Consider the following 144,179-nt stretch of genomic DNA (forward strand, 5'->3'; position numbering starts at 1 on the left):
GATCTAGTTCTAGCTGAAGATTGAAAGAACCAACGCAGAAGAATAACTTACAAAATGATAGAGATGTGTTATTTGCATTTGCGGTTTTATTTGAAGACACAGGTTTATGAAACTGGAATTGAAATTTATAATGCAAACCCTGTCTTGATTCCCAGTACAACATCATTTAAATGGCTGCATCTTTTAACCTAAAATAAATCTAGGAGTTGGAAGCCATGAAGAGTTACTGTGGGACTGGAATCACAGTTCTTGAGTAGAATTTCTCATGACCTTTCAATCTGAATACTCTCTTTATCCCTGTGTGCCAACAACCCCACTCTGACTATAATCCCACCACAGACAGAGAAAATATACTATCCCAGTCCTGCAAAACAGTTAAAACAGTTTTAAAAACAGACTCACAGATTTATCTACCATCCTGTTGGCCACATTTCACTAGTAAGAAATATGTGGTCCAGGACTAGGGTTGAGTCATATTCTTTTTTTGTATTTTTTTCAATTTAGTAAACTGTAGCAATTTTTTTCAAGGTCTATGTATGTGACAGTGCGATTTACACAACCATCCCTTATTTCACAAGCAAGAAGACAGTAGATACTGGTGATTATCAAATTTAAAACGGAATTTTCTGTTACATCAGTGTTTCTCAAAACATGATCCTGGGACATGCAGAAAGGCTGCAAGTATGCTTGTTTAATATGCCCATTTGATTCAGAACAAGTATTGAGGGAGAAGGATACTGTTCAGAGAGGAGGTGACATTTATTACAATCTCCTGCAAGTCATTTATTATGCATATTAGTGTTCCAGAAGGACTATGTGCAGTAAAGTGGCACTGTTTGCCCAATGGGACGTTTTCATTAAGTGGTCTACTGAGTATGCTGCTGCTGCTGCTGCTGCTAAGTCACTTCAGTCATGTCCGACTCTATGCGACCCCATAGGCGGCAGCCCACCAGCCTCCCCAGTCCCTGGGATTCTCCAGGCAAGAACACTGGAGTGGGTTGCCATTTCCTTCTCCAATGCATGAAAGTGAAAAGGGTAAGTGAAGTTGCTCAGTTGTGTCCGACTCCTAGCGACCCCATGGACTGCAGCCTACCAGGCTCCTCCATCCATGGGATTTTCCAGGCAAGAGTACTGGAGTGGGGTGCCATTGCCTTCTCCGGGTCTACTGAGTATATCTTTGCCTGATACCAAATGACCTAGTATTGAAAAATCAACATTTGGCCACAACAAAGGCAGGAACCAAATATTGCCATTATTGGACAAACTATTTGGATATAAGTTTGAACCTGAAATTTTACTTTGAAAATTATTATAATATTATTAACTTTTAAAAATAATTATTGAAAATTCTCTTGAACTTAGAGTGCAGGAACAGTAATGTCTCAGCATTGCTAGCTGCTGTTTTTTTTTCCCCCTCAGGTCACTCAAACACTGGACATTTTCCAGGCCAAATAGACATTCAGTTGCAGTAGGGGATTAATTTATTTTTCTTTATTTTTTCATAGTCTTCATATTCTTTATTACACCTGGATCAAATATAATTTATATGTTGTTGTACACAATTGTGAAGCTCTTTCTTCATGAAATTTTGATGAAGCCAAGTTGACATAAGTATGATTTATTCTTGCAAGGTATGACTAATTCCCAAACAAGACTTTTCATGAAAGATTCATGTCCTAAATGGAATTAAATAGGTAAATATTAAATACAGTTCATAAAGCTTATTTTGTTTAATTTCATAAATACTCATATTCCAATAATTCAGCAAAGATATCTGTCATGATATTATTCTTCCTTATATTCATATTTAAATATTTACAAACATTTGTTAACATCCATTAGCTCCAAAGGAATGCAATGTTCCCCTACTTTTACCCAGCTAACATATTCCTTAAATAAGTAATTTCCCAAAATAAATAATTTAAAGCAACTTAGGTAGACTGGTTTGCATTGAGAGACTATTAGTCCTTCACTATGATCCTCTAAACTCCATCTGGGACCTGCTTACTGTGAATTTTTATATATAAAGGAAGGTGTTACAAAGGTTGGTTCTGCTGCCATATTTAAAAAAAACATTTTATGGTTTTCAAATTATAAAAATAACCCAGGCCTACTATAACAAGAGGAACAATAGAACAACACAAGACAGTCATCTCCTCTTCCTTGCCAAAATAATACATAATAATCTACTGGGTACCCTTCTGTGACTTTTTTCATATTCACATACTCATTTGCATGTACACTGCATACATATTTAGAGATTTTTGTCACTTTGCTATTCAAATATGAAATCATATTTTATAACTTCTGTCTATTTTAGTTTTATCACCTAATGATCTTCGTAAAAATCCTCTCCACGAATATTCCGAGTTAATTGGCATAGTACTTTTTTATTATTTTTAATGACTGCATGAAATTTCCCACAAAATCCCACATGTAACATAATGGATGTGACACAAATTGTGAATTGACAATATCTCTTCTCTTTTCTTTAGTAATAGGATCCTAATTTCATTCTGGACAGTAGTGCGCCCAGAAAAGAGAATCCATGTCCCAGACTCTGTGCAGTTAAGTATAGTCATAGGATTAAGTTTTAGCCAAAGATATGTTAAGTATAAATGTTACAAGGGACTTCTGGGAAAGCTGCTTAAAGGAAATTGGTTTCATTTGGTGGTGGGCAGTTCCGTTTTTTGTTTTTTTTTTTCCATCATCTTTCTAACCACTCCCAGGATTTGGATGTAATAAGGGGACTTTGTAGCCTATTTTAGAGCAAGAGGTAAATGAGAGGATGGAGGCCATGTGCTAAGCTAGCAAAGTAGAAAAGAGAAAGAGCCTGGGCCATCGGTGACTATGAAACTGCCTTTCCAAATCTAGCCTTTTTACCTCTGAGCTTGTTTTACATAAGAAGAAAAATAAACTTATATTGTAGTTTAAAAATATTATTTTTGATTTCTTTTCATTTTTGAAACTGTATTTTTTTTAAGAGCAGTATTAGGTTTATAGCAAAATATAAAGGAAAATACAGAGATTCCCCATGTAGCTCTTGCCTCCACACATGCAGAGCCTCCCCCAGTATCAATACCATTCACCAGAATGGTACATTTTTTTCACCCAAGAAGAACCCTATATCGAAACATTTTTTCTTTTATATACAGCCATAACCAAACATTGACAGACTAAGTTAAAACTTAGTTAAACCAAGTTAAACCTAGTTAAACTAAGTTAAAACTGTGTGTGTACTCAGTCCCTCAGTCCAAATGGACTCTTTGCCACCCCATAGACTGTAGCCCACCAAGCTCCTCTGTCCATGGGATCCTCCAGGCAAGAACACTGGAGTAGATTGCCATTTCCTTCTCCAATGCATGAAAGTGAAAAGTGAAAGTGAAGCCGCTCATTCATTCCGACTCTTAGCGACCCCATGGACTGAAGCCTGCCAGGTTCCTCCGTCCATGGCATTTTCCAGGCAAAAGAGTGCTGGAGTGGGGTGCCATTGCCTGCTCCGGTTGTAAGGGCATGCAAGTATGCTGTTGTTTATTGTAGCTGTTGTTTAGTCACTAAGTTGTGTTCGACTCCTACGATTCCATGGACTGTAGCCCTCCAGGCTCCTCTGTCCATGAGATATCCTTGGCAAGAATACTGGAGTGGGTCGCCATTTCCTTTTTCTGGGGATCTTCCTGACTCAGGGATCGAACTCCCGTCTCCTGCATTACAGGCTGGTTCTTTTACTTTTACTGAGCCATCACAGAAGCCCAAGTTAAAGCTACTTGCCAGAATCAGAGAATTTTATCTTGGCAGATGTCTTTGATGAAATTTCGATGTTGGTTAGTTTTTGCCAATATAATTACCCTTTCTTTGAACAGTTTCAAAATCCTAGTTTATAAGTTTTTTGTTTTTGAAATGTAAAGTCACTTCAGTCCAGTTGCTAAATCATGTCCACCTTTGTGATGCAATGGACTGCAGCACACCAGGCTTCCCTGTCCATCACCAGCTCCCGGAACTAGCTCAAACTCCTGTCCATAGAGTTGGTGATGCCATCCAACCATCTCATCCTCTGTCGTCCCCTTCTCCTCCTGCCTTCAAACTTTCCCAGCATCAGGGTCTTTTCTAGTGAGTCAGTTCTTCGAATCAGGTGGCCAAAGTATTGGAGTTTCAGCTTCAGCGTCAGTCCTTCCAGTGAATATTCAGGACTGATTTCCTTTAGGATGAACTGGTTGGCTCTCCTTGCTGTCCAAGGGACTCTCAAGAGTCTTCTCCAACACCACAGTTAAAAAGCATCAACTCTTTGACCCTCAGCTTTCTTTATGGTCCAACTCTGACTACTGGAAAAACCATAGCTCTGACTAGATGGAACTTCGTTGGCAAAGTAATGTTTCTGCTTTTTAATAAGCTGTCTAGGTTGGTCATAACTTTTCTTCCCAGCAGCAAGCGTCTTTTAATTTCATGGCTGCAGTCACCATCTGCAGTGATTTTGGAGCCCAAGAAAATAAAGTCTGCCACTGTTTCCACTGTTTCTCCATCTATTTGCCATGAAGTGATGGGACCAGATGCCGTGATCTTAGTTTTCTGAATGTTGAGTTTTAAGCCAACTTTTTCACTCTTCTCTTTCATTTTCATTAAGAAGCTCTTTAGTTTCTCTTCACTTTCTGCCATCAGGGTGATGTCATCTACGTATCTGAGGTTATTGATATTTCTCCCAGCAGTCTTGATTCCAGCTTGTGCTTCATCCAGCCTGGCATTTCGCATGATGTACTCTGCATATAAGTTAATAAGCAGGGTGACAGTATATAGCCTTAACGTACTCCTTTCCCAATTTGGAACCAGTCTGTTGTTCCATGTCCAGTTCTAACTGTTGCTTCTTGATCTGCACACAGATTTTTCAGGAGGCAGATAAGGTGGTCTGGTATTCCTATCTCTTTCAGAATTTTCCACAGTTTGTTGTGATCCACACAGTCAAAGACTTTGGCGTAGTCAATAAAGCAGAAGTAGATGTAAATGTAAAATACTTTTTCAAATAAAATAAACTAAATCTTTTTACATTCTATAGAGGCTATCTTGACATTTGCTTATTTTGAAAGTATAAACAATTTGATTTGAACTAAGAGTGTCAGTGGGATGTATCTCCTGTTTGGAAAAGTTAGCTAAATATGAAGACCCTTAGCTGCTTGGGCAAGAAACATCAAGGAAATGTTTGTGTCACCCAGCTGTCAATTAAAGGAAGCAAGCAAAATTTCTGTCTGTTGGCCTAGCTAGTACCATGGACTCTTCCTGAAATGATGAAGGAGAAACTGTGTCTTAGAAAAAAAATCACAAGGGATTCCTCTTTGTCAAGGATATTTCTAAACCAGACAGTGATCAGCACATAATTCACCATTGGTTAACAGATGGCTGTTGTCAGGTGGGTGTAAAATTAGACTATCAAATTTGCTTGCTAAATAGTTTATTTGAATGAAATTATACAGAGAAAAAATACTGCCATGTGAGGTAAGTTAAAAGGAATTAAGTATTTCACAATAGGTCTGAATAATGCTGTCCACTGGAGTTTCACTAACAAAGTGTTCAGTGGTATCAATTCCACTTTATTCCAATTCCAATTAATTAATTCCAATTAATTAATACAATGGGAGAGAAAAGCAAAAAGTTGAAAAGTGGTAGCAATGTGCAAAATGTTGTACTTTGATACATGCGTAATAAATAAACCATCATTTGAAATTTAATGAAATCATAACTGAAACTGCCAGAGAAGTTCATGCTGTATGGGGTCATTTTTTTTTAACCTATCAAAGCATTTTTAGAAGATTAATGAATCCTTATAAAATTACTCTAGGTAAGCAAATATTATTACTATTACCTAAAGGAGTTTAAAAATTGAGAATTATGTCAAATATGGCATTAAAGGATTTTCTAAAAACATTATTTATTTATATTAAACAAAATTTTGAAGACAACCCTTTCACTCACGGTTTAGTATATATTTTTAAGCAGCAGGGAGACTTCAGGGCAGAAACTGAATTTCTGGTGGCAAGAAATTAAACAGGCTTTAAATATTTCAGTAGAATACTATTTCAAAGTCTTGTATTTATAACTGAATTACACCAATACAAGGTATTAATTGCATGATATTATACCAAATAAAAGTCACTCTTAGAATCTGTGCTAATGTTTTCAATGGGACTCATTTTCTTTTAATATTAGTTGGTAGGTCATACATCAAAATACTGGGATGAGAAGATCAAATATCATTTAAAAAACTATTATTATTTTAACAAACATATAGAAAATACCTACATGCTGATTCATAGGTAATATAATTCATAGTATTATTTTCTTTTCATTGGCTCTCTCTTTACCCTATTGTGACTTTTCATAATACTGAACAAACCATTTGGTTCTTCAAAGTATAACCTCCCTTAATCTCATTCCACATAAGTATACAGAAGAAGGCATATGATTTAAATCAATCTAAGATTAAAGAGAAAGACTTTTTTCCCCATAGTTGGGGAATAGGTTTTCTTTTTCTTACAAGAATTATAAAAATGAAGTGTACTGTGTTCTTTAGTACTAGCAGCTATTTTGAGGTTATAGGGGTGGCTAGCCAATTCGTGTTGTTGTTCAGTCGCTGAGTTGTGTCCAACTCTTTGAGACCCCATGGACTGCAGCATGCCAGGCTTCTCTGTCCTCTAATATCTCCTGGAGTTTGCCCAAACTCATGTCCATTGAGTTGGTGATGCCATCCAAACAAGAGATCCTCTGTCATCCCCTTCTCCTCTTGCCTTCAATCTTCCCTAGCATCAGGGTCTTTTCTAGTGAGTTGGCTCTTCCCATCAGGTGGCCAGAGTATTGGAGCTTCAGCCAGGGTGTGGACAGAACCAAAACATGACAGAAGACAGACAAGAGACTCATAAAAATGTAGAACTGGAGTCTTTATGCTGCTTCATTTGTAGTGTACATACCTCTAGACATTTAATTGTGTGGCAGAATACATCTCCTTCTTTTTTAATTAATTTATTTTTTAATTGAAGGATAATTGCTTTACAGAATTTTGTTTTCTATCCAACATCAGCATGAACCAGCCATAGGTATACATATGTCCTTCTTGTTTAAAATAATTTAAACTGTTTTTTGTTTACTCATTTATTTTTGGTTGCTCATAGCCCAAACCGATGGGCTAACCTAACCGATGGACTGTTTGTTAAATCTAGACAACAAAATCTATTTTTAAAGGAAAAATAATATTACCTGTATAATGTTTTACCTTAAAGACATTTAGGATGTTCTGTATATGTCCTTGTTTTATCCCAGATACCATCGTGAAGAGGCTGAACGCAGAAGTGTTGCTATTAGCTGTTTTCAAGTATCTCCCAAAGGCATCTTTTCCATTCTAGTTAAATATTAAGCCAAGTGTTTAGCGTTTTAAGCCAAATGATTTTCTTCGGTCAAGCAAATATTTATGAACTTCTAAAGAGTGTGTGAATTTAATTCACAACTTCAGTTTTGCCCCATTTGTATGTTTTTTTTTTTTTCTGGCTTTGCTTACGTTTGATTTTTGTTCCCCGGGCCTTGTTCAATTGTGATGGAACTATGTGTTCTTTTAGAGGGGAGGAGATGAGACAGCGCTTGCCCTTTCCTCTCATTTCCAGAGTAGCGTGTTTCTGATCCTTCCTTATAACTGAGTAGTGTTAAAGTAGACTTTCTGTTTCTCTATATACCTTCTTACTTATGACACCCTAACAATGGAGTTAGGGTTAAAAAGCAGAGACGTTACTTTGTCAACAAAGGTCCATCTAGTCAAGGCTATGGTTTTTCCAGTGGTCATGTATGGATGTGAGAGTTGGACTATAAAGAAAGCTGAGCACCGAAGAAGTGATGCTTTTGAACTGTGGTGTTGGAGAAGACTCTTGAGAGTCCCTTTGACTGCGAGGAGATCCAACCAGTCCATCCTAAAGGAGATCAATCCTGGGTGTTCATTGGAAGGACTGATGTTGAAGCTGAAACTCCAATACTTTGGCCACCTGATGCGAGGAGCTGACTCATTTGAAAAGGCCCTGATGCTGGGAAAGATTGAAGGCAGGAGGAGAAATGGATGACAGAAGATGAGATGGTTAGATGGCATTACTGACTCAATGGACATGGGTTTGGGTGGACTTGGGGAGTTGGTGATGGACAGGTGATGGACAGTTGGTGATGGACAGGTGATGGACAGTTGCGGTTCATGGGGCCGCAAAGAGTTGGACACGACTGAGCGACTGAACTGACTAATCTGATATTTGGGGAGAACTTGTAACCATCCCGTAACAGGGGATGAAAGGAGAAAAGGAGATTTTTCTGTTCCTTTCCTAGAAAATAATCTACACAGATGAGATAAAAGCATACACCCTTACAGGCTCCCACTGAAAATTTTATTAAAAATGGTGGTTTCTTTGTTCCTAATGGTTACCAAAGAAGAACCATCCTTCACTTGTATGTCATGAGCATATAGTTACTTCCCAGAGAGACAGTAAATAGAAAGGTCAGAGGACTTTCTACCCTCTTCCTTCAAACCAGGGCTGGAACCGATGCTAAGTTGGCTCTATAGAGGTTGCCTAAAAGCCCTTGCTCAACTCAGACTGTCAAGATGTCCAAAGGAAACTTGCCTTCTGTAGAGGGCTGGAAAAAGCCAACAACTGAACAGGAATAAATTGACGTTCAAAAAAAAAAAAAAACCAACCCTTTGGCTCATCCTAATACTGAGTAGGAATAAAGTGACATTTTAAGAAATTCTTTGCTTCAACTTTGGTGTCTATTTTATTGCATTGAAGGGTATTTAGGTAAGTCTTAGCCAACTGAGAGGAAACAGCTCTAATACTGTATTAGAAACAGCTCTAATGCTGGGTCTAAGGCATGGACTGGTCACAGTCTGACATTCACTGGGCTGTGTTTTCTGAGTGGGTTGAGTTACCATGCCACAAAAGCAGACCCAGTCAGACTGTTTATTTTTTCATTTTTTCACTCATGTATGGCAGGCTCTCCTTTGGTTCCTGTCCCCATGTGGTAATCAACCCACAGCTTGCTTTGGAAGGTCCTTGCCATCCTCTCTCTGTGCCTCTGACTAAATCTGAAATATTTCCAGCAAATATAGAACTTTGCTGAAAACTTTAATTCCTTGGATAGAGAGAATGAAGAACATACTGTTGGGAATATAGGGTAAATTTGTCTTTTCCAGTATATGAATATCCATAGTGAAAATAACAACCACAACATCAAAACTGCCTTTTGGAGGGCTGCAAAAGTACAACTGAATGGTTGTGAGCAACCTTCTTTGGATGATCAAATATGTTTAGTGTTGTTTAATTTCTTCTGCATGTTGCAGGCTTGTTTTGGTCTTATTTTTTTAGGATCTTGAAGAGGAAGATTAGGTTATTGATTTGAGATATACCATCTTTTACAAAGTTCAGTTCAGTTCAGTCACTCAGTCGTGTCCGACTCTTTGCGACCCCATGAATTGCAGCACACCAGGCCTCCCTGTCCATCACCAACTCCCGGAGTTCACTCAGACTCACGTCCATCGAGTCAGTGATGCCATCCAGCCATCTCATCCTCTGTCGTCCCCTTCTCCTCCTGCCCCCAAGCCCTCACAGCATCAGAGTCTTTTCCAATGAGTCAACTCTTCTCATGAGGTGGCCAAAGTACTGGAGTTTCAGCTTTAGCATCATTCCTTCCAAAGAAATCCCAAGACTGATCTCCTTCAGAATGGACAGGTTGGATCTCCTTGCAGTCCAAGGGACTCTCAAGAATCTTCTCCAACACCACAGTTCAAAAGCATCAATTCTTCAGTGCTCAGCTTTCTTCACAGTCCAATTCTCACATCCATACATGACCACTGGAAAAACCATAGCCTTGACTAGACGGATCTTTGTTGGCAAAGTAATGTCTCTGCTTTTCAATATGTTATCTAGGTTGGTCATAACTTTCCTTCCAAGGAGTAAGTGTCTTTTAATTTCATGGCTGCAGTCACCATCTGCAGTGATTTTGGAGCCAAAAAAAAAAATAAAGTCTGACACTGTTTCCACTGTTTCCCCATCTATTTCCCATGAAGTGATGGGACCAGATGCCATGATCTTAGTTTTCTGAATGTTGAGCTTTAAGCCAACTTTTTCACTCTCTTCTTTCACTTTCATCAAGAGGCTTTTTAGTTCCTCTTCACTTTCTGGCATAAGGGTGGTGTCATCTGCATACTGAGGTTATTGATATTTCTCCCGGCAATCTTGATTCCAGCTTGTGCTTCTTCCAGCCCAGAGTTTCTAATGATGTACTCTGCATAGAAATTAAATAAACAGGGTGACAATGTACAGCCTTGACGTACTCCTTTTCCTATTTGGAACCAGTCTGTTGTTCCCTGTCCAGTTCTAACTGTTGCTTCCTGACCTGCACACAGGTTTCTCAAGAGGCAGGTCAGGTGGTCTGGTATTCCCATCTCTTGAAGAATTTCCCACAGTTTATTGTGATCCACACAGTCAAAGGCTTTGGCATAGTCAATAAAGCAGAAATAGATGTTTTTCTGGAACTCTCTTGCTTTTTCCATGATCCAGCAGATGTTGGCAATTTGATCTCTGGTTCCTCTGCCTTTTCTAAAACCAACTTGAACATCTGCAAGTTCACGGTTCACGTATTGCTGAAGCCTGGCTTGGAGAATTTTGAGCATTACTTTACTAGCGTGTGAGATGAGTGCAATTGTGGGGTAGTTTGAGCATTCTTTGGCATTGCCTTTCTTTGGGATTGGAATGAAAACTGACCTTTTCCAGTCCTGTGGCCACTGCCGAGTTTTCCAAATTTGCTGGCATATTGAGTGGAGCACTTTGACAGCATCATCTTTCAGGATTTGAAATAGCTCAATTGGAATTCCATCACCACCACTAGACTATCCCCGTTGAAAAGAAATGCAAAAAAGCAAAATGGCTGTCTGGGGAGGCCTTACAAATAGCTGTGAAAAGAAGAGAAGTGAAAAGCGAAGGAGAAAAGGAAAGATATAAGCATCTGAATGCAGATGTATACATTTAGCTATAAACTTTCCTCTCAGTACTGTTGTAACTGTGCACCATGAATTTTGACATTTTATATTAATATTTTCATATTCATTCAGTTTCCTCTGAATAAATTCAGTGTGTTTTAAAAGTTCCCTTAAGATTTCCTCTTTGATCCATGGGTTATTAAAAGCATGTTGTATACAATGTTATAAAGCAGTTATCCTTCAATTAAAAATAAATTTTAAAAGAAGCTTTTTGTATAGTTTTCAAGTATTTGGAAATTTTTCAGTTACCTTTATATTTTGACTTCCAGTTTGAATCCATTCTGCTTGATGAACATGCTCTGAATGATTTTTTGAATAATTTTAATTTCTTTAAATTTGTTGAGGTTGGTTCCTCATTCAGGATATGATTTCTGTGTTCCATGGGGTTCTGTGTATCTTGTTGCTATTGTGTGGAGTGTTTTATAAATGTTGATTAGATCCTTTGATTGATGATTTTGCTGAATTCCTTTATATCCTTGCTGATTTCCTCTGTAGTTGTTCTATCAATTGTTAAAAAAGGAGAGTTGACATCTCTAACTATGACTGTGAATGTGTCTATTCTTTGAGCTCTATGAGTTTTTTCTCAACATAGTAAGTTCAGCTTTGTTGCTAGAACATACACATTTAGAATTGCTGTGTTTTTGGTGATTGACCATTTCATCATTATATATGTTCCTCCATCTTTGCTGATTATCTTAGCTCAGAATTCTCTTTATCTGATATTAATACAGCCAGTTCTGCTTTCTTTTGATGAATGATATATTTTTCCATCATTTTACTGTCAATGTGCTTATATCATTATATGAGTTTCTTTTAGACAGCCTATTAGGTTGTTTTTATCCATTCTACCAGTTTTTTTTAAAACAATTTTTCTTATTTATATTTGGCTGCTCCAGGTCTTTATTGCTTTGTGAGGGCTTTCTCTAGTTGTTGCGATCAGAGGCTACTCTTCATTGCGGTGCGTGGGCTTCTCATTGCAGTGGCTTCTTTTGTTGGGGAGCATGAGCTCTAGGGCCCACTGGCTTCAGCAGTTGTGGCGCATGGGCTTAGTTGCCCTGAGGCACATGGTATCTACCTGGACCAGGGATTGAACCCATAGCTCCTGCACTGGTAGGTGGACTCCATCCACCGTGCCACTCTATCAGTGTTTTTATCCGTTCTTCCAACTCAGTTCAGTTGCTCATTTGGGTCTGACTATTTGTGACCCCATGAACCGCAGCTTGCCAGGCCTCCCTGTCCATCACCAACTCCTGCAGTTTACCCAAACTCATGTCCATCGAGTCAGTGATGCCATCTAACCATCTCATCCTCTGTCGCCCCCTTCTCCTCCTGCCTTCAATCTTCCCAACATCAGGGTCTTTTCAAATAAGTCAGCTCTTCGCATCAGGTGGTCAAAGTATTGGTGTTTCAGCTTCAACATTAGTCCTTCCAATGAACACCCAGGACTGATCTCCTTTAGGGTGGACTGGTTGGATCTCCTTGCTGTCCAAGGGACTCTCAAGAGTCTTCTCCAACACCACAGTTCAAAAGCATCAGTTCTTCGGCGCTCAGCTTTCTTTATAGTCCAACTCTCACATCCATACATGACTACTGGAAAAACCATAGCCTTAAATAGATGGACCTTTGTTGACAAAGTAATGTGTCTGCTTTTTAGTATGCTGTCTAGGTTGGTCATAACTTTCCTTCCAAGGAGTAAGCACCTTTTAATTTCATGGCTGTAATCACCATCTGTGATTTGGGAGTGATTTTGGAGCCCAAGAAAATAAAGTCAGCCACTGTTTCCCCATCTATTTGCCAAAGCAGAGATATTACTCTGCCCAGCGTTTCTCTTGATGTACTCTGCATATAAGTTAAATAAGCAGGGTGACAATATATAGCCTTGAATTACTCCTTTTCCTATTTGGAACCAGTCTGTTGTTCCATGTCCAGTTCTAACTGTTGCTTCCTGACCTGCACACAGGTTTCTCAAGAGGCAGGTCAGGTGGTCTGGTATTCCCATCTCTTGAAGAATTTTCCACAGTTTATTGTGATCCACATAGTCAAAGGCTTTGGCATAGTCAATAAAGCAGAAATAGATGTTTTTCTGGAACTCTCTTGCTTTTTCGATGATCCAGCGGATGTTGGCAATTTGATCTCTGGTTCCTCTGCCTTTTCTAAAACCAGCTTGAAATTCTTCCAATGGTTGTATTTTAATATAGAACATTTATATTAATCTAATTATTGATATGTTTAGGCTTAAGACTATTTCATTTTATTTATTTATTTTTTAAGACTATTTCATTTTAAAAATAATTTTGTTTATTAATTTTTGGTTGTGCTGAGTCTTCACTACTGCCTGGGCTTTCTCTAGTTGCAGCGAGCAGAGGCTGCTCTCCAGTTGCCCTTTGAGGCTTCTCATTGTGGTGGGTTCTCTTATCATGGAGCATGGGCTCTCGGGCACCTGGGCTTCAGTAGTTGCATCTCCCAGGCTCCAGAGCACAGGGTCAATAGTTGTGGCACACAGGCTTAGTTGTCCTGCAGCATGTGGGGTCTTCCCGGATCAGGGATGGAACCAGCGTCCCTTGCATTGCAAGGTGGACTCTTAACCACTGGACCACCAGGGAAGCCCTTGAATACATTTTTAACATGGAGTTTACACAAGCTTCCAATGAATCACTGGTCAAGTGTGAAGGATACAGAGGAGTCAAAGATGTCCCAAAAGCTTTGTTCTTATCAAGTAGAAGAAAAGAACTGCCATCTAATGACTGGAGAAGATTGGGGAAGAACATTTTTTTCAAGAGGGGGAGGTATCTGGAGCTCAATTTTTGAAAGGTTAAGTTGGAGCAAGTGCTTGTGGGACATTTAAGTGAAGATGTTGAATAGATAGACATGCCATTGTGGAGTTGAGTGGAGAGGTCTGGGTAAATATAAATTCAGGAATCGTCGGCATTGCAGGAGGAGTATTGAGATACAGAGTAAAGATAAGGGAATGAAGATGTACAAGGGCTGAACACGCTCCAGTTCTTAAATTAAAAAAATTTAATTAAAATTAGGTGTTCAAGTGAAGGACATGTCATTCCTTCTGAAACCCGTTAGGCGTCAGGGCTCCAGAAGAGCTTCAGTCTCACAGTCCTTTATGTCTCAACGCAGAAAGGAATTTATCGAGAGGCAATGTGATAGATAAGAGGTGATTTATTTGAATAGGATGCTTGTAAGATTCACAAGCATGCAGGCAAATGTTGCACTGCCCTGAGTGCTCAGTGGGTTACATTTTTATAATGAGAGGAAGAAAGAGGAGGGGGAGAAGATCTTTGTTTTTCTTAACTAAGCTTCATGTTTGGACACCAGTTCCTACCTGGGTAGGGCAGGGAAGTTTATTTGTCCCTCCCCATATGGTCAAGCCAAGACTGTCACAGCGCTTTGGAAACATATTTTTAGGTTTCAGTATATTGGTGACTTTCATTTTGAGAACTCATCTTCCCATAAATGATTTTGTGTGTGTGTGTGTGTGCAGATCCTGTTTTGGAAGTCATTAACTTGATAGCACTGGACAGATTATAGTTATTTTCTACAATTTTTTATTATTTGGGGGGAATGGCACAAAGAACATGTCTTAGGGGCCAAAGAACAATGTTTTGGGGGGTTATTAATTCCCTTAGCTTACTGGGCAGGATGCAGGTCTCATGGCACCATTGTTTTATTGTTTTGGGGCATGTCTCCTGTTTTTGTTGCATGGCTTTGTTGCCAGCAGGTTAGCTTGATTTTATCGTTAAGCAAACCAATCTGACTTTGATGCTAAGTGACTTGCTTTGCTTTATGATTCAAGTAGGCTCACATTGTTTCAGAAAGTTTTCCATTACTTTCTTGAGCAGTCCTTAGTCTTACTGTAGTCTCCCAAATCCCCCTAAAGTTCCCTCTCTATCTACAATTCCCTAATGGGGTTTCTAAGCTAACTATTTGTTCATCTTATTGGGCTTCCCTGGTAGGTCAGCTGGTAAAGAATCCACGTGAGATGCAGGAGACCCTGGTTCAATTCCTGGGTTGGGAAGATCTGCTGGAGAAGGGATAGGCTACCCACTCTAGTTATTCTTGGGCTTCCCTGGTGACTTAGCTGGTAGAGAATCCCGCTGTAGTGCGGAAGACCTGGGTTCAATCCCTGGGTTGGGGAGAGCCTGGAGAAGAGAAAGGCTACCTACTCCAGTATCCTGGCCTGGAGAATTCCATGAACTATCTAGTCCATGGGTTCACAAAGAGTTGGACATGGCTGATCGACTTTCACTTTCACATTCTGTCCCTGAGCTTCCCATGTGGCGCTAGCTATAAAGAACCCGCCTACCAACGCAGGAGATGTAAGAGATGTGGGTTGGATCCCTCGGTCGGGAAGATCCCCTGGAGGAGGGCATGGCAACCCACTCCAGTATTGTTACCTGGAGAATCTCATGGACAGAGGAGCCTGGGGGCTACAGCCCACAGGGTTGCACAGAGTTCAATAGGACTAAAGCAATTTAGAACACACGCACACATTCTGTCCCTATCACTTCTAGGCCCTTTCTAGTTAGGGTTAGATTACAAAAACCCAGTGGTAGGGACAGAATGACAGGATAAAATAGGTGATTAAATAGTTAATCCCACTAGGGATTTTCTATAAGTAGAAAAATATGAGAGACCCCTGTAAGTTAATGATTACTTGAGAAAGCAGGTTTGCCTCACCACAAAACCAAGCAGGCTTGCTTAGCAAGAAAACCATGCAGGAGAAGCATGGGACACACCAACAAACAATAAAACAATGGTGGCAAGAGACCCACATCCTGCCCAGTGATCCCTCCGAAATGCTCCCTGCATGCATAAAAAGTAATTTGTGGACCTAGCTTGACCACACAGGGACAAGAAAAACTCCCCTGCTCAGCCTGGAGGAGCTAATGATGAAAACATGATGTCTACTCAAGAAAGACAAGGGAGGTTATCTCCTCTTTCCCTCTTTTCCTTTGATTATAAAGCTGTAGCCAACTAGTTCTTGGGGCATGGCATTTCTTGCCCACCTGCTTGTAAGCCTCACAAGTGTTCTACTCTAACAAATCACTTTTTATTTACCACTTTGCTCTTGTTGAATTCTTCTGTGTACTGAGACATAAAGGACTATAGTACTGGAGCTCTTCAGAGTCCCCCTGAAATGACACCAATCAGTTTCACATGTAGTGTGATTAACATACATGACTGGAAAATCTTAGATATTGCCAAGGACAAAAATTGGAAAGAAATTTAAAAAAAACCTTCAATATAAGCTCGCCATTAATGAACAGAATGACGTTTGACAAATCATGTCTCAATTGCCAAATATGCTATTGAAGTAAGTACAGCTCTTCATAGTTTGTCACATTGGGACTACCGATTAATTAAAAAAATTAGAAGTGAAAGCACTTTATACGAATGACACGCTACATGAATGCTAGCTATAAAGCAATTATGATTCACTACCTAGTGAATACCGATTAAACATAAAGGGGAAAACACTTTCAAAAATTTCTTTTTGCCTTTCTTAAAGTTTTCAATGCGAAAGAAGCTCCCAAAAGCACAATGCACATGCGCAAGGCGTTCCACTGCCGAAGAAAGGTTGGAAAAGAGAAGGGAGCGGGGCCTCCCCCGCCGGCCTTCCCTAACAGCCCCGCCCGCCTTCCCTAACAGCCCCGCCCGCCTTCCCTAACAGCCCCGCCCGCCTTCCCTAACAGCCCCGCCCGCCTTCCCTAACAGCCCCGCCCGCCTTCCCTAACAGCCCCGCCCGCCTTCCCTAACAGCCCCGCCCGCCTTCCCTAACAGCCCCGCCCGCCTTCCCTAACAGCCCCGCCCGCCTTTCCTAACAGCTCCGCCCATCGAACGCCAGACTGCGCCTGACGTCAAGTGAAACTTTACTTCCGCTTCCGGCAACTCACGTTTCTCTTTTCCTGTCCGGCTGGAAAGATGGCGTCCCGCAAGGAAGGCACCGGTTCATCTGCCACCTCTTCCAGCTCTACCACCGGCGCTGCAGGCAAAGGCAAAGGCAAAGGAGGATCCGGAGATTCAGCCGTGAAGCAAGTGCAGATAGATGGCTTGGTGAGTGGGGTTCCTTTTCTCCCGGCCCACGTGGGGAGCTCAGTTCCCAGCCCGGTCTTGCCAGGCGTGCTCTCCGGCAGTCTCCCCTCTGGGCTTGCTGAAGCTGGGCCAAGGATTTCCTGTAAAACCTTCTGTCTTTATCTTCACTTTATGTTCGGAAGACGCGGCCTCCTTCTCTGCCGTCTCATCGGGGAGTTGAGGACTCAGAAAGTGGACCTGGGCTCGGGTGTGTGTGTGTGTGACAGATTTCTTCGGGGCTTGTTTTGAGATGCTTGGGACAGGGTATTTGGAGAATGACTATTCTGGGAGGCAAGTATGTGACGGAGGTGTCGATAAGGATATAGGGCTTTTGGAAGGGAAGAGTAAACTTTGTTTCCCTGTTGGGATCTGACATCTGTAACTTTCCGAGTGGAGATTAGTTTGTAGCCACTTTTGAGCCTGTGGTTCAGCGGTTACGTGAAACCGCGTTATTGGAATAAATACCTTATGTTGACTTCTTTCCCTCTTTGTGAATATTGGAGTGCCTTGGGATTTGGGTTTAGGCGTCCTTCCACCTGGTCTCTGCTTGACAAAACAGATGAAAGCGCAACTCTGATGTCAGACGGCTTGGCTTGAAATCCAGCGCTAAAATTAGCTGAATGACGTCGGGCATATTATTAATCTCTTTGTGCTTGGTAAGTTAAATGGTAAAAGGTGTTAACATGTACTTTTAGCTGCTGCTGTTACATTTGCAACAGTTATAGTAGTAGACTTTCTTTAAGGCCCTCTTTTCAAGATTTTAAATATTAAATTTGTATTCTGATAACTCGTAGGTTTATGTTTCTTGTCAGAGGTGGTTCTTGAATGCTACTCTTACGCATCTTGCTGTCACTGTTAGGATATCTCATAGGAACTTCCAACTTAATGTGTCCAAAATAAAATTTTTGACTCTTGCCCTGCTTCTCTTCCACGCATCAATCTTACCTCACTCTTTCCTATCTTAGTAAATGGAACTGCTATCTACCTGTTTGAAAAGTCAAAACCTGAGCATTAAGGTATGCTTGTTCTTATTTTACCCTTGGCGTCCAGTCCCTCAGCAAATTCTGTTGGTTCTACGTCCAAAATATATCACATTTCATTTGCTTTTCTTCTAGATTCCACCAACCAGATCCACTTAAAATGTAGTATTCTTACTCAGTCTTTAAGGCCCTGCTATTATTGTCTCTTTCTTCAGACTCACCTACTTTCTTCTAAGCCTCAGTCACAGTCAGCTTTCAGTGTTTTATTTTCTCAGCCTGAAATACTGTCTGAAATATATCTTCCTACTCCGTGGCTTTTTTTTTTTTTTTTTTTTTTTTGAGCCTTTAAGGTATTGGCTTAAGTGTCAGCATCTCAAGAGAGGCCTTGCCTAACTACCGTGTAAAACATAGCTTCATTCCCATTACTCTCCATTACATCACCTTCATTTCCTTTATAGCATTTTCCACTACTTGCAATTGTTTTGTTTGTTTTCTTGTTTTTCTCCCCCAGTAGAATGCAAGCTACTGAGGGCAGACAGGTATTACGACTTTTCATCTGTTATGTTCCAAAACTGAATTAGTTAATTGAGATAGATAGGATAAATTGATGAAAAAAGTATTTTAGTTTCTTTTTGTAGTACTTCCATTTCATGTTCTGATATCTTTTTCTGTAGATTATTTTCATAGCGTCTTTAATTGTTCTCTTAGCCTGCTTCAGTCCATCCTTCATACTTTTATTAAAACATGCACTTTAATGTGAAAGTTCAGACATGGTTAACTTCCCTCTTGAAATGTTTTTAGTGCCTTTGCAATGAGTTCAAGGCTGACCAAGATGTCCTTGGCTTTTGTGTTCAGGTTAACTTGCCACTATTCCCATGCTTCATAGGAATGGCTCATTCCAGCCACCCAGGACTAATTTGCTTAGTCTGATGTTTAATCACATTTGTTTCTGGCACCTTGGTGATAGCCAGGACCAGATTTCCTTTTCTTCTTGAGCCTTTCTTTTCGAACCTTTAGTTTTGTTTCATCAATCTTTACTTATACCTTTCTCTTAATACGTGGCGATTGTCAGGCTTTTCCATATTAAAATGTCCAACCCTGTCTCTTTTTACTTAGCACTTTGCATTCATTCTTGGGCTTCCCTGATAGCTCAGTTGGTAAAGAATCCATCTGCAATGCAGATGCAGACGCAATGCAGAATTGAACCCTGGTTCAATTCCTGGGTCGGGAAGATCCACTGGAGAACGGATAGGCTACCCACTCCAGTATTTTTGGGCTTCCCTTGTGGCTTAGTGGGTAACGAATCCACCTGCAATTGTGGAAGACCTGGGTTCGATCTCTGGGTTGGGGAGTTCGCCTGGAGAAGGGAAAGTATGCCCACTCCAGTATTTTGGCCTGGAGAATTCTGTGGACTGTGGAGAATTCCATAGTCCATGGGGTTGCAAAGAGCTGGACACGACTGAGCGACTTTCACTTGTGTTCATTCTTAGTCCCCACTTCTTTTTTTTTTTTTTTTTTTTCTTTTTTTTTTTCCCACTTCTTTCCTTTGATGTCAGTGGTTAAATAATTCATCTGTATTTGTGGTCTTCCAATCTTTCTTCAACTCAATGCTACTAGAATCTGCCATCACCAGTTTCTTGATTTAGTTTTTAATAAGATCATTGGTAACATTAGTAAAAAACTGTAAAACAACAGGATATACATGTAAAATAATGTCTTTAATACATAATTTAAGTAATCACAGAATAAATATCCATTTACCTGGCTTTTAACTTGAGAAATAGAATTTTTAGTCTCTATGAAGTCCTTTCCATTTCATGCTTTTCTCCCATCCCTTTTTTATACCTGTAATCACTCTTGTGAGCTTTGTTTCAGTAATTTCTTGGTTTTCTTTATAGCTGTATCACACAGAGTATCCCCGAATGCCTTGTTTACTTTGGTGTGTTTATATTAATAAAAAGGATGAAGTGTTAGTTAAATCATATTGCATGTTCACCTGTTTCTTGAATCATAAATATATGTATCTCACACCATGATCTTGAGATTATTCTGTTCTAGAGTGAGGAGCTCTAATTCATTCATTGTCATTACTACTTAGCATTTCATTGCATGCGTAGAACATAATTTTCCTCTTCTACAAGTTAATGGACAGTGAGATGACTTGCTTTCCTTGTGTGAAATGGTATCCCTCGGTAATGTTAACTGTCCATTCCAATAGACTTGACAGCCTGTTTTTTATGTACGTTGTGCAGTCGGTACTAAGTGTATCCTTATAGAATGGACGAGTTAATTGTCATTGTAGTCAGGTGATCTCTTTATTCCTAGGTAAGATCAAGCTAATTCTTCCTATTGGACTTTTCATGTAAAAACCCTCTTTGATCCCCCTAAACCAGTCTGAATCTTAACCTTCCTTATGTATATTACACTTTTGATACTCCAGGTCTGGTCCAAGGACCAGCAAGACAAGCAGAATTGGCCTTGCCTGGTAGCTTGTTAGAAAGACAGAAACACAGTATCTCAGAATTTCTCTTGATCTGTTGTTTCAGGTGATTTATAACATTTTAATATTTGAGCAGTGCTGCTCTGGGCCACATCAGTCTCTTCTTTTCTCTGAACTTTTTATTTTTATGGTGAGAACTTGTGTTACTCATCTTGGCATGTGATCATATGGTGTTAATGAATGATCTACGTATGTTAAGGAGAGTCAGGAAGAGTACTAGTTCAGTTTAGTTGTGTCCGACTCTTTGCGACCCCATGGACTGCATGCAGCATGCCAGGGTTCCCTGTCCATCACCAACTCCCAGAGTCCACCCAGACCCATGTCCATTGAGTTTGTGTTGCCATCCAACCATCTTACCCTCTGTTGTCCCCTTCTCCTCCTGCCTTCAGTCTCTCCCAGCATCAGGGTGTTTTCCTGTGAGTCAGTTCTTCACATCAGGTGGCCAAAGTATTGGAGTTTCAGCTGCAGCATCAGTCCTTGCAATGAATATTCAGAACTGATTTCCTTTATGTACTGGTTGGATCTCCTTGTAGTCAAAGGGACTCTCAAGAGTCTTCTCCAACACCATAGTTCAAAAGCATCAATTCTTCAGCGCTCAGCTTTCTTTATAATTCAATGCTTGTATCCATACATGACTACTGGAAAAACCATAGCTTTGACTAAACTAACCTTTGTTGGCAAAGTAACGTCTCTGCTTTTTAATATGCTGTCTAGGTTGGTCATAGCTTTTCTTCCAAGTGTCTTTTAATTTCATGGCTGCAATCACCATTTTGGAGCCCCCCAAAATAAAGTCTGTCATTGTTTGCACTTTCCCCACCTATTTGCCATGAAGTGATTGGACCAGATGCCATGATCTTAGTTTTCTGAATGTTGAGTTTTAAGCCAACTTTTTCACTCTTCTCTTTCACTTTCATCAAGAGGCTCTTTAGTTCTTCACTTTCTGCCATACAGGTGGTGTCCTCTGCATACTGAGGTTATTGATATTTCTCCCGGCAGTCTTGATTCCAGCTTGTGCTTCATCCCGCCTGGCATTTCGTGTGATGTACTCTGCATCTAAGTTAGATAAGCAGGGTGACAATATGCAGCCCTGACGTACTTCTTTCGTAATTTGGAACCAGTCTGTTCTTCCATATTGTTCCATGTTTCTTCTTGACCTGCATACAGATTTCTTAGGAGACAGATCAGGTGATCTGGTATTCCCATCTCTTTAAGAATTTCCCACAGTTTGTTGTGATCCACACAGTCAAAGGCTTTGGCATAGTCAATAAAGCAGAAATAAATGTTTTTCTGGAACTCTGTTGCTTTTTCGATGATCCAGCGGATGTTGGCAATTTCATCTCTGGTTCCTTTGCCTTTTCTAAATCCAGCTTGAACATCTGGAACTTCTTGGTTCATGTACTGTTGAAGCCTGGCTTGGAGAATTTTGAGCATTACTTTGCTAGCATATGAGATGAGTACAGTTGTGTGGTCGTTTGAACTTTCTTTGGTATTGCCTTTCTTTGGGATTGGAATGAAAACTGACCTTTTCCAGTCCTGTGGCCACTGCTGAGTTTTCCAAATTTGCTGGCATATTGAGTGCAGCACTTTCACAGCATCATCTTTCAGGATTTGAAATAGCTCCACTGGAATTCCATCACCTCCACTAGCTTTGTTTGTAGTTATGCTTCCTAAGGCCCACTTGGCTTCACATTCCAGGATGTCTGGCTCTAGGTGAGTGATCACACCATTGTGTTTATCTAGGATGTGAAGATCTTTTTTGTACAGTTCTTATGTGTATTCTTGCCTCTTCCTCTTAATATCTTCTGTTTCTGTTAGGTCCATACCATTTCTGTCCTTTATTGTGCTCATCTTTTCATGAAATATTCCCTTGGTATCTCTAATTTTCTTGAAGAGATCTCTAGTTTTTTGCATTCTATTGTTTTCCTCTATTTCTTTGCACTGATCACTGAGGAAGGCTTTCTTACCTCTCTTTGCTATTCTTTGGAACTCTGCATTCAAATGGGTATATCTTTCCTTTTTTCCTTTGCCTTTAGCTTCTCTTCTTTTCTCAGCTATTTGTAAGGCCTCATCAAACAACCATTTTGCCTTTTTGCATTTCTTTTGCATGGGGATGGTCTTGATCCCTGTCTCTGTACAGTGTTATGAACCTCCATCCATAGTTCTTCAGGCACTCTTATCAGATCTAATCCCTTGGATCTATTTGTCATTTCCACTGTATAATGGTAAGGGATTTGATGTAGGTCATATCTGAATGGTCTAGTGGTTTTCCCTACTTTCTTCAATTTAAGTCTGAATTTGGCAATAAGGAGTTCATGATCTGAGCCACGGTCAGCTCCTGGTCTTGTTTTTGCTGATTGTATAGAGCTTCTCCTTCTGGCTGCAAAGAATACAATCAATCTTGTTTTTGGTATCCACCATCTGGTGATGTCCATGTGTAGAGTCTTCTCTTGTGTTGTTGGAAGAGGGTGTTTGCTATGACCAGTGCGTTCTCTTGGCAAAACTCTATTAGCCTTTGCCCTGCTTCATTCCGTATTCCAAGGCCAAATTTGCCTGTTACTCCAGATGTTTCTTGACTTCCTACTTTTGCATTCCAGTCCTCTATAATGAAAAGGACATCTTTTTTTTTTGGTGTTAGTTCTAAAAGGTCTTGTAGGTCTTCATAGAACCGTTCAACTTCAGCTTCTTCAGTGTTACTGGTTGGGGCATCGACTTGGATTACTGTGATATTGAATGGTTTGCCTTGGAAACAAACAGAGATCATTCTGTCGTTTTTGAGATTGCATCCAGGGACTGCATTTCGGACTCTTGTTGACCATGATGGCTACTCCATTTCTTCTAAGGGATTCCTGTCCACAATAGTAGATATAATGGTCATCTGAGTTAAATTCACCCATTCCAGTCCATTTTAGTTCACTGATTCCTAGAATGCTGACGTTTACTCTTGCCATCTCCTGTTTGACCACTTCCAATTTGCCTTGATTCATGGACCTAACATTCCAGGTTCCTATGTGATACTGGTCTTTACAGCATCGGACTTTACTTCCATCAGCAGTCACATTCACAACTGGGTGTTGATTTTGCTTTGGCTCTGTCTCTTCATTCTTTCTGGAGTTAGTTTCCACCGATCTCCAGTAGCATATTGGGCACCTACCGACCTGGGGAGTTCATCTTTCAGTACTCGTAGGTATCCCTAAGTGAAGTTACCTGCCACATGTAGGCAAACCTAAGTCCATCTGACTTTTTCATCTCAGGTTGCTTTCAAGACTTGGATGACCCTGCAGACATCCTGGCCATAGTTTCTTGCCCTTAAGGTCAGAGAGCTTGTTGAAATCCATTGCCTTTTTATAAGGTTGCTTCTCTGTCTTGGCTAGTGTCAGTAGTGTTGCAGTGGAATTGTTTTTTGGAGTATAGTTGCTTTACACTGCTGTGTCAGTTTCTCCTATATTGCATAGAATCAGCCATATGTATACATACACATGTCCCCTCTTTTTTAGATTTCTTTTCCATTTAGGTCATCATGGAGCCCTAGTAGAGTCCCTGTGCTATTCAGTGGATTCTCATTGGCTGTCTGTTTATATATACTAGTGTATATATGGGTTCTCAGGTGGTGCTAGTGGTTAAGAATCACCTCGATCTCTGGGTTGGAAAGATTCCCTGGAATAGGAAATGGCATGGCACTCCAGTATTCTTGCCTGGAAAATTCCTTGGTGCAGAGCAACCTGGTAGGCTGTAGCCCATGGGATTGTAAAGAGTTGGATGTAACTGAGGGACCAAACGCAAAGCACAAGTGTATGTACATCAGCCCAATCTCCCAATTCATCCCACTGCCCTTCTCCTTTGTTATTAATAAGTTTTTTGTCTACATCTGTATGTCTGTTTCTGCTTTGCAACTAAGGCATCTATACTACTATTCTAGGTTCCACATATATGTGTTAATATGTAATATTTGTTGTTTTTCTTTCTGACTCTGCTTGTATGACAGTCTCTAGGTTCATCTACTTCTTGGCAAATGACCCAATTTCATTTCTTTTTATCACTGAATAACATTCCATTGCATTTATGTACCACATCTTCTTTATCCATTCCTCTGTTGATGTCTATTTAGGTTGCTTCTGTGTCCTGACTGTTGTAAATAGTGCTGCAGTAGACAGTGGGGTGCTTGTATCTTTTTTTGCAAATAATTTTTTTAAAATTAGTTTTAATTGGAGGATAATTGCTTTAAGTGTTGTATTGGTTTTTGCCATACAACACTGTGAATCAGCCAGAATTATACATATGTCCTCTCCCTCTTGAACCTCCCTCCCAGCACCTCTCAGGCCCCAGCCATCTGACCCCCTAGGTTGTCACAGAGCATCAGGTTGAACTTCCTGTGTTATACAGCAATTTTTCCAATGGCTATTTGTTTTACATATTGTAATATAAAGCATTCTGTGTAACAGACTTTAGGTTCATCCACCTCAGCTCAGCTGACTCACATCCATTCCTTTATATGGCTGAGTAATATTGCATTGTATATATCTACCACAGCATCTTTATCCATCTGTCAGTGGACATCTATGTTGCTTCTGTCCTGGTTGTTGGAAATAGTGCTGCAGTGAACATTGGGGTTTATGTGTCTTCTTTTTAAACGTCTTTTTTGAATTATGGTTTTCTCTGGGTATAATATGCCCAGTAGTGGGAATGCTGGGTTATGTGATAGTTCTGTTTTTAGTTCTCCATAGTGGCTGTATCAGTTTACATCGCCACCAACAGTATAAAAAGGTTCACTTTTCTCCACACCCTCGATGGCATTTATTGTTTATAGAGTTTTTGATTATGGCCATTCTGATTGGAGTGAGGTGATACCTCATTATATTTTTGATTTGCATTTCACCAGTGATTAGTGATATTGAGCACCTTTTCATGTGTTTGTTGGCCATCTGTGTGTCTTTGGTGAAATCTCTCTTCACATCTTCTAAACATTTGATTTGGTTGGTTGTTTTTTTTTTTTTTTTTTTTAATATTGAGCTGCGTGAACTGTTTGTGTATTTTGGAGATTAATCCTTTGCAATGTTTTTTCCCATTTTGAGGGGTTTCTCTTTGTCTTGTTTATGGTTTCCTTTGCTTTTAAGTGCAAACACTTTTAAGTTTAATTAGGTCCCAATTGTGTATTTTTGTTTTTATTTTCATAACTAGGAGGTGGGTCAAAAAAAGATCTTGCTGTGATTTATGTCAAACAGTGTTCTGCCTATTTTATCCTTAAAGAATTTTAGAGTGTGTGGCTTTATATTTAGATCTTTAATCTATTATGAGTTTATTTTTGTGTATGGTGTTAGAAATGTTCTAATTTCATTCTTTTACATGTAGCTGTCCAGTTTTCCAACCACCACTTATTGAGATTGTCTTTTCTTTGTTCTTCTATTCTTACCTCCTTTGTTATAGATTAAGTGACCATAGGTGTGCGGGTTTATGGCTGAGCTTCCTAGCCTGCTCCACTGATCTTTCTCTTTTTTTTTTTTTTTTTGTGCCAGTACCATGCTGTCATGATGACCGTAGCTTTGTAGTATAGAGAGCCTGATCCCTCCAGCTCCATTTCTTTCTCAAGATGATTTTGCTGTTTGGAGTCTTTTGTGTTTCCATAAAAATTGTAAAATTTTCTGTTCCAGTTCTGTGGAAAATACCATTGGTGGATTCATAGGGATTGCATTGAATCTGTAGATTGCTCTGGGTAGTACAATCATTTTCAGAATATGGGTTCTTCCAGTCCAAAAAGATGGTATATCTTTGTGTCATCTTTGATTTCTTTCATAAGTATCTTAATAGTTTTCTGCATAGAGATCTTTTGCCTCTTTAAATAGGTTTTTCCTAGGTATTTTGTTCTTTTTGTTGCAATGATAAATGGAATTGTTTCCTTAATTTCTGTTTCCAGTCTTTCATTGTTAGTGTAGGAGTGCAAGACATTTCTGCTTATTAATCTTGTATCCTGCAACTTTACTGAATTCATTCATTAGCTGTAGTAGTTTTGTGGTAGCATTTTTAGAATTTTCCGTGTATACTATCATGTCCTCTGCAAACAGTGACAGTTTTACTTCTTTTCCAATTTGGATTCCATTGATTTCTTTTCCTTCTTTGATTGCCGTGGTTAAGACTTCCAAAACTATGTTGAATAGTAGCGAATGTGGCACCCTTGTCTTGTTCCTGATCTTAGAGAAATGCTTTGTTTTTCACCATTGAGGATGATGTTTGCTCTGGGTTTGTAATATAATATATGGCCTTTATTTATGTTGAGGTAGGTTCTCTCTATGCCTACCTTGTGGAGAGTTTTTTTTTTTATCATTAAATGGGTGTTGAATTTTGTTGAAAGCTTTGTATGCATCAGCTGAAATGAACATACAGTTTTTGTTCTTCAGTTTGTTAATATGGTCAATCACATTGATTTGTATATCTTGAAAAATCCTCACATCCCTGGGATAAATTCCACTTGATTATGGTAAATGATCCTTTTAATGTGTTGTTGAATTCTGTTTTCTAGTATTTTGTTGAGGATATTCGTGTCTATGTTTATCAGTAATATTGGCCTATAATTTTCTTTTTTTGTGATAGCTTTGTCTGGTTTTGGTATCAGGGTGATGATGGTGGCCTCCTAGAATGAGCTTGAGAATGTTCCTCCCCCTCTGCAGTTTTTTGGAAGAGTTTGAGAAGGATGGGTGTTAGCTTTTCTCTTAAGTATTTGATAGACTTTGCCTGCAAAGTCTTCTGGTCCTGGACATTTGTTTGTTGGAAGATTTTAATCACAGTTTTAGTTTTATTACTTGTGATTTATCTGCTCGTATTTTATATTTCTTCTTGATTTCGGTCTTGGAAGTTTGTACCTTTCTAAGAATTTGTCCATATTTTCGAGGTTGTTCACATGTATTAGTCTCTTATGATCCTTTGTATTTCAGTCGTAACTTTTCCTTTTTCACTTCTAATTTTATTGATTTGAGTCATCTCTCTTTTTTTCTTGATGAGTCTGACTAAAGGTTTATCAATTTTGGTCATCTTCTCAGAGAACCAGCTTTGCTATTGTCTTGTTTCTATTTCATTTATTTCTGCTCTGATCTTTATGGTTTCTCTCATTCTTCTAACTTTAAGTTTTATTTGTTATTTCTCTAGTTGCTTTAGGTGTAAGGTTAGATTGTTTATTTGAGACTTTTCTTATTTCTTGAGGTAGAATTGTATTGCTATTATATAAACTTTCCTTTTGGAACTGCTTTAGCTGCATCCCATAGGTTTTGGTTCATTGTGTTTTTTTGGTCATTTGTTTCTAGGCTTTTTTACATTTCCTCTTTTGATTTCTTCAGTGATCTCTGGGTTGTGTGTGTGTGTGTGTGTGTATGTTAGTCACTTAGTCATGTCTGACTCTTTGCGACCCCGTGGACTGTAGCCGGCCAGGCTGTTTTGTCCATGGGATTCTCCAGACAAGAATACTGGAGTGGATTTAGTAGCATATTGTTTAACCTCCATGTGTTTGTGTTTTTTACGGTCTTTTTTTCTCTGTAATTGGTTTCTAATCTCATAGCAGGGTGGTCAAAAATGATGCCTAATATGATTTCAATTCTCTTAAATTTACTGAGACTTGACTTGTGACCCAAGATGGGATCTGCCCTGGAGAATGTTCCATGTGCCCTTGGGAAGAAAGTGTATTTTGCTTCTTTCAGATGGAATGTCCTCTAAACATCAATTAAGTGTATCTGGTCTAATGTGTCTGTTAAAGCTTGTGTTTCCTTATTATTTCTTCCTGAATAGTCTATCCATTGGTATCAGTTCAGTTCAGTCACTCAGTCGTGTCCAGCTCTTTGTGACCCCATGGACTGCAGCACTCCTAGCTTCCCGGTCCATCATTAACTCCGGGAGCTTACTCAAACTCATGTCCATTAAGTCGATGATGCCATCCAACCATCTCATCCTCTGTCATCCCCTTCTCCCGCCTTCAATCTTTCCCAGCATCAGGGTCTTTTCTAGTGAGTCAGTTCTTCACATCAGATGGCCAAAGTATTGACGTTTCAGTTTCAGCATCAGTCCTTCCAATGAATGTTCAGGACTGATTTCCTTTAGGATTGACTGGTTGGATCTCCTTGCAGTCCCAGGGACTCTCAAGAGTCTTCTCCAACACCACAGTTCAAAAGCATCAATTCTTCGGCGCTCAGCTTTCTTTATAGTCCAACTCTCACATCCATACATGACTACTGGAAAAACCATAGCTTTGACTAGACTGACCTTTGTTGGCAAAGTAATGTCTCTGCTTTTTAATATGCTGTCTAGGTTGGTCATAGCTTTTCTTCCAAGGAGCAAGCATCTTTTAATTTCATGGCTTCAGTCACCATCTGCAGTGATTTTGGAGCCCTAAAAGATAAAGTCTGTCACTGTTTCCACTGTTTCCCCATCTATTTCCCATGAAGTGATGGGACCGGATGCCATGATCTTCGTTGTCTGAATGTTGAGCTTTAAGCCAGCTTTTTCACTCTCCTCTTTCACTTTCATCAAGAGGCTCTTTAGTTCTTCTTCACTTTCTGCCACAAGGGTGGTGTCATCTGCATATCTGAGGTTATTGATATTTCTCCTGGCAGTCTTGATTCCAGCTTGTGCTTCATCCAGCCCAGCGCTTCTCATGATGCATATAAGCTAAATAAGCAGAGTGACCATATACAGCCTTGACGTACTTCTTTCCCAATTTGGAACCAGTGTGTTGTTCTATGTCCAGTTTTAACTGTTGCTTCTTGACTTGCATACAGATTTCTCAGGGGACAGGTCAGGTGATTTGGTATTCCCATCTCTTTAAGAATTCCCCCAGTTTGTTGTGATCCACATAGTTTAAGGCTTTGGTGTAGCCGGTAAAGCAGAAGTAGATGTTTTTCTGGAACTCTTTTGCTTTTTCGAAGGCCCAGCAGATGTTGGCAATTTGATCTCTGGTTCCTCTGCCTTTTCTAAATCTAGCTTGAATGTCTGGAAGTTCACGGTTCACGTACTGTTGAAGCCTGGCTTGGAGGATTTTGAGCATTACTTTGCTAGTGTGTGAGATGAGTGCAGTTGTATCCTTTGGTATAAGTGGAGTGTTAAAATCTCCCAGTGTTACAGTATTACTGTTGATTTCCCCTTTTATGGCTCTTACTAGCATTTGCCTCTTGTATTGAGGTGCTCTCCTGTGTTGGGTACATCAATATTTATAGTTGTTTTATCTAATTGGATTGATGTTTTGATCATCATGTAGTGTCTTTCCTTGTCTCTGTAATAGTCTTTGTTTTAAAGTCTGTTTTATCTGACATGAGTGTTGCTATTCCAGCGTTCTTTTGATTTCCATTTGCATGAATTATCTTTTTCCATCCCCGTACTTTCAGTCTGTATGTGTCCCCAGGCCTGAAGTGGGTCTCTTGTACACAGCATATATATGAGTCTTGTTTTTGTGTCCATTCATCCAGTTTGTGCCTTTTGGTTGGAACATTTAACCCATTTACACTTAAGGTAGTTATCATTATGTATATTCCTGTTATTGGAGGAGGAAATGGCAACCCACTCCAGTCCTCTTTCCTGGAGAATTCCAGGAGCCTGGTGGACAGAGGAGCCTGGTAGGCTGCTGTCCATAGGGTCGCACAGAGTCGGACATGACTGAAGCGAATTTGCATGCATGCATTGGAGAAGGAAATGGCAACCCACTCCAGTATTCTTGCCTGGAGAATCCCAGGGACAGAGGAGCCTGGTGGACTGCCGTCTGTGGGGTCGCACGTAGTCAGACACGACTGAAGTGACTTAGCAGCAGCAGCAGCAGCATATTCCTATTATGATTTTGTTAATTGTTTTGGGTTTGTTTTTGTAGGTCTTTTTTTTTTTTCTTCTTGTCTTTCCCACCTGGAGAAGTCCTTTAGCATTTGTTGTAGACTACTGGTTTCTTATCTTTTGCTCTCTTGTCACCTTTGGCTTCAACCAACTCTGTTATGATCAGAATTTCTGATCTTAATGTACACGATTTCACAAGGTTATCCAGCTATTTTCAGCCTTGGCAACCCTTTTCTGGGCCTTTAGCCCCAATGTTGGGAAGAAAAGCCTCTATAAAGTATTAGGCTTTGAAGAGGGTGTTTGTCAGTTCTTATTTTTTGTGGTCAGATTCTCTTACCTTACCAAGCTGACTTTAGATAGTCTTCTAGATAAAAGTTTCTGATTTTGGCACTCACATAAAAACTTGGTTGCATTTGCTTTTCTCTGGGTAATTAGTTCATAATTTTGTTGTAAAATATCATATTGACTCAGATGGTAAAAGCATCAGCTTGCAATGCAGGAGACCCAGGTTCCATCCCTGGATTGGGAAGATCCCCTGAAGAAGGAAATGGCAACCCACTCCAGTACTCTTGCTTGGAAAATTCCATGGATGCAGGAACCTCGTAGGCTACAATCCATGGGGTCGCAAAGACTTGGACAAGACTGAGTGACTTCACTTCCACTTATCATGTATACCTGTGGCCAATTCATACTGATGTATGGCAAAATCCATCACAATATTTTAAAGTAATTATACTCCAGTTAAAATCAATGAATTAAACTGTGTAAAGTGAAAATTAAAGAGAAAAAAATAAATTGTGCTACTTGAATATTATTTCATTTGGCTCGACATGGGAAAATAGAGAATAGCTTATTTTTTTCTCTGCAAACTACTGTTCGTACAAGATCATTCTATAAAATGGTTATCTCCTGTAAAGATTAGACTTGACAGCAAAGTATAGTATAATTTACAAAGCCATCTATTTGATGAAAACTACTTGTTTCATCAAAACTGAAAGGGCTAAAGTGATACTGGTATATACAAGCACCATATTCTGGAGTTTATTGATTTTGGTATCAAGCCCAAGCATACAAGAAAAAAAAAATGAATTCAGTGAAATAGTGGTAAGTGAGTATTAACTTAATAAAAGTATAAAGCTTTTTCACTCTTTGGGTCTGAATATTAACTGTATTTTGACATAAAATTTTAAGGATTTATTTTTCTCTCAAATACCTAAATGCTATAGGTATTCATTGTATCCTGATGATTAATATGAAACTTTTTTTTCTCAATACCGTTACCTTCTATCCTTGTCTCCAGCTAGTTTTCATTTGATACAAGTAGCAGATGTTTGTTGTATATATGGGATAGCAATAATTACTAACATTAGATGTTAGTAAAAACATATGTTCATAAAAATCTGGAGAAATATAAAAAACACAAAGGTAATTAGTTTATAAGCTCATAACTTGAGGGTTGTTACACCATTGAGTTTGTAATTTAACATTTCTGTTTTTCCAATGCTTTAATAAATTGGATAAAATGAAATACCTATAAAAATAGGTTTTTAATAAATACCTATCACTGAAGTTAATGAGTTAAAGAAGGTTATGCATGTTTTTAAGCATAGTAAGCACGTTGCCAAACTGCTCTCTCAAATAGTTGTGTGGTTCCGTGTGCTTTCCCACTTACAGAGTATCAAGTGCTGTTGCTTGGCACCATTGCCAACTGAAAGTTATGATTTCTTAATCCTTCTTTTTAAAATTAAATATGCCTGTTAGTATGCTTGTTACAGTGTGATTCATCAGTTCAGTAAATATTTCCTGTCTGATAATGATAACACTCACATGTATGCCCAGGTCACCCAGTCTTCTGGTGTTATCTTTGTCCCTTAGAGTTTCCCTTGGATTCTCTTAAGATCACTTACTTAGTAGCAAAAGCCCTTTGGAAAAAAAACTCATTATACAAAATAAAATCAAAACTTTACTCTTTATCTTTTGTTTACAGCCTTCAAACGAGGACTTGTAGGTATACTGCTTTCAAGTTTGGTTTAATGGTAACCTTTAAAACAAGACCAGCATCTTTTTCTTTGGGATAGAAGAAGACCCTTTTTACATTTTGTACAGAAATGCATCATCTTCAGTTTTGTTCTGTAGGACCTCTTGAAGATAAAAAGCATGAATAATCACCTCCTCCTGGGGTTATTGTGGTATACTTTTTATGCTGGAAAATTGAAGTGTTTTTAATATATTAAACCTATTTCATTAAACAGCCATTTTGCTGGGTATGCATGGTTCACAAATCAAAAGGCCAAAAAGAATAGGTAGTGAAAAGAAATTGTCACTTTCATTTCCTAAGGGAAATCCTATTTATTCTTTTTTAATGTTTCTTTCTGGACCTATTTTAGCAAATATTGCATCCTGTTAAGGAAGCAGAAATAAACTGTTACAGAAGCACCTAAAGATCACCTTAAGGCTTGCTGATGAAGCAGTGGTTCATGCTTCTGAATATAATAAAATTAAACTGTTAGGAAGCAGACAGCTTATAAGAACTTTGAAATTTTTTTTGTTTTGTATGAGAGGAAATTTTGTTCCATCTAAGCCTTTTACTTTAGGAAAACTATCTTTTAGCTATATGTGGGGAAATTTGCTGATTGGTTATATATATTGAGTTGGTAAAGTATAAACTTAATGTTATAAGTTAAACATCCTTATCAGTTAACATTTAATTGAAATTATACATTTGTATGTTCAATTGCATCATTGTACTTTCTCATGACTCGTTTTTATGATGAGAGCAGAGCTGTTCTGTTGACTTTCTTGAGGTTGCATTGTCCTTCTTCCCCCTTGCCCAACACTTATTAGTTGATTTAACTTTAATACTGTGGGCCATCAATGAACGTAGATACAAGAGAATAATTACAAAATGTGTTTTTTCAACTTCAGTATTATAAAAATGATATTGATTAAGTGTATTGTAATGAATCCCATATGTGTCAGGAGCAAAATATCTTTTTTTTTCCCTTACTGAAGTTACTTGAATTTCTTTCACATCAAAACTTAACAGCAGTGATTTAAATCCTATTTATTATTTGACTCAGCCCTTTATGAAATAGAACCCCATCCCACTTGAGCCATAAAATGTGTTAAATTTAAGACTAATGCTGCTTTCTGCTTTTTGAATTTACATTTTGGCAGTAACTACCTTCTTTGTTCAGTGCTAGAAAAAAATGATCCAGGCTTAACCAAATAAGAAATCTGCCAAGTTCACAGATCAGTCAGTGAGAGAAGCCAGAATTAAATGAAAGTCTAGATATTGACTTTACTGAATATGCTAAGGGGAGATTCTGTGGCATTACAATTTCTCTGAGACTTAAATTCTTTTACTGTAATAGTTGTTCTTTGACGGTGATTGATGTGAGAAATTCAGGCTGTGGACCTTACCTCCCAGAATCTTCACAACTGGAATAAAGCCAGCTAAGAATCATGCATCCTGTCTGACCTCTTCTGTCTGGCCAGCAACTGGAACAGTTTGGACTTTGCCTTTTTTGTTTCAAACTTTTAAGAAACTCTAGTAGTGGATCTAGTATGTATTTTTAGTGGGGATAATGATGTTTTTAAAGAAACTTAACATCTGTTCATACACATACACGTAGACGCAATATTTTGAATAAATCAGTTTAATCAGACCATTGACTTTTTAAAGCAGATTAAAAACAGTATTGTCCTGAAACCCTGTGGTATTGATTATTATAAGAGATGGTTCCAGGTACCATTGGACAGAGGAGCTTGTCAGGCGACGTCCTTGGGATCACAAAAGAGTTGGATATGACTGAATAACAAACAGCAAAGAATAAAGCTCTAGGTACAAGTGCGTTATAAGTCTTAATAGAAAATGGAAGTTTGGTGTCGGGTGGCTGATTTTTAATAAGTCATATTTGTTTCTTATAATGCCGAAAAAGATCTCGAAGGAATAGACCAAACATTCTGAGGAGACAAGTGTAAGCATCATGAGGATATTTGTCATATTCTAGTCACTCACTAAGTATTTGTGGGATAGATGAATGGATGAATGAATGAGATTGGTTGAAATATTTATTGTAATAATAGTAATTATAATAGTAGCTAGCATTCATTGAGCTTTAGTAGGCACAGTGTTGGAGAAGGCGATGGCACCCCACTCCAGGACTCTTGCCTAGAAAATCCCACGGACCGAGGAACCTGGTAGGCTGCAGTCCATGGGGTCGCACAGAGTCGGACACGACTGAGTGACTTCACTTTCCCTTTTCACTTTCATGCATTGGAGAAGGAAATGGCAACCCACTCCATGCTCTTGCCTGGAGAATCCCACGGTCAGGGGAGCCTGGTGGGCTGCCGTCTGGGGGGTCACACAGAGTCGGACACGACTGAAGTGACTTAGCAGCAGCAGCAGGCACAGTATGCTAGGTATTTTGGCTGAATGACTTTTTGGTCCTCAAGGATGCAGGGAGATCAAACCAGTCAATCCTAAAGGAAATCAACCCTGATTAACTGGAAGGACTGATGCTGGAGCTGAAGCGCCAGTACTTTGGTTGCCTGATACTGGGAAAGATTTGAGTGTGGGAGGAGAAAGGGGCAACAGAGGATGAAATGATTGGATAGCATCACCAACTTAATGGACATGAGTTTGAGCAAACTCCGGGAGATAGTGAAGGACAGGGAAGCCTGGCTTGCTGCAGTTCATGGGGTCTCAGAATCAGACACTGAACAAAGGATGCTGTGAGATAGGTACTGAATGACTCATTTATCTTCACAGGAGAGGTGATGAATGAAAGTGAAAGTTGCTCAGTTGTGTCCGACTTTTTGTGACCCCATACCATGTAATTCTCTAGGCTGGAATACTGGAGTGGGTAGCCTTTCCCTTCTCCAGGGGATCTTCCCGATCCAGGAATCAACCGGGGTCTCCTGCATTGCAGGCGGATTCTTTACCATCTGAGCTATCAGGGAAGCCCAGGTAATAACCTGGGCATGATACAATAACCTGCCTACGGCCCCAGACCTGGCATTCAAATTTAATTTTGAATTCTAGTGCTCAGGCTTAACTATGCTGTATGATTTTCCAGTTTGTACAGACCAGAAACTCACATTTGTGTGTACTTACAAGAATTAAGTTTTAAGCTTTTACGAAAGTTTTCTCTCTCACTTGAGCATTATTTTTTTCCTGACAAAAATAAAGATTAGTTCTAGAGTTATTGTGTACTAGACAATAAGTGGAAGACAGCAGATCAAGGTTTGCACATTGGGGCTTCAGCTGGGCTTATGCAATAATAATTCACTATCTTAACTCTGTCTTACAGAGCATGTGATTCAAAGTGGGCTTCTGCTGCTGAAATGAGTTTTGTTTTTTACCTTTCTTAAAAAATACAATGTTCGGAATAGAATCAAAACTAAGGGTAGTGGTCAGAACCCAGCAGGTGCTTGTCTGCTTTTGTAGCAAGCAAGAGTTGGGGAAAGCTATGAATTTGATAGCTACACAGTTTAGAGCTCATATCTGTTGAGGTGCTGTTATATTTTGAGAGACTTCATTATCAGTGAGGTAAATTAGGAAGTGTTTGGTTATAAACTCTGAATGTTCCACTCCTGAAGTTGGGAGAGAACTGTACCTCCTAATGTTACAGGGCCTGTAAACCAGTGCTGTTGGAAGGTGTGAGGTGTGGTCCCTGACCTGTCTGTCCCTGGTCTGCCTGAGATAAGCATGGGATTGAGACTCGGTCTTTAGAAGCTTTGACAGCAGTTTAATATTGTTATGTAGCCAGGCTTGTGATCCCTGGGCTTGTATTCTCTTACGTCTGTTAAATTTGTTTTCTCTTTCTAGTAAATAATTTTTATTCTTTGACTGAAATTTTGGTCTGAGGTGGACTGGAGGAAAATGAATTCTTTGCCACTTGTAGTTTGAGAAGCACAGTTATAAATTAGTGACTTTTATACCTATTCTATATAATAGCATCTTCCTATAACCAGCATCTCAATAATATTGTAATTGCTAAATACCACTAGATTTACTTTTTATGATTCGATTCCATGGTAAACCATTTTAATGTCAGCATTTCTTGGTCTGTGAACTCTTAACAAGATGAACAAGTGGATTCACTGTTGACTCTAGGTGCACAACACAGGTTGCAACCTCTGAGCATTCTTTATGAGCTTAGCTTTGTAAAGGAAGGTTAAAAATGATCGATGGTGTAGTTCCAACAATTTGAAACTAGTTTGGTCCCGAATCATTTAAACTGGGCTTTCAACAGATCCTTTTTATGTGTATTACAAAGACAGTGGGAAACCTACTGCTTTTCCTAGGGAAGAGTTATTGTGATAAGTTTGTGCAAAGTTTGAATTGATATTTTGCTGATTTATAATTGGCTTAGGTTAGACTTCTCTTAAACAGATCTCTCTGCTTGTTGAAAACTGGTCTATATATCTAGAAGTTACCTCTTTCGTCTTGATAGCATGTACATATGGGTATTTTCTGGTAATTTGTATATGTGTGTGCAGCGACATCTGTGAATTGAGTTGGGGAGTAACTATATCAGCAAGAGATTAGAATTTAAAGTCAGCAGGTGCTCAGGCTTATAGTGTGTGGATTTTTCCTTTTGCTCCCTTTTTCAAAGCCACTTAACCATGCTTCATTCAGTTCATATATTTTTTTAATATACCCTAAAGAACATACTAAAATCAAGACATACCTTATGTCCATAGCATTCCATCAACTCAGTAGCACTGTCAAAAAAGGAAATTAAATCAGTTCTTTGTGCAACTCCATGCAGTAAATTGCAATGATTGCTATAGATTAAAATCTTTTCCCTTAATTATTTCTTTATTCGGTGTTTTCTGAATTAAAAACAAATACTTGCTTAGTACTAAGTAAGTAATTAGAACTAAATAAAATAAAAGTTCATAAAAGCTATGTCCTTCCACACCGTTGTTCATATAAACATAAATGCATAATGGTATATATATATAATACATTTTTAGTACTACTTAATTTTTAAAACTCTTTCTAACTTTTTGTATGTCTTGGGCCTCTGGGAATCTGGCAAATGCCATGGATCTTTTTTCCAAGAACATGCCCTTAGGTACATACACACAAAATATTGCATATGACTTTAAGAACTTCTTAGATCTCTTTTAGTTATTTGCAGCCTTCAGGTTTGAATGTTTGCTTTTAGTGTTTATGCACTTGGAGAAGTATACTTGTTAATGTAGAATTTTGGGTAGTGTGGATTTTAGACGTCTTTTTTTTTTTGATGGGGCATGTGTGCGTGTTTGTAAACACTTAAATATCCAATTTGTGGTGAATTAGTTTTTCCTAAACAGATATTTTTGGGTAACTGAAATAACATATTAATTACCTAATTAATCTTATTAAATTCTAAAATACTTTAAAGGAAAATGTCTAAATATTTACTTGGCTTCTAAAATAATACAGATTTATTTTGATTATTTAGACTTATTATAAACTTGAGCTTATATTTTATATGTGTATATATGTCAGAATGTAGCAGTGGTTCTTAATCTAATTTCTTGGACCTTCCTTGGGATCTTTGAACTCTGAAATTAAGAATAAAATTTGGAGTGGATACATACGAATTGTTTCTTCATCAAATAGGCTTTGTAAAAGTATGTCCAGTTTTTTAAAGTTAAGGTGTTATTTATACATGATAAAACTCACTCATTTTAAATTAATTTTTAATGTATTTATGTATGGCTTTGCTGGGTCTTTGATGCTGTGTGCAGGCTTTCTCTAGTCGTGGTGAGCAGGGGCTGCTCTTGTTTGCAGTGTGCGGGCTGCTCATTGTGGTGGCTTCTCTTGGTGTGGAGCAGGCTTCACTAGGTGTGGCACGTGGGCTCATTAGCTGTGATACATGGGCTTAGTGGCTCCCCGGTATGTGAAATCCTCCTGGACCAGGGCTTGAACCCGTGTTCCCTGCATTGGCAGTCAGATTCCTGTTTACTGTGTCACCAGGGAAGTCCAAACCCACTCATTTTAAATGTAAAGTTTGATGAACTTTAGTGTTAATAGTTGTAAATAAATTGTATTATGGGCACCACAGTTATACAGTTATTAGTGCCCCTTTGCTCTCAGTATCTTCCCACTCACCTTGGCCCCAAGGCAACCACTTGTCAGCTGTGGTTTTACCTTTTCTAGAGTTCCATATAGGGAGAAGGCAATGGCACCCAGCTCAAGTACTCTTGCCTGGAAAATCCCATGGATGGAGAAGCCTGGTAGGTTGCAGTCCATGGGGTCGCTGAGGGTCGGACACAACTGAGCAACTTCACTTTCACTTTTCACTTTCCTGCATTGGAGAAGGAAATGGCAACCCACTCCAGTGTTCTTGCCTGGAGAATCCCAGGGACGGCGGAGCCTGGTAGGCTGCCATCTATGGGTTGCACAGAGTTGGACACGACTGAAGCGACTTAGCAGCAGCAGCAGCAGCAGGATTCCACAGAATGGATATGCAGTTGTTAATCCATTTGTGTTTAGTAGACCTTTGGTTTGCCTCCAGGTTTTGGCTATTACAAATAGTACTGCTGTGAACATTTGTGAGCATATCTTTGTGTGAATATTTTTTATTTTTCTTGGGTAAATTCTGAGGAGTCAGAATTTGGGTTATATAGTAAGTTTATATTTAATATTAAGATACCGCAATTACTGTTTTCTTCCTTCCCACCAACAATTTTTAGGGAGCTCTAGCTTTTTGGAAAGATCTCAGTTTCCACTTTTCTGAGTCAAACAAGGCCAACACCCCATTTCCTGACCCAGGACTGAAACTGGGCTGCAACCCAGCTCCTTGCTCTCGGGGATTGTATCTAAGTGTGATGTACCTATGGATATTGCTGTATTAACTCAGAGAGTTAATGCTCTGGTTTGTGAGTTCTCTCTTCTAGCTTGGTTGGCTAGTTAAGCTTTTCAGAAACGCAGTTTATTTCACATTTCTACCTGCACACAGGATAGAGAAGGTTGAGGTACTTCATAGGCCTGAAAGTTCCAGAGACAGTTCTTAAATTGCTTCTTAACTCTGAACTTCAAATTGCCTCTTTCATTAGAGGAATCTTGGGTGGTAACTTCATAGACATATATTTATCAAGTAAAATAACCTTGACACTGCTCTTAGAAATACTGCTGATTATAAAAGTCATGGCAAACCTTTTCTGAAAGGATTTTATTAATATATTGACTCATAATTCATCAACAAAAACGATGTGAAATTATTAGTTTTGACATATGCAGTAGTATCTGTGTCTGCCAGCAGATTGGGTTTCTTACTGGTGTAACAGTACTTTTAGCAGAAGCCTGAGAGTGTATTCCTGCTGCCCTCCTGTTCGTCTATCTTTAGGCCCTTTTGTACCCTTAAAATACAACTTGTATATTTTATGAAAAGCAAATATTAGTATTCTTTGAAACTAGTATTTTTTTTAATCTCAGTTTTATTTATTTATTTTACTTTACAATATTGTATTGGTTTTGCTGTACATTGACGTGAATCCGCCATGAGTGTACATGTGTTCCCTATCCTGAACCCCTCTCCCACCTCCATCCCCATCCCATCCCTCTGAGTCATCCCAGTGCACCTGGACTGGCGATTCGTTTCACATGTGATAATTTACATGTTTCAATGCCATTCTCCCATATCATCCCGCCATCGCCTTCTCCCACAGAGTCCAAAAGATTGTTCTATACATCTGTGTCTCTTTTGCTAAACTAGTATTTAAAATCATAGTTAACACATACTCTCTTCACTCAGGTCTTCACAGGGCTGAGTGCTTATTCATCAGCCCTCGGCGGAGGTGTCATCTGAGAGAGGCCTTTACCAGATCGCCCCAGCTTAACAGCACATTTCTCTGTCTTTTTCTTAGTGCTTTAAACGATCTATAAGCACATTAACTTTCTTAATTTTCATTTTAAAATAGTGGTTCTTAAAGTGTGAACCCCCAGCACTCTCTGAGGTTTAAACTATTTTTGTAATAATGAGTAAACATTATTCATCTTTTTTACTCTCATTCTTTCATGAATGTCTAATGCAGGTTTTCAGATGCTCCATTGTGTGTTATATAAGAGATTGAATGCAGAAGCAGAATGAGAAATCCAGTTGTCTTTTATTAAAGTAGACATTAATAGAATTTACAAAACTATGAACAATGTCATTCTTTTATCCTGATTAAAATTTCTTTTTGAAAAGGTAAATGGTTTACAGAAGTGTGAAAATGTCGTAATTTAAGTTAGTGTCTGATGCATTTTTTTAAGTGAATAAAGTATTTTGAACATTTTTTTGGTTTGAATTTCAGTATGAAATATCAATGTAAAAGTTCTTTGAGGTCCACAATAATTTTTGAGTGTTAAAAGGGCCCTTTGACCAAAAAATTTGAGAACTGGTGTTCTTAAAAGTCCCATGGAAGTAAAGACCTTATGTATTTGATTTGGTTTCATATTCATAGGACCTGGCAGAGGTAAAACTGGCCTGTGGAAATCACTGAAGTATCTGGGTGAACAGATTATGAATGAATGAAAGAAAATGACAGTTGTAGAATTCTGGTGATTCTCTGCAGGGCTTTCAAGTTTTTCTATAGTAACTGGTTTTTGTAGACATCATATTTGATAGAAAATTACTCCAGTTCATCAGAAAGCATAATCTTTATTTTGGCCAGGTTTAATTGTTCCCTGATATGGAACTGAAAGTTTTTGATGTGATTTTGGTTAGAGATTCTGTTAAATGTTCCTTTTCTAGGAAGGATGGAAGATTTTACCCATCATGCTTATTAACTAACTCAAAGTTTAAGTTGATTGACTTCTAGTATAATTTATTTGGATATTTTAGATTGTTATTTATATTTTATCTTATAAAATACTTTCTGTATTTTATAATAAATACAGAATACTTTATAATAAAAATATTTTCTGTTATGGAAGTTAAATCCTTTGTTGCTTTTAGCCTTTGGACAAAGTTAGGTTTTCATTTTTTTTTTAATGCCAGACACTTAAATAGTATTTTGTTCATTTTAGATTACAGATAGTCTGTTTTGCTTTTTCAGATTGCCCACACTGAATAATAAATGATAGTAAGGAAAAAAAAATTTATTCCTTACAGGTATTTTCAGCAGACAGGAAATCTGTTTACTGTCCTGCAAGTTGGAATTCTTTACTAAGATTTGCCCATCCTGAGAAGATGCAGACTTCAGAAAGCTAGGAGATAGTTCTAAAGACTGCTGACCTATTCCAAGAACAACACTGATTGTGTAGGTCACATCAGGGAAGTTATTTATAAGCATTTAGACCCAGAATATGACAGTGTTAGGGAGGTGTAGAAGAATTTGGTAATTTCAGATTCCGCTGGTTAGTTTGTTTCTGCCCCTTAGGGCATAATTTATAGAAGACTTTTCATTTACCCACTGATAAAAAGGATAAAGTAACCTGGCCGGCACAAGTTCATAAGTAGTTGTAGATTAGGGGGTCAAGCTATAAAGAATAAGTCTTAACTCTGATAGGGCACTTGGGTGCTTCTCAGTTGGACTGCTCACTTTATCTTTCCTCTCATTTCTTTACTGTGGAGATCCTTCCAATTAGGGCTTAAGTTTCTCTTTATGCTTTTGTAAATAAAAGGTTCATTCTTGGATCTGTATTTCTCAGTGTACCCAGTTTTTAGCAACACAAGGAGTCTTAAACAAAGAAGGAGACTTGTGGTTTAGTCATTTGAGTTCATTGCAATCACCTGAGGTGTTAGAACAGAAACAAAGGCTGGTCCATGCTACCTCATTAAAAATTAGAATGAAGTAGGATGTTAGGCGGAGAAGGCAATGGCACCCCACACCAGTACTCTTGCCTGGCAAATCCCATGGACGGGGGAGCCTGGTGGGCTGCCGTCTCTGGGGTCTCACAGAGTCGGACATGACTGAAGCAACTTAGCAGCAGCAGCAGGATGTTAGAATCACCTGGAGAATATGAAAATGAAAATAGAAACCCCCCCCCCCAAAAAAAAGAAATCCCACATCCCCCCAAACCCTAAAATACAGGATAAGGAGCCCCAGGCCAGGTTAATTACCTCTGATTTTCAGAGATTGGGTTTCAGGCATCTGTATTTTTTAAAATACTGATGGCTATAATATGTCACCAGAGTAAAGACCTCTCTTCACTTATTAAAAAAAACTCCCCTGGTCATTTTGATAAGCTAGGAACAAATGATATAGAGCTCCTGAGCATGTGGGATCATTTGTGACACTTATAAACAAAATAGAGGAGTATGCTTTTGTTTGGAGAGCTATTAAACTCCCATGTATCTTGTTTTTAAGAATAGGGAGCATGACATCAATAAGCAGGGTTAATTAAAAGTCTGTCAGCACTGTTCTGTGGACAGAAGCATATGAGTGGTTAGGGGGAGAGAAAATGAAAGGCCAGTAAGCAGGACTAGAGCAGGACTTGTGTGGTGGAACATTCCCATCTTGTGGCTTAGTGAGGACAGTGCCGCTGAAGTACAGAGCTGAACCTCACTTAGTTATGGAAGGATTTACACAACCAGTGGCAGTTGTTCATGCTATCAGACGTCTCGTGATTAGGGCACAAAAAATGTGACCACCAGCACCATTCCGTCAGTCTTTTTGCTGCCTGTCCCTGTAAACCCTTCACTGAACTTTTTTACTCCATGTAGTAACCCTGTTTCTACAACTTTGTTATGGAGACTTCTTCTGGAGCTGTTGCCACCACATTCTGTTTCAGCTCTGTTACAAAAAACCTATTTGAAGCCTCAAGTTACTCAGTTATTGTGAAGTAATTAAATATACCTTGGTGTCGGAAGTCAGATCTCACCTCCCTGCTATAATAAATCTATGTCAGATTATCTGTTTCCTCTTCTGTAAAATGGGACTATAATATTACTGACTCTTTAGAGGGATTGTGAGGATTTAATGAGTAACTGCATTTGAGGCACTTAGTGGAGTGCTTTTGACAAAAGTGATTGACCGGTATTTACCATTCATTCCTTTAGCAAATACATTTTGAGTATCTAGACCATGAGCAGTACATGGATTCTGTCTTACTCATAAATACCGATAATCTATGGAATGTTTTTCTAGATACAGTAAGTTCTTCATTATTTGTATAGAGTAGCAGAAGCCTATGTGTCTATGGGTTGCTTCTGCTCAAGAATTTCCTTCTGACATCTAAATGTCCTCTGAAGTTTGTAATGCAATTCCACTACTTTTTTTTGAACTAAAGAATTGAGATGTTAGTGTGTATGCGGGAAATAGGAAGGCTATAAAATGTCAAAATGAAGAATGAGTTTGCTTAGTTTTGTTAAAAGTTTTTTGTTTTCTGAATGCTTTATTATATTCGACTTTATTAAATTGGCAAGATCATAAATGTTAGAGTTGGAAATTATTTTAATGATCACCAGGACTTTCCTATGGCTTTCTGTTTTGGTCACCCAGAAATGCTAGAGAGAATTCATCCTTAAAATGGATACCCTGTTTCCTGAAACTCACCTGTGGTCCTTACTTTGCTTTTCAAAGTAAGACACATCCTCTGCTGCCTCACTGTTTGGACAGTGCTCTTTGTGATTGTCCCCAGCCTGTAGAGAGAGTTTAATTCATTGAACTGGTTCTCATCACAGGGTTTTAAACTTTCTCTCTTATTATTAGTCCTTTAGGGGGTACACTTATTCATGTTGATTGTCTTTAGCCAATGAAGTTAAACCACTGCTTTTTCCATTACTCAGGTGAATACTGTTACTGGTAACTTTTCTCTTGGTCATTGTAGAGAACTGGCTGTAGCAGGTCAGTGATGCAGGAAAGAGCGGGATGATAATTTCTCTTACTTGGAGGACTGCGCTTCTGTGGATACTGTATACATTGCACTGATTCTTGGGGCAGGCATACCAGGCTGCCGTGCTGTTCCATTACTTTGCTCTCAACCCCTTCCCAGTTTACTTTGTTTACAGTAAGACGGTGTTTCAGTATAAGCTATTTTTGAACTATGCGAATTCATTTTTAAAGATAATAATTGTTTTTTCTCACTTCTCTTTTCTTTATAAAGGGAAATAAAGTTATTTTGGTCAGGCTTTTGGTGAAATTGTGCTGGGCCCTAGTCATCAGTACTCCGTTTCCCACATGTAGGAATCAGCTGTTAGGAATCAGTTGGTGCAGAGATATACACTGAGCTCAGATATCTTCTAGCATCTCTCATTTACTTTGATTTCAGCTGTGGTTCATTAATAGGGTTCAGTATTCAGGAAACTAGGTAACCTGGGCAAGCCGATAGGTGTGTTTGTAATAACTCTTTATCAGTTTTGTTTAGCCCTTCTTAGTCACCGATGTTTCTTTTATTTTTTAATTGTGAAAATGGTTGTTGTTGGTAGAGTTAAGTTGAATGGGAATTAAACAGTTTTCTTTTTATTGATAAAGTCAATAATATTGATTATTGAGCATTATTTCAGGGCAGATCCTGTGTGACATCTTTACTGTACAGTTTTCTCATTTTTAATAGTCTTAAGTAATGCTGTGAAACAGTTCCATTTTGCAAGTCAGAAATCTAGGACTTGGGAAGATTAAATAGTTTTCCCAAGGTCACAGCTAATAAATGCTAGAGCTGGAAACCATTCTTCCTCTTCCTGCATGACCCCTAGAGCCTATTTTTGTGCCTTTCAAGAAACGGAGAGGTCTTTTATACAGAAATGTGTAAGGCTTATGCACGTTCTCCACTTCACAGTGTTGAAGGTCTGCCAGTCTAGTTGGTGTCCTTCTGTGTTGAGCTCTTCCCTGCTGACTGCTTGCTGTTCTTAGGTCTGGATCTTAAACTGGTGTAAAGTCTTTCTGAGTCCATTCATCACAGAGTCTTTGCTTCATATCTGTTCCTAACTCATGGTTTTAATAATTAAGCTGCTGATATGAGAATCATCTTGTTAAAATATGCCTGTAAGCTTTGGAGTTTAAATCTTGGTTCTACCATTTCCTGGATGTGTGATCTTTAGCCATTTACTCAACTTTTCTTTGCTTCAGCTTTCTTATTTGTAAAATGAGTATAATATAGTGCTTTCTCCTAAGGTAGTTACAAGGATTACATGATTGATAATATAGGTATAATAATTAGAATACTGCCTGGTACATGATGTTCAATAATTGTAACCTGTATTATTAACTGGTTACTGATGATTTATTTCTATCAATAATATACTTGTTTTAAGTTAAACACTAATCAGTAAAACTCTAATTCCCATTTTGTTATTAGACTTATTTTTCCCTCTGATAGCTTTCCACTGTATTTTAGACTGTATTACCCTTTAGTCTCAGGCCATATCCTTGTACTGAATAATACAGACTACTACTGTTAATACTACTATGTGCCAAGCACTGTTCAAAGCCCATTAATATATTAAGAGACTCATGTTGTAGGAATTATTATTGATTATGACTGTTACTGTGAACTTTTAATTGCCTATTCAGTCATGCAGTGTACCTCTTCATTTTAATGGGAATATTAAAGGAGAGAGTAAATAGAAGAGCTGGCTATTCCATTAGAGGTTATTTGGTATATCCTTATTGTTGAGAAAAATTAGGTAGTGCTGGTGCCTGGGCTGTCGTTATGCTCTCTGTTACCAAGCAAGTTCTTGGATACATGTTCCTGTTGTTGCTTCATCTGATTAATGAGATGCTCTGTCCAGGAACCGTCTTGAGGTGTTGAGAGTATGTCAGAGGGTTCTGTATTTAGATGTTCAGATAATTGATATCTTTATCTCTGTGTCTTACTGATATTTTTATCTTTTGTGACAGGATATTGCTGTTAACAAAGGTTAACGGGGTCACTTTCTCTGTAATAGTCTCAGGTTGAAGTGGTAATGTTAGATTCAACTGAAGGAATTCTTGGATGCCAGACCTTTATGCATCTTTGACTTAAAGGTTGTGAGTGTTCTACATGGACTTTTTTAGAATATAATTTTATTTGCTTATTTTTAATTTATTTTTGGCTGTGCTGGGTCTTTGTTGCTGCACGGACCCTTCTCTATTGTGGTGAGTGGGAGTTACTCTCTAGTTGTGGTATGGGAGCTTCTCATCGCAGTGGCTTCTTCTGTTGCAGAGTACAGGCTTTAGGGCACGCAGGCTTCAGTAGTTGTGGCTCTCCAGCTTAGTTGCTCCATGGCATGTGGGCTCTTTCTGGATCAGGGATCGAACCTGGGTCTCCTGCATAGGCAGGCAGATTCTTTACCACTGAACCACCAGGGAAGTCCACATGGACATTTTTGACACATCTTCAAATTCTAAGAGTTTCAGGTGTACATTTAGACTATGTAAGATTTTTTTTATGTAAGGGTAAAGGAAATGGTTTGTAAGAAATTTGGTCAGTTCTGTCATATAACTGTGGGTTCATCAGTATAGTTTTATTTTGTCTTTGAAATAAAGGAAGTGTAAACTATAAGAGTGCTATTTAAACTTCTATTTTTTTCTTTTAGGTGGTATTAAAGATTATCAAACATTACCAGGAAGAAGGACAAGGAACTGAGGTGGTTCAAGGAGTGCTTTTGGGCCTTGTTGTAGAAGATCGACTTGAGATTACCAACTGTTTTCCTTTCCCTCAGCACACTGAAGATGATGCTGACTTTGATGAAGGTAAGGGTACTCACACAAATGGTTATTGATCCAGTGTTCACCATAACCTTTCATAATTGTTACCAGGAGTTCGTCAGAGTAACCTAGTTCTCAGTCTCTTGAAAAAGATTCTACAGATTCTCTGAAATGAAGTTATATTATCAAAAACTTGATTAGTTTGGCCTTTAGTTATTCGGGATTTGTGATTCTGATAATTTGGATAGGAGCTGTGCTGATTTCTCATTGTGAAAGCAGCTTACCAATTACAGTCTGAAGGACAGAAATCGTCGCTTTGTCCCACACCCATTTCCTTCTGTAGTTTTTTGACTTACTGTTTAAGAGATGAGTTGTCTACTTGAGAAAGAAGATACTCCTTAAGCATTTCAGAATGTTTGTGCTGCAGGTGTAATTGCTTTGTTAGCAAAGGCCAATAGTAGTTAAAAAGATCCTACCAAAGGCCAAGGTCAGCATCCTAAAGGATTTTTTTTTTTAATCTAGTTGAAAATTAGATTGTCTGAATTCTCACATTCTTGTCAGCATTTGTTGTCTTGTTGATGATGGCCATTCCGACAGGTGTGAGGCAGTCTCTCATTGTGGTTTTGATTTACATTTTCTTAATATTAGTGACGTTGAGCCCCTCTTCATATGCTTGTTGGCTGCTTTTATGTCTTCTTTAGAAGGTGAAATGTCTTTTCAAGTCCTTTGCTAATTTCTTGGGTTTTGTTGAAGGAGTTCTTTATATATTCTGCATATTTACTCCATATGGTTTGCAGGTATTATCTTTCACACTTTTGGTGTTTCTTTTGTTGCACAGAAGCTTTAATATAATTCAGCTTGTCTATTTTTGCTTTTGTTTCCTATACTTATGGTGTAATCTCCAAGAAATCATTGCCAAGACCAGTATTTTGAAGGTTCTAGTATTACAAAGCTTCTTCCATATGTTTTCTTCTAGGAATTATATGCTAGTGCTGTACTCTTTTGATTATTGTTGCTTTGTAATATGTTTTGGAATCAAGAAGTGTGAGTCTCCAAATTTGTTTTTCTTTCTCAACATTATTTTGGCTATTAGGGTCCTTTGAGATTCCATAAGAATTTTAAATAGTTTTTTTCCTATTTCTGCAAGAAAAAAAAAGAAATGCCATTGGTATTTTGATAGGGATTGTATTGAATCTGTAGATCACATCGGGTATTATGGACAGCGTAACGGTATTAAATCTTCCAGTTCATGAATACTTGATGGATGTCTTTTCCTTTTGTTTTGTCTTTCAGCACTGTTTTGTAATTTCCAGCATACACGTGTTTTGCTGCATTGGTTAAGTTTGTTCCTAAGTATATTATTCTTTTTGATGCTATTGTAAATGTGATTGTTTTTTAAATTCCTTTCATTCATTGATCACTTTTAACTTTGGTAAAATGTTATCTCATTTGACTTCATGTCCTCATAGTACCTTGAACGTGTAGTAACACAAAGTATATTCTTAATGAGATTGATACCTTGATATTGCAGTTTGGTCTGCACATCTTTTTTTAATTGAAGTAGTACTTTTAGAAACTAACCAAGGCTGTTTTATTCTAGGCACTTAAGTATTTGAATTTTTTAAAAAACTTTTTTTTTCATCTTAAGCCAGCCAGAGTCTCCCTGTTTCATTTGAACGGCTATAATATGCCTATTAAATGTGTGTAAAACACAAGATTATGGTTGGGATTTCTCTTCAGTCTATTCTGGCAGTATTTGGATATCTCTATTCCCAAAGAGTCGGACACGACTGAGTGACTGAACTGAACTGAACTGATAGGCTTCTTAGTTAGGCTTCTTTAGTTTTGACAGATATTTTTAATCCTTTATTAATAGATTTCAGGAACTAAAAAGCCTCTTGATGAAAGTGAAAGAAGAGAGTGAAAAAGTTGGCTTAAAGCTCAACATTCAGAAAACTAAGATCATGGCATCTGGTCCCCTCACTTCATGGGCAGTAGATGGGGAAACAGTGTCAGACTTTATTTTTCTGGGCTCCAAAATCACTGCAGATGGTGACTGCAGCCATGAAATTAAAAGACGCTTACTCCTTGGAAGGAAAGTTATGACCAACCTAGACAGCATATTCAAAAGCAGAGACGTTACTTTGCCAACAAAGTCCGTCCAGTCAAGGCTATGGTTTTTCTTGTGGTCATGTGTGAATGTGAGAATTGGACTGTGAAGAAAGCTGAGTGCTGAAGAATTGATGCTTTTGAACTGTGGTGCTGGAGAAGACTCTTGCAAGTCCCTTGGACTACAAGGAGATCCAACCAGTCCATCCTAAAGGAGACCAGTCCTGGGTGTTCATTGGAAGGACTGATGCTGAGGCTGAAACTCCAATACTTTGGCCAGCTGAAGCGAAGAGTTGACTCATTGGAAAAGACCCTAATGCTGGGAGGGATTGGGGGCAGGAGGGGAAGGGGACGACAGAGGATGAGGTGGCTGGATGGCATCACCGACTCAATGCACATGAGTTTGGGTGAACTCCGGGAGTTGGTGATGGACAGGGAGGCCTGGCGTGTTGTGATTCATGGGGTCGCAAAGAGTGTCGGCCATGACTGAGCGACTGAACTGATTCCCATATTCACCACCCTATCTAGAGATGCACAGTTATAATTCAGTAATAACTATTTTAGATTGGAAGACCATGGCTTGCTAGCATACTTTCTTTGATTTATAAGTGAGCCTAAGAGGTTCATTTGAAGTGAATTATTCAGTTTCTCTGTTAGTGGCACAGTTGGAAGCAGAATCCATTCCTGGATAGTTTACATTGTCTCGTGGTTTTCTCAAATAGTTAATTTTGTTTTATAAAATCCTCAGTTTATTTGTTAATGAATTCTTGGCTGCACTGGGTCTTCATTGCTGTGTGTGAGCTTTCTCTAGTTACACAGAGTGGTTGTAGTGCGCAGGCTGCTCATTGTGGTGGCTTCTCTTGTTGCAGAGCATGGGTTCTAGAGCACAGGCTCAGTGGTTGCGACCCCGTGGCATGTGGAATCTTACCAGACCAGGGATTGTACCTGTGTTCCCTGCATTGGCAGGCGAATTCTTAACCCCTGGACCACTAGGGAAGTCCTAAAATACTTAATTTGAAATGTGAGCAAGAAATAATGTTTAGTGCAATTATGGTAGATGAACCGACCAAAGATCTTGATCATTGGATGCTAACTTCTCTTATGGACTTGAGATAATTGGCCTGTGTGCCTTTTCATTAACATATGCTTTAAGAAGCTCATTTAAAAATAACACTGAGGTAGCAACAGACTTCAATTTAGCATTAAATAATAAAAAATACTACAGGACATTGTTTGCTGTGTATTAAATGTGCATTTTCCATAATCATTTACTCTGCATAGTTGAAGGCTTTATTCATTCCATTTTCCAGGGGAGGAAAGCTAATTTGGAAACTAGTAGGACTTGCCATTTTTCTTATATATGTGAAAAATCTAAGGCAGTGCCCAGTATTTCTTCTTGAGTTTTAGATTCTCTCATTTAATCTGTTTATTTATCTTAATGAACATTAGTATGCAGTCACCATTAGATTTTTATCAAACTTGATAAAGGCTAATTTTTTCCGTTACAGTTGTGCATGTTTATTGTTTTAAATCATGCTAAAGGCCTATTGTTTTGCTTACTGCTTTTCTGTTGCTTTATGGTTGCTAAAACTAATGTTTGTTCAGGGAAGGATCTTTTGCTCTGACTTTCACCCTAAGGAAGTAAAGCACTCACCAAACATTTAATAATTTTAGTGATTACATATTTTGAATTGCGTTGTTGTGTGTTTTTTTTTGTTTTTTGTTTTTTTGTTTTTTTGGTTTGTTATTGTGCCCAGTGTAAACTAGAGATTCTGTGATCTGTGGGCCTGCTTTTTGTATATGAAATTTTTTTTGAAATTTTTATTTTGTATTGGACTATAGCCAACAGAGGATGAAAAGTCTGGATGGTATCACGGACTCGATGGACGTGAGTCTGAGTGAACTCTGGGGGTTGGTGATGGACAGGGAAGCCTGGCGTGCTGCGATTCATGGGGTCGCAAAGAGTCGGACACGACTGAGCGACTGAACTGAACTGAACTGATAGCCGATTAACAATGTTGTAGTAGTTTCAAGGGGACAGTAGATGGACTCAGCCATACATATACATGTATTCATTCTCCCCCAGACTCCCCTGCCATCCCGGTTGTAATGTTTCTTTGGAACACTGCCGTGCCCATTCACTTGTGTATTTTCTGTGGCTGTGTTCCTGCTACAGCGGCTTAGTTGAGTAGTTGTGACAGAGATCATACGGGTACCTGGCCTGAATTTTTTTTTTTTTACTGTCTAGTTCTTTAAGAAAAACTGACCATTTCTTTTTTATATATATCTTTTTCTTATTCTTTTCCCACTCATAAAGTTAGATAGTTCTTTTTATCATGAATTGATGGCTTTTTGTTTATTTCTTTTAGATGTTGCCCTTGACGCTGACAATCAGTCTAGACTGTTTGTGGGCACAATAATGAAAATGCTGGTATTATCGGGTATTTTGCTGGTGCACCTAGAAATATCAGAATGGTAGTTTTGCTTTAATTTTACTGCATTTTTCCTTTAAAAAAAAAAAAAAAAACCACACATTGAATTACTGATATTTGGGAGAACTGTTTGTAGATAATGGACTTCCTTGATGACTCAATGGTAAAGAATTTGCATGCAATGCAGGAGACACAGGGAACGCTGTTTTGATCCCTGCATAGGGAAGATCCCCTGGAGGAGGAAGTGGCAACCCACTTCCGTGTTCTTGCTTAAAAAATCCTGTGGACAGAGGAAGCTGGCGGGTTACAGTCCGTGGGGTTGCAAAGAGTCAGTCACACACACTTTGAGCTCACAACATGCATCTGTAGGTAGTAGGAAAGGAAGGCTTTCACTTATGGTTGTAGATTTGTGACCAGGCATTGTGGAAAGACAGTGGTATGAGGCCAGAAAACTCAGGTGGAAATCTCAGCTCTATAGTTAGGATCTGTGTGACTCTGAATAACTCACTTCTGAACCTGTTTTTATCTGATTGATCAAGCACATATTAATTGCTCACTTACTGAATACTCGGAACAGAGCTGAAGGAGAATTTGCATTTGAGGTTAACATTTTGGGTAGTGCTACAGTGGATTTATGTTACAATAAGGTGATTCAGAAAATAAGAAACTATTGGCGTGAAGTTTCACTCTTTTTTTTTTGGCATATGTGATAACTCTCATTTGAATGGTTTAAATCTTGATACACTTTTATGTTACAGAATTTACTTTCTAGAGAGATAATGTGCTCATATTAGAGAATATATGATTTTTTAAAAATTAAGTAGGAAAACTCATATTAAAATTCCCATTAGGGGGCACTATTATCAAGCTTAGGAGAACTAGAGACTAATTTGTTTTTTCAGACACGCAACCCGAGGCTTGCTAAAAGGGAAAAATATTTTCATCTGATAAGATTCAGATACTTTTTATACAATCAAATTCCTTAAATATGGTTATAAAGTGCAGTGAATTAAACACAGATCCAATAACTCACTGTCTTGTTTTTCAGTCAACTAAATCAATATAATATTGCAGGTGATATAAGAAGCTTACTTTATTCTGAATCAGAGCCAAATCCATAATTTTCATATTTAGAATAGACAATTTTGAAAATTTTGCTCCTGTTAAGTCAGTCACAAAGGATGATCCTTGGCCTTCAAATAAGTTTCTTAGAGAAATGAAGCATGAAGACTATTGTGCTACTAAAATGGAGTCAGGGGAGTGAACTGATGCCTAGCTGAGACTGTACTGACTGTAATTACTGAAGTCATTTCACACAGTGAAGCAGTGTGCACACACACAGAGCTCTTAACCTTTCTGTTTATTTTCAGGCACTTGAAAATTATTTTCTTTTTTGTTACTCAAGTTTAGTGTTAGAGCAAGAAACACTACTTAACACTGTGCCGTACACTATCACTTTATCATCAGGCTTCCAAAAGAAAGGTAGTAGTGTAGCCTTCAACAGACTTTTTAAAGACTAAAGTATGGATTGGCCAAAATGTAATTAAAATGAAATGTAATCACAGTAATTTTTCATGGCATAGGTGTTATTTTGGTATCACTGGATTTGGAGAGAGTGGGTTTGTATAGTTACATTATTTTCCATACTTTCTACCTGGCTAAGCCGCAGTTTACATTGGAGAAAGTCTCTGCTTAATTACTTGCTTCCTGAAGTCTCACCTTCTCCTTTGCTTGCGGCCCACAGGGTGAGGGCAACATGGCTTTAAACCTAGCCGGTGGTTACTGCTTCAGCTGTGTATTGCTTTTGAGTTCAGGAAAGCACTCAGTCAGAACAGAGAAAGCCTTTCATACTTTCTCAGACCAATGGGGACATTCTGTGAAAAGACATGATGTTTAGTTATTATTTTGTATTATCTTCTATCTGTATGAACAGTCAGCGATCACTGTGATCTGTTTGACAAATTTAGTTTTTAAAAAAAACCCATTTCTTTTATTGCTTTATTTTTTCTCCCAAAGAACTTTTCTTGGTAGAAATATTGAAGGTTTATGTAGACCATATTGGAGTGTGTTTTGAAACTTATTGGAGAAGTAGGAGCAAATTTACTTTGTGGCCTCAGATCATTAAGTGGAGGAGGTATGATAAAAATGTTTCAGATATCTTAGGAAAAAATTTCTTTTCAGCTTTTATCCAGCAAATTACATTGAGTGGGTGGTGAAAAAGATACAGATACGAAATCTAGTTACTGCTTTGAAAGATTTTAGGTGGGAGAGACAAGTGTGTAAAGAATTGTGAAATAGAATTGATGTAAGTTTAGAGTGAGAAAAGGAAAAAATGATGGCAACACTCAGATATGAGCTACTCATTCCTTTTGAGCGATGACTTTACAGTTACAGGGGAGGTAAAGTTGATTATCAGTTGCATTTTAAGTAATTTTTAAGGGAGTTATGTCTTCTGAGTTTGTTTAAGTTATTCACATTTTGGGGCCCTCATATATAACACAAGCATCTCTATAGAAACAAAGAACAAACTATTTAATATATATTTAATTTGGCATCTTTATTATTCAGAGCTGATTATGTCCCTTGATAGTATTTTTCAAATTTTGTTGCTGATTTTCTATCAGGTAGTGAAGTTGTCTTTGACATCTAGGCTCTTTTAATACATAAAAAGATGCCTGACGGTAGTTGAGTGCTTTGTTTATAGAAACTCAGGACCCTTGCTTCATTTAGCTCTATTTAAAATATTTAATAGGTATTTAAATAGAATGCTTAATAAATCTTAAATATTTAATAAACTATTTCATATATGTGTCATTTTCAATGAAATACTATATAGTCAGGTAACTGGAGAGACTCTGTCCTCTGACTTATGCCGCAGTTCTCCAGGGTACTGATGCTTGGTGGTTATTCACGGTGGTGTTTTGAAAATGTTAAATCCTTCACACTGAGTGATTTATTGCTGAATATTCAGGGTAATGAACTTTAGATTATTGCTTACTTAAATTATTTTGATCACTCATAAAGCTACGGTTTGTGATTTGAAACTAACTTAATAACCTTAACCATATTTTATATGTTTAGTTTTTTTGGCTTATTAAGGTGATTAGAATATGAGAAGTAAAATCCAGATATAAAGCCTCAATCCTGATGTTTGTATGCCTTTTTCGTTCTTCCAGTTTGGGTGTCTGCAGATTTTAAAATACAAGAGTAGGAGCAAGGTCTGCTTCTTTTTAAAAGCTTGAAAAATATTTTTTGTGTTTACTTCGTGTTTTAAAATTTAGGATTTTCCCCTCACTTTTTAAGTGAATTGAGAAACTCCTGTGCGTGGAAGGATATACTATTGAAAATGTGGTCAAGGGAAAAGATTTTTCTGCTTTAAGAAATTAAAGCGCTTTACACTGTACCCTCCCTTGGTCCCTGAAGCGTAAGTGCTATGGTTTGGAGAGAAGCCAAGTAAAACCTGTTCAAATTTTGTGCAGACTTAAAGTAATACTTTAAGATTTGAAAATTACAGGTGGATACAATACTTAAATAGTATTTAAAATTCCTGTTTCCCAAGTCTAAAAATGTAATCCTTAAATTACTATTCCCAGTGGTTTAAATTTTAATTAAATAAAAATAGCCTTACTTTTGAACCACAATGACATTAGGTATAGATATTTGAATTCATTATTAAACTTTAAGATAATAACCATTAAAAATGAACTGTCTGGGCACTAATTAAAATGTCAAAAAGTCACAGTTAGTGTGTAACCAAAGATCCTTGCTATTTCTGTTTTACTAAAAATTGTCCTAATCATCACATTTAAAGCTAGCTTTCTATCTTACCCAGGAGAAGTGTTACCTGGCTTCACTCCCCCAATTCAATATATTATCTGACCTGCAAGTTTTGTAGATTGATAGATTAATTATAGTTAGGTTTGATGTTTTGGTGCTAATATTGTATTTTGCAAACTGCCCTTTTTATTAAGAGTGAAGTGTTCTGTTTGTTTTGTATTCGTCTCTCTAGGTGAAACTTTCATAGCTCTTGAAACTTTTATCTGTTTGAGATTACTCTCCAAGACTTACCTATTACCAGTTTTAGATTGATCTTTTCATATCTTTATCCCGGTTCAACATGAGGATTATTTGCTGCCTTTTTTTTTAATCAGTAATTTTTACTCAGTACATTTTAGATGCTTTCTAATATTTCTGAAAACAAAGGCAATATTTATTTCGACTTAAGTAACAATATAATGGCTGAGTTTATAATGCAACCCTGCATCGCCCCTCTTTTCACCCTCTGCACATTCACCCTTTGTTTTCTCTAATATTTAACCTACAGACATTTTAATGTACATACAACCTTTCTCTCCTCCTTGAATGGTGAGAGGATTACAGCTATTTCAGTGGTCTTTGCAGAAATATATCTGTCTTGTTTCTGTTTTGTAGAATTGGATGGGTGAGGACCTTGAGCACATAGTTTTAGGTGGCAGGCTACTAGTCCCACAGGCAGCAATAATGGTCGTAAGAGTCCCGCAGCAGAGTCCTCGTGGGGGCTTTGGGCTTGGGGCACACGTTAATGACCCCAGCAAGCAGTAAAAGGCGGCAGCAGCAGTTCCTCCGCAAATAGCATTTGTCCTCAAGCTACTGTAGCTTCCAGGCTGCTCTGTTCTCACTTTACCTTCTCCTTTTCTTTTCTTTCTTTATCCCTTTTTTATTCACTCATCAAGTCAGTATTTCAGGGGGTACTATGTGCCAGGCATTTCCAGTGGCCATTTCCTGTCTATACCTGCTAAGGATATTTTCTGAGGTGTTCATTATTTCAAGAACCTAGCTGTTCTGAGCAATGTTTGTGACTTGAAGCATGGGGAGATTTGTTAGCACATTATTTAGTGAAATCAGATTGTTAGTATACTAAGTGAAGATTATGTTGCTATTCAGGTGCAAGTCTCTGGAAGGTTTTTGTGTAGTTGAAGAATAGCTTAGAATTATAAATATGTGTCTGTAAATCTACACATCTATGGATTTGCGATTCAGCGTAATTCCATTATTTTGTAAAATAACATGGTTCCTCAAGATTTGTAAATTACCATGTTTTTCATTTTTGTATTAGAAATATTTTATATTTATTTTTTATATCACTTGGGTGGGGTTCCCAAATCTTTAGGTAAAACTTCCTCTGTCAATAATTTAATCTGTAAACAAAAATACTCAGTTTTAAAAGTCTGTGAGCAAGACTTGCTAAGGTGAATTATTTCTCCTTAATTTAGAAATTTCTTCTTTTCCTCCTCATACCACTCTTAACCACCATTCCTACTTTGAAACACAGATAAAATAAAACATTACAAAGATTCATTATTAGAAGAGGGTGAAGGGTTATATGAAGAGTGGTGACATAACACCTTTGTGGGTATTAGCCATTTTTTCTGACGAATGAATGAGGAATGGGATGGTATTAGACATACTGTGAACTGTTAAAATCACTGTAAGCATGTCTGGGTTACTTCCCTGCTCCTTTAGGAGATGTTTGACATGATTAACCATGAGACTAATGTATTGCTAGAATCCGGATTTGTATTTCTTTGTTTCTTGTCTCCTCATCCTATAGGCAGCTTGATAAAAAATAAGTTGCAGCCAGTTCCACATGTGTGGAAATGGTGTGTGTATACATTTACTGTTATAGCTCTTGGTTGAGAAAAATTTTTGAATCATTTATATACAGACCTTGCAAACGTTCTGAAAGACATAAATTTAGATGGAGTTCTGGTAAAGTTCTGGTTTATTACTAATTGTAATCATGGGTCTCTAGTCTCAGTTTTCACATTTGCAGAGTGGATCACAAGAGGAACTTTTGTGATTGTTTTTGTACACTTTGGAAGCTGAAGCCTAGAGAGGCCCAAGTTTAGAATAAGTGGCTAATCTAGAGCCTGAAATTCCAACCTGCTCATCTGTTATGTTAATTCAGCACAGTTGAGGAGGGTTTTCCATATTCCCAGTGTTTTGTTGAAATCGTTGTGAGTGAGGGAGAGATAGATGCATGTAGTTGTGACATGTAGGCATGATGTATTTACTTAAAGGCGACTTTTTGGTGTTATCATTACTATTAGCACAGCTGGATTGTTGAATTTAACACTAGATTCAGAGAGTTTCTTAAGTCTGTGCCTGTATACGAGGTATTAAATCAAAAAGAAGGGCAATTCTAACCTTCAGGTCAACAGAAAATTAGTGATGGTTGAGTATATACAGTCAGCTCAGGCACTCTTAAGCCCATTTCAATGCTAAAAGGACCTAATTAAAAGTATAAATTGATCTGGTTAGGTTAAGGGAGGGAAAATACATTCTTATTAAATGCTGTCGAATGCGGTTACAAACAATAGGTTGAATAGATGGTTTAATTTAACTTTGGAGATCAATCTGTGACTGATGACACAGGAAGACTTTCTGGAATACATCGCTTTGTAGATGCCTTAAACAGACAATACTGATAAAGCCTGTCATGTGAATTTCCTTCTTTACTGAGTACACAGTATGCTTAAGTAGTATGCTGTGCAGTGCTTCCAATCTGCTGTGCCTGCCATCTGCGCAAGCAGAGTGAAAGAGAAGAGAGTGTGGAAAGGAAATAGATCTGTGAGTTGTAAGGAATCTGTGTGAACACTGGGTGCCACTCATGAAACGCTGAGTGGTGAGTGGTTTTTCTTTGTACCCAGTACAGCCAGCTGTCTGTAAACCAGAGGCTTGAAACACATTCAGCTCTCAACTTCACCTTTTGGATATTGTGGTACCTATGCTTGAGACCAAGTAGAAAATCCAAAGACAGTAACCATGATCTTGCCACCCTGTTATATTTTTCTCAGTTTTTTTGTGGGGAGGGGGATAGAATCTTTATGCTGCTTTAGGGTTTGACACCATTGTTGAGGTAGATGTAACAATGCTAGCATTTTTACTTTGCCTAAATGGAATCTTTTTGGAAAGAAATTATACTATAAAACAAGTTTCCTGAGAAACATTTAAATACTTTTTTAAAAGGTCAGTAAGACCTATAAATGGGAAAATTGCCTTAAAATCTTACAAGTTGTAACCATGTGAATGATGGAGAAGTTGTATATGGGTAAGAGGAATTGACTGGCAGAATCTAACCTATATAGCTTTGTCAGTAGGTAAATCTCTTGTTTGAATCTGAGGCTTAGAACTTGTAAAGCCGTTCTTTGCGTATGCATATGGTTACCTTTTTGATGTAAACATAGGAGCCCTTATAAAACTGTGTTAATCATAAGTCATCTGGTACCTCCTTAGGAATTAACATAACCTTATATAGATGACTAATAATACAAAGCCACTGTGGTTTCTGTGGTTTTTACCAGCCATGGCTCTAGTTCTGAAACATTTAAAATGAGACTCGCTCCCTCTTTTAAAAATTTTTTTTGGACAAAGAGCTGTCTTATCAGAAAACTGCAGTAACTTAAGCAGATCCATAACTGGAGGGAATTAATAACAGAAAGTTTTTGTTGACACCAGGAAGTAGATTAAATAGTGCAATTGTGGTAATGAGTACCATATATGATAAGCTTGAGCCACCTGGGTTTTATTAGGCTGCTTGATACTTTGATCACAATATTATTTCAAGGCTTGTCTATTTAAATTGCTAAGGTTTCTTGTCATCTTTGTGATTTAGACCATAATTTCTTTCATTGCAGAGAGATTTTTGAAAAGAAAGGCCCTGGCCAAGCTGAAATTCTGGGGAGGTGCAAGTTCAACAGCTCAGCAATCCTTAGAATGAGAAAAGCTTTTAAACAAAATTAAAAGCTTGAAAGTACAGCAGTTGAGTATCAAGTTCATCTGACTTTGCTTCTCTTTAGATTTTTACTTGGATCATAATTACACTTTTGTTTATCATATAGTAGTGGGGCACTATAATGCTGTTTGGCATAATTCAGTTAATTATTGTTTGATATAAATACATGCATTTAAAATATATATTTCATGTTTTGAGAATGTGGTACTGCTATTGGTTTCCCTTCAGCTGGTATTAAGTGGTTTTGATGAACATCTTTGAGAATTTATGGAAAGATTTTTTAACTACTTCACCCATAATGAATAAATTATACTAATCACAGAATTTGATAAATTGTCTTGCTTTTTGTCTTTGAACTTGAAAGGTTAAACTTTAGTTAGCCTGTTGATATAGATGAATGAAATTTTTAGTCATTAAAATCAACAGATATTCCTTCTACTAATTTTAGAAATAGTCTTTCACAAGTACCTAATAGTATCTTTGTTAAGTACCATCGTTAAGCAAATGTTTTGGCCTAGGGACATAAATATTCATTTTGATTAGTAAAAAGAAAACAGGGGAGATTTAATAATTTAAGATATTATTGTCCTTAGCATATTAAAAGTGCTGTTTTGAAAGTTTACATGTAAAATGCTTTGTACATTTATTGATGTGCTCATTAATTTTCACTGTCTTGAGTTTTGAGTACTCTTACAACTGTTGTTAGCTTGGCTTGAAGTTTCCATGTCCCAGAATAACTTTTAAGCCTTAAGTGGTTAAAGGCACTTAAGAATATAATGGTCTTCTTTTACTATACCTGATTTGCCCTTGGTATTGAAAGAAGCGTATGGAAGTGTTAATCAATCAACAGCCTTTTTGTTTTCCATGATAAGACAAAGGAAAAACTATTAAAAATAGGAAAATATTTGATCATTGGAAAAATTGCTGACCAAGAGCTTTGTAACATTCTTATTTTAGAAAGTAGGGTAGTGCTTTTAAGTTTTAGAGGTTTGTGACTCATTGATTGAGGAAAGGTGAACTCATAAAATGCAGAGCCATAGATTTAGAAACAAGCAGGTGATACAAGCAGGGAAATACGAGGCCTGTCACTTAGAACAAAGACTTAGTTTGGGGGAATGGTCTGAAATAATAATAGAGTCAGATTATGGAAGACAGAATCCTTGAAAAAAAAGAGGCTTAAACTTGAAGCAGTTGTGTGTCATTCTAGGTTCCCCAGCAGGGGTGTGAGGATATAAAATCTGTCTGTCTATCTTGGTCTAGAAGCAGGAAAAACAGAATGGATAATGGAGGTTTGAGTGAAATGTGGGCAGTAGCAATAAGAGTGAAAAGGTGATACCAGAGAATTGGAAGAAATGGCAAAAGGTTGAGTTCAGGTTTATACACACATTTTGAGGGCTTGACCTCCTGTATCAAATAGCTTTAGTATCTGACATATTCTAGAAGAATTAAATCCTGTTTGTCATCCCTTTTCCTCTTGCATAATTTGTGAAAAGCATCTGTTCTTAGATACTGGTGTGTATCACAGAGCAGGTGGGTAAGACAAATGTGAGCTGTTGATAACCAGCAGGGCATAATAAAAGCTTTACTAAAATATTAAATATTTTTCAATTCAGGGAGCTTTGGGGGGCATTTTGAAAAGTACACATGTTGTTTGGAAGAGTCAGTGTGATATAGCTATGGATTGATATTTTCAGGGCTGTCTTAAGAGAGGATTAAAGCTCCAAGGGACAGAACTATGATCTACTAAAAATAGAAATAAAGAGTAAAGAAGATTTACTTCACTATTCTGACAGAACTGTCCATTCATGGGATGGAATTCTTTAGACAGTCATGTCCTGTGTGAGAATAGTTTTTACAAGTTGGTAGATTCATTCATTCATTCATTCAAAAGATATTTACTGAGTCCAGCTGTTTCAGGAACTTTGCCAGATATTTAGAGACAACCTAGTGAACATCTAGAGGAGAGAAACATAAGATAGTTAACCAGGTGAAATAATTATACATTGTGTTAAGTAGAGTGGAAGAAATGAACAGATACTTTAGCAGTTGGCACCCCACCTTAAATGGGTCCCTGGTCCTGAGATGTATTCAGCTGTTTGAGAACCAGGACTAGAAGAAAACCAAGTGCAAAGGCCATCTCTGAGGTGGGAATGAGCTTGCCGTTGTCTAGCAACTCTCAGAAAGCTTGGCTATCTGAATAAATCCTGCTGAGTGAGAAATAAGGGGCTCTGTCATTTAGAGCCTTATAGGAATTTGGGTTTTGTTCAGTAAGTAGTAAGAAGTTACTGAACTGAAGAGTCTTAAGTTAATGTAGTTGAGTTAATGACTGTCATGTTCTTTATAATACTGTGACTTAATCTCAGATTTTTCTTCTTGGTGGTGTATTTGAAATATTTATGAAACTTAGCTTGGTGATTGAATGCATTAGTGATAGTGTTCATTCCAAGAAAGTTTATCTGTGGCTACTGGATAACTTTTTTTTTTTAAACTTTTTGTTTTGTACAGGAGTATAGCCAATTAACAATGTTGTGATAGTTACAGGTGAACAGGGAAGGGGCTCAGCCATACATGCATGTATCTGTTCTCCGTCAAACTCCCCTCCTATCCAGGCTGCCACATAACACTGAGCAGAGTTCCATATGCTATACAGTAGGTCCTTGTTGGTTATCCATTTTAAATATAGCATTGTGTACATGCCCATCCGCAACTCCTTAACTGTCCCTTCCCCCCAAGCCCCCCACACCCCTGGCAGCCATAAGTTTGTTCCTAGATAACTTTTATAAACAAGTTTTTCTGGAGTTTTAATTTTTTTTATTACATTTTTTTATTTTGAAATAATGTTGGGTATACTGAAAACTTGCGGAGATAGTTTAGAGAGGTTTCTATAGTCCTCAGCCAGGCTTCCTCTAATGTTATCATCTTAACATTCCTGTGGTACATAAGTCTAAGAAACCAACATTGGTACATTACTGTTAACTGAACTCCATACTTTATCCAGATTCCACCAGTTTTTCCATCAGTGTCCTTCGCTTTTCCGGATGCAGTCCAGGATCCCACGTGACTTTTGGTCGTCGTGTCTCCCGTAGTCCTCTCTGGACTGTTCCATTCCTCAGTCTTTCGTTGTTTTCCTTCATCTGGGTAGTTTTGAGGAGTACCAATTAAGTGTTTTGTAGAATGTCCCTCAGTTTAGGTTGATCAGATATTTTTCCATGATTAGACTAGAGTTTTGAGGAGAAAACCCAGAACGGTGAGTGCTCTTTTTACTGCGTCCTGTTGGATTAGAATGTTATCCACATGACATCACTGGTGATGTTAACTTTGGTCACTTGGATAAGGTGGTATCTGATACCCTTTTTGAATTATCACTCTATCTTGGAAATCTCTATAATTTACAGAAACGATAGAACATTGATATTTCAGCTGAAAAAGAGTTTCTCTCTTGGAAGAAACAACTCAGTTAACTTTGCGACTTTACTGTCTACTCCTAATGGTTTAGTATCTAAGCAACATGGGCAGAGTTGTATATTATGTGCTGTAACTTTTCACATAAGTTAGATAAACTTTTTTACTTTTATGCTGTGCCATCTCAGACATACTATTGAGTATCTAAATTCATTCTGGCTGATTCAGATTCATCTCTTAATGGAATATGAATTGGGTGTTGGAGAATATTCATTATAGCCCACCAGAACTTCAATATCAGGAGTATTTGATGCAGAAATTAACATTTTCCCATGTGTGGTCCCACACAGTATTATTGGCAATAGTTTGTATACACTGCAAAATACCTTGTGTACAAAGGACCTCTTCAAACTTTCACATTTGGTGTCAACACAACTTTGACCACCAGCATAGCGTATGCTACCACTGTGCCACTGTGAGAGCTTCACATGGACATACAATTGGTGAAATTAAGAGATGAAGAAAAAAATGCTTGAAATAATTGAAAACCAGCCTTAAATAGCTTGTTTTTTTCTTTGGGATGTTTGAAACATTTCAGATATTTAACTTCCCAGTTAAGAAAATAAGAAAGGATGTACGGCTGTCCCTTGGTACCCAAGGGGGATTGGTGCTAGGGCCCCTCCAGTCAGTGAAGACCAGAATCCACGGATGCTCATGTTCCTTATCTTTTATATTCTTATTTTGGAACTTTTGGAAGTTTTGTTTTCCCTTCCTTGAATGCTATCAGTCTGCAGTTGATCATATGTGAAACATGGGAGATTTGGAAGCTTGATTATTTTGAAATTTCAGAGACATCCCTTTGATTTCCTCATTCTGCAGTTCTTAAAGTTCTATTTGATTGTTGACTCCAAATATCTCTTCATATCTGTTGACTAACTTTATTATGGCTCTTTGTATGGGGAAAAAAGCAATTGTACATCAAAATTTTGCTATTATTAATAAAATAGGTATTTTTCCTAGCTATTAGTAAGCACATAGCAAGAAGTTTTTGTTTTTCTCTTTTTAACTGGGAAAGATCACTAAAAAGTAAAAGTCTTGAAAACTAGCCATGGGGAGGCAGTAATCTTTGAATATTGTCATTATCATCGTCATTGTCGTCATTATTATTGTATTGGTGATGATAACATTACAACCTCAGTCGTAATGGTTAACATTTTTTGAGCACTAATTGTGTTGAGCACTTGGCTACTTTATGAAGTTAAGTTCTGTACTATTCCCAGGTGGTGCTTGGTTATGTACAATTGGCTGTATAGGAAGTGATTTCAGAAGAGGAAGCCACTTAAGCACTAGGTTGTAACTAGTTGTAACTAGTGGGATTTGAGCTAAATCTTGAGGATACGTGGTTCCTGCTTTTCTCTCTTGCGACATTACCCTCAATTCCTGCCCCCGCCCCCTGCCTTAATGCCAGCTTACTGAACCACTTGTTTTCTACCCAAACCAAAATCTGCCTTGTTCCTGGATAGTGGATTATTCTCTTCTCTTAATTTGAAATAATTTTAGATTTATAGAAATTGCAAAGAGTCCTTGTATAACCTTTACCTAGTTTCCCTTATTATTAATATCTTTTATAACCACGGTGCATTTGTCAAAACTAAGAATTGGCACACCACCATTAAGTAAACTACAGATTTCATCTGTATTTCTCTAGTTTTCCTGCTCACATCCTTTTTCTGTTCAAAGGTCAGTTCAGGATACCTGTTGCATTTAGCTGTCACGTTTCTTTAGTCTCCTGCAGTCCACCTTTTCCCTGTTTTTCCTGACTGGCATTTTGGAAAGTACTGTCAGGCCTCTTGTCCACTGTCTGTCAGTTTGGTCTGTGTGTTGCCTTCTCATGATTAGATTGAGGTTATGGAATTTGGGGAAGAATACAGGAGAAATGCCTTTCTAATCACATCATACTGGGAAGGACATCATCTCAACATGTCTTAGTACTGGTGATACTAACCTTGGCCACTCAGTTTAGGGGATGACGGCCAGGTTTCTCCACTGAATAGTTACTATTTGTCCCTAGAAGTAAGTTACTGCTTAAGGGGAGAGTTAAGTTCTACCTCCTGGTGGGAAAAGTAGCAAAGAATTTTTGGAGATAAATGAAAATGCTTCAGTAACTAGTAAATATTATGAGGACTGTCAGACTTAATCTTAATTACCTCTTTCTCTTATTCACTTTTATTAGACTGGTTGTTTACTGAGCTCAGGAGCTAAGATGTATTGTTTCCCTTATATGTAGGGTAAATGCGCAATAAAATGTTTGTTGAATGGCTAGAACCAAAAAAGGGAGATTGTAAATTACATACAAAGCTAAATTAGTTTAAGTGATCCTTTAGGTAGTGGAATAGTGTTAACAGTGTTTGAATAATGTAACAAACATTTTTAGTGTTTTAGTTTCCTTAGTTTTAGTTTTGTGATTAAAGAATATATTTTCCCCTGATTTGAACATATTTAGAAAAAGTATTTTTTCTTCTTAGCTTTGAAGGACAACTGATTAGAATAAAGAAATTTAACAAAGTAAATTTAGACCAGAAGTCTTATTATATGATTAAAGGTAGCTGGTTGAATGTTTTGAGCATACTCTGTATTTAGAAGGGTGGATTTAACTTGGGAAAGCATGTAATTTCTAAGTAAATTAGCAGTGATAGAAAAATCCCATCCCATTTCTCAAAAAAGGTGTTTAAAAGTACCAGTGTTATGTTTAACCTAACTTTTATCTTATAAATGGACTCTCTGAACTCCAAGCATGCTAAATTTAACTTCCATATTAGATTCCAGTTTTACTTATGGATGCTCTGGCTTCCCTTCAGACTGTATAAGTCTTTTTTTTTTTTTTTTTTTAAGAATGTTGGTTGATTCACTAAAAACAGGAACAATAAACTATACTTGCTTTTAGCCATTGATGTTTTTGCTAAGTAGTGACTAAAAAGTGAAGAGGAGTTTTCTTTAAGAAGTTGAAGGCTTAAGGAAATTGATAGTTGGTTTTAGTCTTTTGTTTTAGCTGCTGTTGCACCATCCTACTCAGGATGAGTTTTGTTACCTTCTAGACAGTTAAGCCGGAGAAGGCAATGGCACCCCACTCCAGTACTCTTGCCTGGAAAATCCCATGGATGGAGGAGCCTGGTAGGCTGCAGTCCATGGGGTCGCTAGGAGTCGGACACAACTGAGCGACTTCCCTTTCACTTTCATGCATTGGAGAAGGAAATGGCACCCCACTCCAGTGTTCAGCTTTAGTTTCCGCCTCTGTAAAGTGGAGACAGTTGATACCTATAACACAGGGTATATTAGTTTTGATCATTTTGTTGAAGAGTTTGACCTTTGTACCACTGACAGTGGGCAACTATATAAGGTTTTTGTATTTTAACAATGTTCAGATCTGGTTTAAGAAAAAATATTAAACTGCAAGAAGACCAGTTTGAGCATTGGTGGTGGGAATGACCAAAGGGATAGAGATGAGAAGTTTGATGTCTTCTGGGTAATTTTCATTAGTGAGTGACAGCTAAGTCTAGACTTGTAGACTAGACTTACATGATGATCTAGAAAATTGCACCTTAAACTCAATTTTGAATTAAATGTGTAGGAAATGTATAGGTTTACTTTTTTGAATAATCAGCCATGTCGATTTTATTTTATATCACATCGATCAACATGTTAAAGCTACGGTAATAATAACTGTTCTTACAATTATTTTGCATGTGAAACCATAGATACCTACTAGCCATGATCATACCTCTCTAGTATAGTGGTTCAGGGATAGGATCTTGCTGCAGTCGAATGTGATCTGCTCTTGACTGTGGTGATACCATCTACCTTTAGGGTTGTTCTGGGGATTAAGTAAGAATGCATGTAAAACATTAAGACAGTACCTGATTCATAGTAAATACTTAATGAGTGGTAGATACTGTATTTTTCACAAAAGCGTAACTCTGGGTACATTTGGGGTACAATTTAGAGTTCATTATAGCTTGGAAGCATATGAAATATGTAAAGTCTATCTTCTGTGGTAGCATAATTTAACTTAATCAGTTGCGATTATGTTTATTGCATTACAAGATCAAGCCTTGTTGAGAGGTCTAATTTGCATTGTATAATTCAGACTAATCAGGGCAAGTTGAAATTTAGAAGATTTTTAAACAGTGTGATATTTAATAGGAACAAATAAAGATTTAGGCCCTGAGGGAAGAAACATAAACCATTAGTACTAATTCAGTGTGAGGAGGATAGGCTCAGAAAGAGGTTCCTAGTAAAGGGGGTAAAAATGTAACCTAATGCAGAAGGAGCCCCACCTCTTTGAAGTGGTGCTGTAAGGAATAGGGAGAGTGACTTATGTATGGACAATAGAGGGCTGTGGGCATTCTGTGTACCTGCCTGTGCTGTGTGCTCAGTCACGTCCGACTTTGTGACCCTGTGGACTGTAGCCTGCCAGGCTCCTCTGTCTATGGAATTTCCAGGCAAGAATACTGGAGTAGATTGCCATTTCCTTCTCCAGGTGATCTTCCCAGCCCCAGGGATCTAACCCATGTCTCTTAGGTCTCCTGAATTAGCAGCCGGATTCTTTACCACTGTGTCACCTAGGAACCATCCTGATTCCAGTTTAATTCATAAAGCTCACTGGTAGAGTAAAGCCCCATATTGTTCCCAGTCTGTAGCAAGGTATTTACTGGTGGTAGAACAAAGGAGGAAAGTGAGCAAATTTGCCAGCCTTTGGGTTGGTGAAGGCAGCAATAGATCTTCAGTATCCAGATGTCTTCAGTATTCAGTATCCACCAGGGCTTCCCTGGTGGCTCAGTTGGTAGAGTGTGCCTGCAAGGCGGGAGACCTGGGTTCAATTCCTGGGTCAGAAAAATCCCCTGGAGAAGGAAATGGCAACTCACTCCAGTATTCTTGGCTGGAGAATTCCATGGACAGAGGAGCCTGGTGGGCCACAGGCCATGAGGTTACTAAAAGTTGGACACGACTGAGTGACTAACACACACATCCAGGTGTATATAAATAGGCATGCATTTTTTTTTAAATGCTTTTCTAAAATCTTAAAATTCTATCCTTTTTTAATTCTTTCTTATAAAAAATTTTCATCCAGGTTAAGTATTTCCCTAGGGGTGATCTGGAACTCCTTGGAAAAGCCACAGTGAGACTACTGTGTCTGTGCCCTTATTGTAACACAGGGAGGCTTGGTGTCCTAGCCTTTTTTGTTTGACTGCATATGCTGCCTTAACTGTTCCTGTTTTGTTTCATTTGCTTTGTTTTCTTTAAAAAGGTTTTTTTTTTGTTTTTGTGCTTTTCATTCTATTTTTGGAGCAAGGGTGTTCTGCCTCACATATTTTATAGTCAGATTTACACTTCATTAATTTTACTCTTAAATTATATGGATTTTTTTCCTCAAGAAGACTAAGCGAGATACAAGGATTAAGCATGATATGTAGTAGAAATTTGGTATCATGCTAATATCACCCCAGCCCTCTCCATTGTGTAAGTATTCTGAAGCCCTAGTCATTGGACCCTGTATTTCAGTCAGAAATAATAAACTATTTCAGAAACAATTTGTATAGTGCTTTGGGATCTCATTCTTGATGTAGTCATTGAAATATGCTGATCTTTTATCAGGTCTTAATTATTAATTATTATATCAAGTCTTTATTATTATTATTCATGACTATTGCTTATTGGGCTTCGCTGATAGCTCAGTTGATAAAGAATCCGTCTGCAGTGCAGGAGACCCCGGTTGATTCCTGGGTTGGGAAGATCTGCTGGAGAAGGAATAGGGTACCCACACCAGTATTCTTAGGCTTGCCTTGTGGCTCAGCTGGTAAAGAATCTGCCTGCAATGCGGGAGACCTGGGTTTCATTTCTGGGTTGAGAAGATCCCCTGGAGAAGGGAAAGGTTACCCACTCCAGTATTCTGGCCTGGAGAATTCCATATGCATATATGACATGTGTATGCTATTCAATACATGAATATGAATATGGAATTTTGTGGAGAATTCCACCGACTGTACAGTCCATGGGGTTGTAAAGAGTCGGACATGGCTGAGTGACTTTCATTTTCAAAAACCAGGAAGAGTGGTGATGTCAGAGGTCATAGGAATGAGAGGTACTCATTAGAGTCTCAGAACTACTATATAAGATGTATATTCAGTGTGGGTATCAGGTAAAGGACTTTTTGAAAAACAGATAGTACTTTTCCTGAGTCCTCCTTAATTGTGGTGTGGAATCCTGTCTTGATTCTTAGTCATTTATTATACCAATACATTCTCTAAATGTTTTGCCTAAGTTCCACTTAGGTTAGATTTTAAAGCAATATTTACTTTTAGTACAAGATAATAAGTGAGGTAGTCTTTTCTATAAATCAGCAATTTAATTGGCCCTTACTGCATTGATGCCTTATATGTAATTGAAGTCCTGAAAAAGTACATAGTTTGTATGTTTGCACATCTAACAGTCTTTTCGAATGCACTGAGAATTTGCCATTAAGAGGAATCTTGGGTAAGTTTTATGAAGGGAATTGTTCTTTTCTCCAGTTTCTATTAGTTTATTTCATATTATTGACATCATTGTAAACTTTTATTGGATTTTGAGAGCCTTTCAAAGTGTTTGCAAAATTATATGTTTTTATCTTTCTGTGCTTTTATCCCTCTAGTCCTTTAGATTTAGTTCAGTCCAATAAGTAAAAAGGGTGGTGTCAGAGTGGGATGCTAGGAGGATTTCTTCAGTTCAGTTCAGTCGCTCAGTCGTGTCCCACTCTTTGCGACCCCTTGAATTGCAGCACACCAGGCCTCCCTGTCCATCACCAACTCCCAGAGTTCACCCAAACTCATGTCCTCCGAGTTGGTGATGCCACCCAGACATCTCATCCTCTGTTGTCCCCTTCTCCTCCTGCCCCCAATCCCTCCCAGCATCAGAGTGTTTTCCAATGAGTCAACTCTTCGCATGAGGTGGCCAAAGTATTAGAGTTTCAGCTTCAGCATCAGTCCTTCCAATGAACACCCAGGACTGATCTCCTTTAGAATGGATTGGTTGGATCTCCTTGCAGTCCAAGGGACTCTCAAGAGTCTTCTCCAACACCACAGTTCAAAAGCATCAATTCTTCGGCACTCAGCTTTCTTCACAGTCCAACTCTCACACCCATACATGACCACTGGAAAAACCATAGCCTTGACTAGACGGACCTATGTTGGCAAAATAATGTCTCTGCTTTTCAATATGCTATCCAGGTTGGTCATAACTTTCCTTCCAAGGAGTAAGTGTCTTTTAATTTCATGGCTGCAATCACCATCTGCAGTGATTGATGCTGCTGCCGACTCTGTGCAGCCCCATAGACGGCAGCCCACCAGGCTCCACCATCCCTGGAATTCTCCAGGCAAGAACAGTGGAGTGGGTTGCCATTTCCTTCTCCAATGCGTGAAAGTGAAGGCGCTCAGTCCTGTCCAACTCTTAGCGAAACCATCTATTGCAGCCTACCAGGCTCCTCTGTCCATGAGATTTTCCAGTCAAGAGTACTGGAGTGGCTTGCCATTGCCTTCTCCAATTATGGAGCCCAAAATATAAAGTCTGACACTGTTTCCACTGTTTCTCCATCTACTTCCCGTGAAGTGATGGGACCAGATGCCATGATCTTCGTTTTCTGAATGTTGAGCTTTAAGCCAACTTTTTCACTCTCCACTTTCACTTTCATCAAGAGGCTCTTTAGCTCCTCTTCAATTTCTGCCATAAGGGCGGTGTCATCTGCATATCTGAGGTTATTGATATTTCTCCCGGCAATCTTGATTCCAGCTTGTGCTTCTTCCAGCCCAGCGTTTCTCATGATGTACTCTGCATAGAAGTTAAATAAGCAGGGTGACAATATACAGCTTTGACGTCCTCCTTTTCCTATTTGGAACCAGTCTGTTGTTCTATGTCCAGTTCTAACTGTTGCTTCCTGACCTGCATATAGGTTTCTCAAGAGGCAGGTTTTAGAAAGCACTACTATGAACAAAGCTAGTGGAGGTGATGGAATTCCAGTTGAGCTATTTCAAATCCCGAAAGATGATGGTGTGAAAGTGCTGCACTCAATATGCCAGCAAATTTGGAAAACTCGGCAGTGGCCACAGGACTGGAAAAGGTCAGTTTTCATTCCAATCCCAAAGAAAGGCAATGCCAAAGAATGCTCAAACTACCACACAATTGCACTCATCTCACACGCTAGTAAAGTAATGCTCAAAATTCTCCAAGCCAGGCTTCAGCAATACATGAACCGTGAACTTCCAAATGTTCAAGCTGGTTTTAGAAAAGGCAGAGGAACCAGAGATCAAATTGCCAACATCCGCTGGATCATCGAAAAAACAAGAGAGTTCCAGAAAAATATCTATTTCTGCTTTATTGACTGTGGAGGATTTCTTAGCAGGTTGTTAATTTAGAAAACAGGACCTTGTCTGCCAGTGTTAAAAAGTGAGCACTGGGAAGAGGGAATTTTCTATTGGTGATTTCACTAGCTGTGAGAAACCTTTTGTTCCAAGAGAAATAATGTCAAAAGTAATTGTGTCTAATCTCCCAATGTCCAGTTCTATTCTCTCCCTTCTATTTTTAATAGAAGGGCATGTCTTTTGTAGCCGTTAAAAAGTTTGTTTTTAATAAAAGTTCCTGGTAGTAGTGTTCTGAAGCAAAATTAAAATTTAAATAACTGAAAAGTGCATAAAGTGTGGCAGGCAAGAAATGCAAGATTATTTAGTACATGTTCAACAACCAAAAGAAAGAACACTTGAATACATTGTTCGGAGTGCCCTTGGGGCTTTTTAAGCATGTGTCTCCCTTCTCCCCCCTCCACCCTGCCTCCCCCAACCCCGACTACCCATGCTGGGTTTGTAGGGAGCGGAGAGGGAGTGATAGTCAAAACCAAAAGGTGGCATTTGGTCTTGAACTGGAGTCTGCTCTGTGCACTGTTAGCAGCATTTCCTTCAAAGTGTGGTATGTATGTGTATCGTGGATGCAGTTGTTTAAAATAGAAAATGAAAGTTTTTCTTGTATCTCTTAACTTAAATGTTTGCTCTCATTAGGAGCTGCCATCAAGCTTATTATGTAATAAGTCATGCTTGCACTAAGATTGTTTATTAAATGCCTCTTGGGCATTACTTTTCCAACAAAGGTCCATCTAGTCAATGCTATGGGTTTTCCAGTGGTCATGTATGGATGTGAGAGTTGGACAATAAAGAAAGCCCAGTGCTGAAGAATTGATGCATTTGAACTGTGGTGTTGGAGAAGACTCTTGAGAGTCCCTTGGACTGCAAGGAGATCCAACCAGTCCATCCTAAAGCAGATCAGACCTGGGTGTTCATTGGAAGGACTGATGTTGAAGCTGAAACTTCAATACTTTGGTCACCTGATGCGAAGAACTGACTCATTTTAAAAGACCCCGATGCTGGGAAAGATTGAGGGCGGGAGGAGAAGGGGACGACAGGGGATGAGATGGTTGGGTGGCATCACCAACTCAATGGACCTGAGTTTGAGTGAACTCCGGGAGTTGGTGATGGACAGGGAGGCCTGTCGTGCTGCAGTCCATGGGGTCGCAAAGAGTCGGGGTCGCAAAGAGTCGGACACGACTGAGCGACAGAACTGAACTGGGTCTGTGAATACTAGGCAACAGTGTTTATCTGAACAGTGAACATTGGGGTTGACTCAAAGATACAACACTGTCACTAATTTGGGTGTAAATTCCTTGCCTTAGCTATGATACTTGTTCATATCATTCTCACATTTGTCAGAGCCATTAATATGTTAAGAATAGTGGCTTTCTTCTTAGTCACTTGCTTAATTTAGCAAATATACTTAAAGCATTTTCTACCTGTATTTTAAATTTTCTTTAATGTGAATACATGGAGCAGAACTAATCTTTGAATATTTGCTGCATCTATTATGTTAAGACATTTTTCTTTTACACACTGAGAATAATAAAAGTAGGTTATAATTAGACCCTAATATAAGTTAACCTAGAAATGGTAGTCAGAATCAAAAGTAATGTTAACAGCAGTCGGAAGAGTTAATAATTTCAGTACACCCTTTCCTGGGCTTCAGTGTCTGCAATACTTAGCAAGCAAAGTAAGTTGCCTCTGCTCAGTTAGAACTTCTTTTCAAATTTCTTGTCCCCCTGAACCATTTTGTATTTTAAAGTGCTGTCGTGGTGGAGTTCAGGGATAAAGAAAGAGATGAGCTATTTTTCTTTTTAGTTATATTGCCCTCCATCTGATTGTTTCAGGTTGCTGTGTATTCAGAATATAGACAAATGACTTCAGTAGTTAGTGATGTGTCAGAGAATTGTCAGCTCCAAGTTTCTAGGCTGACTTTTTGCTTCTAGGAAACAACAACAAAAAGGAGTGGGGGCCAGTAAGAAGAAGGTCCTGCCTGGGCTTAGTATTTTCTAAGAACTAGTAAGACTGACTTTTAGTAGTAATTGTGAAAATAGAAATGTTTTCAGCAGTTGTTAAAGTGATAGTGATTATTTTAGGTAGAAATATATTATCACATGTGGGAGGACTAGATTCGGCATTAAGATGTCAGACCCCCCTGGATTTTCTGAGATATGTTCATGTTATGTATACTTTCCTACTGGTGTGATTCATTTTACCTGTAATAGTTTTAATTAAAATACAGAGAATCCTGCTTTTTAATGTGATAGGGCCTCTGACTGTATTTGAGTTTTTAAGAATATGTACAGTTTTAAAAGCCTGTAGAAAGGCCCTAGATTAAAGAAATCTCTCCTAGCCCTTCTAACGTAAAAAAACAATTAAGAGCCAAGTAGAAAATACTTCATAAAACTCATCAAATGGCTGGGTCAATTTCTCTTGAATTCCTACATCTATTTGCAGGAGAAGTACATAAAACAAACACAATTTGATGAACAATTATAGAGCAAACATCCACGGAACTGCTACTTTGGTTAAGAAATATAATATAACCCCTCAAATCTCCCTGATCACAACTCCCTTGCGTTCCCCCTAGAAATACCTAGGATTTTGACTTTTCGTGAAGCTTTATCTTGCATAGTTTTACGTGTTTTTATGTATTATTAATTTGATTTTGTCTATCTTTGAACTTTATAAATGTAATGACAGTTACGATTTCTTTGTTTTGCTTCTTTTAGTCAGCCTTATATTTCTGAGGTTCATCCTCTGTTGCTCATTCATTTTTTAATTGCTATATCCTATTGTGTGAATATCACATTTTATTTACTCATTCTGTCCTCAATGGGCTATTGAATTGTTTCCAATTTCTATGTAAGATGTCTTGGTTTTTAAAAGCACTGTATCTGTCAAAGTGTTTTGTTTGCTGAAGTTGGCCGTATAGGACCTTTCCTTAAGATATGGGTACCAGAGAGAGTAGACACCGTTCTGTGTTTAGAGCTAGTACTGGAGCTCATTCAGAGAAAGGCATTTCCCTACTTTCTCACATATTTATGGTGAGTTTGATGTTGCTTCTTTCAGAATTTTTGAAACTTTTCCCTTGATATTCAAATGTTTCTTTAGTTTTTCCAAGTTATGTGACTATCATACAGATAAAAGTGAGGAAAATTATGGGTTAAATTGGGCTGACTAAATATAGTATTTATTTATTGCTTTGCATTGACAGTAACATTTTCTTGTGTTACATTTAAGCTGTGGTCAGAAGGTGTCTCTTGGCTTTCTGAAGCACTATGTTTTTAACTAACCTTAACTTGTGTTATCCTCATAGCTCAGTTGTAGAGAATCTGTCTGCAGTGCAGGAGACCTGCGTTCGATCCTTGGATCGGGAAGGTCTTATCCCTTGGAGAAAGAAATGGCAGCCCACTCCAGTATTCTTGCGTGGAGAATCCCACAGACAGAGGAGCCTGGCAGGCTATAATCCATGGGGTTGCAAGAGTCGAACGTGACTTAGCGACAAGAGAGAGAGAGAGCTTGTAGTATAAGTATGTGTAGGCAGTAGTCAGGCCTGATTCCTGCCAGATTGGTGTCTTGGGCATTTTAGGTTTCTTACTTGAATGAATGATTGATTGTTTTTGTGACCAAGTTTTTGTTACAAGTATCTTTAAAAGGAACCATAAAGTACATAAATAACTTTGCAGTCCTCATTGTTAGAGATTTTTGTAAATTTAGGTGATTTTCAGTATATTTGAAAATCATTCCAGGAATGAAAGCAGTCATGGGAAAAGCAGTTTGGAAATGATGCTGTTTTAAAACCCTGTAAAAATGCCCCAGATTAAACAAAGTTCTCCTGGCCCTTCTCACTTAAAAGGAAAAAAAAAAATTGAGCCAAGTAGAAAATACTTCGTAAAACCCATCAAATGGCTGAAACAGTTTCTCTTGAATTTCTACATCTATTTTTCTCTAGGTAGTATAGTATAGTAACAAATAATGTAATTACAAATTATAGCAGTTATTTATTTGGAATATTTTAGGCTGCACTGTTGATTAATGTATTTTGTGATAACAGTTGGTAATTTGTGTCTTTTACTGGAATGCCAAGGTTGGAAAAGGCACAGTGTGTATTTCTAGTCCTTTTCTTGAATGTGTAAACTTTGATTCTTACTAATTAAATTGTTTTGCAGTGTTACTTTAATGCAGTACACAGCCTAAAATGCCTTTTGGAATTTTGATGTTTTACTTGGTGGCTCATGTAAACTTTTTGCACAAGCTCCTTTTAAAGTCAACATGTAAAGTTGTTGAGCATATTCCATTTTTCATATTAACTACTCTATCTACATTACTACCTAACTTCGGGCTTTCATTATCATCTCTTGCTGGAATTATTGTGGTAGCCTTTTAACAGGTTTCTTGCCCAAGTCTTTCCTTTTTAGTCCATTCTTCCCTCCAGAGTGATACCTTAAAAAAAAAAAAAAAAAATCTTGAAGTCTCAGAGTGTCACTTTCCTACTTTAAAACCGTTGTCTGGCGCCTCCGTACCCGCAGAGTAAAGCCCATGTCCCCCTGGCCTGTGACACTTTGAGATTTGGTTCAGGTGTGTGGTTTCCACCTTATTTCTTCTTCCTTTCCCTGTGCATATTATATAGTATGAGATTGTTTATAGAGCTCCTTAAAAATTTGGAGTCTTTTATACTCTATACCTTGCATGGTGGTTTCCTCAGGCTCAGCTATAGCTCTTAACTTTTTCTGCCTGGCAAGCTCTTACCCATCCTTCAAAACAGCACAGGTTTTGAACCTCTGTAAAAAGTTTTCTTTGCCCGTCCCTGTATTCCCCTTTGTGTTAACTCTGCAACCCACACACCTTCAGTTTATCGTGTGGTATTGCTAATGGGATTTCCAGGTGGTGCCAGGGGTAAAGAATCCCACCTGCAATACAGGATATCTGGGTTCAGTCCCTGGGTCGGGAAGATCCCCCGGAGAAGGCTTGGCAACCCACTTAAGTATTCTTGCCTGGAGAATTCCGTGGACAGAGGAGCCTGGCAGGCTGCAGTCTATGGGGTCCCAGTGAGTCGGACACGACTGAGCGACTAACACAAACATTTCTAATGTGGCTTTCTTACTTACTCTGAGCTGCTTTAAGTCAAGGACTATGTCTTGATTTAAAGCTGGCTGTCAACTTTTACCTTTGTATCTGGAAATTGAGATAGGTGCTCAAGAAATAACAGGCGGAAGTCATCTGGAACTGGAGAGCTGGGATTCACTCTGTAGTGATGTTTGAATATCTTTTCACATCCTTCTATTTTTAGTGTATTATGGATGATTTGAGCCCATTTGGTCACACATCTTTTATTTTCCAGGACCTGTAGACTTTGTTATCCTTTCTGATTAGTAGGTAGTCAAGATATTTACAGAACCATCACAATAATATGAAATTCCCTCCATAGGGCTTTATCATCGTCTTTGAACTTGGTGTAAAATCAATTCCTGATGTGATGCTAAATGTTTTATATTTTAAGTAATATGTTTTTAATTCAGAATACGGAACCCTAAACAAGCTTCATAAATAACACTTGTAAACTCTTCCCTAAGGCTTTTGTGATTTGTTGTTTAGTCCAGTAGAGAAGCGGCTGAAATGGGAAGTTTAGTATTCATTTTCTTCATTGATGACTTCCTGTGTTTAATAGTAGGATTAGTCTGTAATTGTGTTCTCTTTTCTACTGTCAGTAAAGTTTATTGTATTAAAATGCTGAGTAAAATCCATGTCCCTTTCCTGGATACTAATGGAAGTAGCTGATAGTGTGAGGTGATGGAAACATTTTATTTCTAAACACTTTTCAGTTTGCATTTGATTTCTGTTACTCGAGGGGACTGATCCTTCACAGCTGTTAGAAAATGTAAGTGGGTTCCTCTCCTGCTGTGCAGATCTTTCCTTGTTTGGGAACCTTTGATGGCACAGTAGGGGCTTTTAAAAGTGTCACAAATGTAAGGCAATTTATATTGCAGTAAGTGTAGAATTTTGTTGTTGCTGTTTATGGCAGAAAATTGAAAGTTAAAAGTAAATGGAGGAGGAAGGCTACTGAGCATGGTGTGCTCGTGAAAGCGGCTCTTTTTCGAATTAATAATGCCATAGCTCCTGGTCACCTGGACTTTCTCTCAGTTTTCCTCTTCCATTTCTTCTCTGGGTTCTCTTATTGGTGAATTGAAAAATAAAAGCAGAATAGATTGATGGATCACAGACAAGAAGTAGCACACATTTTGACTTGATTAATGCTGAGGTTAAAATATGTGGGAGAGGGATGCAATCAGCAACCCCATGGTGAAAGCAGTCTATTCAATGGTCTGTGTTTTGAACTGAAGGGTGTACTTATTACAGAAATAGTTCTCCGAGTACTCTGTGAGGCCCAGTTGTTAGCACATTGCTGAGAAAAAGAACGCACTCTGTGGTTGAAGAAGATGCCTCTTCAATACGTGAGGCTTTTACCACTTAGCGTGGAGATGACAGCCATCACATTGGAATACTAACCTTAGCAGCAGATGAGATCCTGAAGCATGTACACATTTTACCAGATGTTCCATTTCTCTTTAGGGCAAACTTCTGGTTAGTTTCTTATATCAGTCACTCTTTAAGAAATCAGAATTTGAAGTTCATTTTATGCAGACTGTGGCTATTTATAAATAAGAGAAGAGGCACAGGCATTTATAACCTGAAAGACTGGGTGATTTGCATAATATCAAATAAATTGTCCTACAGCCACATTTTATACTTTTGTCATTGATACTGTGTGTGTATATTCTGCACGAAAAGGTTTGGGAAGATGCATATTTCAAGAATATACTTCTTATGAAATGAACAGTAAAGTAGTGTTCTTTGTTGGTTGTGCAACAACTATTTATGATTTACATATTCCTTCCCAAAAAGTATTTGAAGCAAATATGAGTTTCTTGCTAATTTGACAATTTAAAACATTTTATAATTGAACAAATTGTAGATATTCTTAATCATAACATCTGCAGGATGTTGATTTATAAACACTATAAAATGTTTTCATGCTATGCATACTTCCTGTAGTGTATGCTTACAGTTCAAAAGAATTATTTTCTTATCTATTTCCTTCAATCTTTGAATTTTAGCACTGGTCATAATTCTGAGTCTGGAAAAGATTTCATGATATTCCAGATTTCTGTGTTTTTCCTTCCCATCCATAATGGTTTAGCAGTTTTATGTTAATGTTAGGAGTGTTAACTTTGTAAAAGTAGTGATCATGTTGAAGAATGCATCCTCTTGTTTCTTTGGAATAATATGAATATAATAGCTGCAAGGTAATTAAAAATGAGTATTAATTGAAGAAAGGGAGGAATCTGGCATCTTCTCTTTTGGAAACTTTGCTTTACTCGTGTTCATTCTACATCTTCACTTTAGTGGGGGATCCAGCAAGGACAGTTTTATAGTGCATTTAAGAAGATACACTCTGTTTCTTCCTACTTTCAATCAAATATTTTGGAAAAAGCCCTCATGTCTGCAGGACTTCCATCTGGTGAAAACTTGATCCTTTCTGCCCAGTTTCATCTTGGCTCTCTCCAGTGGTTGTAGCATAATAGCTTCTCTTTGAGATTAAAACACAGAACAAAGACAGGCTCTTTTTATTAATAGTTAAGTGAAAGGCTACAGATTTGTGAATAGTCCTTTTTCCAGATAGAGAATTATTAGAGACAGGTTTTATTTTCTTCTTTAAAATTCTACATTCTAAAGTTGTGCTACCGTAATGGACGGTTCTTAAACTTTCCTTGTCTGTAAAATGGGGATAATAATACCTACACCATAGAACTGTTGGGATGGCTACTAATAAATGTAGACTATTATTATTCATCTTGTGGCTTCAGAAGAATAAAGATGGCAAAAATTAAAAGAATTCAATGTATGTAACCTGCTTGGGTTGTATAATCATTGAGCACTGTTTTGACCAGAGCATTTACAGAACAGCATCTTTGTGATAATCAGAGATTTTATTTTTTGCTTCTGCCCAATTTTGGTATTGTTTCCTTACAGTTCTTTTTATGGATATTAATATCAGTCTTTTTTAATAAATTTTTTATGATTTAAATAAACATTTTTGCATTTGTCATATATCCCTATCCACACGCACCATTTACAAATTGAGAAATTTAAATAGACCTTGTTAGGGACTGAATGTCTGTGTGCCTCCAGAGTCCATATGTTGAAACCCTAACCCCTGTTGTGATAGTACTTAGAGATGGGGCCTTGGGAGGTAATAGGTTAGATGAAACCATGAGGGTGGGACTCTGGTCTGATAGGATTAGAGCCCCTATAGGAGCTTGCTGTCCTTCTCTGTCTACTATGTGAAGGCCCAGGGAGAAGGCTGGCAAGCTAGGAAGAGAGCCCTCACCAGGAACTGAATGAGCCAACACTTTGATCTTGGATCCCCCGGCTTTCAGAACCATGAGTAAGTAAACTTCTCTGGTATTTTGTTATGGCAGCCCGAGCAGATTAGTACACAAGGAACACTCAAAATTGCAGAAGTTATGTAAGGAAGTAGGCTGATCTCTGATACTAAAGAGATAAATTCGGTATTTAGGGCATTGTGACAATGTCTGGAGTATAGCCCTATCTGTTCTTATTCCTGATAGGAGAGCAGATGTGTATTGAAATTTTTGTTTTATGACACCGTCTGTAAGATGTTACTGTTTGTGGATGGTAGGTGTTCTGAGATATTTTTGACCTTCAACAATCATATGAGTGTAGTTGATTTTCTCTGGACAGGCACTTAGTGTACTAGTCATAATTCAGTGTCAGATGATTATCATCTAAGCAGAGGTCCTGGGGAAAGTTTGTGCATCACAACCATAGCAAACAGCATATCAACATTTCGTTTTTATATGTTCTCTTGATTAGGTTGTTGAATCGAAGTAACTGGCAATTGGAAGCTAAGACTTATTTCCAAGAAATCAAACATTTCCTGCTCAAGTGGCTTCATGCCACCCTGCAGGTCTTTAGTAAAATTCCATTTTAATTTTGTAGGAAAGGTAAATTTATTAGATACAGACCAAGCACTTAGAATAATGTTCGCTATTTACTTATTGCAGGTAATTTAGTCAGAGTATGCATCGTCTGCCCTCTTAAATGTGACCTGTAAAGTGTTTTGTGAGGGCATTTGATCCATGGTGCTTCTGACGACAGGGATGTCTTTTTTAAAAGAGTTTTTTCATTTGGTTTTGAGAAATCCTGGAGAAAGGATCGTAATATTACTTGATCTATAGAACAGTAAAGTAGAAGAGAGATGCTTAGGGAGAAAGAAGTAAAGTAAAGCTTCTACTGCTTTTTTGGCAGTAAAAACAAATAAAATGAATATTTGCTAATTACTGTTGGTAACTTAAGTTTTTTTATGGCCTCAAATGAGACTCTTCTGACCTCTGTGCTTGGACCCCATTGCGGAGCTTCTTTTTCCCAGTGACATGCTCGAGGAAGCAGTCTTCTCATCTTTGCATTGCTTTCCTACTCAACAGCCTTCGGCTGATTTTGAGTTTTGCTGAGAGCTTAGTGTGACTTGATCCCTTCAGTGTCTTGGACAATTCTGTAGCAAATGGACCCTATTTTTATGCTCTTTGATCTGAATGTAGCCTTTGACATTATGAATTTGTCTGGTGGACCCTCTGCTGAAGTTCCATAGTAGGAACATCTGGTTTACTTCTTGAAATGCTTCTGTTACTGAACTCAAAATCTTGCATCTCTTTTTTGCCTTTTCTCTTCCTATCTTATCTATATCTTTAAACTTAACTATCACTTTTGTGAGCATGCAAATTTTGTTATGAATTAGAGAACAGAATGTACTCTATTTGAACTTTCAGCCCTTGCTAAGTTTTTCTTGTTTTAAGTACACTCTTTGAATTGTAAAAAATTAATAGAACAGTATTTCAGAGAGTTTGGAAAAAGGAAAAATTATCCATCTTATATCTTTAATACAGTGATGGTTAATAATTTGGTATATTTCCTTCTAAGGTTTTAAAATGTGTTTAACATTTTTAATTTTAGAGTGTTTTTACCTTTTTTATCTTTCATATTATATTACATTAAATTCCTAACCCAGGGATTGAACCTAGGTCTCCTGCATTGCAGATGGATTCTTTACCAGCTGAGCTACCAGGAAAGCCCTTTTTATCTTTCATATTATATTACATTAAATTATTGTATTATTGAATGATTTCCCTCATTGTTGTTTAAGCTGTATTGCTTTCCAAAGAATTATTTCCAAGTATAATGAATCTTGTTGCTAACGATGGACAAGAGTCCCATCTATCAGAGCAGCATTCAAAGTAGCACTTCTTTTTTTTTTTTTTTAAGTAACACAAGCAGAAGTCGCACTGTTGCAGAGAACCTTGTAAAAGTGACAGCAAAGTTAATGAGAAATGCTGTGTTTGGAGAGAAGGTGGAGTACCTGTATCCTTCCCTTTACAAAATGACGGCTAGTTAATATTGTGTACTTTCAATTGTGTAGAATATGCAGAAGGACTTGCTGTTATATGTGCATGTTACTAGATACTCAGCTTCACTATTGATGTGCACAAAAGCATTCAGTCTTAGCATATATGTTACTCTTGTATGAAGGAAAAGTGCCAGGTGATTTTATTGTTTATCATGGGAAATCCATGATTAAAGAGAAGAGAGTTTTTACTTAACTATTTTGTGAGTTATATAGGCCAGAAAAAGTATATTAGGGTACTGATAGAATACAATTGTATTTTTGACAAGAAAAGAGCATTGCTGCCACAGTGCCTGCCCACACACTGCTTTCTTTACAGGTAACAGGTTCATTGGCTTTGCATCTGAACTCTTATGAAATTAGGTGTCTTTTAATCCATGGTGTCTTGGAATTAAAATTGCCAACTCTCTTTCGTATGCTTAGTTTTAGACTTGATAAAATAATGCTATTATGCTTTCTAGCCTTAATTTAGTATGGAAGGAAATATTGAAAATAATAAAATTAAAATTTCAGTCTTTCAATATTTATCTTTATATTCAATTAAAAATGTGGGACAGGAGATTAACTCTGACCCTGCTTTTCTAACCTGCATGTAAGGAGAAAGATGCCTGCTGGAATCTTTGTATAGATGCCTTCTCTATAACTGTAGCAAGTGCCAGTAAAAACTATTTCCATTTCTTCCTTCAAATAATTTGCTGAATGGCATGTTTTAGCTAAACATACAATACCATGAGAAGCTTTACAGTATTAATTTTGAGTAAAAGTATCACACTTTTAAACATTGAGATTATGATACTGGGATGAGTAAAGTGTTCCTACTTTACTGAGCTTTGATAGTTCTAGTTTATTAGAGGAAGAAATTGAAGAGATAGCTAGGCCTATTTTAAAAACTACATCTGTAGCTCTGGAACTTGGTGAAATCAAGGATTAGAATCTAGTCTGTTACATTCATTCATAAATGTAGGATCATCTGACAGTAAAAATACTGGCTGCTTTTCCTGATGACCTACAAGTCTGATTAAGGAACTGCTAATTTAGTAGAAACAGAAGGAGAAAAGAAACTTCTTAGATATATAACCTGTACTCCAAGTCTTCCATCTCCAGGCTGTATATTTAAGCCCCGGAGGTAAATGCAAATCATCTCTGCCACTGATATACAGCAGTTTTGTTTGTTTTTAATTTTATTTAAACTTTTATGTATGTAATTAAAATTAGGGTAACATTTTAAAAACTCGAAATCGGTGGTTTTTCTGAGTGCCAATATCCATTTAAATGTTCTACAAATGATTCACGTGTGAGATTGTTTCAGTGCTTCTTAGTATGAACTGAAATTGTGTAGGGAGGAAAATTAGTGTTTTTCGACCCTCTCCTCCTCCCTTCAGAGATCAGCCTGAGGCCTGTTTTCTTTGTGAGCACCCACATACGCTCGGTAGTCTAGCACTCTTGTCACGTCTTAACTGGGATTCTTGTTACTTCTTCCCTTCTTCTGACCATTCTTCTTGTTAGGGTTTCGCGATTATATTTTTAGTGAAACTAACCCCGCTCCCATTTACCTCTGGAATGTTCGCACCCAAAGGCCCATTAGAGATAATTGATTCCACTTTAAAAACCTGGAAAAGGAGCACGTGAAATTTTATTCATGGAGGATTTTTAGCTGGTCCATGCCTTAACTCTGAAAATGTCAGATTTCTCACACGGGTAATCACTGCCATTTTGCCACTGTTTACTGTGATCACTGTCACCATGTGATAAGCATTAATCCAAATCATTTTTTTCATTTGAGGTAAATTAAAAATTAGATGATTTTTAAGCTGTATTTTTAAGGGCAGTTTGGTTATTTGGAGGTTTTCCTCTGCCTTATTTTATTGTATATAATGGCAGAGCCATTCAAGTCTGCTGTTTTCTCAGTCTGCAACTATTCTTTCGCACTGTATTATTTTGCAAGGTAAGTAGCCAGGCCTTTGATTCCCAAGCTTGATTTCCTGGTGGTTATTAACAGAGCTAGTTTGTTCATTTTAAAGGCCCAGAAAACTGTATGGGATTACCCAGTTACTCTCTTTAGGGAACATTGAGCATTTGAGTAGACCCAGGAATGCTAGCTGTCCCCTTGTGTCATATCCGCTCCTCTCTACTAGAATGTCAGCTGCGGGGACCTGTTCTTTTTTTGCCCTGTTTCTGGACAAGCATGTTATAGATTGCAGTGTGAATATATGAAGGGACGAATTTGCTATTCAAGATTTTTCTTCCCCGAAATAGAAGAAGGAAGCATCTATAAGCTGTTTGTATTGCCTTTATCTGACTATCATAGTCTTTTCTGCAAGGAATAGATACATATCCTTTGGGGATAAAAGAGGGCTTTTGTTGTTAAGGTGATACTACCTGGTTTGAAAATGCTTTGAAACATTGCAAATACTCTGATTAAACTTATTAGCTTTGTAAGTAGGTATTGTTTGATCTGCCTTTGGCACATTTTCTAAAGCCTCGGCACAAGCTGCGGGCTCTATATCTGGATACTGCAGTGAGGGACAGTTTTTTTTTTTTTGGTGGTTTAAGTGAGGGTTGAACAATCAAGTTCAGGGAAAGTAAAACAAAGATAGCCTTTCCCTAGATAGTTATTTATGCTTCCCTAGATATTTATTTATAGTTGTGCAGTTTATTTCTATCAGTGTAGCCCATAGAGGTTAATTCTATTTCAAACATCTGGCAGGATCCTGCCTGCCAATTGTGGAAGAGAATTATTTGGTCTGTTTTGTAGCCTTCCAGCATCTTTCTATAATAAATTTTTTTTTTTTTTTGCCTTTCAATGATTTTTGCTTCTCACCTGTACTCTCTATTTCATCTTCTCTCTGAGAGGCCCACCATAGAAAACCATCTTCAGGAGCCTCAGATTACATAGTGGCATATGATTAGAGCAGCTTCAGTAATGGCTTCTAGAGGTTTCCTTGTGACAGCTGCCAAAGACAACAGGATCACTGGGTTGCTTGAGGAAGGCTTTCAGTGTGTGTGACTCTAGAACTGTATTCCAAGGGACGTTTGCAACATAGCAGAACACAGTTTATGCTAAGTTTATTTTTAGAATGTAACATTTTTACTAGAGACCAGCTTTCCCCAGAGTGTGTATTCATCTCAAATGAAGAAGGGTTACCTCTGTGTTGGGATCACCACTCCTTGCCTTTATTATTATTATTATTTTTCCACTCCTTACCTTGAGACCAGTCTTAGCTTACTATTAATAGCTCCAGTCATATCACCTGGTGGGTAAATGCGAGTATTTTCTCTTGTCCACCCTGGGAATTACTAATCTAAATTGCAGAGTCGTTTGGATGAAACCTCTGTCCACCTTTTCCCATGATGGACTTCCTGGTCTTGGTAGGACAGGGGTAAGAGTGACCATCTGTTGCATGTCCTGCTGAAAACTGGTGTTTCCTCGGGAACTTTGGCCTGTCATTTCTACTTTTTCTGATGGTGTGTCTTTGGTGATCTGTTTGGCTGCCCCTGAACTGAACTGATTCCTACTTCTCATCTTGTCTCTGCCTGCTGCCCACCACCCCCCACCCCACCCCCCACCCTGCCCCGCCTCATCCCCCTCCACGGCATGCTTAGAGGAATGGTAGTTCTCTGAGAGCCAGGATCATGTTTGGCTCATTCTCCACTGTATCTCAGTGCTTGTTACTCTTTGTTGGATCTTATCCCCTTTGAGAATTTAGTGAAAGCTTTACACCCTCTCTCCACAAAAGCGTATATTCATATGGTTTTGGGAAAAGGAGATTGTAACAGGGAAGTAACAGGGCCTCATTGAAAACAAGCCATGAGAATCAAACCTCAGATTTATTGTGGTGGCTATGAGGGTTTCTGCTTGGTCATGTTCTCAGCATACACCTCATTATTCCTTACCATGTAAAAATAAGTTTGGATGAAGCTGAGCGTGTAGGGAGTTGGTGATGGACAGGGAAGCCTGGCGTGCTGCAGTCCATGGGGTCGCAAAGAGTCGCACACGACTAAGTGTCTGAAATGAATTGAACTGAGCATGTAGGCAAAGAGACAGGCAAGAAAGGGTTGGATAGAGGGTATGGTTATTTTGTTGATGTAACTAATCTGTAGAAAATTATTTCCTCTTCCTAACCTTTCCTTTTTTGTAACTCCTGTCACTTGCCATTCCTGCCAGCTTTCCCTTCTTTGGGTTGTATTTAAGGACACTCTTACAAGATTATATCCTTCAAGCTTTAGACCCCATGGACTGTAGCCCACCAGGCTCCTCTGTCCCTGGAATTCTCCAGGCAAGAACACTGGAGTGGGTTGCCATGCATTCCTCCAGGGAATCTTCCTGACCCAGGGATCAAACCCAGGTCTTCTGTGTTGCAGGCATATTCTTTGCCATCGGAGCCACCAGGGAAGCCCCTTGCTTCTGAGAACATCTTTAATACGAATTTTCTAATCCACTTGTCCTGACCTTTGAAGGTAAAGGAGTGGATCACCCCAGTAAGCAGTAGATGGCACATTGGAAAGGTGTGTGCTGTACTGAAATTGAGTCTAGTCCCGTCACTTGGGTGGGCGGTATGCCCAGTCAGTGTCTTGTGTAGGGGGCACGCTGCTGCTCAGTCTCCTTCCCGTTTCCACTCCTGTTCTCAGTGTAGTTTGTAAAGTCACCTGTTGTGGGGTGGGGGAGGAAGCTGATTTCCTTCCTTCCTTCCGAAGAGTTACAAATGGAATCAGGAGATAGAAACTTATATAGTACAATGCAATTATATTGTTATATACACAGTAATAATAGAACACCCAAGATTACCTTTTCTCGAAATCTAATTTCTGTAGCTTGTCTCTTTCTTTATTGAATCTGTTCTTTATTGTACTGAATATAATTAGCTTATAGTTTTAGTATCTAAGAAGTATTTTTTTCCGTTTGTAATCCTTTTTCATGGTAGGTTGTTTTTTGATCCTATTCATATTTGCACATGTGAATTCTTTTTCATGAAGTTGATGTTACAAATTCATGGACTTTCTTGTCACATATACTACCTCTGATTCTCTTCCCCAGTTTCCTGATTTCTCTGTCTTCCCAAAATGCAGATGAAAATGGGGAATTTACTCAATACTTGGGGACCAAGTTAACCAAACCCAGTTCTCAAAAACTTTTCGACTCAGATAAGCTCCATAGGCTCTAGATTGTAAATAGCATTTCTGAATAATAGGTGACAGTGCAAACCTGTTGAACTCTTCTTGAGGATATTCAGTAATCCTCAGAAGGCCTTTGCTTTGTTGTGAAGGCTTTCATTTAATCCTCTTTATGACTTCACGAGGTTGATACTGATTTATTCTCATTTTACAAGAGCAGACACCTCGGCTGAGATAATTTGTCATAGGTCACACAACTAATGTGTGTTAAATTTAGACGAGGTCTTATTGGGTTTGGGCTGCCATGACAGAATACCATAGACTGGATGGTTTGAACAACAGGAATTTATTTTTCAGTTTCAGCTTTGAAAGTCCAAGATCAAGATGCTATCAGGGTTGGTGTCTAGTGAACACTGTCTCCTTGGGTTGTAGCCAGCTTCTCACTGTGTCCTCACACAGCCTCATTACTCAGTACTGCCCATGGATGGAGAGAAAGGAAAGAAGCTCTAAGGTATCTCTTCTGATAAGGGCACTTACTCCCTTCTTGTGAAGGCTTCAGTCTGATGACCTCAACTAAAACCAGTTCCTTCCCAAAGGCCCTGTCCCCACATACCATCACATTGCAGCCTTTAACCTACAAATTTGGGATGGCCACAGTTCAGTCCATAGCAGACAGGATTCAGACCAGGCTGGCTACTTCAGATTCTGAATAATCTTGTGCCGAATTCTCTGCTCCCACAGTTTAGGAGCTTTGGTATCCAGATTATTTGGTGACTCTGTTAAATGTAATAAGTTGGCCAGCAAAAGAAAACTCTTACTGATACATGTGTATGTACTCCTTTAATACGGCCCAAGTGGCATAGTGGTAAAGAATCTGCCTGCCAAGCAGGAAATGTGGGTTTGACCCCTGGGTCGGGAAGATGCCCTGGAGAAGGAAATGGCAACCCACTCCAGTATTCTTGCCTCAGAAATCCCATGGACAGAGGAGCTGGTAGGGTACAGTCCATGGGGTTGCAGGGAGTCAGACACGACTGAGTGACTAAACAGCAGCAGCAACTCCTTGAATATCATATGTATTTTACACTCCTTTTGCTAAAAACTAAGGAAAATAAAGGTAAGAATAAATAAGAAAACAGAAATCATCTCTGATCCCACACCCTGGAGAACTGTTGCCATTACCATTTCAGCGTATTTCTTTACCATTTCAGCATATTTCTTTCTAGTATTTCTCTTTAGGAGGAGGGAGCAACTTTCACATGTGCTTTTTAAATTTTTTTCTTCTTGGCCTCTTATAAGCAGTTTCCCAGTTAAAATTCTAGAAAACTTCTAAGTGCTTTTTGCCTTGGAGAAAACAGATTTGAGAGCTACTGAGCAGGTAGAGTATTATATGAGCTGAATATGGGAGAAGGTGGTCAAGATTGGTGACTCAGGACCTCTCAGGGAGGGAGAAAACAAAATTAGTAGGTGTGTGTGGAGGGTGGGATTGATAAAAGTCAGTGCATGCTTTTACAGAGTGCATTACCTATGGAACTCCCCCTTGAAAATGCTCGTTACAAGCAAGCAGTCGTCCGGACTGGAGGTACGTTTTTAAAACTGCCATCATCAGATGGTTGGAAGTTGAAACCACTGTTTTCTAGGTGAGGAAATTAAGGTACAGAGAGATAAATGCGTTATTTAACCAACAGCTCGTGTTGAAGGAGGGACTGTCTTTAAAGATCGTGTCAGCATAACTTCATCAAGCTCCCAGCACAGGTGATGCTCAGTAAATGGTTTCAGAATGAACAGGTTTGCTCCTACACGGCAAACAGTACTTCCAAGAAGGATCATTTGCTCTTTATTTAAAGCGTTCAGTGCTTACTCCTGATGCACCCCAGTCTGTTTTTTTACAGTAGTTCAGTAGGTAGTTTGTTAGGTAGTTTCTTATAGGATGAAACTGTTAATTCATTTCAGTAGCCCTTCTTTTCTTCTGCAGCTGCTGCTGCTTCTGTTGCTAAGTTGTACAAACTGTTTTCTGTTTTATGAAAAAATAATCATGAGACAGTCTCTCCTTGTTTTATTTTAAAAACCTAGATTTATTTTTTTAAAGGTAAATCAGTTGTAATTGTTCTATTAGAAAAATGTTTTTGCATCTCAAAAAGCTGCATAATAGTTTTCCTTTAAAACCCCACATGAAAATTTTATTTTAGGGTTAAGAACTAGAGAAAATCTACTTTGAGATCTTGGTTTTCCCCCTTTTGGATAATATAAATCATCATGTTTTCCATTTTGCCTTGATTGCCATTTGTTTGTCTAGTCACTAAGTTGTGTCTGACTCTTTGCCACCCCATGGACTGTAGTCGGTGAGGCTTCCTTGTCCATGGGATTTCTCAGGCGAAAATACTGAAACAGATTGCCATTTCCTTCTCCATTGATTGCCAGTGCTCAGAGCTAAATTTGTGTGTTTTAACCAAAATATCTGTGGCTTGCTTCACTTTGTTCAGGTCTCTGCCTCACCTTTAATTTCCACCTTCTTTAATTTTACTTCCCTTAGATGTGATTTCACTGATTACATTTTAATGCAAGCTACTTCCTGTGCTTCATGAACATGCTAAGATGGAGATATATCAGTTTTTATCTGTCTGCCTATCTGGGGCTTCCCTGGTGGCTCAGTGATAAAGAATCCGCTTGCCAGTGCAGCAGACTCAGGTTTGATCCGTGGCTTAGGAAGATCCCCTAGAGAAGGAAATGACAACCCACTCCTGTATTCTTGCCTGGAAAATCACATGGACGGAGGAGCCTGGCAGGTTGCAGTGCACGAGGTCATAAAAGACTCAGACACGACTTAGTAAACAGCAACATCTACCTATATATGTATAATTTTTTAATGATTGTGACCATTCCCTAGTACATTAACAACAATCACAATTTTGACATATTTCTGTTAGCACCTCACTTTGTGCCAACATTAAACAAGTACATGGTATATATATCTGTAAATATGTTGGAGTGTTATTTGTCCTCATGAAAAGAGCATGAAATATTTATTTTTCTAAATCCAGAGATTCTCATTTGGTCTTCTAACATTTGTGCTCTTCATTGTAACAAGTCATATTCATAAGAGTATGAATTTGTTGTGTATATACATAGTATTTTCTGTGAAGAATCCTGTTTATTTCATCGGCGACTTCTTCTCCAGGTGGCGCTAGGGATAAAGAACCTGCCAGCTAATGCAGAAGGCATAAGAGATGCAGGTTCGATCCCTGGGTTGGGAAGATCCCCTGGAGGAGGGCATTGCAACCCACTGTACTATTCTTGCCTGAAGAACCCCTATGGACAAATTTACAACTATATGAATTTGTTGCAGTAGTATTTTCTGTGAAGAATCCAGTTTGTTTCATAGGATACTTATTGAGTTACATTAAAACCCCTTAAAAAACCCTCTGGCTTCCAATAGTTTTCTAAGCTCTTGCTGGTTTTAAAAGGTAGAGTAGCACACACATCTCCTTCCCCCCTTTCCCAGATTGGCATACAGAAGAAGTTACATGTCAGAATTCATAAATACTTTAAAGAAGAAATTAAACCACCCAGGACAAATGAACAGTTTAAAGGATATTTCTGGTAAGATTAAGAAAGTATTTTTGTTATTTCATTTTAAATAGAATAGATTCATGTCTAAGTAGAGTAGAATTTATATTGGACACTTTATTGTGGGAAACTGAGCTTTTACCATAATTCTTAAGCAATCCAAGAGTGATCTTAATAACAGGTATATTAACTGAGGGGAAAACAGATGAATACATAAATGCAGACTTGGTGAAGAGACTATGGACGTTTAAGAAACGTGTACTCCACCCTAAGCAGCTGCTGCTGCTAAGTCACTTCAGTCGTGTCCAACTCTGCGCGACCCCATAGATGGCAGCCCACCAGGCTCCCCCATCCCTGGGATTCTCCAGGCAAGAACACTGGAGTGGGTTGCCATTTCCTTCTCCAGTGCACGAAAGTGAAAAGTGAAAGTGAAGTCGCTCAGTCGTGTCCGACTCTTAGCGACCCCATGGACTGCAGCCCACCAGGCTCCTCCGTCCATGGGATTTTCCAGGCAAAAGAGTACTGGAGCGGGGTGCCATTACCTTCTCCTACCCAAAGTAGACTCTTATTTAATTGTTTTTTTCAAATGCACATTCTGTTTGCTTAAATCTACATCTGCTCCTAGCTTTGAACATTGCCTGAGACGTATGTGTCACTTGGCAGGAAATTGACATGAAGGGGAAAGCACCGAGTAGTTGGGGTAGAGCCTCACAGTTGATAACCCATCCGCACTCGCTGTGACCTGTGGCGCTGCTGGGAGGGAGCTTTGTGATAATTTTCTTACAAGCCGTCCTTAGGACAGCCCTAATGCCAGGACAGATAGGAAATTTTGATGTATTTTCCCTGTGATGCTTGTGGTAATCATCGATTTGTTTCAGAGTTGTGGGGTTTTGTTTGTTTGCTTGCTTTTAAAGCTGTTTGCATCTCTTGGCTGAGCTTAGTTTGTTCTTGCTGCAAAGAGCATGTATACTACATCTGGTCTCTCTTTGTTCCTTTTCTTGATGTGTTTGTGCATCTTTGATCTGAGCCAGTGCTTGGTTTCAAAGTAATCTTGGCAGAAGTTTAAAATACTAACATAGAATGCAGTGCTTTAGGAGGTTGATTATATATTTGTGATAATTCTCAACTTTGACATTTAAAAATCCTTGATGGTAGTTTTATCACTTAAAATCTTACTGGTAGTGCTAAATTATTGGTTAATTTAGTGATCAAACATGCACACGCTATGGTTTCTGAAAACCTAGAAATTGTGTGTTTCTACTCTCTCTCTGTTATGCTTTATTGATTCAGAAATAATTCTCTCAACTTTAGTAATAAGAAGAGATGAGATCCTGTAAATGGGTGGTTGCCTGGCTTCAGAGTCAGAAAGTCTGAAGTCCAGTTGAGTCCTGCCCCTTCACATGCTGTAATACACAACTTTTTAAAAAGATGTCAATAATCATGATTGCTTGTCTCATTAGAGTCATCCTGAGGAATAAAGTCAAGTACCATGTGTAGACCTCTTAACAGGAAGGCTGACTTAATAAGTGCTCACTAAGTGCTAGTTTCTTTCCTGTTGCTTAGCTCTCTCCCTTTTTCTCCACACTATGTCAATACATATGCACATTTTAAAATGTGGTTTTATTGTATTTTTTAAATGATTTAGATTTATTTGCTGCAATGTTAAGTAGTCAAATAATAGATCTGTTGAATTGTTTTTAATTTTTAAAATTTAAATTAGATTATTCCTTGGTTCCTTAACTGTTCTCTAAAAAGACATCTGTAAGCTCTCCCCAGTTCACTGCGTGCCCACCTCCCCCCCCACATCTGCCAGACAGATCGTTTTAGAGTATGTTTCAGTTTTCTTCTTTCAGCTCATCCCCACCTGGCCAACTGTGTTAATTCCTTGTTCCTGTTTTTTTGGTGATAAATTGCATTCATGAGGGCTCACTTAAAATAATAAAATAAAGATGATTTTTAAAATGAAGGTGGGAAATTTGAGGTGAAAAAAATACTAACTGATTATTCTGCTGAACTGAAAAGCTTCTAAGCCACCATCCTTCCCAGTGGTCTTAAGGAGAACTCAAAGTCTTATTTGGTTGTTTGCCAGTGTGAGTCCCAGCATAGCGTTTAAATAGAATACTGCATATTATTTTCAGTGTTTTCATATTTGGAGATAAAAACTAGGGAAAGCCCTACAAATGTGATGGATTTTTGAAAGGAATAGTTAACTATTGGGCACCCTGCCTCAGTTAAGACAGTTTTAGCTCTAGGCAATTTAAAATTGCCTGTTTTGAAAAGAAGATATCTGGAAAAAGTGAATATGAATATACTGGTGCCAAACTGAACAGTTATTCAGTATTGTAAACCATGCTGTCCTTTGCTTGGGAGAGGCTTAACCAATTAAGATGATTGTAGAGGTTGAAGAGATTTATAAAACTTCATTTTTATAGCCTTCCAAGTTTTGTAGCACCACCTCAGTTGCATCTAAGTGTAGTTTGTGTATTAGTAATTTGAGTTGGCTTAGCAGTAACTTTCAATTTGTCTTTGAAATTCATTTGCTATGCACTGCTTCTCCTCAGTTGAGAGGGTGTGTTTGCTTTTTAAATGAACAATGTTTAAAACATTCTTTCATAAACTTCTCACTACACAATTCTGAGCCTTTCTGTTGAGTATTATCATAAATTTTGAAGTATTTCCCTCTCCCAAAAGGTTTTTCCTTGCTATTCATCTTTGGGAAGTTCTCCAGAAATATTTAGCCATTAACTCAGAAGTGAGTGTCATTGGTTGGAGTTGCTGCCTGGGCTTCTGTTAAATCCGAGAACTTGGAGAACAAAAATGAAAGTGTCTGTAACCCTGAACCAACTCAGCAAAGTTGCCAGTAAAAGCTTGTTTATTATTTCATTAATCCGCATTAACTCCACAGTAGGGAGCTGTGGCACTTTATATCAAGGAACTTTTGGTTTTCTTTTCCTTCTCCTGTGTTTCTTTTTGCTGATTCTCTTCCTTCGGAGGTGTGAGGCAGTCCCTGGCTAGAAGTGAACCTATCTCCCTGTGTAGTCACATCTTTTCTACCCCTCCTTTAAAACTCCAGCGGGGGGTTAGGGGGTATTAAGTGAGGATGACCGGGAACGAGAAGGAAATGGCAGCAGTCCCCACTCGCCAAAGCCTGTGGGCTGGGACACCCGTCCTCACAGTCCCTTCCAGATAACATGAGCTCCTCTCATCCCAGTTCATCCAGTATCCTAGCTAAACTGGGTCTCTTGTTCATACCTCACCTACCCACCTCCAGTATCTCTCCCTTTCACCTCCAGCATAACTCCTGAGAGGGATCAGCAAAGCCACTAAAGCAGTGGCATTTGCCTGGGAGATGAGAATCTGGAATGACCATCCCTTATTTCCTATGTGAAGTTTGCTGCCGTGCCACTGTGTCACAACTCTCTTCCTTCTGTCAGAGGGATAAATGCGTGTCAGCTGGTGTGGCAGCTCAGCTACGTTGATTGGTGGGAGTGTTGGGAGCACAGTTTTGAGAGAGTTTAGCTTTTGTAGGGGTTGATTTTGTACGTTTTGAGAACCTGGGTTGGAGGAGGAAGGGAAAAACTGAGAAAGGCGCCAACAGTCTGTCATGTCTTGTGTGAGCGTTAGAACAAGGACACGGACCTAAAAGACCGCAGAGATAAAAATTCACTTGGCTGTTTTTGAGTTGTCTCTTGCTTGCATATAATAGGGTAAATATGACTTCTTTAGAATTTTTTTAAATTAAATCAAAGTAACTTCTTTAAGCTTTGCTTCCCTGGTACCTCAGTGATAAAGAATGTATCTGCCAGTGCAGGAGACACATTGGTTTGATCAAACCCAAGGTTTGATCCTTGGGTCAGGAACATTCCTTGGAAAAGGAATGGCAACCTCCAGTATTCTTGCCTGGGAAATCCCATGAATAGAGGACCTTGGCAGGCTACAGTCCTGGGGTTGCAAAGAGTCAGACACGACTGAGTGCCTGACCACCGCTTGTTTACACTGTGCGTTTCCTGGAGTCTCTTGTGTAGTTGCAGCAAGGACTGGGCCTCAGTGCACCACCCAGGTTCACTTCGGAGCTCTGGCACCCCAGCCTCAGCTTTTCAAGGGTCACTTGCAGTCTTTTTAGATCCTTTCTTTCCCTGTGATACCTCCAAGAAAACATTCATTTAAAAAAAAAAATGTGTTTTTTAATTTAAAAAATGAATGGTTTAAAGTCTATAAACCAAGATGAAGAATGACCTGCAACTTCACATATTTTTTGTGTAATAGTGAAATTTCAGTTCATTGTAGATTTTTCAAGAACAGTTTTATTAACTCCCCTCTCATTGTTCTTAACCCTTAAATTTGTTTTTTCATCATATGAAAGCTCTTGTGACCTTAAAAATAAATTTTTATTACAATGGTAAATCCATAAGGCAACAGGCTTCACTCATATCTCTTAGTCTCTTTTCTCGCTGAGAGAAATACTTCATTTTCCTTCTTATCCTTATTCAAGGGGCTTTGAGGAAGGTAAGACTCTGTATGAAGAAGGAATCTGGATGTTTGCTACCAATTGTAAGATGTTTTACTTCATGCTTCCTGAAAATGCTATTATTAAATCTGTTGTATTCAGGCTGTTTGACTTATTAGTAAGATTAAATATTTCTTAGAGATAGGCATTTTAATTTTAATTATTAATGCCTGCTAGAGGCCTGGCTTTAGTTTATAGAAAAATCATTACTTACAAGTAGCATATCCAGTGAGCAGTGTGGAGTCAGAGCATTTTGACTGGGATGAGCTCTCAGATCTTTTTGGAGATAGGAAAACTGAGCATCAGAGAAGGACAGCAAGATCCCCCATGAGAGAAATCCCAGCGCCAGCATGAAAACCTAGATTGCTAGATTCCAAGTCTTTTCTTTATTATTATTGCAAGTTGGTAGAATCTGATTTGTGCTTATTTTGTAACTAAATTGTATGTTGACAGGTGTTTAAGAAGGACCTGTTTTAAAAACAGCTCATCCCATACAGTCGTGTTCTGCACTGTCAGTTGCTTGTAATTGATCTCTCTCTCTACTTTCCTGTCCGTTTAAAACAAATACTAAATTTAGCTCTGGCTCCTGTTTTACTGGTAATGTTAGAATTTTTCATTCATAAATTACATTTGATTAAAATTTACTAGCCAAATCAGTGATTTTGCTTTAAAAGAATTGTGAAATTTTAAAATAGAGATCATAGTAGTGGTTCTATCCCAGTTTTATGTGGTTGATGGAAATCTCTTAACTGGCTAGGAAGGGGATCTCTTATATGCTTGAGAGTGAAAAAATTAAGAGAAGAGATATGTGATACAGGATCACCGTATTAATTTTAGACTGCTGCTTCTTGAGACCATCATGTTGTATATAAAAAGAAAAATTCAAAAAGCACTTAATTCTGAATAGTTGATGAGTTGACTGCCATCTTTTATCATGAGAAATACAACTTTGGTTGGAATAAGCAGATTTATAATTTCTTTACCTAGTAACAGGCGTTGAAAAGACCATGTCCATCTGAGGAAGTTTCTTTTATATTCTTTGATCCTAAATTTTGTTTGATTTGTAAAACCATAGCACTGTGACCAAGGAAATGACATTTAACCCACTTTTGCTGAAACCTGATTAAAAATTTAAAAAATGAAATGGTTCGATTTGAGTTAAACAAGTATGTTTAAGTGCATTTATTATACAGAAATAGCTTGACTGTTACACTAACTATAAAATTTTCTCCTGTTTTACGTATTTGCTACTCATTATTGGGCTGTATTGCTTTTTAAAATACATTATTTATTGTATTGTCAATTTGCACCGATTTTCCTGGTAATACGGCTTTGAGTTAATAATGTACATTATAGTCATTGACAATAAAAGTTAATTCAACTGTTCCGTTCCATACATGGTGATTAGCATATGACTTATCTAATAAGTAATATTGATTACTTAATGTAAAGGAACTCCCAGACAAGAAAAAAATTCTTTTTAAAATTTAGCATATGCAGCAGGGGGCACCAGATGAAGGCAAAAATGAATTCTTATATTTTTAATCAGCTGCAGCTTGTGTCCTATTCATACTTAAATCATGTGGTAGTTAACTGTTTCCCCATTAGTTTTCTTGATGGTTTTAACTTCTTAGTTCTAAAAGCTTTGTTGAAAACAGTGATAACTACTCTCAACTTATTCATTCAAACAAAACTTCTTACAGCCAACCAATTTAGTAATTCATAAATTTCTTCTTAAAAGAGACCACATTTAATAAATAATTACTTGTTTGCAATGAAGCATTATTATTACTGTTAATATTACTATTAAAATTATTACTATTATACTATATTATATTACTACTAATATACTGTCATTACTATTAATATTATTAGTTTTTAAATACTGTTTCTACAGAATGTTTTTTGGCTAATGAGAAAAGGAATGCCTTAATGATTTGAAGGCTTAATTTGTTTTCTTTATTGTAAAGTGAGTGAATTTAAAAATCTGGAAAAATGTTCCCTGTAGATAAGAAATAGCTGTATAGAAATTTGTTTCCAAAAAGGCTTGTTTTTTCATATAGGTGATGTCATTAAACAGTTGTTCTTTTGTCCCCCTCGTGCCCATCATCTAGTCCAATATCAGATGGAGATGATGCGGAGCCTGCGCCATGTAAACATCGACCACCTCCATGTGGGCTGGTACCAGTCCACATACTACGGCTCGTTTGTCACCCGGGCCCTTCTGGATTCTCAGTTCAGTTACCAGCATGCCATTGAGGAGTCTGTCGTTCTCATTTACGGTTAGTAGGAGTTTCCTTTATTATTCTTTTCTTCCCTTAATATTATTGCTACTACTATTTTTGCTTTCTGTCTTTTTGCCTCTAAGAGCAGCCTGGCAGGCCTTCCCAAGTAAATACCAACCCTGTTTCTGCAGCAGCCTCAGCAGCAGCTAAGTCTAGACAGGGTTTCCTTCTTTCTGTTTATTTTTCTTGCTATCAGAGCCCTGATGTGTACATTTTGGAATGCTGGAGTAGCTGCTTCATTTTTATTCCTCCATCTCCCCTCCCTCATTTGAAGGGGCTGGTGGAACTAGACCAGATGTCTAACAAACCCCGATTGCTAGAGTGTCTGGCTCTGTACGTGACTGACCAATCATAACACAGTGTGCCAAGTTTTTTTTTTTATACCTCTGACAGCAGTGTACAAAACCTGGACTGTTTCTTAGCACAAAGATTTTTTTCTTTTCGGCCGATTTAATGGTGTTTCCTCAAGCTCTCCAGACCAGATGTTCTGTGCTGTATCAGAACTGTAGGCAATTTAACAGCTTTATAGCCTTCCCCCTCCCCAAACACTCACAGTTTGCCATATCTGGCAGACTTGCATATAGTTTCCAGCTGAGAAGTAAATGTAACGTCCTGAGTATCTGTCAGAAAAAATACTAATGAATACGATCAATCTTATGAGCTGCCCCCAAATTGTTTCAGTATGTTAACAATTGGATTACAGTAAAGAACAAGTTGTTAAAGTGTACTTATATTGGCTGGAAACATTGCATCATCAGACCTTGATGAATTTTCCACTTGTTTCAATCTATTTTGGTTTTCATTTTATCACCTATTGCTAAAAGTTTCACTGTGTTAAGTTTCAGGCAACATGAATGTTAACACAGGTTTTAGGCGAATATTGGCATGCCGGAGCCGTTATCATGCAGCAAGTGCTAAGCTCCCTTACTCTTGGAGTGTTTAAGCAGTTAGTTTTGACAAAATTAGTTTCTTTAAAGCTAAAAAGACACTTGTGATTGCACCTTGACTTTAGTGGTTTTGTTTTTAGAATTTGCTTTAACTAAAAAAATGTGAGCAGTGATTATTAGGATGGATAAAGTGTTTGCAGGGCCATTCATTTAAATTAGGGACAGAGGAAATACACAAGTGCATCCAGGGAGTTTTCATATTTAATATTAGTATTTTGCTTTTAATTATGCAAGATATATATAAGATGTATGGAACATATGCTGTATTTAATTTTTGTCAAGATTGCTGGTTCCAGTTGAGTAGATCTGAAAATAACTGTATTTTGTATCTTATATTTATAGTTTCAGGTGGAAGTTATTCTGCCTAGTATAAGTAGGATGATAGTTTTTCACTTAGCGTTTGCTATATTGCTTTGAATCTGCTTCAGATTGTGCTCTGATCTTCATTGATTTTTATTTTATTCTTCATTTATGTTTATTTTGATCTTCATTTTGCTAAGATTGTACAATAATTAACAGAATGTGCTCAGAACCAGTGTCATTTGAGCACTGGTAGTGACAAAATTCTTAGTAATTTCTTTCTCTTTTCTTTATTTGAGATCCCATAAAAACTGCCCAAGGGTCTCTCTCACTAAAGGCATACAGACTGACTCCTAAATTGATGGAAGTTTGTAAAGAAAAGGATTTTTCTCCCGAAGCGTAAGTGTTTGGGGGCCTATAAGGCATATGTTAAGGACTGGGCATTTTTCTTTTAAGATACTAGTTTGCCACACGAATTGAGTCCTCGGCGGTGGTGCGGTAATGCTTCTGACATGTGGACGGTAGAAGTGTCTGCATGGCTGAGTGCCCCTTGATCTCTCCCTTTCCATGTTTAAACTGTTCTTTATGGAATGTCTCATCTGTTGTTCTCACCATGGGTGAATGCAGTTAGAATGAGAATTAATTAGCTACTGGATTTGAAGAAATACATGATTAAATAAAAGGAGATGGGATGAGTATTCAGCGGCTGTCAGATTGTAAGCTCTGTGTCAGAACAGTTGTGAGCCGTTTGTCTTATTTTCTGACCTCCTGTTTCATTGTGGGGGACGGGGTGTGGAAAGACAACGTTTTAAGGGTTTAGTAAGGAGTGTGGCTTTTGGGAAATTTTATAGGTGACAGGAATGCAGAGAACTAATTATTAAAGCTGTTTTGTGATCCTGCATAATGGCACTGGGATATTTACATTAAATTTTTTTTTAATTTCGAATTCTTTCATTTTCTGTTAATTATAGGAATATGTATTTCTTAATAAATTAAAGTTAGTGGCTTTGACTTCATTTGGGACAGACAGTTCATGACTAATTTCCCATTTGGCTCCTAAAGAAATTAACATACAAAGAATTTTAAAAGAAAAGCTAACTCATGAATATCTCCTGGGTATGGTAATTATAATTAAACTGTGAGAAGTTGTATTCTTGCTGTGTTTTCAACCATTGTGTGTGGAATAGCCTGTGAGTGTCCTGCTCATTGTTAATCTCTTTGAGTTCAGTTGGTTTTTAAAGTGAACTTTCCAAGAATGAGAGTATTTCTCTTTTCTAGCTGTTTGTTTTAAATATTTTAGATATAGATTATATAGCATAATTTCATATGACATTTGCATTTTTTAGTATGTGGAATTTCAAAGATACCTGATTATGAAGAAAGAATTGTTTCTGTGGCCAAGAGTCTTATTTTCTGGTCTTACAGCTCCAACTCAGATCATTTTCCGAATTGTTCAAATCACTCAACTTGTGCTTGATTCTGTAATTCTCTCCCTTTTTTAAAGATTGCTAATGAAACAAACAAAAACCCTGAAGAGGGCCTGTAATTAGGAAAAATGTAAAATGTATGAAATAGTCACTTTAACACTTACTTCTGACCACCAGACTATAAAGTATTTTTAACATGCTTTGCAGATTGAAAAAGGGAAATATCACCTTTGAGCACATGTTTGAAGAAGTGCCGATTGTAATTAAAAATTCACATCTGATCAACGTTCTAATGTGGGAGCTAGAGAAGAAGTCAGCTGTAGCAGACAAACATGAATTGCTCAGTCTTGCTAGCAGGTAAGCAACCCTGTCTCATGAAAAGTACCCCCCCCCCCCCCCTTTTTTTTAAATCACTTTCTGCAAAAGATTTTTTAATTTAGACATTACCTGTGAAACAAGGGGAAAAAAATGACTTAAGCATGTTGGGAGGTTCTTAAGACATAGTAACAGCACGTAGTACTTGTCCTGCTGCTGCTGCTGCTGCCAAGTCACTTCAGTCGTGTCCGACTCTGTGTGACCCCATAGACGGCAGCCCACCAGGCTCCCCCATCCCTGGGATTCTCCAGGCAAGAACACTGGAGTGGGTTGCCATTGCCTTCTCCAATGCGTGAAAGTGAAAAGTGAAAGTGAAGTCGCTCAGTCGTGTCTGACTCTTAGCGACCCCATGGACTGCCGCCTACCAAGCTCCTCCGTCCATGGGATTCTCCAGGCAAGAATACTGGAGTGGGTTGCCATGCCCTCCTCCAGGGGTCTTCCCTACTCAGGGATTGAACCTGCAGTGCCAGGTCTCTGGCATTGCAGGCATTCTCTTTACTGTTTGAGCCATGAGGGAAGCTCGGAAGAGCACCATGGTTATTGATAAAGTGAGATGAGATTTGAATACTAATTACCTCTTGTCATTGTAGCTGACAGCTGCCTTGCCGTGTCATTTTTGCTTTGAGATGGTAAATGCCCATGGAGGAGGGGTTTTTTGATGTGGCTCAGCCTTATTTATTGTACACGAACATTAGAGGCTATGGTATTATGTCTGGATACTTAATAATGTGTAGGAGAAAACCAGAAATGCTTGTTTGTTTTACTGTGGCACTTGCCCTTGTTCAGATGTAGACTCTGTATAGCAGTAAACTTTCCACTTGAATTTTCAATCAAAATTAGAATTTTCTGAACCTGACACTGGTTTTTGCTCTCTTAGCCAGTGGTAACATAATTTGCCCCATCCTGACTGCCTTAGCTATCTAGTTGCTAAGATACTATTTATTATATTGGTAAAATGCTGACTGAGGTGTGCCAAAACAGGGTATTTCCTTTATGGAATTAATGTTTCATTTCCCCTCATTTATTGCTTTTAACAGAAATATGAACAGAGTCAAGTATGCTGCTGCTAAGTCGCATCAGTCAATGTCCGACTCCGTGCGACCCCATAGACGGCAGCCTACCAGGCTCCCCCGTCCCTGGGATTCTCCAGGCAACAATACTGGAGTGGGTTGCCATTTCCTTCTCCAATGCATGAAAGTGAAAAGTGAAAGTGAAGTCGCTCAGTCGTGTCCGACTCTGTGCGACCCCGTGGACTGTAGCCCAGCAGGCTCCTCCATCCATGGGATTTTCCAGGCAAGAGTACTGGAGTGGCTCCTCCTAAATGCTCTTTAAGCTTGATGCTAGTGATTGTTCTCTGTGGCGGGAGGAAGCTATCAGCAGGTGGGTGTAGGTAAACTATGAATATGCAGCTGCTGAATGAAAAACAAGGTGTGTTTTCTTAAAGCACCCAGCTTGGAACAGAAGCTCAAGTATTCATCAGATTTTTAGTTATCCCAGATAGAAGCTTTACAAAAGAATATACAGGCTTTGTGCTTCCTCAGTATAAGACAAGTGAGGATAAACCGGGAAGCACAGTGTGCCCAGTGCTCTTGTCCATGCACCAGGACGGGTGGGGCTGTGGTTGAAGAACCACCTTCCCATTGCTTGAACTCATCACAGAGACCATTAGAAAGTCTTTACAGAGGAAGGAGATGGAAACTGGATGGTAAACGGAGTGCTAAGTAATACAGCCAGGTTGTAAGGCTCATTTGGCACTAAAGAGTGTACTGTTTGACTGCAAACATACATTCATAATAGTCCTTTAATTTGTCTCTTTTAGAAGGTCATATTTTTCTTGATTGCTTTCACAAACACACTTGGCACACCTGTATTTAAAGCACTGAGCTAAGAACCTTTTTCAACATGCAAGGTTACAATTTGATGTATTAAGTATATAGTTATATAATAATTTTAAATTTACTATGTGAAAGCTTTTGCTTATATAATTTATGTCTTCACCTTTTCCCAAGCTTCCTTTATTGATCATACAAAACAAATACAGCCCTTCTCTGCTTTCCCATTACCAGTGAGCTGGTCTGCAATGTCTGTCTGTCCAAAGCAGCATTTATAATAGCCAAGAAACTGTTCCTAGTTCACCATAGCAACTAAGATCAGGACAAATATTTATTTTATTATAGTTTTTATCTTCTGTATTTTATGTGAAATAGGAAAAGGCCTTTGCTTTCCATGTGAAGCTATTTAAAAGGGTAAATTGCTATTCCTTTGGGGAGAAAAAAAAGAAGCAACCCTGAAGCTGTGCTTATATTAATGGACTGCTACATTGACCCGAATTGATAATACTAATTTAAAACACTGAAATAAATGTAACCTTCATGCCTCTCAGATTTTAATTTCTAACATTAGTAGCACGATGATGTTAATCATCATTTGCCATACAAATTTTTTCTAAGAAACTGCCTCAGAAATCATTCTGAAGTAGCTCCATAAACACTTTGCTTGGTCTTGCTTTTCACAACCCATATGTGTATCAGTTTTTTGATTTACCTGATAAATTTGCTCTATGCTATGAATAAAACATACTACATTCCCTTTCATTTGAAAAATTCTGATTCTCAATTTTATTAGATGGAAGTTTTGGTGCGGTTATTTCATAACAGCCTTTATTAATTTTTAAAAATGTGTTACACAAGCCTTCAGTTTTTCACACATGAAAAAAAATCTGTTTTTTTTCCTCTTTAAAAAATAAACTAAGTGCGGGCATCATACATGAAGGATAGTAAGGACAAATTGACACTGCAGCCAGAGCAGGCCTGTCACTGTGCGTCCTGGTTCACATCTGTTTAAGTTATCTGTTTCCAGTTCTTTGTTTCCTGGGCAATAAAAGAAAAGACTGTATTATTGAGACTCTGAAGAGTAACTCTGTTTCAGTATTCTGGTTGCACTGGTACTGAAAAGATCCCCATAAAGTTGCTCTTGGTAATGTACCTGATTCCCTGTGAACGTTATCTGTGAAACAGTTCTGTATTATTATTAATTCCTTTTACCCTTCAAGACCTGAACTGTGCAGATTTTCAAGTATTTCTTGCTGGTTAGGTTTCTGAAGAGCATTCTTGTAATAGACTGTTATGAGATGTTTACAGTCTGCATACCTGTGCTTGCGCTCTTCCAGTATAACATTTGCCTATATAACACGTGACGTTAGTACTTTACATGAAAGACAGTTTTTGGTAGTGAGGGAAGGTCTGTTCTGGTAGTACCTTTCTTGTTGCTGAAATCGGTGCAGTCAGAGTCCCGGATATAAGATCTGGAAACAAATACTCGATGTTTCTCTGCAGTGGCAGTAATTCTCCTCAGTGGCTTTTTCCTGTCTCTCTACCCTCTCCTCCATCACCCAGTCAAGGACTGGGGCTGACCTTTCCCTTCTCTGAATTTCTTTGCACTTCAGGATATAAATGACTTATATAACAAATAATCCTGTAGTGAATTACAGTATTTCGTATTTCTTTGGGCTTCAATTCTTTCACTGGTGAACATGAGAGTTCAGGGTCTCTCTGAGGTCTCATCTGGTCTGTCTTTTTCTGCACCCTTTTTCCTGAGTATCTCCAGTTCCTCTTTGTACTGATTCTTTTCTGTTACATTTGTTGACTGGCTTTCTCCATTTAAAAAAAATAAAAAGTTTTTTTTAAATGCTTGACTCTTGAGAAAAATTGAAAGAATGTTAAATCATACAATAAACATGCATAAACCTTTACTTGTATACCTTTGCACCCACTCTCTTTGTAGACATAAATGGGTTCTTCCCTGAACCATTTGAAAGTAAATTACAGACCTGATACTTAACCCCTAAATACTTGAACATGCATCTCCTAAGAATAAGTAAGGACATTTAAACTTGTTTAAGCTTCTCTCATCTTAAAAGACGAAGTTCCAAAAAGAACACCTTTTGACCTTGTATCAGTTTATCCATTTCCTTTCACCATTTACTTCATTTTTTCCTTTACAAACTTTTTAATAGGATTTTCTGCATGTCACTGTCTGTATTTACTCATTTCCCACTTATCCTAAACACTCAGTGTTCCATCTATTCTGTGATAGAGTTTTTGCTCAAGCCACACAAGATGACTTAATCACGATATTGCTGGATATGGTAGACTCTTAAGCATTTAAAGTGCTGATAACAGATTCTTCCTGAAATATTTTGAGTCTAGGATTCTACTACTGGGTTTCTTGTCTTTCTCCACAGTCAGCCTTCCTCTGCTCATCCCTAAACTATGTGTTCCTTGGGGTCTGTCTTCCTGTATGTGATTCCTGGGGTGATCTCATCTACATCCTTGTCTGTGGCTACCTTCGGTCAGGGGCTCATTATTTCTTTTCCTGATTACTTTCACAGTCTCTTAATTTCCTGCTTCTGACCTTTTCCTCTTTCATTGCAGTTATCTTGCTAAAACTAAAGTGTATGATCACATTACTCCTTTGCTTAGAATTTTGGCTGAGACCCCTTTGTCCTTAGAATAGAATCCAGACTTCTAGCCCTGGCTTCCAAGAGTCTCTGCTGTGTGACTGTTTGCCTCTTCAGGTTCATTGCTCTCTTTTTCCCCTCATCTTGCCCTTCTTCCGAGCTTCTGATGTACTGAGTTAATTGTGGTTCTGCAGATGTGTCACACTTTTCATGCCAGTGTCTCTGAACAGGCTTCCTACACACAGTATCTGAAGTGTCCCTTCCCGTGTTCCTTGTCTTCAGCTCCCATCTCCAACTCCTTCAAAAACTCAAAATACAGCTGTCACATAATCTGGAGGGTCTTCATCTGATCCTATCAAACTATCTTTTATGCTTCTCTTCTATTATAGTCTCCCACCACTGTGTTGCACTTCTCTCTTTGTGTTCCTTTCTTCTCAGTAGAATGTTCTGAGTGTGACTGGGAAAGTAAGTATGTACTTAGTAATGTATATTGAAAGAATGCATGCGAGAGGACACAGTATTGTTAAATTTCAGAAGTTATTTGGAAAGCAGTGTAAATAATCAGTCGATCTGGACATTTGATTAGATATTGGGGGAAAAATATTTTTAATCCTCATCTTGCACTATCAGCTCAAATTACAGATGAATTAAAATCAGACTATTAAGAAATTGGAAAAAAAACCAGAGTGAATACTTAATCTGATTTCCAAGGAAGAAGAAATATCTGAAAGTTAAAGGTGATTCACAAGATTATAATAAGATAAATATTAAATAAGATTTAATTTGCAAAAAGCACTTGATTTTTAGGTTAAGTCATCAGGCCAAGCTCTCAAGGTAAGGTAGGCAGTGCCAAACCTAGAATTAAAAGATTGATTTATACACACCCACAGAGGCCAGACCTGTGCTCTGTCTGCTATTTAAGATGGAGAGTCAAAGCTTTCTTTTTGTTTAGGTTACAGATGGAATCCATATAGAATTCATGTTTTAGCTGGATCTAGTTTTACTCATTCCCAGGATTCCCATTCTGTTTCTTCCTCAGTCTCTTTTCTGTCTTAAGTGCTGTAACCAACCATGCATCTGCTCAGGCATGGAAACTGGGAGTCACCCTTGATTCCTCTCTCAGTTCTGCCCGTTTTCCTCTGTGCTAACTGCCAGGGGGCTAGTGCATGCCACTGCCACTACTGTCTAATACCACAGTGTATTTCGTGCGTGTGTGTGTGCAGTTTTAAAAGCAGAGATAAACTCACAGAAAAGGAAGGCACCATTTTAACCATTTTTAAGGAATACATTTTTAATATATTTGCAGTATTGTGCAATCGGTACCAATTCTCATCCCCCATCCCCTTGCAGTCACTTGTTACTTTCTGTCTCTGTGGATTTGCCTCTTCTGGACATTTCATATAAATAGAGCCATATGATAAGTGGCATTTGTGTCTGGTTTCTTTCACTTAGTGTAATGCCTTTAAGTTTCATTCATGGATCAATACTTTATTCTCTTTATGATGCAGTAGTATTCCATTATATGGATGTATCACAATTTATTTATCCTTTTCTTGTTCCCACTTTCTGGCTGTTTTGAATAATCCAGACATTAACATACACGTACGAGTTTTTGTACGAGCATGATTTTTCAGTTCCTTTGAGTGTGTGTGTATACATATATTTATATACACACCTAGGAATAGAATTGCTGGGTCATGTGGTAACTTTGTGTTTAACTCTTCGAGGTACCACCAAACTGGTTTCCACAGTGGCAGCACCGTTTTACATTCTCACTACAAATGTGTGAGTGTTCTAATTTCTCTTCATTCTTTCCAGCACTTCTGTCAGTTCAGTTCAGTCACTCAGTCCTGTCTAACTCTTCGTGACCGCGTGGACTACATCACACCAGGCCTCCCTATCCATCATCAACTCCTGGAGCTTACTCAAACTCACGTCCATTGAGTCGGTGATGCCATCCAACCATCTCGTCCTCTCTTGTCCCCTTCTCCTCCCACCTTCGATCTTTCCCAGCATCAGGGTGTTTTCCAATGAGTTAGTTCTTTGCATCAGGTGGCCAAAGTATTGGAGTTTTAGCTTCGGCATCAGTCCTTCCAGTGAATATTCAGGACTGATTTCCTTTAGGATGGGCTGGTTGGATCTCCTTGCAGTCCAAGAGACTCTGAAGAGTCTTCTCCAACACCATAGTTCAAAAGCATCAATTCTTCAGCGCTCAACTTTCCTTATAGTCCAACTCTCACATCCATACATGACTACTGGAAAAACCAAAGCTTTGAGTAGATGGACCTATGTTGGTAAAGTAATGTCTCTGCTTTTTAATATGCTGTCTAGGTTGGTTATAACTGTTCTTCCAAGGAGCAAGCATCTTTTAATTTCATGGCTGCAGTCACCATCTGCAGTGATTTTGGAGCCCAAAAAAATTAAGTCTGTTACTGTTTCCTTTGTTTCCCCATGTATTTGCCATGAAGTGATGGGACCAGATGCCGTGATCTTAGTTTTCTGACTCTTTACCATCTTCTGGTTTCTACTCTCCAGTGTATTCTTTGTATAGCAGCCAGGGTGGTCATTTTAAAATTTAAGGCAAAACATGTCACTAGGGTGGAGAAGGCATTGGCACCCTACTCCAGTACTCCTGCCTGGAAAATCCCATGGATGGAGGAGCCTGGTGGGCCGCAGTCCATGGGGTCGCTAAGAGTTGGACAAGACTCAGCGACTTCACTTTCACTTTTCACTTTCCCACATTGGAGAAGGCAATGGCAACCCACTCCACTGTTCTTGCCTGGAGAACCTCAGGGACGGGGGAGCCTTGTGGGCTGCCGTATATGGAGTCACACAGAGTCGGACACGACTGAAGCGACTTAGCAGCAGCAGCAGCAGCATGTCACCAGGGCACAGTTCATGTTAGAGTCACAGGTCTCATTTGCACTGTGTTCTTGGAGTGTTGCATGGACAGCCAGCAGTTCCTCATACATGCTTGTCTGACCTCCCTAACCTGTCTCTGTTCCTCCCACATCAGGCCCCATATTTTAAAATCTCTCTAGTTGTTGCCCATCTCAGGCCTTCAGCACTTGTGCTTTCTTCCACCTAGAATACTTTTTGCATGGCTGATGCCTTCTAATCCTTTGCTTTCAACCTGTCGTCTTTTAAAAGAAATATTCTGACCATACTATCTAAGTGTCTATCTCGTCTCTTCCCTTCTTCCTGTCAACTGTAAGCTAGTGAAGACCAAGACTAGGAACGTCTCATTCACTGTTGTCTCCTCATTAACAGCGCTCCTTAGTAACAGCACTGAGACTGGAACAGAATAGTCATTTAGTAAATAGTCTTTGGGAACGAATGAGTGAATCCTGTTTGTCAGCTAGTTATTTTTAGATTACATCTGTGTGTAGTGGGCCTCACCATGGTAGGAGATGGTTGCAGGAGGAAATCAGTGAATATGATGGGCATTGTACAAACCGTTAGCATCACTTTATAAGAAGATTTTGGTAAGTAAGCTACAGTCGAAATTTCTGGAGAGGAAAAGATGAAAAATGACTATATTTCAGATTCTAGGAAGGGTAGAGGGAAAGGAGCCCTCTTCATTTGGCCTTGCAGAATAAATGCTGCTGTTACTCTTTCAGAACCTGCCAGGTAGAGAAATCACGTGCCAGAAGTGTCAAGTCTCTGCCTGGTTCTTCCTTTCTGTGACTTCTAATCTGAATGTCTGGAGCACAGTTAGGGAGGGCCGTGGTGGGGATAAGGAAGTGTAAGGAGTAGTGAGCTTAGGTTAAACTTGGTGTTCCAAAAGTACACGTTTTAGATAACCCTGCTGCTGCTACGTTTAACTGTTTACTGCTTTGACGTGTGTATGCTCTCACAGTAAGAAACTGAACTATTTCAAATACCACTGTAGTTACACTTGTGGATTTGATACAAAAAGTTTAATAACATGCTGACTCACATTCTTTCCTCCACCCTTGCTTTCTTGTATGTGTGTGCTTTTTTTTTTTTTAAAGCAAATGGCACATCACATTAGAGCAGTGGCAGAGCTTTAACTTTAAAAGTTCGACATGTCAGTATCTGTACTTTATATTTCAGCAATCACTTGGGGAAGACACTCCAGTTGCTGATGGACAGAGTGGATGAAATGAGTCAAGATATAGTTAAATACAACACGTACATGAGGAACACGAGTAAACAGCAGCAGCAGAAACATCAGGTTGGTATCTGGGAAAATCAGCTAACATAGAATTCATTTCTAAGTATGATGCTTCAAGAGTCATCTTCAAAATGACCTAAATTAATAAATCATTGACTCTTAGCTGGTAACTCTGTATCATATTTTAAAAGATTATTCTTTATATAATATGTTCCTAATAGATTATTTGCAAGTTGTACTTAATAATACCTATCTTGAAGAGAGCTAGTATTTTAAGCTCAGATGGTAATGCCAAGGTTATGCAAATAAGGGCTACATTTATTGAGAAAATCAGGCAGAGAGATTCTGGAGGGTCACAGCTCATTTCTTTACTAACTATAATTGGTCTGCTAGTGGCTTATTGCAGTACAGTTATCAATCTCCAGTTCATTTTAAGAACTGAGCAATTGTGATTAAGAGCAAGCAATTTTGATAGGAAATAACCTATCAAATAACCTATCACAGACCAACTGCTGTGAAACAGATAGTATAATACAGAAAAACCCTAGGATTACCTGGATGTTCTCATATGCACATCCATACTGCTCTGGCCAATCATACTTTTCTTTGTCAGTGTTGCCTGAAGGCCACATGATTGATTCTCACAGTTCGTGGAATACTGTTTTGGACTATATTGCTCCAGAATATTCTTAGCATTTGGTTCATAGACAGTTGATTCCAGGATGTACATCCATGCGAGTGTTTGATTAGTCTGTTCATTACAGTGTACTTTAGGTGTTGGTAACTATAGAATTCTAAGCACAACTAAGTTGTTCTGAGAGTATTTTATTTAAAAATTAATTTCAATGTTCATATATTTACTGAAATTTAAAATGTATTTTTTCAGCATACATAAAATACCTTTTTTTTTTTTTTAACTGAAAAGATGGTGATGAAGATGGTAATGTTGAATGTCTCTGGGGAAAATAAAACCGTCTTGATCCTTTCTCCTACTGGCCCTTCCTATAGTTCAGGCTCAACTGGAAGATCAAGTTGAGAATCTGTCACTAATGAGACAGTTGATTCTGGGAACCAATTTTAAGAGAGTTTTTTTGGAATTCTGTCATAAATTTTTACACTTGACATTTGTTCTTAGCACCATTCATAACCCTTTTTAGATTTGTCTAACTTCTGTTCTCATGCCTCATAGTAAATAGAAATCTTCTCAAGGCAAGTTACTTCCCTTCTTTAGGAATCTAAGAACTTAAAATTTTTACTAGCCTACCCTGGTTTGCCATTCAGTTCAGTTCAGTTCAGTTGCTCAGTCGTGTCTGACTCTTTGCGACCCCATGAATCACAGCACACCAGGCCTCCCTGTCCCTCACCATCTCCAGGAGTCCACTCAAACTCACGTTCATCAAGTCGGTGATGCCATCCAGCCATCTCATCCTCTGTCGTCCCCTTTTCCTCCTGCCCCCAATCCTTCCCAGCATCAGAGTCTTTTCCAATGAGTCAGCTCTTTGCATGAGGTGGCCAAAGTACTGGAGTTTCAGCTTTAACATTTTTCCTTCCAAAGAACACCCAGGCTGATCTCCTTTAGAATGTTCTGGTTGGATCTCCTTGCAGTCCAAGGGACTCTCAAGAGTCTTCACCAACACCACAGTTCAAAAGCATCAATTCTTCGGCCCTCAGCTTTCTTCACAGCCCAACTCTCACATCCATACATGACCACTGGAAAAACCATAGCCTTGAATAGACAGACCTTTGTTGGCAAAGTAATGTCTCTGCTTTTCAATATGCTGTCTAGGTTGGTCATAACTTTTCTTCCAAGGAGTAAGCGTCTTTTAATTTCATGGCTGCAGTCACCATCTGCAGTGATTTTGGAGCCCAGAAAAATAAAGTCTGACACTTGCCACTGTTTCCCCATCTATTTGCCAGGAAGTGATGGGACCAGATGCCATGATCTTCGTTTTCTGAATGTTGAGCTTTAAGCCAACTTTTTCACTCTCCTCTTTCACTTTCATCAAGAGGCTTTTGAGTTCCTCTTCACTTTCTGCCATAACAGTGGTGTCATCTGCATATCTGAGGTTATTGATATTTCTCCCGGCAATCTTGATTCCAGCTTGTGCTTCTTCCAGCCCAGAGTTTCTAATGATGTACTCTGCATAGAAATTAAATAAGCAGGGTGACAGTGTACAGCCTTGACGTACTCCTTTTCCTATTTGGAACCAGTCTGTTGTTCCATGTCCAGTTCTAACTGTTGCTTCCTGACCTGCACACAGATTTCTCAAGAGGCAGGTCAGGTGGTATGGTATTCCCATCTCTTTCAGAATTGTCCACAGTTTATTGTGATCCACACAGTCGAAGGCTTTGGCATAGTCAATAAAGCAGAAATAGATGTTTTTCTGGAACTCTCTCTTGCTTTTTCCATGATCCAGCAGATGTTGGCAATTTGATCTCTGGTTCCTCTGCCTTTTCTAAAACCAGCTTGAACATCTGGAAGTTTATGGTTCACGTATTGCTGAAGCCTGGCTTGGAGAATTTTGAGCATTACTTTACTAGCATGTGAGATGTGTGCAATTGTGCAGTAGTTTGAGCATTCTTTGGCATTGCCTTTCTTTGGGATTGGAATGAAAACTGACTATTTCCAGTCCTGTGGATACTGCTGGGTTTGCCATTACCTGACCTTTTAAGCTGTGCATGGGCTATTACTCCCTTTGCTGTTTTAAGCAGTTCACAGCTATTAGCATCTTGATTGTAATTAGAACTGTAAGTTTATAGTTGGTCTATGTCTTTATATATACTCCCACTTTTTCTGCGTTGAATCATAGAATCCAGAGTTTGAAAGTTTTTGAAGTGTTATCTGAACTAATATTCATTCTCAGCTGTGGTGGTTTATCTGTTGTTAAGAATAATAATAGTATTTACTATTATGATAATAGTATGTTGTTACAGTGATGTTATAATAGTAACATCATCAATATTATTGTTCTTTTGGTCAATAGAGATAAAGTTGAAAAAATTCTACACTGTGGTATTTCATTACTTAGTTCTGTAAGTTAGGATGCATCATACTTGTAGTGCTGTTATTACCCTGTTGTCATAAATGGTCAAGTTCCTCCCTTTTTGCTCACTCTTCTTGAGCTTCTTTGCCTTTGAAGCCCCCTCACATAACCAGTTTTGCTTTTCCAAATCATTAGTTAGATTAGACTCTTAGAACTCAGAATGACACTAGAGTTTATAACAAAGTTTTCTTTGATTGTCATGACTGTCGCCATATTTAGCCTCTTAGAGGCAAGGATTAGGAAGGGTTGGGTTTATAAAACCGAGATTGGAATCAAAGCAGTGGGATTTCTGCTTATCGCATTAGTGAGGGAGGTGTTATTTTTCTCCTTGGGTAGAGAACAGTAACCCAGCCGTCCCCCGTCTGAATTTTAGTATCAGCAGCGTCGCCAGCAGGAGAACATGCAGCGCCAGAGCCGAGGAGAACCCCCGCTCCCTGAGGAGGATCTGTCCAAACTCTTCAAACCGCACCAGCCCCCTGCCAGGATGGATTCTCTGCTCATTGCAGGTACTGCTGGCCGTGCAGAGCATGGCTGGTTTTCTTTATTCTTTAGGAAGCAGAAGACGATGGGAGGTTCACTAACAGTAAGATAGTGTATTTCAAATGGTTGAATGATGAACTTGAATCTGGCATCTGTAATTTCTGAAATTTAAGAGTTTGTCAGTCCTTGTTATTTCTAAGGTCCTTTTCAGTGCTCCACTCGGTGTTTATCTTAACAGACACTTCTGAGGTGGGATTATATCAACTTTCTAAAATGAGAAAGTTTTTATTGTGGATCATCTAACATAGAAACCAAGAGAAAATGTTTATTGTCTCATAATGGAAACGATCATTTAGCTGAAACCCCTCTTTTGGTGCTCTAGCCTGATTGAGCCTGGCCTGAATGTGGGTATGTGAAATTAATTGTAGTTTTTGACTCGAAGAAGCATCTCCCTTACTTTGACTCGTATTGTAGCAACATGAGTGTAACTCTGGATGGAGTTTCTCAGGGGATACCTAACATTTAACACTGCCTTAAGGTAGTGGAGGCCTTTTGTCCTGTGCTAGGACCTGATGTTGAATATATAACATTCATGCTCTTACTTAGCTGTAATAACTTATTTCTGTGTAAATGTGGTTGAATAGTGTTTGTTTTAGTCAGCCAGTTGTCCAAGAGATTTGTTAGTGTGAAAATCCAACTCACAGAAAAGCTGATCCTCTACAGTTTCTCATTTCTGTTGACATATTTTAGAGCAGGAGAAAATTCCAAATTCCTTAAAGCTTTCTGGTACATGTATAAATTAAATTTGGGAAACTGAGACACATTTCTTACCTAAGGTCCAGTTTAAGCAAAATTGTATTTCTTACACTTTTAAGAAATGTGTAACTGTCGCATCAGATCAGATCACTCATCTGAGGACTCGGGCAGTAATGGAGCCCTCCCCTCACGTGGACTCCCACTCTGGCTCTGTCTTGGCTCTGGAGGTGCAGCAGGAGGCTGTTAATACTTCCAGAGCATGGACTCAAAACTCCTGTAGTTGTTAGCATCTGGGGCAGGGGGATCTGGTCAGTTTCTGTTCTTTGGTTGGTGTCTCCTTTCTACCTGACTGAGAAGAGCTAGTGGTGTTTTCTCACTTCTCTTAGTTACAGTGTTGGTCTGATCTACACTGTCAGTACATTTTGATTGACAACTAACATGTGCTAGTAACTGCTGATTGTCTTTTAAAAAGTTGTCGTTTTTCTTCATTCTCCATGTAACCAAGAATGGAAGATAGCTTATCTTCAAAACAACTGAAATTGTTTATTATCCCTTATGAGTGAATAGAATTCTTAACTCTTTTAAAACAATTTTTATTGCTGTATAGTTGCTGTACAATATTGTGTAAGTAACAGCTGTGCAATCTAGCGGTTCCGTTTCTTTTACGTTTATACTCCATTGGTAGTTATTATAAAATGTTGGCTATATCCCTGTGTTGTGTAGCCTCTAGCTCACTTTATACCTAATAGTTTGTACCGCTTATTCCCCTACCCCTGTATTACGCCTCCCTTCTTCCCTCTCTCCACTGGTAACCCCTAGTGTGTTCTCTGTATCTTTGAGTCTGCTTCATTTTTGTTATTGATTCAAAACATAATAAAATTCTGTATTATGCTGAGTTTATCATGTGACTAGTATTCTAGGTCATTTTTCAATTTGTGGAACATTATGACTCTTTTTCACTTTCCTGAATGCACAGGCCAGATTAACACTTACTGCCAGAACATCAAGGAGTTCACTGCCCAGAACTTAGGCAAGCTCTTCATGGCCCAGGCTCTTCAAGAATACAACAACTAAGAAGAGGAAGTTGCCAGAAAAAGAAGTTAACATAGACTCTTGAGATCACACTGGGGCAGCTCTTAGAAGAAGCACATTGGAATATTGGAAAGTCTTTCTAGCAATTAATAAAATAAAAATAAAGGAATCTTGACTGCTCGCTCATTTGGTTTTAGACAATGTGTGTGTATATATATACATATTATGTTTAGCTTCTTATTTTTCTTTTGCTTATACCTGTGTATTTCTGACGATAAAGCAGGCTCGACCAGAAGTTTCCCCAGTTCACACCTACAGGCTTCATCACGTTGGTTACCTTTTCGGTGCCACATTTCAACCACCCGGTCCTGTGCTGCTTGTCCCGACGCCTGACCTGGAAGCCCTGGCACCTGCTCTGAATTCTCGGACTTCTTCGCTTGCCAGTGAGCGCAGCTGGAGCCCAGGCGTCCTGCTCCTGCCCTGGCACCCCTTGTTCTCAGGCCTGGGATCGCTTGGTGTACTTCCTGTGGCTGGCTTTTCATTTCTTTGGATGATGGTTGGCCGGTCCCCATGCTCATAGGCCATTCACTGGGCACAAGAATTTAAAAAAAAAAATCATTTTGCTAAAGGACCATGTTTTGTATGAAAATGAAATTCATTCTCTGTGTGTGTGTATGTGTTTGAATTGAGGACTTCATGTTTATTTTTTTATACCATGAACTGTATTAATAATTCTGCTAATAGCAAGTTTTATGAGTGGAGAAAGAGGAATTGAGAAATAAGTACTACATTCAGTGGGAAAGGACAGTTGTAATAATTTTTCATTTGAAAGAAAATTTTTAAAAATCCTGCCATTTGTATAACACCAAAATCAGTGAGTCCCCAAAATGGTGGAGGTATGCCTGTGAGACTCTTGCTGTGATTTTCCCTTTGAAGACATGGCCCTAGAAAGATAGTCAAAAGGAATGGGTAACAGATAAGAAGAGAAATCCTTTTTTTTTTTTTTGCAACACTATTTTGGAGGCAGCACTGGGACCCTAGGATCAATCAGCTGGGTTCCACCCTGGCTCTTTTCCCTTCTTTTCCCTTTAGTGTGCCCTTAGGCAGATGGGCCACTTGATACGAAGAGCTGACTCATTGGAAAAGGCCCTGATGTTGGGAAAGACTGAGGCAAAAGGAGAAGACAGCGGCAGAGGATGACATGGTTGGATGGCATCGCCAACTCAACGGACATGAGTTTGAACAAACTCCAGGAGGCGGTGAAGGATGGGGAAGCCTGCAGTCCATAGGGTTGCAAAGAGTTGGACACTGCTTAGCAACTGAGCAACAACAACACAGACAGGTTGTGCCTGACTCTCCTTGTCCAGAGGAGAGGAGAGAAGGAGACAGGTGTATTACTTACAGAGTGGTGTGAGCACCAGCGGGCTTGTGGGGAGCCGTGGTAGGTGTGGAGCAGCCTCCGTGTGAGCTGTGACCAAGGGTGTGCTCCGGGGCTCTCCACTGAGGATATTGGGTTTTTGCTCACATGTAATTTGTTTTCCTAGGATAAATTCCTAGAAGCAGACTTAGTGGTCAAAGGGTATATACAGTTCTGAGGCTTTTTATTGCCATGTTACCTTCAGGAACATTATATATACTGCTTTGCAGTCCCTCCATGGTGATTCCTTGTTTGAGCGAGCATGTGTTTGAGTTTGACTCTTAGGCAGAGGGGATTATTGGTAGAGCCAGTCCCTGCCTTTGTGGGTGGTAGACTGTTGGTTCATTTCCCGAATTCTTGCTGCCTAGATTTAGAATTTCCTTGTGAATAAAAGCAAAGCGGCCTTGAAGGATCAGAGAGCAAACTGAAAAGAAGGAAAGTTGGTTCAAACATAGTCTCATGTAGTGTTTCCCTCGTGGCATATGGTTAACGGATTCATTCATTCATTATTGTATTTTTTAAAGATGGGAATCTTTCTGAAATTCTGTAGGACTATTTAGGTGCCCATAACTCAGTAATATGTGAGCATATACTTAACAGAAGATTTCAGTAGTTTTTGAGTTAGGAATTACTGTAGTGGGAAAAACTGTTTAGGAAAACATGTCAATGGAAATTAAATCTCCGCAGTATGTAGTGTTAGGGAATAGCTTCTGTTCGGCATTTGATTTGAGTGCTAAATTCTGACATTTTTCAGGAACAAATACATGTGGTTCATCTTCTATAAATATTTGCAGTTTCTTCAAGTTGAAATGAGAAAAGCTCATAAACTGAGTACCAGGTCTAATAAATCATTCACTTAACCCAAGAACAAAAAGAACAGAAAAAGCTAGCATGTTAACCAATGGAAAATTAAATGTTATAAGCCAAGAAAAGCAAAGGCTGTTTGATATTAACCCCATAATCATAGATAATGTTTTATAAGGCTCTAGAAAAAGTAGCATTTTTCTTTAAAAATGCCCAAGAGAATGAATCTTTTAGCCTGCCCAAAGTATCTTGTCCTTTTAAAATGGGGGTAAAACTAAAAGAACTTTCTTCTTCCTTTTTTGAAGCTTGGAAATGGAGATGTGATTATCTAATGTTAACCTCATTAATGGAGCTCATGTACAGTAATTTCTCATGTGCAACATCTAAATATTTAAATTTTAGTGCCTTCTAAAATGTTACTACACTGTTCACAGTATGTTTTTATAACGTCAACTTTACTTTCAGACCATGCTGGCATTAAACTCGGGTGTGGATATGAGAATGTCATGAAAGAATTTTTTACTTAAGCTGTAAATTCCATCTTACAGTAAACATTTCTCATTCAAAATAAATATGTAATATACCATTCATAAATTTTTTCATTAGGTATCTTTTTCTACCATAATTCTATCAGAAATGGGGCTGATGATACTCAAATTGGGTCAAGATGAGGCTTCCCTGGTGGCTCAGATGGTAAAAGCATCTGCCTACAATGCGGGAGATCCCTGGGTTTGGAAGATCCCCTGGAGAAGAGAACGGCTACCCACTCCAGTATTCTGGCCTGGAGAATTCCATGGACTGTATAGTCCATGGGCTTCCCTGATAGCTCAGTTGGTAAAAAAATCTGCCTGCAATGAAAAAGACCCCAGTTCAATTCCTGGGTCAGGAATATCCACTGGGGAAAGGACAGGCTATTCATTCCAGTATTCCTGGGCTTCCCTTGTGGCTTAGCTGATAAAGAATCTGCCTGCAATGCGGGAGACCTGGGTTCGATGCCTGGGTTAAGAAGATGCCCTGGAGAAGGGAAAGGTTACCCACTCCAGTATTCTGGCCTGGAGAATTCCGTGGACTAGAGTCCATGGGATCGCAAAGAGTTGGACATGGACTGTGTGACTTTTAACTTTTCAAATGCTTCAGTTCAGTTCAGTCACTCAGTCGTGTCCGACTCTTTGTGACCCCATGAATTGCAGCACACCAGGCCTCCCTGTCCGTCACCAACTCCTGGAGTTCACCCAAACTCATGTCCATCAAGTCAGTGATGCTATCGAGCCATCTCATTCTCTGTTGTCCCCTTCTGACCCCAATCCCTCCCAGCATCAGAGTTGTTTCCAATGAGTCAACTCTTCGCATGAGGTGGCCAAAGTATTGGGAGTTTCAAATGCTTACTAGGGCTTATTTTAGTAAATAACTTAAGTGTCCATCTATAGAGAGCATATCCGAGTCATCTTTGCCAGCAGAGGATCCCTTCTTTATTTGGCATGTATGGAAGGGGTGGTTAATAGGTACGTAATGAAGGAGAGGCTGAAGATCTGAGTCTATCAGTATTAATAAAGACAGGAAAAGCAGTGAGTGGTTTCTGCTTCCTGTAGCCTGAGAATGTGCTGTGGAGAAGTTCAAACCTGCTTATCTGGCAGTGACTCCCAGACTGGAGTGTGAGCCTCTTTGGACCCATTGGGACAGGGATTGATGTGACTTATTGAGGTAGAAAAGGAGGCCTGAGGAGCTAGAGCTGTTGGGAAATTACTGATTGTGGAAGCAAACAGCTGTGGTCTAATACCCGTTGCCTTGAGCTTTCTTGCTACATAGATGCACACTCCCTATGTGTGTGTATGCTAAGTCACTTCATTTGTGTCTGACTCTTTGTGACCGTATGGACTGTTGCCCGCCAGGCTCCTCTGTCCGTGGGATTCTCCCGGCAAGAATACAGGAGTCGTTGCCATGACCTCCTCCAGGGGATCTTCCCAACCCAGGGATCAAACCCATGTCTCTTAAGTCTCCTGCATTAGCAGGTGGGTTCTTTACCACTAGCGCCACCTGGGAAGTCCCCAGACGCATCTTAAGCCTGCTTGGCTCTGCAGTGTAACCCACAATGGCTATACTGAAACCTCAGTCATGATTTTAGGAATACAGTCCCTGTATGTGGAATGGTTTCAAAGAGCCTCCACCCCCAACTTGAAGAGTTTGGGCCTTTCTATGGGGATTTGGTCTGTCCCAGATAATTCTTTAAATACCTACATCCTCCTTGTTCTCAGAGGCTGTTAAGCTGTCACATGAACTCATGTGATCAGTTTAATACAATCAGTGTGATTTGGTGGGCTTGATTTTGAAGTCAGTTGCTTTTTTTTTTTTTTTTTACAACTATGAGGTAGGCAGCCCATTTTCAATCTTTTCATTAAATCAATGGCCAGCAGACTGCCAAAGACTGGGTGCAGCCTCAGAACCTCACTAACTTAAGTATTGCAAGGAACCTTTGTGAGTTGAGGGGATGGCAGTGGGATGCTGAATCCATGCTTACTGTAGGACTTGTACTCAGTTCAGTCACTCAGTCGTGTCCAGCTCTTTGGGAACCCATAGACTTGTTGAACTAAACGCAGCCTATGAACAGATAAAGTTTCCTTCCATGTGCCTTCTCTCCTACCAACCCCTCTAATTCCTCTGTATAAAGAAATTGTAACACATGGATGCTGTACTGTGAAGAAACGTAAAAATGATTTTTCTCCTGTTTTAATCCAAAAAGTGCTGTTTTTACATTTGGACAAAAGCAAAGGACCACTTCATCAGACCCTTAACAATGCAGGGTGTCCGACTTCCAAGAGGCCTTATTTACAGTTGATTGCAGTAGGAAAATATTCTTACTGCTTCTAGCATTTGTGTCAACCTCAAGGAATAAACCCAGATGTCACTTTTATTTCCTTCAGTAATATTTTTTTTCATTGACCCTTTTCCAGGGCACAGCCATTTCTGGCATCTTCCATCTTCCTTTGTAGACCTGAAGGCAAAGGATTTGTTTAACTTTCAGCAGTGTTTACTGCTCCTGACGGTAAATGGTCCTTGCCTTTTCTTCTTGGGCCGGAGTCGTCTTCTTGCCAACGTTTTACTTTGTATGTATTGGAAACTGTTCTTATTTTGTCAGATCCCCTGAGTAATCTTTCCCCACCTTTGTTTATCTTGTCATTTGGCTTTCATTTCCTTAACCCATTCCTGGACTCAATCTGCTTGTGATTCTTTGGTTTTGATTTTTGCCCTTCTCTGTTTTGAGGCTTTTAAAATTGCACTTCATTCTTAAAGATTTTAATTTTTTTTTTTCCCCTGACGGAATCATGCATCTCTGAATGTCATAATTCTCCAGTCAGGCAAGAGTCCCAGTAACCTCATCTCCTGGATCAAAATGGTGCGGGTCTATTTTTCTCATTGATGCGTACAGCCACCATTACTGCTAATGAAAGGTCTTCATGTGCATTAAGGGGAAACTAGGCCTCTAATGAGATACAGAGAGGAATTACAGCTGGTGATTCCCACTTCTTGCCCACTGTGCTATAACACAAATGCACTCTCAGGAGGCAGTGGGCGTAAGAAATACAAAAATGCATGTGCTACTACACAAGATACCTAGTCTGGTCTTAACCGTTGAGTGGTGGTGTTTTGGCTTCCAGTCCCTCTGATTTTCTGTGCCTGCCTGTCTGGAGGCGAAAGCCCCAGACATGTGGAAAAGAAAGTGAATAGACTGATGACATTGCATTTGAAACAGCTTTTAAAACAATTTCTTACATTAATAAATTGTTTTACAGTTTGCAAAGTACTTGTTCATGTGTTTTCTCATTTGGGATAGGAAAGGTGTACAAATGTGTTATGAAGCCAGTGTATCTGGTACTTGGTAGTTTTTGCTCAGGGATGATGAAATCAAGCTTGAAAAAGGTGTGATTGGTTAAAGCTCACATACTCCTAGGTGGCAGGACCAGGACTGGAGCTCAGGTCTTAAGTTCTCTCTTGAGTACCTGGCACAACCTCTTTGCTCAGCACAACACTAAGGAAATTGTTCTCAACTCATGCAGCTTCCGGCTTGTATGATATCTTCACTTCTGCTGTGGTAAGCCATTCTCTCCCCATCTTCCACCAATTTTGAGGAACTGTTTCCCCCTAATTTAGCCCACCCCCTAAATTCATAGGATCCCAGTGGTGAACCCCCAACATCCTTATAATTAGACCAGGCTGGACACCTCACCCAATTAGTGATCCTTTTCTGGTAAATAGTAATTGGGATGAAAGGATTCTAATGTCCATTTGGGCTCGTTTCTTCACAAGGGACTATCTAACCTCTTGTTAAACATTTTGTAGTATAGGTTACAAAATGGTGAGTAGCAGAGAGGAGCTTGCGGGGAAGAAGCAGAAAGGTACAAAGGTGGGAAAGAGCTTCCAAGTTCCTAACACTTGGATTTTCTATTTCCAGTCCTTTTCTGAAGCCTGTTTGTATTCCTGCCCTTGGGTCTTAGAAAAACACTTTTGAATCTTAATAACACTGCCTTTTTTCCCCCTTCAAATTTGAGTTGGTTTCTGTTGCTTTTAACCTCAAAATACCTAATCCAACTCGTGTATATACCAAGGCTTATTTGCTATTAGGCCTTAGTGGGTTTGAGAATGCCTTGCAAGGTAATAGAGGAATCAAAGTTCCTTTGCAGATACATTAGTAGTATTCTAGAACAGGAGGGAACCCAGCCTGAGCTGTTGGCCACCTCACACACTCTTATTTACCGATGAGGAAACAGGCTCCAAGACCTTTAAATATTGTTTCCAAAATAGCCTAGATCATTCACTCTTGTATTATTCTGTGTCTCAACAATTTTAAAAGAGCTTGAGTGTTAAGTGTTGATCCTGCATGTTCCCACCTTTCTGTTTGTGAGATGCTCTCTGCTGCCCCGTGGAGTTCACGTATGTCCTCCTGAGCATTTGGAGCATTATGGTCACACATTCTCGGGAACGAGCAAGATGTTAGGGACTAATTCAGAACCTCTGATAACTGTTTCTCTGCCACCCTGACCCAGCTCAGAAAAGGATGGCAGAGGTGTGCTTTTGGCACTTGGTGGAGATGAGCGGTGTAAGCAGGTGGCTGGGGATTCTACAGTTGGTCTGAAATGAAAACACTTCAAGCAAACAAAATTAAGTTAGGTTCTTTTGACAGTGAAATATTTCTCTAGAGATGCAGATGTCAGTCTTATTAAAAGTACAAATCAGCAATAGAAAAGGATACTTGACAGGGCATGTGTGTGTGTGTGTGTGTGTGTGTGTGTCTGTGTGTTTTAAACATGCAGACATGTTGGAACACCACAACTTAGCTTTGCTTCGCCTTCAGATCTTAGGGTGAAATGGCCTGAGGAGACCACTCCCTCTTCTTCCCATACTTAGGGGAGAGCAGGGAACTGGAGCAATTTGTTAGAAACAAAGACATTTGCATTTGTGATGTTCATGTCATTCTGCTGCTGCTTCTGTGAATTCACAAATGTACAGAAATTCAGAAATCATCTGGGGTAAGAGAGGGAGAAAGGGAAGGTGTTGATCTTGCATTTTGACAAAGCCCTTATGTGACACATCTCAGATGACAATCTCCCATCTTGTGTGCACGGACTGTGGCAATTGTGGGCTGCTCTGCTAAAAGGGATCAGAGGCTGGCCATGCAAATCCTTCATAGCTTCCAAATATATTTAGTGTCAGCAGTAAGTAAATCACTGTTCCCAATTTAACCACACTCGGACAAATCGGACAAAATGATTTTTTTCTCCTGATGCTCTTATGTCCTGGATGCCTGCTTCATTACCTTTTGGAAGAAAAGTCAACCAGACAACCAATTAAGAATGGCATTTTCCTTTAAAAGAATTGAGTGCTGCTTACTCCATCAGTTCAGCTCTTCTGCATCCCTCTTTGTGTCTAACTTTGTTGTTGTTCAGTTGCTCAGTCATGTCTGCAAAACGCCAGGCTTCCCTGTCCTTAACTATCTCCTGGAGTTTGCTCAAACTCATGTCCATTACGGAGAAGGCAACGGCACCCCACTCCAGTACTCTTGCCTGGAAAATCCCATGGACAGAGGAGCCTGGTGGGCTGCAGTCCATGGGGTCGCAAAGAGTTGGATAGGACTGAGCAACTTCACTTTGACTTTTCACTTTCATGCATTGGAGAAGGAAATGGCAACCCACTCCAGTGTTCTTGCCTGGAGAATCCCAGGGATGGGGGAGCCTGGTGGGCTGCCGTCTATGGGGTCGCACAGAGTCAGACACGACTGAAGCGACTTAGCAGCAGCAGCATGTCCATTGAGTCAGTGATGCCACCCAGCCATCTCATCATCTGTCATCCCCTTCTCCTGCCTTCAGTCTTTCCCAGCATCAGGGTCTTTTCCAATGAGTTGGCTCTTCACATCAGTTGGCCAAAGTATTGGAGCTTTAGCTTCAACGTCAGTCCTTCCAATAAACATTCAGGGTTGATTTCCTTGAAGATTGACTGGTTTGATCTCCTTGCTGTCCAAGGGACTCTAAAGAGTCTTTCCCAGCACCACAGGCAAGTAGGTTTCAGAGTTATCAATGGAGCATCTCTGTGTGATGAAAGTGGAATCACAGACTTAACACTTTCCACACGGTGACTGTTGTGTGTTTCCTCCGTACTGAACATACTAACATTGGAGCACTTTCTGGTGGTCATTCAGGCGACAGAGGTGTAGCACTTGGTGCTCAACCCTGGGGCTGGAATTGCAGGCAGTCCTGACCCTAAGGGACTTAGCCATGGGCAATAGTTCTCTAAAGTGTAGTTCCTGGAGGAGCATCACCTGTGAGCTTGTCAGAAATGCCAATTTGCAGGCCTCCTGCCAGATTTAGGAATTGGGAGTTCTGAGGGTGGAGCTGAACTGGTGTTTTAACAAGCATCTAGGGGCTTCAGAGCCTTGTGAAACATTCCTCTGGAACAGTGGCGGCTGAATCTGGCTGTATGTCATTATCGCCTGGGGAGTTTAAATTCAGGTCTGAAATAGGCCTGGGGAACTTTTTTAAAGATGATTTTGGAAAAAAATAATGCAATAAATTTAGAGTAGCCACCTTTTTTAGAGGTTAAAAGTAATAGTCGTGTCAGGTCCTGGAGAAGGATTCTGAACAGAGCAGAGAGAAGCCAAGGCTGCAGGCATGCTTGGCCAGAACCAGCAGAGGAAAAGGTGGGAGAGAAGGGGAAGGAGGTGGTGGGGGAAAAGGAGGAAGAGGGATGGGGAAAAGCAGGAAGAGGGATGGAGAAGGCAAAGGCAGGTGAGAGGCACAGGGAGCTCAGAGGGTAGCAATAGCAGAGCTTGTTTACCTGACTCCCGATGGCAGCAGAGGCAGTGGTATTAACACTTCAGAGAAACAAGCCTGTGCCACCTAACGTCCTGAACCTGAGTGAAGGCTGGGTGACTGAATTCTGTTTTTAATCCCAGCAGCAGGAAGCAAAAGAATTGTGATAATCTGTTTTCTACCTTCATCCCCAACTCCCCCTAATTAGGGTCAAGGAGTCAGATTTTTTTTTTCTTTTAATGTGATTCAAATATATTTTTCTAGCAAAAATATAATTACTGAACAGTGACCCCATAGTTGATGATGAAAAGCATATTGATGTTGGGGGAAAAAATAACCACCTTGTGTACTCTCTCCACGGTCAGTTGAAATCATGCACAATTCTGTTTGAGCTAATAGCTCTGAAATATGACCCATTATATCTTTTGAGAGTTGATATAATAGGTCATATTTAAGTGTTACACCAGAGAATGAGAAAAATTCAGCGTTTGGTGATGGGATTTCTTCTTCAGTACCTTTATAAAATTAGCCGGCAGAGTGCATTTTTAGCAACTGCCAATTGTAGGGTGCAAAGTCTTTTCTGGATGGAGACTGCATGGCCAGCGTGGGGAAGGCGTATCTACATGCCTTGGGGCCATTGAAGCAACTCATCGGAGACCTTGAAAGTAGATTTCTCATCTTGCTTGCTGCCAATATCCCTTTCTTCCTATTTCAACTTTTTTTTTTTTTTGCAGTGTTTTCTGAAATTGTCTTTTTTTTTTTTAGAAAAGCATATAGGAATTTAATTTGTCACAGCTTGCATTTAAAACTCGGGAAAAATGAGAAGTAACTGGAAGATAACAGTGGCATCTGCCTAACCAGTTGTTTCAAAACATGGCAATAAAATATTACACTCGAGCCTTGCTGTTTTTGTGCCCTGATGCCTGTCATTGGTTATGATAGATTTCTAACCTCCTCACCAAATTAATATTTTAAGAGGGGGCAGGGGAGGAACGCATGTCATAATTATGGACTTATATTATTCCTGAAGAAAATTTGTAATAAATGAGGCCCTGACTGTAAACTTTATACTATCCATTATTTTCTTTTAAAAAGCAGAAAGAAAAACTCCACTGAGCATATATACAATACCACATTGTTTGATTGACCTGGACTAAAAGGCAGCCTCAGATTTTGGATTCTGCCTTTGGAAAAAAGCCTGCAACTGATTCGGCACATAAATCCTATAAAGAATTTGGGTTTAGAGGGAGAGCAAGCAGTTTTAATGGAAGATGCAGTTTATTTGCATTACAAATAGGAGGTATGGGATGATGAAAGTGTATTAAATGAACATCCAACGTCACCCAAGGATGGAGCTTCACTGTTCTGCAAATGGAATTAGCAGCAACAGCAAGAACTATTCAGATTATTTTAGTGAAAATGAAGTTCCATTTGCCTGTGGAGCAAGGTACAGTGTGTCTTAAATTGGGCATGCCCAGAGCAGTTGTGTGGGCATTCTGGAGAGGCAGGAGGTAGCTACAGCCAGAAGACTGAGGAGGGCAACGCCTGTGAGGTGTTTGATGAGGATGGAAGGAGTGGAGGTGTTTCCTAAAATGTGTTTTGCCAAGAAAGACTAGTTTTGTAGGATGTTTATAGGTGCTACTTGGTGGCAGGGGGAAAGGGGTAAGATCCCAGAGCTTTTCTGGTCAAATAAATCTGAAAAAGCTTTGCTTAAGCAGCCTTAGACTAATTCTTTACTTCAGTATTAGCACAGCCTTTGGTACACAGAGTGTAGTTTTAAGAAGAAGTATAGCCAGTGGCTGCCCTAGCCAAAGAGCTGGTGAGTATCTGAACACTTACCTGAGTGCCAGTGGGCCCACTGCGCCTGTGTTCTCATTTTTAAAATGGAGAGTATTAGCTTGATGGACCTACGTGAAATTGCCAACATTTGACCTACAAAAAACGAGCAGTTTCATTGTGCTCAGTCCAGTGGTATTAGCATCACAGGTCTTTATATAACTATGCATATGGCGCCAGTGGTAAAGAACCTGCCTGCCAGTGCAGGAGACAGAAGAGACACAAATTCAGTCCCAGGGTTGGGAAGGTCCTCTGGAAGAGGTCCTGGCAACCCACCCCAGTATTCTTGTCTGGAGAATCCCGTGGACAGAGGAGCCTGGTGGGCTACATACAGTCCACAGGGTCACACAGAGTTGGGCATGACTGAAGTGACTTAGCATGCACACATGCATACCTCATAGCAGTTGGGAGAATTAAATAAGATAATGTGTAAAAATAAATAAATAGAACCCTCAGTTAGAGTCAGGAGGTCAGAAGAGGGGCTGTCACATCCAAGGACCATGGTCAAGCCTTCTCATAGAGCAACAGGAAGAAGAGGGACTTCCTCTTCTTGCCTGGCAAGAGTTCAGCCAATAAGACTGTCAAAACTCAGCCAGTGAAAAGCCACTATACTTTGAACTTTAACTTGCTCCAGTGGCTCTGTTCACTACAGCCCTTCCAACTTCCTTTCCCCCTCTGTAAAAGACTTTTCTCCTTGTTCTGTGGAGACTTGCGTACAGCTTTCTATGGTTGCAGAATTGCAATTCTTTGTTGATCCCAAATAAACCTGTTTTTGCTGGACAAATAACTGGTCGTCTGTTTGTTTTAAATCAACGTGGGTAAAGCTTCTTGCACTCCTGGGAGCAAGCATTCCTGAAGGGTGGATTGACTGTGTGGGCTGTGTGACTGGAATCATGTGACCCCAGAGGCCTTGTCTCTACCAGTAACTCCATGTTGATCAGCCGCTCAGTTGTGTCCAACTCTGACCCCATGGACTGCAGCACGACAGACTTCCCTGTTCTTCACCATCTCCTGGAGTTTGCTCAAATCATGTCTGTTGAATTGGTGATGCCATCCAACCATCTCATCCTCTGTTGCCCTCTTCTTCTGCCTTCAATTTTCCCCAGCATCAGGGTCTTTTCCAATGAGTCAGTTCTTCGCATCAGGTGACCAAAGTATTGGAACTTCAGCTTCAGCATCAGTCCGTCCACTGAATATTCAGGGTTGATTTCCTTCAGGATTGACTGATTTGATCTCCTTGCTGTCCGAGGGGTTCTCAAGAATCTTCTCCAGCGCCACAGTTTAAAAGCATCAATTCTTTGGCACTCAGCCTTCTTTATAGTCCAGCTCTCACACCCATACATGACTACTGGAAAAACCATAGCTTTGACTATCCAGACTTTGATTGGCAAAGTGATGTCTCTGCTTTTTAATATGCTGTCTAGCAGCAGCTGTCTACTAGCACCTTGAGGACTGATGGACTTCCAGGCAAAGGTCATTAGAGAGCAGAGGTCAGCAAATTTTTGTCTGTAACGGGCTAGATAGCAGATATTTTAGGCTTTGTGGGCCATGTGGTCTCTGTAGTGGGAAAACAGCCTTAGACCATATGTAAAGAAATGGGTGTGGCTGTGCCCCAATAAAACTTTATTTACAAAAAAATCAGGCAATGGCCTGGATTTGGCTCCAGGGCTATAGTTTTCTGACCATTACTTTAGACAAAGGAAAGCAATCAGTTGTAAAGGCAAGAAGACTGAATTGGGTATTTGGAGACCTGATCTGCCACTGGCTGTGTCTAGTTGACTTTGTTGAGCCTTCACTGGTTTATCAAGTATTTTCTGCCCTAACAAGTCATAAACTGAAGACAGTGTGGAAGGAGAAGCTATAAAAGTGAAAGTGTTAGTTGCTCAGTCTTGTCCAACTCTTTGTGACCCCATGGAGTGTAGCCCATCAGGTTCCTCTGTCCATGGAATTCTTCAGGCAAGAATACTGAAGTGGGTTGCCATTTCCCTTTCCAGGGGATCTTCCCAACACAGGAATCGAACCCACGTCTCTTATGTCTCCTGCATTGTCAGGTGAGTTCTTTACCACTAGCACCACCTGGGAAGCCCAGTCCAATTCCTATGCAAACATACATAGTATTCGTTTTCTAGGGCTATTATCTATGCATTTATTTGTTCAAATAGTCCTTTTTTGTATCCTCTGTGAATCAATACTCTGCAGATTTCATGGTGAATAAGACAGATATTGTCCATGTCCTTATGGAACACACATTCTCCTGGGGGTATCTATTTCTGGAATATCGTTATATGACGTTATATGATTTAAATGGAGAGTGGTGCACTAAGTATGACTGGTTCCTCTATTTTTTACAGAAAACCCTTTGTCCTGAGTCTAAGAGAGTGAGCTAAATGAGAAGGTGAGTTCTTCAAATATAACCTAGTCCAGAGGAGAAGAGATTGACTTTTCCCAAGAGGCTCACTAAATAGGACTAAGGATGAAGTCAGGCTTAGTTGGTATTTGAGCTTTAGCTCCAGTTCTGTGTATAAGAATACTATATTCTGTTTATACAGCAGACTCCGCTTTCAGCCACAGATGTTTCCGGCACCTGGTTAATTTATCCAGGAAGGGCCAATGCTCATTAAGACTCCCAAGTCCCAGAGCTGCATTTTATGAGTGGGGAAACTGAGGTACTGAAACTGGTTATGGGATTGGCTCACCTCACTGGTCATAGGATTCTGGCCAACACAACTGGCGAATCCTAGGAATGGGACCAAGGTCTCCCTCCCTGGGACTACCTGACTCTCCACCGCGGCTGAGACGTCTCAGACCCCCGACTCCAATTAGGCTTAAGAAGCATTAGAAGGACCTGAGACCCTGCTGGGAGAGAAACCCGTTCTGACAAAGGAGAGACTTGAATCAGGAAACCAGATGTGGCTTCAGGGCGAAAGAAGTCTGGCAGCCTCAGAGCTCTGAGTTGGAAGGCTGCAGTCTGTCAAAGACCAGCGGAACAATGTGGGAACAGGGTCTCTTTTCTTTCTTTCGTGAGCTGGTTTCTTCCATCTCTTGAGTGGCTCGTATTGAGGTTGTCTCGCAGGGGCAAAATAAGCCTGGAACCAAATGGATTCCCACTAGTGTGTGTGGGTGCTAAGGCACTTCAGTTGTGTCCAGCTCTTTGCACCCCCATGGACTGAAGCCCGCCAGGCTCCTCTGTCCATGGGATTTTCCAGGCAAGAATACTGGAGTAGGTTGCCATTTCCTACTGCAAGGGATCTTCCCAACCCAGAGATGGAACCTGCATCTCTTGTCTCCTGCACTGGCAGGCAGGTTCTTTACCACTAATGTCACCTGGGAATTCCCGTCTGGAGGGCTGTAATATCACTTGTCACTGGCAGTTTTACTAAGGAGTGGGAACCAACTGGGTGGGCACAGCGGGATTTCCAGGAGTATCCACAGTGGAGTTTGAGAAGTGGGAGTGTTAGATTTTGTTTGAATACACTTTTTAATATTATGGTTTAGTTTTGTTTTGGGGGAAATTAAAAAAAAGGGAATCTGTTGGTTTTGTAACTTGCCCATCTCGATATTTGCTGAAAGGGAAGCTCAACCAAATTTTCTTGGTCACTTGTAATAACTAGTCAGTCTAAAAATTGTCAGGAGATAGAGAGATTTTCACATTTATAAGTTTTAAAAGAAAAGGAAGGCTGAAATAAAAATAGACTCTTTCCTAGTTGCCTGGCTAAAACAATAAGCTCAGAGTAAGGGGATTCTGAATGCAGTCACAGAGATAATGTGAAGACTAAAAATAATAAAATGCCTCATCTTAGAAAGGGCTGATGCCAGCTTTCATCAGGGACAGGAAAGGTTAGCAAGTGGGTTTTGTACTGTGGGAAAGACAACTGAGTTAGTTTTCCTGAAACTGGTAAGAACTGGAGTATCTGTGTAAGAGCATGTCTGTTTCTACGACCTTGGGTCCCTGAAGCCCAACTTCATCAAGTAAGTCGTGGGTATTCCTGGTTGATGCGAGGTCCAAGCTAAGTAGCAACTCAGATGCAGAAGTCAGACTCAGCACCTGACACTGAGTTTTATCAGCTCCTTTGAAAGCTAGAAGAAGGCATGGGGTGTCAGGAATAGGACTTGTATTTACATACAATAATTTTAAGCCAAAAATAGTTTTTGACTTTTTTTTTAAACCATATCCTGATTTACTAAGCCTCAGTTTTCTTATCTGTAAAATGGGAGTAATGTACCACTATCGTGAGATTTCAGTAAATCTATGCTTATAAATTGTGTGGTCAATGCCTAACACACATGAGATGCTCAGTGAAATGTAGTTATGTTGGTGCTGATGCAGTATTAAGAACAGCTTTTTTCCTCTAGCCATTGATACGGTCATTCTCAATACAAAGGCTCTGAGGAAAGCTTGATGATTGGAGCTTGCATGGCTTGTGATGAACGGCTCTGAGGAATAATGGGGCTCTAGTATCAATTCTTCAGGGCGTATTCCTGGTGTCGTTTTCCCAGAGAATGAGTTCAATCCATGCTGATTCATCCACACTCTTTTGGCTGATCTTCTCCTGGTCTGAGAGCACATATTCATTTTACACATATTAATTGAGCGCCTGTTGTACACCAGACCTTGTTTCAGGCCTTGGGGAAAAAGCAGACATTACTGCCGGTGTTAGTGTGAGTCCTCCGGGTCCTTAGGAAGAGAGAGGACAGAGAAGGGGAGGAAAAGAGAGAAAAAAGGGTGGGGAGAGCCTTCCTATGAGCGTATGAAGGAGAGAGAGAAGGAAGGAGTCTGGGTAGCAAGAGTCTTAGACTGCAGCCCGTTTCTGAGAAAGTTTTGGCCAAGTGAACAGGGAACCCTTGAAGTTGCCTGTTGGAGAAGTCCCACACCTGGCAGGAATGGCCTGCATTCCGAGCTGACCTTGGTCAGTGGCTGGAAACGGCCCACGGGAAGGAAGAAGGTCTTGTCCTAACGCCATGGTGGATGCAGATGAGCGTGGCTGCTGGGGCCTGCGGTCACTCACCTTTTCTGCAGCAGGAGACCTGAGGGGCCGTCACTGCCTTCCTGGGGTTGACAGTCTGGAGGGGGAGACGGGCGTTAAGCATAGTCACAAAAGCAATCGGTGACTTGCAGTTGTGATGAGAGCCGTGGAGGAGAAGGATAGTAGGTCGCAGGGCGACATTGCAAGAGCCTGTTGCTGTGAAAGTCAGGAAGGCTCACTGATGGAAGGGATTTCCTGGGGCTCAGGCTGGAAAGACCAGCAGTAGTTGTCACGGAAAGAAGGGCTAGAAGAGTATTTGAGAGAGAGAGAGTGAGAGTCTGGGGCTATGGACCTTCCAGAGAGGGAGAGGGGTGGTGGAAATGTCTGACAAAGTCATAGAAATTCTAGGGGTTTAAAAAAGAATTATTCCTGTTCATTCCTCATGGTCTGTCCTTTGGGAATGAATGTTTCTATTCTTTTTTTCAGGAAAAAGACCCCCACTCCTATCCCAAGCATACATTCTAAGGAGACCCAACTGAAACGAATTGGCTAAAAAATTCAAGTTTTCCATAGATAGTCTAGAAAAATCTGAATGAACATTTGGCCAACCCAATATAAAGTGAAGTGAAAGTCGCTCAGTCGTGTCCGGCTTTTTGCAATTCCATGGACTGTAGTCCATGGAATTCTTCAGGCCAGAATACTAGAGTGGGTAGCCTTTCCCTTCTCCAGGGGATCTTCCCAACCCAGGGATCGAACCTAAGTCTCCCACATTGCAGGTGGATTCTTTACCAGCTGAGGCACCAGGGAAGCCCAACCCAATATATAAAGTATCAGAGAAGCCTGGGTCTGTCTGCTCCTTAGGGGGAGCATTGGGACTTGCAGGTCCTATTGATGAGATTGTATCAAGTCCTTGATATCAAGGGCCTCTCAGTATTTGGAGAGGTCCCAGTCACCTCTCCTGTATTAAAAATAATGAAATACCAAAACAGGTTATGAAGTTAGTCCTGTGAGTGTGTCTCAGGGACACTCTGTGACACTCTAATATGGAAACTAACAGCAGGAGTCCCAGCATTAGACCAATGATGTCTTATCCACCCAAGCCTCTGCTTCCCAGCCACGGGCCCTGCTGAGTCCTTGGTATGCGGGTGACCCTGTGTAGACAGTGGAGGATGCCTCTTGTGCTCTGACAAACAGATTTGTGAGATCAGTGTTGAGTGAGAGGGACCAGGAGATTTTCCAAATTTCCTTTGAACCTCTTCCTGAAATCCATGGCTTTTCTTAAACTCTACAAAGCTTAGCTGATTTCTAAAATAAGCCAGTGTCCTTGAAACCTGTTTCCCTTCACCTATTCACCCCAGCTGGACCCTCTGACCTTGATAATCAAGGACATCTGTCATTAGAGCTTCTCGGATGATTCCTGGCCTCTGGGGACAGGAGGCCCCACCTTGAGCTCCGACACTGTCTGTTTCCATTTAGTTCCCGTGCCCTGTTGGAGGCTGTTGTCTTGTCCTCTTCTGCCTCAAATATATTAGCAATGCTTAGCAATCTCAGCAGCTTTCTCTTGGAGGAAAATAACATTTCTAATATTACAAGAAATCAGTTCTGCCTGATGAAGCGTTCAGTTCCAGTGTCTGCCTGTCCATGCACCTGAAGAATGAGTCTTACTAGATTAGAATGTGTTTGGGGGCTGGATAAGCATCTAGTGTTTTATCTGCTCTTTCTCCCAAGGAGGACCCCCTCCCACGCACTCCCCATGGCTCATCTCCAAGTCGGTACATCTCATTGTGCATCTGATGTTGCTTTCTCCAGGCCTGAGTAGCTGCTGACAGTGATTGGCAGAGAAGTGTTTCCAAGAATATTCAAAAACAAACAAACAAACAAAAAGAGTAAGGAAGAAAGAGTTGAAGGAAGAGAGGGAGACAAGCTGGAGAACTTTTGCTGAAGGATGACAGAGAACAACTAGGCCTCTGCTTGCTTCGTATGATTGATTATTCAGATCAAGATGTTGGCCCTTGAGTTACAGCTACCAGCTGGTATGTGCTATATCACCCATATGACCCCCTTACTTGGAATCGATAAATCCTGTATTCAAACTGCTGACTAGGGAGTTTCTGACTTGCATGTGTCAACCCCTACTGTTCTTGGCTTTTAAGCACAAGGATTTGGGGTTTGCAAAGCAAAGAAGGGTGTATATGGGACACAAGAGTTTCCATAGCATGCCCTACTGTGTCAGCTGTGGTTCAGGAAAGATTTAGGAGTTAGACACAATTTACGAGTCAGATGCCTAGTCCAGAGCCAGTGGGAGGGCCAGCTCTCACCTTCTGAACAATATGTTGTCTCTTTTCTCCTTCTCGCTGTCATTCCTTTTGGAAGAGAAATCTTAGGTAGTGTCTATGCAGTGTTAGAGAAACCATGTGAAACATGTAAGCCCCAGAGAATAATTCTCCAGGTGCTGGAGTAGATGGCTTTTGTAACGTGATCTTTCTAAAATGGAGCCCTGAAAATGGCCCTCCTCTTCCTGCAAATGATTCTGTGTTGGCTCCCACTGCTCCCTGGACACGTCCCACCTTGAGCTCTGACACTGCCCCCTGCAATTTGATGGTCAAGGGGTGAACTAGCCCCCACGTGCCCTCTAACACTCTCTGGGCTGCTTCCTTCTATGCCGTAAGAGATGCCAAGCAAGGTCCCACCAGGGAGATAAGGAACCTTGTGCATTCTTAAACAGAGGGGACTCAATGCAGGGAACTGATCAGACAGGTAAAGAAGAGTTGAGAAGTCAACACTGATGATGTAGCCACCCAGAGGTTAGCAGAGAGTCATAGGTGTAGGGACCACAGATGGGACCTCGGTCACCTGGCAGATGCAGGGGCCATGTGGGCCTGTCCACTTGGAACCATTGATGAGACAAAGCTGCCTGGGTCAGGGAAGGAGGGAGAGAAATGCCCTGGCTTTTTCTTTGTCTTTCCCCCCTGTCTTAGTCAGATCAGGCTGCCATAATGGAAGTGCCACAGCCTGGGTGGCTTAAACCACAGACATTTATTTTCATGGTCCTAGAGGCTAAAAGTCCAAGATCAAGGTGCTGTCAAGATTAGTTCCTAGTGAGGCCTCTCTTTCTGGCTTGCCAACTGCTGCCTTCTTGCAGTGTCTTCACGTGGTCTTTCCTCTGTGTGTGCAGAGAGAGGGCTTGCATCTGGTGTCTCTTCCTTTCTTATAAGGACCCCAGTCTTATCAAATTAGGGCCCCTACCCTTTTGATTTCATTTTACTGTCATTACCTCCTGAAAGGCCCCACCTCTAAATACAGCCACTCTGGGAGTAAGGGCTTTAACATACAAATTTTGAAGGGACATAATTTAATCCATTACACTTCCTATCTCCTACCAGCACCTCCATGGGTCAAGTCAATGGCTGATGTGGAACCTGGGAAATGCAGCTCCCTGGGGCCAGGGGCTGTGTGACAAAGAACCAAGCATCACGTCAGGGTGTATGGGACGTGTGTACCTGAGTAGTGGGTTATGCTCAAAACTGGGGTCCCATTTGAAGGGAAATGGAAGAATGGATTATTAGTTGGGTAGCCGTCAGTGTCCAGCTTCCCAGGTGGTGCTAGTTGTAAAGAATCTGCCTGCCAATGGAAGGGATGCAAGAGACCCTGGTTCTATCCCTGGGTCAGGGAGATCCCCTGGGGTGGGAAGTGGCAACCCACTCCAGTATTCTCCCCTGGAAAATTCCATGGACAGAGGAATCTGATGGGCTACAGTCTATGGGGTGGCGAAGAGTCAGACATGACTGAGCGACTGAGCACAACAGTGTCCACTTCAGAGTAATGATTCTGGAGTTAACCGAGCGTCTTGCCTTGTTCATGTTTTCTTACCCCTGGCTTCTCTTTACTACCCCTTTGTCTGGCTGACTTCTCATTATTAATGTTATCTCTTCTGTAGGTTACTGTCTTTCATTTATTTGACATATTAAGTACCAGGCACTGTTCTAGGCTCTGGTGACATCAGGGTCAGCAAGGTTCCTGCCTTCATGCAGCTTATATTTTAGTGGTGATGGTGGGGATGGGGAACAATAAATAATAAATGAGTAAAGACATAGTATTTCAGCTGGGGATAAATAAAGGGGAAAAGTCAATTAGGGTAAAGAAGATAGGGAGTGCCATAGGTACAGGTAGTATGTCTATTTGATGCTGGATTGGCCAAGAAACTCTCAAAAGTAAGTAGTGTCTAAGCAGAGAATTTAAGAACAGGAGTCATGAGGGTTGCAAAAGACTGAATAATTGCCTCACAATTATGTCCACACCCCGTTCCCCAGAACCTGGGACTGTGCTGCCTTAGCTGGTGGAACAGACTCTGCAAACGTGGTTAAAAATTTGAGATGGGGAGATTATCTTGAGGCTGTTATTTTTGTTTGTTTGTTTGTTTGTTTTTCAGTGGATTCAAGATCATTACAAGGATTTTTATAAAGGGAAGCAAAAAAGTCAGAGTAAGCTGTAGGAGATATGATGACCAAAGTAAGATGCTGGAAAGATGTGCAGAGGGGCCAGGAATGCAGATAAAATTAAGGAGGCAGGTTCTCTTTTGAAGCTTCCAGAAGGAATGCAACGTTGATGGTTCCTTGATTTTATGTATTTTCTTAAAAGATATTTACTTTTAAACAATTTTTTTTTCATTTTTTAGGCTGTGTTGGGTCTTTGTTGTGGTTTGTGGGCTTCTCATTGCAGTGGGTTCTCTCATTGTGGAGCACAGACTCTAGAGCATGGGCTCAGTAGTTGTGGCATGCAAGCTTAATTGCCCCACGGCATGCAGGATCTTCCCAGACCGGGGATGGAATCTGTGTTCCCTGCATTGACAGGCAGATTCTTAACCACAGTAGTTAAGAAGTCCCTGATCCCTTGATTTTAGGTTTCCAGCCTCCAGAACGGTAATAGAATGTGTTTATGTTGTGTTAAGCTGCTAAGTCTATAGAAATTTGTTACAGCAGCAACAGGAAGCTCATACGCTAGTCATTGGGGGAAGCGTATTCCCAGCAGAGGAACAGAAGATACAAATGCTCTGTCCTAGGGAGGTACCTGGTGCTGTGTTCCAGTTGTTGATTATTTCCACAGTTAAAAAATTCATTTATATTAAATCTTTTTTTGAGCACTTGTCACAAGGCAAGCACTTCTCATTTCCCCACTCCCTACTCTTGCTGGTCCTACCTCACTGTTAAAATTGCTTGTTTCAATTTCTTCTCCTTGGACCATAAACTCCTTGAGTGCAGGGGCTTTGAGTTTTTCATTGCTTTGTCCCCAGGGCTGACAAAGAGTAAATACTTTAAAAACTGCATTTTAAAAGTTGAAGACTCTTCAGCAAACTTCCCTCCATGTAGATGAATCTATACAATACATGATGGCTGGTAGAGTAATATATTAATAATTCTTAGATATTTTCTATCCATTGTGGTCTGAAAATTTGCTGATTAGGCAGAGAATGGTATACTAGGGGATTTCCCTGGTGGTCCAGTGGTTAAGAATCCACCTGCCAATGCAGAGGACACAGGTTTGATCCCCGATCTGAAAGATTTCATATGATGCAAGGCAGCTAAGCTCGTGCACCAAAGCCCATGTGCCACAACAAGAGAAGCCAGCACAATGAGAAGCTTGTGCACAGCAACTACAGAGTAGCCCTTGCTTGCCACAACTAGAGAAAGCCTGTGCACAGCAACAAAGACCCAGCACAGCCAAAATAAGTAACTAAATAAATGGCATGATGGGGGCACAGAATGACAACTCAAGACCTCTCAGCTGGGCTATGACATATTTGATCAGGTTCCCTCTTCATCCATGGGAGGCTAGGCCTATTCTTTGTGTGAGGGGTGTTAGTGGGGGTCATTCATTAATGGGGATGGGGTGGAGAGGACTGCTGTGTCTGGTAAGGAGGGACTTAGCCCCTCAAGGTCATCACCTCATTAAAGACTTTGCTGCTTACTTCCTGTGTAATCCTTTCTGAGCCCAGCTGCCATGGTAACTGGGGAAGTTATCAGCATCCTCCTGTAGGTCTGAGGATACACTCTCCCCACTGTGCATCTCCCTGGGGTGGTCTTTGGCTCTTGTCTGCCTCTAAGCTCAAGCACAAACCTAACCAGCTGGGGAGAGGCACTTTCATCAGAACCCTTGGAAGCTGTTCAGGGGGTTGTACGATGATTTTCAGCTGTCTGCTCACTAGTACCTTCATTATTTTACACTCTAAATACTTGAAACCGCCATTGGGTTACCCTCAGCTCCCTGTAATTAACCATTGGCTTTGAAAATCCAGCTGTGCTCAGCATTTCAGTGATGATTACAGATGCAGGGAAGGAGGTTGAGGCTCTTGAATAAGGCAGTTGTTACTGGAGGAGGGAGGGAAGGTTTCAGAAGGAAGATGAGTGTCTAGGTGTGGGTACAGGAGATGGCGGGGTGCTGGAGAGAGGGAAGGGGGAAAAGGAGAGAACGTCTAGATGTATAAGGGAAGACAGGATGGTCTAAACACTGGTTGTAACAGGATGAGGACAGGAACAGGAGAAAAGGCTCACAGTGGGTGGGGAATGCGACGAGGACTTGGAGAAGATGTGCTGGGTGCATGTGATCACATCTGTTTGTGTGTCCAGGTTGAACTTCAGGATGGCGACTGGCTGGAGGGATGTTTATGGATTACCAGAAAGACAGTGAGGGTCTTGACATTTGTTATCTCTTTTAGATTTCACTCCAAATGTGTATGTGGTAGGCATTCTTCTCAATTATTTTTTGTCCATGCTTCGCAGCATGTGGGATCTTAGTTCCCCAATCTGGGGTAGAATGTGTGCTCCCAGCAATGGAAACATGAAATCTTTTTTTTTTTTTTAATTAGACTATAATTGCTATACGATATTGCGTTAGTTTCTACTGTACAACAATGGGGATCAACTATATGTATACAGATATATCCTCCCTCTTTCCTGGTGGCTCAGCTGTTAAAGAATCTGCCTGCAATACAGGAGACCCGGGTTCTATCCCTGAGTGGGAAAGATCCCCTGGAGAAAGAAATGGCAACTCACTCCAGTATTCTTGCCTGGGAAATCCCATAGGCAGAAGAGCCTGGTGGGTTATAGTCCATGGTGTCGCAAGAGTCGAACAGGACTGAGGGGCTGGACCAAACCAAGCATATCCCCTCCCTCTTGAGTTTTCCTCCCACGCCCCATCCCACTCCTCTAGGTCATCACAGAGCACTGAACTGAGCCCCCTGTCCTACACAGCAGCTTCCCACTAGCTATCTGTGTGCAGTGAAATATTACTCAGCCATAAAAAGGAATGGAATTGGGTCGTTTGTAGTAATGTGGATGAACCTAGAGTCTGCCATACAGAGCTAAGTAAGTCAGAAAGAAAAAAATCTTGTATATTAATGCATATATATGGAATCTAGAAAAATGATACCGATGAACCTATTTGTAGAGAAGGAATGGAGATGCAGATGTAGAGAATAGATTTGTGGAAAAAGTAGGGGAAGGAGAAGGTGGGATGAATTGACAAGAAGCGCAGAGTCTTAACCACTGGACCTCCAGGGAAGTCCTCATTAGTCTCAGTTTTGCATGCTAAGTCACTTCAGTCATGTCCAACTCTTTGTGACTCCATGGTCTATATAGCCTGCTAGGCTCCTCTGTCCAGGGGATTCTCCAGGTAAGAATACTGGAGTGGGTTGCCATATCCTCCAGGGAATTTTCCTGACCCAGGAATCAAACCCATGTCTCTTACATCTCCTGCATTGGCAGTCGGGTTCTTTACCACTAGCGCCACCTGGGAAGGAAATGAATGCTCAGAAAAGTTAAGCAAATCACCAAGATACATGGCCAGGTTGTAAATGACAAGGTCAGAATTCAATCCCGACCCCTTCTGACTGTAGGCCCATGGCCACTTGAGTATTTGTCATACATTTAAAAAGCTAACAGTCATTGGGCAGTGGATCTGCCCCTTGGAGTTTCAGAGCTCTAAATAGGCTCGTTTGTCATGCTGCAGTGACATGTGACACCATCTCTGTGGCCTGTGAACCAGTGGTTTATCTTGCACTCATGCTTTGTGTCCATTGGGGGCGGCTTCAGTCTGTGACTCAGACCGCGGGAGCAGCCTCTACCTTGAAAGCTGTGTTACTTGTAGTGAAATAAAAATAGAATGTGGCAAACTCTCAGCTGGTTCTTCAAGTCTCTGCTTGGAAACAGGAACACATCTCCTTTGCTCATCATTTTGCTCTGGCAAAATCAAGGGGTCCTGCCAAGGCTGCTGCCAACAGAGCAGGGAAGTAAATCTTCCCTCAGGGAGGGCACTGGATGCTTTTGAATATCATTATATTTGCACACAGCCAGCAGGTATCCATAAGGCTTCACCATTCCCTGAGGCACTTCTAGCCTTGGCATGGCTGGCGCATAGCTGGTTCCAGGTGGTCTATACCAGGATAGAAACATTAGATGGGAAGAGAGCCAGATTTCTTAAGACCAAGAACTATATTACCAAGGGGTTACTTAACCCCTTGATCCTGCTTCTTCACTGGTAAAGTGGGAGTAATAATATCTTGTTCTCAGCGTTGCTGAGGATTAAGGGAGACTAGATACAGGGCTGCATGTATCAAGCAGTTAAGAAATGTTGTGTTTCTCAACCAGCCATTCATCCCAACTCAGCAAAGACTAAACAAGGGAGGAGTTTGCATTTTTGAAGGTGAAGGAGTTTGGCAGATGTACAGGTACTTGAAAGCCCTTTTATAGGCAAGGAGACAAAACTGATAGGAATGAAAGATTAAAGGATCCAACAGTTGAATCTGTAGGTAGATAACATGTTGATGGTTTGTAGGTGGTTATTGGTGCTGCTGCTAGTTGTGCCTGGCTAGTTGTGCCTGGCTTCCTCCAAAAGACTTATTAGATTGAATGATGAATTAGAATTGAATGATCCGCCTGCATTTCTAGAGGCAGCTGTGCTGTGCTGTGCTCAGTCGCGTCCGATTCTTTGCAACCCCATGGACCGTAGTAGCCCGCTAGGCTCCTCTGTCCATGGGGATTCTCCAGGCAAGAATACTGGAGTAGGTTGCCATGCCCTTCTCCAGAGGATCTTGCCAACCATGGATCGAACCCAGGTCTCCTGCACTGCAGGAAGATTCTTTACTGTCTGAACCACCAGACTTCCATGCAGAATGGAAGCCTCTTTCAAACTGTCACCTCTGTGAGGACACACTCCAGGCAGAAATAAAGCCCTAAGAGACAATTGGAGCTGGTATGTTAATCCCGCACTCAGAGGAGAGCCCTGGGATTCACTTTCTTTAGGTTTGCAGTGGGTGATCCCGTGGATGACCCAAGTACCACAAGGGATTCACCTGTGTACATATTTGGCAGTTTCATGGAACTTCTTTCACAAAATTCTCAGAATCCACATGAGTCTCTCTACTCTGAGACTTACATTTTATAAAGACAAGATGTTTGGTATTTTGCAAAATACTTGTTGATGTCTTTCCCTTGGTCAAGAGTTTTGGATAACCCGCATCACTCCAGCCTCCTTCAAGATGCTCTCATCAGGAGGCCTTCCCATCACCCATTACTATGTTTGTTCTGCTTTTTTTGTTGAGGCCATGGATGAATTTATCTGGACTTTTCTGAGGGTGACCTTGAAAAAGCTGCTTTCTCTCTTCTCATCTAATTTTTTAATTGTAAAAGGGCATAATTGATAGTACCTAGAATCGTTGTTGGAGAAGGCAATGGCAAGCCACTCCAGTACTCTTGCCTGGAGAATCCCATGGACAGAGGAGCCTGGTAGGCTGCAGTCCATGGGGTCGCTAAGAGTCGGACACGACTGAGCGACTTCACTTTCACTTTTCACTTTCATGCATTGGAGAAGGAAATGGCAACCCTCTCCAGTATTCTTGCCTGGAGAATCCCAGGGACGGGGGAGCCTGGTGGGCTGCCATCTATGGGGTCGCACAGAGTCGGACACGACTGAAGCGACTTAGCAGCAGCAGCAGCAAGATTGTTGTAGAAACAGAATGAGATTATCTTTAAGTTCTCAGTGCAGTGTCTGGCACACAGTGAAACCTCAGTAATTGCTTTCTTCTCTTGCCCCTTCTCTTCCCCTCCCTCTCTCCACCTCTCCTTTCTCCTCTATTTTTTCTCCTTTGCCTTCCTCCTCCCCTGCCACTGTCTTTCTCCTCTTTTCCTCCTCCTTCTCCTTTCCCTCCTCTCCTTCCTCCTCCTACTTCTTGTGTTCTTCCCCTCCTCTTCTTCCCTCTCACCTTTCTTTTTCTCCTTATTGTTTATTCTTAGAGTATGGTAAATATTACTCCATACCAGGCCTCTTTGTGATTTTTTAAAAATATTATCAGCTCTAAATGTGACTTGTACCAGTTTCTCAGCAAGAAACATCATGTAAATCATATCAGGCAGATGGAGGCATTTTTAAATAAATAAGCTACGAAGTCTTGGGCAGGGTGTAGGGCAACCACAAGGAGAATGGCAAATATCTGAAGCTAGTAACAGTAGGTCCTGGGTCAAACCCCTAGACCTGAAGGAATAATGAGAGTGGAGTATGAGTTGATTTTTTGCTGTGATAACAGACAACCTCAGTATTTCGGTAGCTTATGACAGCTAGTGTCCATGTCTTATGCATGTTCCCTGATGAGTGTAGGCTGGTGGTGCTTCTGCTTGACACTGGTGGCCTCAGCTGGGTTCAGCTGGGCTCAACAGAGTTTAGCTAGGCTTGGGTGACCTCCATATGTCTTCTTATTTGAGAACCCAGGCTGAGAGTAGTCTTTCACTGAGACTGCTCTCAGGATGGAGGGCAGAGTAAGAGGGGCAGAGCCAATCCATGCAGGAGCACATAGAATGCCTCTGCTCTGATGAGACGGATGTCATACCTGCAGGAGCACATAGAATGCCTCTGCTCTGATGAGATGAATGTCATACCTGCACACCTTCCATCGACCAAAGCAAGTGGCTGAGTCCAAAGCATCAGCAGAAGGTTACACTTTTGAGAGTGAAAACAAAACATTTGTCAAAAACGGTACAATTGGTCACGGGGAGGGAGTGATTACTGGAAACTGGAGAGAGAGAACTATGAGGAGACAGCTGCCTGACAGGAGCTGTGACTTTGCAACAAGGAAGCAGTCAGCCAGGGAGCAGAGAGGAGGGAGGTGGGTGGGTGGGGGGATAAATGCCTGCCTCCCTGCTGTCTCTGGCCAGCCCTTCCTGTGTCTGTACCCAACTAGAAACCAAAGGCACGGACACTTATTCTGTATCTTTGCTGGTCAGTTTCCTGGGAAGGACAGCGGGATGGAAAACATTAGAAAGTAAATCTAGAGTAGCAAGTGGAAGATGATTCAGTTCTTACTCAAGGGTATCATAATCAGGTTCATGATAAGAATATTAACTTTGCAGAACGTGTACCACCAGCATTTCTTAAAAACCAGCAACTCCTCATTCCTAAACGACTTAGAAGGAATTTCAGGCTGATGGTTCATAAAGTTAAAATGGGGGAAAAAAATTAAGAAGGCAATAAATCTTCCTGGAGATCACGCTATAAATCTAGGGAAAAACCCTTTTGGGTGACGTAAGGCATAACCTTTAACAGCTAATAGTCTAAAAACTGTTTGCATCTGACCATTCTGAGTCCCTAAGTGGTTTCCATTCCAACAATGTCATTTATCTTGTGATATTTACTTTATTGTGGTAAGTTGCAATTTTTTCCCTCCTCGGTGCGTCTGTGATAAAATAAACTCACCAGAGTAAGATGAATGCCAGCCCATTAGCAAACGTCACTTAGAAGGGAATGGAGCTAAATTGGGCCAGCAAGAGGTGTAAGAGGTTTGCATTCCGCAACACCAATCCAGAGAAGATGCTCGTTTCCACATTTAGGCGGTGTTACAGCCACGGGATATGAGAGCTCTAAATTCTGAAAGATTCTTGAGTGTGATGGTGAAACAGAGCAAGTGATCTCTGCAATGCCCTGCATTTTTTTGGTTAACCTTTCTCTCCTCAAACATTTTTTCCCAGTTCTTCCAGAACATGGTACCCTCAGGTTTCCCCTCATTGTCTGGGTACCCTGGAACCCAGGACCTGGAGTTCCCCATCAGGTCTCCTTTCTGTAGGGAGAGGAGATGAAGCTCAGGATCTTCTCACCTCTGCCCAATAGTGGCGCAGAGCTGCCTGCCCTTCCATTCTTCATCCCGCCCATTTTCTAGCTTCCTTTTTCTCACTGCAGAAAGAGCTGCAACTGGATGGTCAGAGCCTGAGGAATCGATGGTGCTCATGGTTCATTCTCTCTCTGCCTGATTCCCATGTGTGTGGTAAACTCTCCCGTGGGTCCTGTTCTGAGATGGTAACCACACCCAAGCACCCCTGTTACAGGTTCATCCTCATTGATTTGGGTGCTTAGGTCAGACATTTGGAGTCTGGTCACAGATCTTACCATCTCTGCTGGAATGGGAAGAAGCCTAAATTTCACGTGCCTCTCCAGTTTACCTAAGTCCTAGTCCTTCAGTTGGTTCTGACTCTTTGCAACCCCAGGGACTGTAGCCCACCAGGCTCCTCTGTCCATGGAGTTCTCCAAGCAATAATATTGGAGTGGGTTGCCATTCCCTTCTCCAGATCTTCCCAACCCAGGGATCGAGCCCAGGTCTCGCTCATTGCAGGCAGATTGTGTACAGTCTGAGCCACCGGAAAGCCTCAATTTACCTAAGAAGCCACTTAATGGGAATCTCAGAGGCTTGTTCTTTTTTAATATTTTTAAAACAATAGTGTTTTGTTATTTGTTGCTGTGTGAATGCTTTCTTAGCCAACAACTCCAGAGGGGAGGAGGACTTTGGGAGTAAGATTTGGGTACCAAACCTCACCCCAAACCTAAGCCCTTCCCTTAGGCTAATTTCATTCCTTCTTTCCATTCCTACAATGTGTAGTTGAGTGAATACTGAGCACAGAGAGCTTAGTGTTGAAATAACTTGGTTCTAGTACCAGCCTTGCCATGAATTCAACTCAGAGATGAGACTTTGGGTGAATTATTTAATGCCTATGAATGTTTTCCATGATCAGACAGGATTTAATGGCAGCTAACATGAGCCAACCTAGCTATATTTAATCAGAAAGGGAATTAGGTGCTTATAAAATCTGTCAATGTCTGAAAGAGTGGCCTGAGACTTCAGGAGTGACTCCAGAATGATCCTGTTGGGGAGGCTGCCACCTCAGCCACAGTCATGATGCTAGAGGATGAGGAGTCAGACACAGCAATGATGGGAGCAGGGACCCACTGTCTGAGTTATAATTGAGGCAACCACTGCCTTCAGAATGATGCTATAGCTTCCAGATCCACCTCTGCAAAACAAGAACCCCAGAACTCTCTTTCTTACCTCTGTGAGGTCAGCAGCTGGACACTGGGCCTTCTGGCATTGCTACTGCAGGCAACCCAGTGCCCCCATGAAGCTGATCAGCAGCAATATCAGAAGGACCTGAAGTGAGACTTTGACCTTCATTACTAAAGGAAATCGACCCTAAATATTCAGGAAGGACTGATGCTGAAACTGAAGCTCCAATACTTTGGCTACCTGATCCAAAGAGCTGACTCATTGGAATAAAACCCTAATGTTGGGAAAGACTGAGGGCAAGAAGAGAAGGGAGCGACAGAAGATGAGATGATCAGATGGCATCTGATTAAGTGGACATGAGTCTGAGCAAACTCTGGAAGTCAGTGAAGGACAGAGCAGCCTGGCATGCTGCAATTTATGGGGCTGCAAAGAATTGGACACAATTTGGTGACTGAACAACAACACTAAACAAATGTCAGACAGTTGTATATGGTTGGCCAACCTAAATCATGTTCAAATTTTAGCTGCAAGTGGAG

The 144,179-nt window shown here is 39.7% G+C and overlaps 1 protein-coding gene across 1 annotated transcript; it reads left to right on the plus strand.

Annotated features, from left to right (window-relative positions):
- The first annotated feature begins 16,943 nt into the window (after positions 1–16,943).
- EIF3H (eukaryotic translation initiation factor 3 subunit H) lies at positions 16,944–114,195 on the plus strand. The gene is made up of 8 exons (XM_027561283.1): positions 16,944–17,110; positions 46,846–47,002; positions 96,881–97,048; positions 98,598–98,697; positions 99,933–100,082; positions 108,637–108,757; positions 112,115–112,247; positions 113,954–114,195. Exons 1-8 carry the CDS (start codon positions 16,979–16,981, stop codon positions 114,049–114,051), a joined length of 1,059 nt encoding a protein of 352 aa, XP_027417084.1. The 5' UTR covers positions 16,944–16,978; the 3' UTR covers positions 114,052–114,195.
- The last annotated feature ends 29,984 nt before the right edge of the window (positions 114,196–144,179 follow it).

The sequence above is a fragment of the Bos indicus x Bos taurus genome, chromosome 14, assembly GCF_003369695.1.
Source record: "Bos indicus x Bos taurus breed Angus x Brahman F1 hybrid chromosome 14, Bos_hybrid_MaternalHap_v2.0, whole genome shotgun sequence".
NCBI classification, from domain to species: Eukaryota; Metazoa; Chordata; class Mammalia; order Artiodactyla; family Bovidae; genus Bos; species Bos indicus x Bos taurus.

Coding starts and splice junctions, on each gene's coding strand:
- EIF3H (XM_027561283.1), top strand. CDS start 16,979: ATGGCGTCCCGCAAGGAAGGCACCGGTTCATCTGCCACCTCTTCCAGC. Junction 47,003..96,880: donor TGATGCTGACTTTGATGAAG/GTAAGGGTACTC, acceptor CCCATCATCTAG/TCCAATATCAGATGGAGATG. Junction 97,049..98,597: donor GTCTGTCGTTCTCATTTACG/GTTAGTAGGAGT, acceptor TCTTTATTTGAG/ATCCCATAAAAACTGCCCAA.